At 40.1% G+C, this 105,797-nt stretch overlaps 4 protein-coding genes, 2 long non-coding RNA genes and 2 other non-coding genes across 15 annotated transcripts in view; 6 read left to right on the top strand and 2 right to left on the bottom strand.

The window, feature by feature from the left end:
* Positions 1–12,709: 12,709 nt before the first annotated feature.
* LOC116662153 lies at positions 12,710–57,608 on the bottom strand. Its single transcript, XR_004318135.1, has 4 exons — positions 57,315–57,608; positions 51,970–52,065; positions 19,769–19,876; positions 12,710–15,189 (listed from the first exon to the last, which is right to left on the bottom strand). It is a non-coding gene; the product is annotated as an uncharacterized LOC116662153 (long non-coding RNA).
* TRNAA-GGC lies at positions 13,961–14,032 on the top strand. The gene has a single exon. It is a non-coding gene; the product is annotated as a tRNA-Ala (tRNA).
* Positions 17,456–19,562, top strand: TCEAL4 (transcription elongation factor A like 4). Of its 4 annotated transcripts, none has more exons than XM_032475516.1 (3): positions 17,456–17,602; positions 18,180–18,252; positions 18,600–19,562. In XM_032475516.1, the coding sequence occupies exon 3, from the start codon at positions 18,627–18,629 to the stop codon at positions 19,269–19,271; it is 645 nt and encodes a 214-aa protein (XP_032331407.1). In that variant the 5' UTR covers positions 17,456–17,602; positions 18,180–18,252; positions 18,600–18,626; the 3' UTR covers positions 19,272–19,562. The 4 variants fall into 4 exon arrangements, with proteins under 4 accessions (XP_032331407.1, XP_032331409.1, XP_032331406.1 ...); XM_032475518.1 differs by having other exon boundaries at positions 18,605–19,461; XM_032475515.1 differs by having other exon boundaries at positions 17,514–17,677; positions 18,605–19,461.
* On the top strand, positions 22,395–29,826 carry LOC102509233 (transcription elongation factor A protein-like 3). Its single transcript, XM_032475519.1, is given in 4 exon segments — positions 22,395–27,631; positions 28,510–28,576; positions 28,939–29,487; positions 29,489–29,826. Coding segments are annotated over 4 exon segments (675 nt in total). The 5' UTR covers positions 22,395–27,602; the 3' UTR covers positions 29,519–29,826.
* On the top strand, positions 46,518–46,589 carry TRNAA-AGC. Its single transcript has one exon. It is a non-coding gene; the product is annotated as a tRNA-Ala (tRNA).
* TCEAL1 (transcription elongation factor A like 1) lies at positions 56,543–58,790 on the top strand. 2 transcript variants are annotated; one of them, XM_032475521.1, is made up of 3 exons: positions 56,543–56,677; positions 57,338–57,397; positions 57,760–58,790. In XM_032475521.1, the coding sequence occupies exon 3, from the start codon at positions 57,772–57,774 to the stop codon at positions 58,249–58,251; it is 480 nt and encodes a 159-aa protein (XP_032331412.1). In that variant the 5' UTR covers positions 56,543–56,677; positions 57,338–57,397; positions 57,760–57,771; the 3' UTR covers positions 58,252–58,790. The 2 variants fall into 2 exon arrangements, with proteins under 2 accessions (XP_032331412.1, XP_032331411.1); XM_032475520.1 differs by lacking the exon at positions 56,543–56,677 and adding an exon at positions 56,749–56,902.
* A 25,394-nt stretch (positions 58,791–84,184) lies between these two features.
* On the bottom strand, positions 84,185–96,473 carry MORF4L2 (mortality factor 4 like 2). Of its 4 annotated transcripts, none has more exons than XM_032475514.1 (4): positions 96,346–96,473; positions 93,517–93,606; positions 87,110–87,253; positions 84,185–85,732 (listed from the first exon to the last, which is right to left on the bottom strand). In XM_032475514.1, the coding sequence occupies exon 4, from the start codon at positions 85,706–85,708 to the stop codon at positions 84,842–84,844; it is 867 nt and encodes a 288-aa protein (XP_032331405.1). In that variant the 5' UTR covers positions 85,709–85,732; positions 87,110–87,253; positions 93,517–93,606; positions 96,346–96,473; the 3' UTR covers positions 84,185–84,841. The 4 variants fall into 4 exon arrangements, with proteins under 4 accessions (XP_032331405.1, XP_006194177.1, XP_006194182.1 ...); XM_006194115.2 differs by having other exon boundaries at positions 87,110–87,214; XM_006194120.3 differs by lacking the exon at positions 96,346–96,473 and adding an exon at positions 95,006–95,273 and having other exon boundaries at positions 87,110–87,214.
* LOC116662152 overlaps positions 95,416–105,797 on the top strand; it is a 19,957-nt gene continuing 9,575 nt past the window's right edge. The window contains exon 1 of the long non-coding RNA XR_004318134.1: positions 95,416–95,638. This is a non-coding gene — a long non-coding RNA (uncharacterized LOC116662152). The remainder of the gene's footprint in view (positions 95,639–105,797) is intronic.

Genomic DNA, 105,797 nt, shown 5'->3' with positions numbered 1-105,797 from the left:
GCAGATCAGTGTTATTCTGCAATTCCAACTTCATGTCTAAAAAAGAAATCAGTTGACAAGTAGACCAAAGGGTCTATTTATGAATGTGTATTACAATATGCATAGAAAAATGTATGCAAAGTACAAACCACAGGCTAGCAGTGGTTACCTCTGAGGAGTGGGATGGGAGAATATTGATCAGAAAAGAGACTTTCACTTTGTCCAGCTGTGAGGCATTTTAAACCACACATAAATTATTTATATTTATAATTCATTATGAAACAATATATATGGAAGATATTCTGATAAGCAGTGAGGGTACTGAGGAGAATAAAAATGATATCAATAAACACATAAAACATATTTGTCTAAATCTTTGTTCTTCTAAAATTAATGTAGGAATGAAAATTAGCTCCATATGGTTTATGATCTAAAAATGCAAAAAATAAAATCACATTCAGCAGATACAGCTGAAAATTTAAATAAATCTGATCTGTGTTCCTTCTGAATTACAGTTCCTTAAGGGAAAATGTTCTTCCCTGGGTGAATAATAGCAGTATCTTTTAAGAATATCAAATGATCAGGAACCGTGACTAGGTATGATTATAAAAGGGAAAATGTTATGGGGGAATATGGGCCTCTTGTCATGAACAAAGGAAGTGGGATGATGTGTCTCAGTGACTTTTGTCCTCCCTTAGCAGGACCTATAGGCTGGCCTGAACCCCATGAAGGATTAGCTGCCCCCCTTAACCCTCTTTACCTCATGCAATATATTCACTGGGGTGGGGAATCCAGAGTCTTACCCACCTGCCCAAGGCCTGTCACAGGTCCTCATCACCAGCAGCACCAGCCCAACATCAGGTTTCCATAGTAACAAGGGCAGGGTGCTGTTAACACCCTGACAACTCAGCAATGGAGGCTCCATCCATCCACAGGCTGCTCTTCATGTCTACTCTGCTCTGTTTGCAGGAAAGGGCAGTATTTCTACTCTGAGTCCAACACCTTCCAGGTTGCCAAAAGCCAGCGGGCTCACACCTGTTTACAAACTCTCCGGTGCTTTGCTAGAGCTCCGCAGGTAAACTGCAAACTCCTGACCATGGTGTAGAGGGCCCTGGGTGTCCTGGCCCCTGCCTTCTTCACTAGCCCTATCTGGGGCCACTCCCCCTTTCACACTCACTCTGCTATGGTGGCTTCACTCCATTCCAAAAGGGCCAAGCTACTTCCCACCCCAGGTCCTCTGCACATGCTGCTCTTCCTGCTTGGGAGTCTCTCCCACCCTAACTCTCTCCTTTTCACACTTCAAGTTACCTTTCAAATGTAATTTCTCAGAGAGGATTTCTGTGCCTCTTTACCGTCTAAATTAGAGCCCCAACACAGTTCTCTTTCCTAGGATGCTGGACTTTGCCCCATGAAAGCCACTTGGGCATAAGTGCTTGACACAAAGGGAGAAATGCAAGTGAAGCTGACGGCACAGTGCCTGGAAACATGGTAAGTACTGAATCTAGTTATCATACCCTCATTGACTTGGCTCCCTGGTGCAGTTCTCTTTGGTAGCTGTGGGGAGGAGAGAGAAAGGACTCACCCAAGGTCTTGTCAACAGTGAGGGCTCAGGCACAAGACCTGGGCAGCACTTCTGACTCCTGTTCCACTGTCCCTCCCTGCCAATTCACAGTCACCAAATGCTTCATCTTTCTGGCGATCCAAGGTTCCAGACTCCCAGCTCTTGTACTCGCCTGAATTGAACCTACTGAACCCCAAAAGGCCAGAGCAGACATAATCATTCAATAGGAAAGACTAAATATTTTTCTCCCTCCCCACTTCATTAGACAACTTATTCTATAGTATCCTTTATTACAGAAATAGCCCTGAATCTGTTACATGGGGGTACATGGGTATATTTGTTTTTCTTCTTATAACATTTCCAAAATGCTAACACATAGTGATGATCTTGAAGTTAAAATAAAATCTCTCTTAAAGAAGGGAAAAGATGGAATGGGAAGAAACAAACTGCTGCCAGTCTGTATGCTCCAGATATTCTGCTTGGTATCAGGATATCCTTTTACAGATTATAAGAGTGAGGCTCAGCGAGGTTAAGTACATGTTCCAGGGTCACACAGATGCTACAAGAAAGAGCTGCTATCATAGTCCCCACATGCTTGACCCAAAGGCCTGTGTTTGGAACCAGGCACTCAGCCTCCTCTTCAGGTGTACAACGTAGAACAGTGGGAACTCCCATACTCAACTGGTTGGATTATGACGTGGCATATCGCCTCTGCAGAGCAATTTAGTCATGTCTAGTGGACTGTACCTATCTGGTGACACCTCAGAACCCACAGGTACATACCCAGAACCCCTGGCAGCTGTGCCCAAGGAGACCTGTACAAAAAAGGCCTTTGCACTACTCTAATAGCACAAATTTGAAAACAACTCAAACATCCATCAGCAGATTATTCTTGATAAATAAATCATGGTACAATTATACAGCAACATACAATATACCAGGCAAAATTTATGACCTAGAATGACAGCAATTAAAATGTAGATGAATCTCAGAAACAAAATGTGTGATGAAAATTAAATTTATACAATGAGACCTAGTTAAGTCCATGTATATATACTGGTAAAGACTTTCCTATTAAGTTTTATTAAAATACAGATGTTTAGGACATACTGCAGACTTAATGAACCTCTTAATTTGATGTTCCCTTGATGTATATTCTTACTGAATGCTTGATATGTTCATGGCATATTATGTACATTATGTCCCTGGATTATTACAAGTTATATCTTGAGATTTGTTCCTTTATAAAAATTATGTTTATCTATTATTTGTAAAACAGATATAATGTTCACTGTTTTATTGAAATATGGGTAATAACGATCCTAATACACATTGTGTCTAGAACTTTATGGATTGGCTTTATTATCACTATTTTGCATGCCACAGAAACATTTCCTTGTCAATTGCATTATTCTTGTAAGCTCATCAGCTCTTTCACTTTAGAAAATTACTGTCAATAAATAACCACAGCCTCTGTTATCCACTCCAATTCTTATTTATTTATTTATTTTTGTGGGGAGAGGTAATTAAGTCTATTTACTTATTTATTTTTAGAGGAGATACCGTGAATTGAACCCAGCACCTCATGCATGCTAAGCATGCACTCTACCACTTGAGCTATACCCTCCCCACCAAAACTCCAATTCTGACACCAATTCCGAAGTGTTTTTTTCCACACCACCAAGCAATCATCCAGCACCAGCTGGATGTGCTACAATTCAATTCAGTTCTGACACTATCTACCTGGAGATAGCATCAGATGCCACAGGTTAAGCTCTCAGTCCCACAAGTTTGCCGCCTCCACCACATACACATACACACACACTTCAGACACCAATCACAAGTCCAGGTCGTCACCTGTGCTTCTGACCAACCAGTTATAGGTTGAAGGTTCCAACAACCCCCTTTCGGGGTTAATTTCCTAGAGTGGCTCACAGAACTCAGGAAAACATTTCACTTACCAGATTACCAGTTTATTATAACCAGTACAACCGGATGGAAAAGATGCATAGGGAAAGGTATGAGGAAAAGGACAAGGAGCTTCCATGCCCTCTCCCAGCCCGCCAGTCTCCTGGACTCTCCACATGTTCACCAACCCAGAAGCTCTTCAAACCTGGTCCTTTGAGGTTTTATAGATTCTTCATTACAGAGGCATGATTGATTAAATCATTTGGCCATTGATGATTGAGCTCAATCTCTAGCCCCTCTCCCCTCCCTGGAGGTGGGGGAGGGGAGGGTTTGAAAGTTCCAACCATTTAATCAAAGGGTTGGTCCCCCTGGCATCCAGCTCATTTGATGGTTACCAAGCAGCTCCCTAAGTCATCTCATTAACATAACAAAAGATACCTTTATTGCTCTCCTCACTTTGGAAATTCCAAGAATTTGAGGAGCTCTGTGTCACAAAGATCGAATATATTTTTAAATTATAAATCATAATATCATATCTACAAAAAGCTTTTGTTTTACTCTGATGCTTGTCTGAAGACCCTGAAATCAACTACAGGCCAGAGTTTGTGTTTTCAAGAAAGGACTGTCCCCAGTTCCTGTGGAGATGGATGTCAACAAAAACATAGGATGACCGAGTTGGCTAGTGAAGAAAACAATGAGCCCTTTTTAGATTCAGACAGTGCATTATTTACGTAGACATGAAAAGGATGAGTAGCCATCCTTTGTCCCTTGCACTGGGAAAAACAAGAGGCCCCGATGACTGGAACATGGATGATAGGACACCCAGTGTCTGAGGAGTCAATGCTGTGCTGCGTCTAAATTTTATAGCCTATAGCTGCTCGCCAAAGGAGAGAGGTAGATGGACACACGTCAGCAGAATCCAGAACAAAACAAGCAGCTTTCCTGATGACCTCCTGCTAGATGGCCAGGGGCAGGTGGTGGCCAAGTGGGAAATATTGTAGCAGTAACAGCTGCTCAGAAGCCCACCACGCTCTCATTCTCTGGGAAAACCAAACGGCATTCTTTGAAGACTGAGAACAGTGGTTCAAGCCTTGCTGATATGGCCAGTGTGGATACATGCAAAATTGTTAGGGTGCTGGAAAGTGTTGGGAGACACGTGGAGGGCTGGTGTCGTGGGTTGGTAAAAGAATTTACCAGAAACCAAGAGGAGTTTAAGAACAAAGGAAAAATTTAATAGTTACACTGCTATAAGCAACAGTGGGCCACACAGGCAAGGTGCCTGCATGTCCACCGAGGGTGAACGTGCAGGGTCTTTTATTGAGAAAGGGGCTGTGAACACAGAGGGATAGGGGAACAGATTTCTGATTGGCTATCAGTGAGGTAAGGGGCTTTCGTATATGGGAGGATAGTGGATTTAGGACTCCAGTAAGACGGAGACATGAGCTGACACAAGCAAGGCAGTGGAATTTATGATTACGATAAGGAGACACGGGCTGAGACAAGTCAGCCTGAGCTACAGTGAGGCTAGTCATTTCCCAGGGCAGTTAATTCTGCTAAGGCCAACACCTGTCAGGAGTTTATCTTCCGAAGAGGAGCAGGCAGACACCTAAGGGCTGGGAGTTTGGGGGGCACAGGGCCTTGGCAGGCATGAGTTGGCACTGCAGAAAGAAGCTGTTTCCCCAAAAAGGACTGAGCTACGTATTTCAGCTTATTGACACTGGAAAGAGTACATTTGTAGATACCAGCCTTTAAAGTTCTTGCTTCAATAATTTAAAAACCATTATCAGTGGACTGAGTCATGATTTCCAGAATGCTTTTTAGTTGACAGGCAGATGAGTTCATGAGCCTACTAACCCAATATCCTGATTATACAGGACTGAATGACCTGATGAGGGATGACTGTAGTTTTTCTTCGGAATATTGTTGATGCAGCTTAATCTTCCATGTTCTGGATATGTGATGTGGCCCTATGTCTTTCTTACACTATCTCTCATTGGGTCTTCTTACGTTTCATGTCAATATTATGATTTGTACAGGTTCAATAAGAATCTGTCCTCCTTTCTACAAGGATATAATTGGAAACTTTAGTTACACAATTAAGGTCTTATCAGAAATGTCATATTAGAGAATGATGTTCATTTTGTGAAAGAAAATAAAAAAGGAGTCGGTATTGCTAGAACTTCCTACCAATGCAGCCAGGAGGCCACTGAGAAAGTGTGACTTATGCACCTCTCAGCCCTGATGGAATCTGATCTTCTGACCACTTATTATCCTAATGCAGGCATCCAGAACATCTGTCCAGTGCTCAGAACTCAAGATACTTATCAGACCCTTACCCTAAATCAACCTGTGATGGCCATTCCTTAAGAACAAATATTTCCTTTCTTGTGTCAGAGTACAGCCTTGTGGCTTTTGCCTTTATAAGTCCAATTCTGTCTCTTCCCCAGAATACTTTTTGGTTTTACCTGAATCTGTGTTTCACAAATCACAATTCCTAAGACCCCAAATAAACTCTTTTCTTATTTGCAGACTTCTGCTTTTTTGGGGGTGGGGTGGGAGGTGGATCAACAATTTAATCAGTACGACCAGCTACAGTTAGAGAATTAAGGCTGATGGTAGGGAGCGACTGCGGAAAACTGGCCTGATACTTGGCTTACAGAATCTTCAGCATTACAGGTGAGAAAGGAAGGGCACTTACTGGCAGGCCAGGAACTCTGAGATAGGTTGCTAACTTTAAAAAAAAAAAAAAAAGAATTCACCCAATTTATACATACTGCAGGTAAATTCTGGTGGAGAGAATTTCTTGGCTTTCCTTCCTAGCTTCAGGACAAGCAAATAAGAGACTTCTAAAAGTTCAACGTGAAAAATGCACAGCTATCACCACACTCAACAGTGAAAGACTAAAAGCTTTTCCTCTAAGATCAGGAGCAAGACAAGGATGCCCACTTTGGCCATTTCTATTTAATACAGTACTGGAAGTTCTATCCAGAGCAATAATGTAAGGAAAACAAATTAAAAGCATCCAAATTAGAAAGGAAGAAGCAAAATTATCTCTGTTTACAAATGACGTGATCTAATATGCAGAAAAACTTAGAGATTCCACAAAGAACTGTTAGAATTAATAAACTAATTCAGCAAAGTTGTAAGGTACAAAATGAACATGCAAAAACAAGTTGCATTTTTATATACCAGCAAAGAACAATTCAAAAAGGAAATGAAAACATTTCCATTTACAATAGCATCAAAAAGAACAATATACTTAGAAATAAATAACCAAGGAGGCAAAACACTTGTACATTAAAAACTACACACAAAAACTAATAAAACTGATAAACAAAGTCAGCAAGGTAGCAAGATATAAGATTAATACAGAAATATGTTGCATTTCTTTACACTAAAAATGTAATATTAGGAAGAGAAGGTGAAAAAAATCCCTTTTAAAGTCATATCAAAAAATAAAATACCTAGGAAAAAACCTGACCAAGTAGGTGAAAGATGTATGTGTTGAGAACTATAAAATATTGATAAAGGAAATTGAAGATGATTCAAAGAAATGGAAATATATCCCACGTTCTTGGATTGGAAGAATTAATATTGTCAAAATGGCCATGCTACTGAAAGCAGTCTATAGATTTAATGTGATCCCTATCAAATTATCCATGACATTTTTCACAGAACTAAAACAAATAATCCTAAAATTTATATGGAACCACAAAAGACTCAAATTTGCCAAAGAGATTCTGAGGAAAAAGAACAAAGCTGGGGGCATAACCCTCCCAGACTTCAGACAATGCTGCAACACTACAGTAATCAAAACAGCATGGTAACAGCATAAAAACAGTCATGTGGATCAAAAGAACACAATCAACAGCCCAGAAATAAAACTACACACCTATAGTCAATTAATCTTCCACAAAGGAGGCAAGAATATACAGTGAAGAAGAGACAGTCTCTTCAGCAAGCAGAATTGGGAAAGCTGGACAGCTGCATGTAAATCCATGAAATTACAATACTCCCTTACACCATACACAAAAATAAACTCAAAATGGCTTAAAGACTTAAGTATAAGACATGACACCTTAAAATTCCTAAAAGAGAACATGGGCAAAACATTCTCCAGTATAAATCATAGCAATGTTTTCCTAGCTTAGTCTCCCAAGGCAAAAGAAATAAAAGTAAAAACAAACAAATGGGATCTAATCAAACTCATAAGGTTTTGCACAGCAAAAGAAACCATAAACAAAACAAAAGGACAACCTATGGACTAGGAGAAAATATTTACAAATGATCCAACCAACAAGGGATTAATTTCCAAAACAAAAACAGCTCATATAGCTCAATATCAAAAAAACCCAAATAATCTAATCAAAAAGTGGGCAGAAGACCTAAGTAGACATTTCTCCAAAGACATACAGATGGCCAACAGGTACGTGAAAAGATGCTCAGCATTGCTAATTATTAGAGAAATGCAAATCAAAACTACAGTGAGGTATCACGTTACACCAGTCAGAATGGCAATCATCAAAAAATCTACAAATAATAAATGCTGGAGAGGGTGTGGAGAAAAGGGAACCCTTCTACACTGTTGGTGGGAATGTAAATTGGTGCAGCCACTATGGAGTACAGTATGGAGGTTTCTTTAAAAGCTAAAAATAGAGTTACCATATGATCCAGCAATCCCACTCCTGAGCATATATCCAGAAAAGATGAAAACTCTAATTTGAAAAGATACATGCACCCCAATGTTCATAGCAGGACTATTTACAATAGCCAAGACATGGAAGCAACCTAAGTGTCCATCAACAGATGAATGGAGAAAGAAGATGTGGTGTATATATATATATATACTACATATAACTGAATATTACTCAGCCATAATAAATAATGAAATATTGTTATTTGCAGCAACATGGATGGACCTGGAGATTATCATACTAATTGAAGTAAGTCAGAAAGAGAAAGACAAATATCATATGATATCACTTGTATGTGGAATCTAAAAAATAACACAAATGAATTTATTGACAAAACAGAAATAGATTCACAGACATAGAAAACATATTTGTGTTTACTGAAGGGGAATGTGGGAGAGGGATAAATTCAGAGTATGGGATTAATAGATACATACTACTATATATAAAAGAGATAAATAAGGACTTACTGTACAGCACATGGAACTAAATTCAGTATCTTGTAATAACCTATAATGGAAAAAAACCTGAAATACACACACACACACACACACACACACACACACACATATGCATAACTGAATCACTTTGCTGTACACCTGAACCTAACAGGATATTGTAAGTCAACTATTCTTCAATAAAAATAAAATCCTGCAAAATGTTGCTGAAAGAAATGAAAGAAGACAGAAATAAATGGAAGGACATCCTGTGTTCATGGATTTGAAGACTTAATATTGTTAAGATGTCTATACTACCTGAAATGATCTATAGATTCAAAGCAATCCCTATCAAAATCCCAATGGTATTTTTTGCAGAAATGGAAAAATCCATCCTAAAATCCATATGGAATATCAACGGACCCTGATGAAACAAAACAATCCAGAAAAAGAACAAAGTTGGAGGTCTTCAAATTTCCTGATTTCAAAACTAACTACAAAGCTACAATAATCAAAACTATGTGGTATGAGCATAAAGACAGATATGTAGACCAAGGGAATACAATAGAGAACCAAAAACTAAACCCTCATATGTATGATCAATTGATTTTTTTGATGGTGCCAAGACATTCAGTGGGAAAAGAATAGTCTTCTCAACAAATGGTGCTGGGGAAACTGGATATCCATATGCAAAAGAATGAAGTTGGGCCTCTAATTAAACTATATACTAAAATTAACTCAAAATGGATTTAAGACCCAAATGTAAAACTTGAAATTACAAAACTCCCAGAAGAATACATAGGAGAATATTTTCAGGACATTGGATTTGGCAATGAATTCTTGGATATGACACTGAAAGCACAGGGGGAAAAAAAACAAAAACAGCCAAATGGGACTACATCAAACTTTAAAACTTCTATCAAGCAAAGAATACAATCAACAGAGTGAAAAGGCAACATACTGAATGGGAGAAAATATTTGTAAGCCATATATCTGATAAGGGGTTGACAGCCAGAATATCTAAAGAACTCATATAACTCAACAACAACATAAAATAGCCAGATTTTAAAATGGGCAAAGGACCTAAGTATCCATTTATAGATGATTAGATAAAGAAAATGTTGTATATGTATATAATGGAACATTATTCAGCTATAGAAAAGAATAAAATCTTGCCATTTGCAACAATGTGGATGAACCTTATGGGCATTATGCTAAGTGAAGTAAGTCAGATAGAGAAAGACAAATACAATACTTTTTATAGAATCAAAAAAAACTTTTATATAGAATCAAAAAAAACACCTAGCTTAGATACAGGGAATAGATTGGTGGTTGCCAGAAGTGGCAGGTGGGAGGTGGGTAAAGTGCGTGAAGGGAGTCAAAAGTATAAACTTCCAATTATAAAATAAATAAATCATGGGGATGTGATGTACAGCATGGTGACTATAGTTAATAATACTCTATTGCATATTTGAAAGTTGCTAATAGTTCTTAAAAGTTCTCGTCAGAAGAAAAATTCTGTATATATATGTTGACAGATGTTAAGTAGATGTATTGTAGTGATCAGTTCACAATATATACAAATATTGAGTCATTATGCGCACTTGAAACTAAAATATAATGTTATATGTCAATTATACCTCAATAAAAAAGAATAATCTTTCTTTAACATTATTATTTATTAAAAAAATGGAAGGACTATAGGGAAAAGACTTCTTCAAAGGAAATTACGTGTACAATCTTCTGGGTTATTTGATTCTGATTCTATGATAGCTATTTATAAATGCAAGCTTTAGGCAACTTGGAATAGGGGAAATAACTTCTGTCTAGAAATATGCAAGTGAAATTCCTCAAGGTAGAAAGAATAGCCATAGGCTCCCACAGAAAAACCTCTGAAAAAGAGGCTAAGTATTTTCAGTTGATCTGATTACCTGCAAACAATACCTGGAGCTGTTTTTGTCTCAGAGCAATTTACAGATTTAAAAATTATACAGTTTAAAATTTTTATGTGGCTTACACCTGTCAATACTTACTGTTTTAAACATTAAAATTAAGAATTTTAATTCATTAAAAATTACAATATCTATTCATCATATAAACTGAAATTGTAAATTCATTAAAAATATATTTCCTAAAAAAAAGTAAGATGATGTGAATTTTTAATAAATATTTGAAAATCTCTTTAGTATCTGTCCTAATAGAAGTCTGTTGGATTCTTATACATATTCCTGCACTTAACTGGCTGCCGTTATGGTACACAATGTATGTCTGGAAAATTTTTCCGTACATTCATGAGAAAATGAGAGTGAAAAAGGTAAGTAACATTATCTTACAGACCCTGTGAAAGGTTGACCTAAAAAAAAAAAAAAAGGTTGACCTAGAAAAATAACTACAAGAGCTGACCCTTTAGTAAACCGGTATAATGCAACATTATTGAACAAAACTCACTATTTCTTTTGAACAAATTAGACCATAGATGTATTAAAATAAAATCGATAATATTCAGTTCTTTGTAAAAGAAAAAAGAGAGAGAGACGTTCTAAAATTAGCAGGACGCCTTACTTCAAAAAATAAAGTAGATCGAACTTCACCAGAATCCAGTTCTTATTAAGAAAACTGAGGGGGCTCTGAGATGAGCCTCTGGTTTGCGATGCTCAGGCGGTCCTGAGGCAGCTTATTTGCGCGTGGTGTACCTGATGACAGCCTTGGTGCCCTCGGACATGGCGTGCTTGCCCATCTCCCCGGGGAACAGCAGCAGGCGCACGGAGGTCTTGATCTCTCTGGAGGTGATGGTGGAGCGCTTGTCGGAACGGGCCAGGAGGGAGACACAGTCTGTAACGCCCTTAATGAGATTGTTATGAAAATAAGCTGCACACATCATTTAATGAAATACCAGTATTAGGGTAAACCGGTTTCAGAGTATTGTAGATATGGGGGAGCAAAGCTTTCTCGGGTATCTCTTTCCATCCTCCCCTTCTCTGTTTTGGAAGTGGTTTTCATGACGCCCTTCTTGGCAGAGAAAGATTTAGAAGAATGCTCAGCCTTGGTGGACGCAGTTTCCTGATATCCCACAATGAAAGAGGAGAGTGGTCCGGACCAGGCGTTGTCTATTTATATATCCTGTATGCAAATAAGGGCTTGGATACAGGCAACATCTGATTGGATGAAATGTAATACAGGAAACCCTGTCAATAAGCCCCACGTAGTTAAAAGTGATTGGGTAGTTCTACCTGGCAAGAGCCAGTTAGAAGGCACTGAATACTCAGACTATCTAAAAGCTTCCTGTAGCCTGCATAGAGAGAGCACTTTGGAGACGCCATCAACTACACCTAAATTGTGGAAATCTCAGCTTTAGGTCTTTGAGATTCTGACCTCCTTAACCCAGGTCCGTGATACCAGAGGAATGACGCTGGCCACGTTTGGGCCATTTGTCCACCAACCCAGAATCGAATATCCTGGGCTAAACCACTCTGGCTTGAACAGGAACTTTCTGACTGAGGGGAGATCTGGAAAACAAGGGACTTCATTAGCAAGCTATTGCCTCCAATTCTGAACAAAAACCTCAGTGAACTGTGAAAAGGAAAAATGGCAAAACCAATCTTCAAATACAGAATGCAAACAAATATATGTGTATTTATAAAAATGTAAAATGTCCTTAAATGTTAACCAAGATTCAAATCGTTTCTCTTGACAATACTTAAATCCTAGGAAAATACCGTTAACTGTATACTTGGTGAATAAATATGAGAGCTGTTGCCTGGGGAAAAAATAATACATTACACATCGAAGTCAACCTCCTTAGAGAGAAAAAGGGAATAATACAGAAAATGTTATTTGGTGTAAAGGATAGCTCTTTCAAATAGCTATGATGCTACATTTGAAAATACTGATAAAACGTGGATTTGTGGAAAGTGTAAATTACAGAAATAAAACCCACTCCCTTCCCCAAAAAAGGACTTAAAGACTAAGAAAAATGAAAGAAATTGAGGTCATCAATGAACTACCATCCCAAATGGCCAGGCTTCCAAAACACCATTAAGAACGTATTTTTTTTTCTGTTAAAGAAATGGTGTAAGATTATGAAGAATATTACATTTTTATTTGAAGGAAATATAATATGAAAAGAGCATGCCAAAAAGTGTTCTGAGTGGTCACATTTATAAACAAGGATATATAAAATTTCTACATAAATGATTAGCAATTATATCTGGTATGTTAAAAGATGAACAAAAAAAGACAAGTCAGGATCCATTCAAGCATACAAAAATGTTTCAGACTGAGTAAAATACAAATATGATTCACTTTAAAAAAGGAAATAGAAACTTCAATTAATCTCCGTACATGCTTTAAATCCTCTTGCTTATATGACGATGCCTGTTTCATGATGGAATACTAGTAACCATCACTAGAGACAGGATTCACAAAAATTGAGCCTTCTCATCAGGACTAGTATTTATCATTATCTGGTACATCAGAAAGATCTTATAAAAGGACTTGAAAAAGGATTTTACTGCAAAGACCTAGACAAACTCCTACAAAATCATATGCAAGTAAATATCTGGGGGGGGGGTGAGGGGGTGGAGGCACGTGATTGACTTACACATCAAAATAAAATTTGGGGAAAGCAAAGGTTCCTTTCAGAAAGAGCTGTGTACATGTCCAGAAAAACAAACAAACAAAAAGCATTTTGCTGTCACTTAATTTATATCATGCTAATTGTTGTTGTTTCAAAATGCCAATGTTTATCATTATGCCATACAAATGTTTTACCAAAATTATTCTAGCACACTGGTCTCATACATACTGTGTTAGAAGAGATTTTGATATATCGAATCCATTAGGGTAGGTGTATGTTTTGGCTGTTTTGCACTTGAAAATTCAGAACATAAACAGAAGCATTAATAAAATAACATTTAAAATGCACTGTAATTTGGCTGAGGGTGAGGGGTGGTTGAAACACATGAACCTAGTAAGTAGAGAAAAAATCCTGGGTTGATGTTAAAGACTGGGAGGGACGATGAGTACATCTGATTTTTAACCTCGTGGGCGAATGAGGAACAATCATGCTCTAATGCTGTGTTTTTTGAAAAAGGTTAAATAAGGGAAATGGCTTTCACTACAGTAAATAACATATGATAAGTGTGACTCAGAGAGAAACAGTGTTAACAGAATAAAAATACCACAAACTTTTTTGAATTCATTTTAATATATAACAGAAACAAACAAAAAGGCCAGAATTAGATAAATCAAAATTTTCAAGAAACAATATCTTTGTCAAGTTTCCAAGACTCTGAAATTACTATTCTGTTTCATTCAGATTTGTTTGCTTTTATTCTTTTCCAGGCTACAGCTTTCATTTTTAAAAACACAAACCTTAGGGTGTGGGAGGTATAGCTTAGTGGTAGAACTTGTGCTTGGCATGCACAAGGTCCTGGGTTCAATCCCCGGTGCCTCCATTAAGGGGGAAAAGTGAAATAAAATTAAGAAGAAAAGAAAGTTCTATTTAAAAAAAACCACAAAACTTAATGACCTGCAATTATGCATTATTATGATGATGGGAGAGTCCTATGAGAGCAGTTCATGCCCCTTTCTCCACTAGCTCAGGCAATGAAGGACCCACCTTTTAATCATATTAAATGAACCATGGTGATAGACCAAGAGAAATAAAATGACTCTCCCCCACCATCCTTTTCCTCAACCAATCTGAATATTGAGTTATTTTATTTTATGTTTTTCACCTTCCAGCATATAGTCCTGACAAAATAGAACCCACCACGTGAACTTGGCAAGATGAAAACCTCCCCCCAGGACAGGGGCCAATAAAATGGGGTTGGTCCTGATTCCTAACCCTCCTCCACTTTGATCATGGCCTGTCACTCCTGGATAAGAAGAGAATGAGTGTGGGGTGGGAGAGGAAGCTTGGAAAAGTGGCCATTTCCCCTCTCTCTTTAAAATGAGGGACTTTAAAAACAAATCTAGTATCATTGATAGGCATGAGTGGAGCGTGAGAGCCCTGCACTCCCCTCTAGCAAGTTATCAATCCGGTTCTTGCCAAGCTGACTGGGGTCTCTCTGGGGTTTGTGACGTGACCAATCCTGGCCCTCACAGCCTCTGCTGTTGTCCTGAAATTCTTCTAAAATCCTGAAACCTGTCCAGAATGTAACCAAGTCTTCCTTCAAAATGTTCCTTACACAGTGATAAGTGTGAACAGTGTCAGCTCTTGGGAATTGAAGTTAGGTGGGGACTATATGACTTTAGGTGGACATGATGTTGACCAGGTATTTTGTCATACACCACTGGGAATTTTGCTTTAAGGAAACATAAGAGTCATAGTTGTTGTTCTTGTTAAAATAATTGGACTGGCATGGTGAATTCTATCCTTTCGAGGAACTCAGTGTCTTTTCCCAGATGTATCTTCACAGAGAAGTGAAGGGCATTACCCAAGGTCACGTAGCTACTGAGTCAGAACTGACACCAGGACGCAGATGATCTTCTGAATCTCACTCCAGTGTCTGGTCTATCAAACATGGGAATAGCCTTTGAGTGTCTGAACTTGTCATCAGGGGCTTATAGAAACTCTGCTTCTCTGCATTAATCTGCTTGACAAGAAATACTTTAAAATAAAAGTTAGTACAGTGTTAATTTGTTTGACCCACTTCAATCTCCATGTGGGTAGTTAATTCAAAATAAATGCATAAGCATAAAATGCATAACATTTTTCCCTTGACAAACTCCAACAGCTGGGGATATCAGACATCAGGTTGAGTTCCGAGGGTTGCTTCTGCTTTTCCCTCTCCCTAAATTCTTTCTTGTGGCCTCAAATCTGCCCCCATTTGGGACTCCATGGGTATGTGTTTTTGTAGGCAGAAGGAAGATGGAGGGATTACAGTGGAAGTATCACTGTTATATTCGTGATATTTCTTCTGTGTTGTTGTTCATGGCTGTAGTTGGTTCATTTTCATTTCTGTACTGTAATGCATTAGAGGACTATAACACTCTTTTTCTGTTGATGGACAGTTGCATTGCTTTAAATTTTGAGCCTAGTAATCAGTCTTGTTCATGTCTTTTGGTGGACACAAGGACATATTTATGTTGAACTATACCAGGAGTGCAACTCCTGAGTCAAAATATACATGAATGTTTAGCCTTTGTATATATTGACAGTTTTCCAAACTGTATGTGTGTTACTCTATATCCTTGCCAACACTTGCTACTCTGTCTTTTGATTGTTATCCATTCTCCCAGTTCCCCAATGAGCAAACCATCTGGGCCTAAAAGAGGTTAAATATTTTTTTTTTAAAGAGCCAAGTCTGAACTCCAGATTCTTAAGATTGTAGCTTTATAAATTGTTCTGCTTCACTGAAGTATGAGTTCTTCCATCAGGTATAAATGAAATCCACACCAGGTAAGATAACTAGCACAGTGTCTGGCACATAGGTGGTATTCTGTAGAGAGCAATACCACATCCTATCATCATCCTTTGTGTCCCATCGCCCATAGTAATTTAGGATTATGGATAGTTAATAATTATTTTTACTGCATATTGAGCACCCAACATAAAAGGATTATTTTTCTAAACCAAACATCCAAAGATAACCGGGGTACACAAATGTATTAAGATTATGTAACTAAATCTGTACTGAAGGACAACAGTGATGTTCCATTTTTCCCATTATAAACCAAGACTACAGTATCACTTCTGTAGCCCCCGTTCCAGCAAAGAATAAATTCATAATAAACAATTGTTATGGGAAGTTTTAAAACATAAAACATTTTAAAACATAAGATTATATTTTAGCATCTTACTAAAGATCTCCATGGGTAAATATTAGAAGTGGAATTGCTGAGCCCAAATATCAAATATTTTTATTTTTAAACTATTTACAAAGTTGCCCTTCAGAAAATTTTTACCAATACTCTCAACAAGAGCAGAGAAGAATGCATGTGTCCCCAATCCCTTAACAAATCTAATACACATTTTCATGTAATCAAATCTATCAACATTGTCCTTAAATGTTCATCTCTGTTATTATATTTTGAAAGTCCTTCCACACAAAAACCCTATGTAGAAGCAGAGGCTAGTTATTCAGAGTTTGTTATAACAATGGAGTCAGTCACCATAACTTCTGTCTGGCAGAGATTTAAAGGCAGGCAGGGGACTGGGAAAGCTTTAGAATGAATAAAAAGGGAAAACCAGGTTTTCTCTTATTGGAGGTTGTTGGCATGGGGACGATGGAGGCCAGATAACTAGAAGCAGGGACATATTATGTGATTGGTTTGGGTAGCATATTTAGATTTCTCTAGTTGGTAGCAGGTCTGGCATTCTTTGACCAAGTCCTGAAGATTGCTGCAGAGGCTGTGGTTCGGCTTCTCGGACTGCTTGCTACAGAGGCTGTGGGTCACAATTCTATCGTCATATATGGTTTGGTCATTGTCTGTTCTATATTCAGTCTCTCACTTAAAAAAAAGTATCGTTCTTTCATTCTGCTTCAAATATAGTTTCATTTTTAGATCTAAATATTTAATTGATTAGAAAATTTATGTTTGTGCATGTCAGGAAAAAGGGACAATTTCATTTTGACGGGAAATTTTTCCTAAAGTGCAATATTCTACTCTTTGTACAATATTAAAGTTCATATACAATTCATTGGTGGGTCTACGTTCTTGCAATGGAATTTGACTGTTGTCAGGACTCCACCCCTCAGCAGCCCAACCCATTTATTTAAAAAAAAAAGCCGCTGTGTTTTTATTAAAATTCTTTCTTCGACCAACTTCTCAAGAAGAGGAAACGGACAAAAGGACCAGGAGAGGTTAGGGGGGACCTGTCCGAGGGAGGTGGCGGGTGGCCGGCAGACGCCGGCTAGTAGGCGGGGTGCGGGGGGCGGAGCTCGGGTGACGAGACGCTCACGTGACCGCGGGGCGCAGATGTGGGCACCGGTCCGGGTACCCGCCCGCCCTCCCTCCCTCCCTGCGGTCGGACCCGGAGCCGTCTGCGAGCTTCTAATTGTTGCTCCAGGTTCTCTGAGGTCAGTGTGCGGGCTGTCGTCGCTGCCTACGGGACACTGGAATGGGGGAAGAGGACGGGCACGGAAAGAAAGAAGGTTGGGGATGGGGTCCGGAGCGAGGGGAGCTGGCCTGTGTGGACAGAGATGGCGGTGGGCAAACAGCTAAGGGGGAGCCAGCGGCCAGTGGGCGGAGGGTGGGGAAGGCGGACACCCCGGGTACTCATTCCCCCTTTCTCCGCACCTCCTCTTCTCTGCCCTCCGTCCATTTTGGAGTCAGAGATGGTGAGTTGGGGGGCGCCCCAGCAGTGAGACAGTGGAAATACCCCCTCTCTGCCACTCCGTGCGTGGAGTAAAAAGTTGACCTCAAGGGTGGGGAGGCGAGTTGCCTCCGAGGGAGAAGGACGCAAAGATCCAAAATTAGTTTGGAAAACATCCTGGTCTGGTGCCCGAGGCGTGAAAAGAAATGGCGGCTGGGGTGCGGGGGGCGGAGGCGGTGGGGGAGGGAATCGTTGGGTGAGGAGGGCTGGGATTTAGGAAAGGGACCCGAGTCCCTGTGCATCCACTGGACGCCCAGCCCCGGTCTCCTGTCTGTCTGCAGGTCTGCGTGTCCGTTCTTCCCAGCACTCTGCTAGGCTAGAAAAGGAGGAGGAACCTGTCCAGAATCCCCGCAGGTCAGTGAAAGAGAGGGGCACTGGACAGGGACCCAGAGGGTCGGGGAGTGTGGAGGGCACAGTCTGGGCAAAAGTGGGGGCCCCACTGCCCACTTCCCAACACATTTACACACACTGAACAAATGTAGGGAAACATGGCAGGGCCTGCCAGAGAAATGGTTGGCTCACGTACAGGAGGACTGGTCGGGTAAAGGGTGGCATAAGGCACACTAGGAGGGCCGGGCCAGGTCAGGGTACTCCTGACAAGGGGCGAGAAGCGCCTGCTATTCCGAACTGCATTCCATCCCCCAAGCCCTCAGTCTCCCTTGTCTCCTCTTTGTCTTCTCTCCCCCCTACCCTACTCCCAGGACAGGAAAAGGAGGGGACATCTCAACATGGAAAAACTCTGCAGTGAAAATGAAGGAATGCCTGAGAACCCAGGAAAGATGGAAAACAAAGAACAGCCACTGGATGCGGGAAAGCCAGGAGTAGCTTGTACTGTGGAAGACAAGGAAAAGTTAGAAAACAAAGGAAGGATTGATCACAAGGGAAAGATAGAAGATAAGGAAGTACTAAAGGATAAGGAAAAGCCAGAGAGTGAGGCAAAGCCAAGAGAAGGAAAGCCAGTCAGCCAGGGAAAGCCAGAGAATGAGGGAAAACCAAAAGAAGGAAAACCAGAGAGCGAGGGAAAGGCAAAAGAAGGAAAGCCAGCCAGCGAACCAAGGGCTGCAGGAAAGCGCCCAGCTGGGGACGATGTACCCAGGAAGGCCAAAAGGAAAACCAATAAGGGGCTGGCTCAGTGTCTCAAGGAATACAAGGAGGCCATACACGATATGCATTTGAGCAATGAGGAGATGATAAGAGAATTTGACGAGATGGCTAGGGTGGAGGATGAAGTGAAGAAAACCAGACAGAAACTGGGGGGGTTTATGTGGATGCAAAAAAGTTTACAGGACCCTTTCCACCCCAGGGGCCCAAGGGAACTCAGGGGTGGCTGCAGGGCCCCACAAAGGGGCTTTGAAGACATTCCTTTTGTGTAATGCCCCTGGCAGGCATTTGCAAAGCCTTGTGCTTTATTTAATCTTATGCTAATACTATGCTTTAGTTGTCACTCATGTTATCCAACTGCAGCCCTCTGTTTCAGTAGCAGATTTTCATCCATTGCATGGAAAAATGTTTATGGTGCATTGTAAAATTAAAAAAAAAAAACAGTTTGCAGAACCATACATATGGCATCAGTCCATTTTTGTAAAACTACAAAGATACTTACCTAGTGATCCATGTACAGAAAAGGCTCTGAAAGCTCTGTTTGCTAAAAGATTAACAGTGGTTATCTGTGGATGACTTTTTTGGGTTTTTTTATTCATCTGTATATATTCTCTTAAAAAAACAGAGATTACTTTTATCATAAAAATAATGAAATAAAAAATAGGAAAACAATACCAAGCAATCAAAAGTACTTTTCAGTAAGAATATGAAGGCAGTGGAGACACTTAAAATTGTCAGGACATGAAATGATAAGTAAAACTCACATTACCTCTGGGACTCAAAGCTGGAAAAATCAACTTGGCAATTATTACATATCCATTGTTGTAAGAGACAGTCTTATCATCTGTGAACTGGGGATAAATCTGGCCTTCCAGGGCTGTGGAGAAGATCAGATGAGATACTGAGTACGTGAGCTGTGTTAGGCCGGCTCCTACCCTCTTCCCTGCACTAGCAGGACTGGAACCCCATCCAATGTTTGGGAGAGGGCTGAGGGAGGTCTTACGTGTGTCCAGGAATAAGTCCAGACAGCTGAGAGGTGGGTGCCATTCTCCCCTGGGTAATGCCACGACTCTTAGGCACTGTGCCTCTTCTCGTGGGTTCTGTACCCTGCTGAGTAAGGGCCCCCACTGCTGCTGATGGGCGGGAGACCATTATGGACTTAAGCAACTCTGTCACAACAGAAGGGTGGAGAATTCTCTACCTACAATAGAGTTGCCCTAACTCAGGTGGGTAGCACTCAATTCGCACATGGGCCTTGATATTTATTATAAAGTTCTTAAAAAACACAACTTTCCCAGTTTTTGTTGGTTTGTGCGTGTTTTTGCATATAGCCATCTCCACTGGATTTACATACTGGAGACTGAGCCAGGAGAAAAATCTGAGTGACCAGATGCTGTGCTATTCTCACCTGTTAATCTCTTGTCTGCTGACACTTTTTTCTTAGAAGGAGTTGTCTCCTAGGAAAGTCCTGTTAAGCCCTGCCTTACCATTTCAGCAGACCTGTCTACCTATGTGATTTTTCCCCTCTCTGGTTCTTAGCCTTTTATTTGCTTATAGTGTTTTTTAAAATAAATTTTAATTTTAGGACAGCTGTAGATTTACAGAATTATTGCAAAGAGACACAGTTTCTGTATACCCCAAACCCAATATCCCCCATTATTAACATCTTAACGTTGGTAGGAAGCATTTGTCACAATGAACCAATATTGATACATGTATTATTTACCAAAGTACATACTTTATTCAGATTTCCTCAGTTTTCCCTAATGTCCTTTTTCTGTTCCAGGATCCCATCCAGGTACCACCTTACATTTAGTTGTCATGTCTCCTTAGGCTCTTCTTGGCTGTGACAGTTTCTCAGACTTTCCCTGTTTCTGATGCCTTGACACTCTTACGAAGTACTAGTCAGGTACTTTGTATAGTGTACCACAATTTCAGTTTGCTTGATTTTTTCTTGTGATTAGACAGGTGTTAAGTGCTTTCAGGAAGAGGATCACAGAGGTAAAGTGGCATCATATAAAGGGTGCATACTATCAATATTATCCCTGTTGATGTTAAGTTTGGTCACTTGGCTGAGGTAGTGTTTGTCAGGATTCTCCATGGCAAAGTTTCTCTTTTATTTCTCCATTTTCATACTGTACTCTTTGGAAGAAAGTCACTCTGCACAGTCCACACTTAAAAGAATGCGGTGTTATGTTTCACCCTCTTGAGGATGGAGTATCTCCAAAATTTATTGGAAATTCTGCATAGGACATTTGATTTCTCCTCCATTTATTAATGTATTCAATTTATTTATATCAGTATGGGCTCATTAATATTAATTTTATACTTTGGATTATAATTTAATACTACTTTATATATTTTCATTGCTCAAATTGTTCCAGTTTTGGCCATTGGAAGCTCCTTCAGTTGGCTTTTGTATCTGTTTGACACACCCTCATCTTTGTGTGTGTGTTTTTTTTAACTTTCTGGCACTACAAGATGCTCTAGTCTTATCTTCCATATTTCCTGCCCAAGTCCTAGAATCAGCCATTTCTCCAAGGAGCCCTGGTACCTTTGGTTGGAGAATGGTATTAAAAATCAAGATTTATGTAGTAGGTATACTGGTTACTGTTGGGATATCATTGCATTTCAGAGAAAGGAGATAAACGGATAGATAATAACCTATGCATATATGCATCTCTCTCTCTCTCTATATATATATATATATAAAATATATAAATATGTATATCCTTATATGTTTTTAAATACATTTATAATTGAGAGAAAATTTTGCCTTTAGGCTTACAGACTCATTTATTTCCAAAGTTACCTATGTCAGCAACTTATTCTTCCATGCCTTTCAGTGAAATTGCTTCATACATCTGTGACACACTTAGATTTTTTTCTTACATTCTGTGTTGTGGGAATGCAGCTATAAGTGGCATTTTAAAATATCAAATTCCAATTGTTCATTACTAGTATATGGGAAAGCAATTAACTTTTATGTATTAACTTTACATCTTGTGATTTTGTGGCCAGTAGTTTGTCAGTGCTTTGGCATTTTCTACACAATCATGTCATTTGCAAATAGAGACAGTTTTATTTCCTCTGTTCCAATGTATATACTTTTAATTTCCTTTCTTGTCTTACTGCACTAGCTGGGACTTCTAGTATGATGTTTAATAGGGAGAGATGAGAAAGGACATCCTTGCCTTGTTCCTGATCTTAGGGTGAAGTGTCCACTTTCTAATCATTAAGTATGATGTTAATTGTAAGCTTCTTATAGATATTCTTTATCAAATTGAGGAAGTTCCCCTCTAACCCTAGTTTCAGAGCTTTTATCATGAATGGGTGTTGGATTTTGTCAGATGCTTTTTTCCTTTACTCTGTTAATGTGGTGGATTATATTGATTTTCAAATATTGAATCAGCCTTGCACATTGAGAATAAATTTCATTTGTTTGGTGTGTAATTTTTATACATTATTAGATTCAATTTCCTGATACTTTGTTGAGGATTTTGTGTCGATGTTGATGAGAGATAATGGTCTGCGGTTTTCCTTTCTTGTCATGTCTTTTATCTGGTTTTGGAATTTGGGTAATACTGGTCTTACAGAATGAGTCAGGTGTTCTCTCTACTTCTGTTTTATGGAAGAGATTGTGGAGAATTGGGATGATTTTTTCCTTAAATGTTTGGTAGAATTTGGTCCTAGTGATTTGTGTCTTTGGAAAGTTATGAATTATTGATTCAATTTCTTTGATAGATAAGGGCTATTCAGGCTATCTTTTACTCCTTATATGAGCTTTAGTACTTTGCATCATTCAAGGAATTGGTACATATATCCCTTCATTCTCTTCTCAATGTGTATGGGATCAGTAGTGATAATCTCCCTTTCATTTCGGATACTGTTAATTTGTGTCTCCTTTCTTTTTTCTTGGTTACCCTGGTTAGAGATTTAACAATTGTATTATCTTTCCAAAGAACCAGCTTTTGGTTTTGTTGATTTTCTCTGTTGTATTCCTGTTTTCACTTTCATTGATTTCTCCTCTAGTTATTTCTTTTCTTCTGCTTGCTCTAGGCTTAAATTACTCTTCTTTCTTTAGTTTCCTAAGAAGAAAGCTTAGGTTACCGATGTGAGAATTCTCTTCAGGGGGAGGGTATAGCTCAAGTGGTAGAGCACATGATTAATATACACAAGGTCCTGGGTTCAATCCCCAAAACCTCCTCCAAAAATAAATAAATAACCTCCCACCCCCAAAATTTAAAAGTAATAATAATAAAATTTAAAAATAAATAAGAAGAATTCTCTTCTTTTCTCATATATGTGTTTAAGCTAGAAATTTCCCTTTAAGCACTGCTTTTGCTTCATCCCAAAGATTTTGATATGTTGTATTTTCATTTAGTTCAAAGCATTTCTACATTTCCGTTGAGAATTCTTCTTTGACTCATAAGTGTGTTGTTTAATTTCCAAATATTTGGGTTTTCCATTTATCCTTCTGTTATTAGTTTCTAGTTTAATTCTATTGAGAGCATACTTTTATGATTTCTGTTCTTTTAAATTTGTTAAGGTGTATTTTATTGCCCAGAATATGGGCTTTCTTGGTGAATGTTCCATATGAGTTTGAAAAAAATATGTTTTGATGTTGGATGGAATGTTCTATAAATGTCTGTTAAATCAAGTTGATTGATAATGCTGTTCTGATTGATTGTATCCCTACTGATACTCTGCTGTTTGATCTGTCAATTATTGAATGGGGGGGCATCGAAGTCTGCAACTATAATAATGGATTTGTTTGTTTCTCCTTTCAGTTCTATCGGTTCTTGCCTCATCTACATTGGCATTTTTGTTAGGTGCATACATGTTTAGGATTATTATGTGTTTTTCTCAGAATTGATCCCTTTATCATTGCTTACTGCTTCTTTTCATCTCTGACAATTTTCCCTGTTCCAAAGTCTGCTTTGTCTGAAATTATATAGCTATTCCAGCTTTCTTTTTTTGTCCAGGTTCCTTTTGATTAGTGTAGTATGATACATCTTTCTCCATTGCTTTACTTTTAACCTCTCAGTCTTTATATTTAAAGTGAGCTTCTTGTACACAATATATACTTGGGGTTTTTTTTGATCCACTCTGACAATTTTTGTCTTTAATTGATGTTTTTAGACCATTCATATTTTAAATGATTTTTTATATATTTGGATTAATATCAACCATGTTTATAACTGTTTTCTCTTTGTTCTCTTTCTGCCTTCTCTAGTTTTAATTATTTTACATGATTCCATTTGTCTTCTCTCAGTGTATCAGTTATAGATATATTTTAATTTCAGTGATTTTCCTCGAGTTTACATTTTTAAAAAAGACCACTTTCAAATAACACTCTTCTGCTTCATTTATATGTAGTGCAGGTGACTTACCACAGAGCACTTATCATTCATTTCACCTATCCATTTGCTACAATCACTTAATACATTGTTACTTTATTGCTTTAGACAGTTATCTTTTACATCAATTAAGAATAATAAAAATAAAAGATTTCATTTTACTTTCATTTATTGCATTTCCAGTGCTCTTCCTTTATGTAGATCTGAGTTGCTGACCTATATAATTTTTCTTCTGCCTGGCAACAATCTTCTAACATTTCTTGAAGGAAAGGTTTGTTTATGCTGAATTCCATCAGTTTTTGTTTGAGAAAGTATTTTATTTCTTCTTCACATTTGAAGGATTATTTCACTGGATATGGAATTTTAGGTTAGTGTTTTTTTTTTCTTTCAACACTTTATTTACAGAATTACAGAGATAGGAGTGTTATTACTGAGAAGGAGGATTTATTTCTCCTTGTAGTTCTGTCAAATTTTGTTTTATTTACTTTGAGATCAAGTTAATAATACAAATTTTAAGATATCACGAAGTGACACTCACACTCATGATATGTCTTGTAATGCTTTTTGCTTTAAAGTCTATTTTGTTATTAACTATAATGGTTTTCTTTTGGTTACTGTTTTCATGTTATATTATTTCTACATTTTTACTTTCAGTCTTTATGTATCTTTGTATTTCAGATATGTCTTTTGTAAACTGTATATAGTTGGGTTTTTTCCAGTCTGAAAATCTTTGTTTTTGAATTGTTTCATGTAAATCACTTACATTTAATGTACTTACTGGTATTAATACTAGATGTAACTAAACCATCGTACCAAGTTCTCTATGTCCCATCTGATCTATGTTAGTTTTCTCTTCTTTAGGATTGATTATTTTCTTATTTTTGCCCCTCTATTAGCTTAGAAGTTTTACACTCTTTTACTCTTTCTTAATAGTTACCTGACAGTTACAGCATACAGTTTTATCTTACCAAAGTCTAATATTAATTTATACTTTTACACACTCCCCAGATAATGCCAGAACTTTAAATACTTTTGCTCTAGCTCTCTTGACTCATGTTGTCAATATGAATTAAGATACTGTTTTTATATAGTATTGATTTAAATTTATATAAATAGTTAGCCATTTAACCTTTTAATTGCTGTTCAGTCCTTCATCCCCAGTCTTCCATTTGAGATCATTTTCCTGTTATCTTAAAAATACCCTGTAGCATTTAGTATTTCCCTTGGTTCATGGCTGCTGCTGGAAAACTCTCTCTGTTTTTGTTTATTTGTAAAGGTTTTATTTCACCTTTATTTTTGAAGGGTATTTTTGCTGGTTATCAATTTCTTGGTTAGCACTGATTTTCTTTCAAGACACTAAAGATGTCATTCCACCATCTTTATGCTTTTATCATTGCTGTTGTGAAGCCAGTAATTAGCCTAACTTTTGTTCCTTTCAAGGCATACTCTATTTTTTCTGACTACTTTTATGATTTTCTCTTTTGTCTTTGATTGTCTGTCATAAGTTCACTATCATGCATTCTGTGCATGAATTTCTTTTTACTTATCCTGTTTGGGATTTGTTGGACTTCTTGGATCTATGGAACAATGTATTTCATTGGTTTTGAAAAGCCCTCAGCCATTATCTTCAAAGATTGACTCTGAACAATTCCATTTTTCTTTCCCTTCTGGAACTCCAATTAAATATGTATTAGACCTTATCATACCCTCCTGTCTGTATTTTCTATCTTCTTGTCTACCTGTGCAGCCTTATGGATAATTTTGTCTGGATATAATTTCTAGTAATTTAAATCTCTCTTGAGCTGCATCTAATCTGCTGTTAAGGCCATCCGTTGAGTTTCTGATTTAAGCTAAGTTACTTTTTAGTTTTGGAGTTTTCATTAATTTTTTTCCCCACTCTTTCTGTTTTCTAGTTCCTTGTTGAAATTTTCAAGATTGGGTTTTATTTATCTGAATACACTAAGCATTTTGGTTTAGTAAACTGATAATTCAAATAATTCAAAGCTAATGGATCTGTTTGTATTACCTGTTGTCTCTATTGCTTCTTACCTATGATGTCTTTTTTCTTTGTGTTCCTGGTTATCTTTGTGTATGGGCATTGTACTTGAACAACTGTTTGTTGAAATAATTTGAGGCCAAGAATGATGAAATCTTCCTCCAGAGAAGATTTTGTTTCCATTGGTCAGGTCTGTAAGGGTGCTTCCTGTCTGGACCTACCATGATCTACATAAAAGCTTAAAGTTTACTAGTTCACCTAGGTGTTGCAAGGCCAAACTAAAAGGTTTTGTTTATTTCCAGTTACCCTTAAAGTGAAACATTTGAGGTTCCTAGGAAATCTTTCCCCCTTTAATGAGCCTTGGGCTTTGATTTTTGTTACCCTAGTGCCTTGAATGTGCTGAAGGTTGAACTCATTTTGGTGCTGGTTTATTCCTTAACCTTCATTTCTTATCACAGATGCCCTCAAGACAAATATAGTTGACCATATGAGTACTAAAAAACGTGTGAATTTCTCTGACCCGATGTAGAAAAAGAGTTCTTAATTCTGAATTGAAATCTAGATGCAATAGAAGTCTGTTAAATTTGACTGATTTTTTTAATGCATGGCAGAAATACACCATTAAAAAAGTAAAAAAGCAATTAACGAACTGGAAGTAAATATTTGCAACTTATATAACAGAGTAAGACCTATAGTTAATGTATAGTTAAATGTATACTTGAAAAGTGAGAAGGATCAACAGCCCAATAGAAAAATGTGGAAAAGACATGAACAGACAATTTACAATGATATTAAAAATTGTCATTAAATAAATGCAAAATAAAGTGCAATTGAGATTCTACTTCTCATCTATGCTATTAGTGAAAATTAAAAAGTATGTCACATTGAAAAAGGTGTGGGGAAATCAGAACTCTCTTATATTGCTGGTGGGAAAGTAAAAATGGGTCTGAGGCTCAGGGGAAGGAATAACCTGGATTCGTAGATATGGGAATCATTTGTGTTTAGAAGGAAATGAACAGAGACCACGCAGGGAGAGAGAGTATGTGGATTAAGACAGGAGGCCCAGAACACCAATACTCAAGGTGGCAGCTCAACTTCCCGGAGGGTACAACCACCTGGGCTCTGCAGTCAGGCAGAGCTGGTCTTGAAAGCGAGTTGTGGGGCTCGGTTGCTGAGCACTCTTGGCGAAGTCGGTTACCCCCCTGTGATCAGCTGTCACAGCTGGCGAAAATGGGGATCTCAGAGGGATGCTGTTCAAGGACCTGAGATGCGCCAGGTAAAGCACCTGCATCAGGAAGTCTACCCCCTCCTACTCTGTCTCCCTCTTCTCCAACCCCCACTCCCCACCGTCAGCAGCTGTCTGGTCCCTCCGGGACGGGGGTGAGGGGGCGGGGCGGGGGGTGCCGAGCTCGGGTGACGCGATGCTCACGTGACCGGCCGGGCGCAGACGTGGGCAGCAGCCCCCGCGCCCGCCCGCCCTGTGGTCAGGTCCTGGAGCCGTCTGCTGGCGTCGCCCGCGCGGAACCAGCTCCCGGAGCTGCCCTGGCGGCGGGCGAGGGGCGAGCGGGCTTAGGCGAGCCCGAGGAGGCGCAGGCCTGGCCCGGGCCCCGCAGGTCAGTGCGAAGGTGGGCGCTGCTGGCGGCCCGCGCGGGGGTGGAGGCGGATGACAGGAGGATCCAGGAGCGGCGGGGCGGGGCCGGGGAGGAGGGGAAGGGTCCAGAGATGGGTGAGGAGGGGCACGGGGCGCGGCGTGGGCAAGGAGGACCCCGCAGCTGGTCCCGCCGCCCCCTCAACGCCCCTTCTCTGTGCCCTCCATCCATTTTCGAGCTTGAATGGGGGGGAGGGCTGCGCCCCCGCAGTGCGACAGTGAAACATAGACAAATTCTAAAAATCACCCACCTCTCACACTCTGTGTCCATAAGGAAATAGTGACCGCCGCGTAAACGGGTGGGAATGGGGCGGATTGCCGTCAAGAAAGGGGGACAGAAAGATTAGTTTGGAAAGGATCCTGGTCTGAGGCCTTAAAAGCAATGGCGGCTGGGATGCAGGGGAGGTAGGGGAGGGAAAAGTTGGATGGGGAGGGCCCGGATTAAGGAAAGAAACCTCAGTCCACTCACCATGCAGCCCCTGCCCCGGTCTCCTGTCTGTCTGCAGGTCTGCCTGTCTGTTCCCAGCACTCTGCAAGGCTAGAAAAGGAGGAACCAGTCCAGAATCCCTGCAGGTCAGTGAAAGGGGGAGAGGCACTGGACAGGTTGGAGGGACAGGTTTGGAGGGCACAGCTCGGGCAGAAATTTGAGGGCCCCATTGACCAGCCCCCCACTATGTATAATATATACACTCCCTGCCACGCTGAAGGATGACCGAAGGTGGCAGGGTCTGCCCTGTAAGTAGTTGGCTCTCATGTACAGGAGGAATGGTGTGGTAAAGTGTGTCACAAGGCACACTAAGAAGGCCAGGCCAGGTCAGGGAATCCCTGACAAGGGCGAGATGCAAGTGCTATCCAGAGCTGCATTCCACCCCCAGGCCCTCAGTCTCTCTTGTCTCCTCTTTGTCTCCTCTCCCCACCGCACCCCACCCTCCCAGGACAGGAAAAGGAGGCGACATCCCAACATGGAAAAACTCTGCAATGAAAATGAAGGAAAGCTGGAAAGCGAGGGAAAGCCAGAAGATGAAGTAGAGCCTGAAAATGAAGGGAAGTCAGATGAGGAAGAAAAGCTGAAAGTGGAGGGGAAGTCAGAACATGCACGAAAGCTCCAGAATGAGGGACGGCCAGAAGATGAGGGATCACCATATGGTAAGGGGAAGCAAGAAAAGCAGGGAAAGTCTGAAGCCGAGGGAAAACCATACAGTGAGGGCAAGCCTGAATCCCAGGCAAAGCCAGAGAGTGAGCCACGGGCTGCCGAAAAGCGCCCGGCTGAAGATTATGTGCCCCGGAAAGCTAAAAGAAAAACGGACAGGGGGACGGACGATTCCCCCAAGAACCGTCAGGAGGACTTACAGGAAAGGCATTTGGGCAGTGAGGAGATGATGAGAGAATGTGGAGATATGTCACGGGCTCAGGAGGAGCTAAGGAAAAAACAGAAAATGAGTGGCTTTCATTGGATGCAAAGAGATGTACAGGATCCCTTCACCCCAAGGGGGCAACGGGGTGTCAGGGGAATGAGAGGCGGAGGTAGGGGCCAAAGGGGCTTACATGATATCCCATATCTTTAATGCCTTTGGCCTTCAATTCTGACTCCTCCGGTGAAAATGTTGCTGACCCTGCTTTCCCTGGCAGGCATTTGCCAGGCTATGTGCTTTAACCTTAAGCTGATACTTTGCTTTGGGTGTCACTCTTGTTACCAGCAGCCTTTTGACCCAACTACAGTGCTCTCTGTGTTTCAGTAGGGGATTTTTGCCCACGTGCATGGAAGAGATGTTCATGGTACACTGTAAAATAACAATAAAGGAAAAACAGTTTTCAGAACCGCATATACAGTATCAGCCCATTTTTGTAAAAATATAAATGTATAATGCATTTGTGCACAGAGAAAACTCTGAAAATGTGTGCACTAAAAAATAGGCAATGTTTTTTCCTGCAAGGTAGCCAGAAAATAGGTCTTGCCTGCACTCAGAAATGAGCCCAATCACCTAATGGTTAGGAACCTCCATGCCATTCCTCTGCGGTGTGCTCATCCCCATCTCTTCCTCTCGTTGTAACCATGTCACTGGGCACTGCTGTCCTCTACTGTCCTATGGCTCCCACCACGTGTAATTCTTTTTATTTTCTTTGCTCACTCATCTCCACTTTTTCTTAAGTGATGTGGATTATATTTGTCATAATTTTAAAAATCCAGAAGTCAATACATGATAAACAATTGAAATGTTCAGTGAGCTTATGCAAGCAAAGAAGACACTTTAAATTCCTGTGGTAATAATGTAAAATAAGTGAAACATTACTTCTGGGACTCATAGCTAGAGGAATCAACTTGACAGTTTTAACAGATCCAGTGCTCTGAAGGTCAGTCTTGTCACCTGTGAAATGGGACTAAAACTTGCCTTACAAACTGCTGAGTGGATCAGATGAGGTCCTGAGTATGTGAGCTGTGTTGGGCTGGCTCATTTGTAGTAGTAGGACCCTGAACCTTGTCAGATGCTCAGGGGAGGGCTGAAGGTAGGTCTCGCCTGTGCCCAGGAACAAGTCCAAGTAGCTGAGACGAAGGTGCTACTCCTCTTTGGATACTACCATATCTGCTGAGCACCCCTGTTCTGTGCCCTGTACCCACTGCCTACAGCTATTAATATGATGGAGTCTTCATGGTGGCAAAGCCACTCTGATTTCCTGTAGTTCCCAAAGGGCCACAGCCCCTATTTGACTCCTATTGGAGTGTGGATAAACCCCCTCTCCCAGCTTCAGAGTTGTACCTACCCAGGAGGTACTATCCCAGGCCTGTTTGGGCTCCATGGTATTACATAGTTCTTAGCAGAGCAGTCATTAACATTTTCAGTTCATTTTATGTTTGCTTAGAGTAGTTTCTTCATAAGACTTCTGATATTTTGGGTCAACTGAGGGTTGTATACTGAGACAAATCTTTGGACCAGATAATGGATGGTGATTTGAACTGAACACCACACCACAGTACCCCAGGGAAATCATATCCAAATTTACATACTTTTTAGGGGGGTAGGTAATTAGGTTTATTTATTTATTTATTTTTAGAGGAGGTACTGGGGATTGAACCCAGGATTGTCCATGCTAAGCATACACTTTACCACTTGAGCTATATCCTCCCCTCCTTACATACCTTTCTTAGTGTGAATTTTCTCTCTAAAAAGTGTCCTAGCTGGCCCACTATACAAAATCAAGGGACTTGTCCACACATAATCAGAGAGGGTTATCCAACTGAATTTCAGGCTGAAAATATCCCTTCCCATTTCAATTCCAACTGAAAGGGGTAATAATGCTCTTAAAAATATTAAAACTCTCAGAATATGGCCAATATTTATAACAACTGTAAATGGAATATAACTTTTAAAAATTGTGAATCACAATATTATACACCTGTAACTTATTTAATATTGTACAGCAACTATACTTCAATTAAAAAGTCAAACAAAAAACTCTCAAATGTTAGACATTTTTATTTAAACCACTAGTATGTTCCCTTCCCCAAAGACTTTCTTATTCATCCTAATATCCCTCACACTGTACTTGACACATATACTTAATAAAGTATGATTGAATCAGGAGCCCTGAGTTAGAAGAGATGTTCATGGATTAGAAGACTCAACAGTGTTAATATGGTAATTCTCTCCAAAACTGATCTATAAAGTCAATGCTGTCTCAATAAAAATCTCAGCAAACTGCGATTCTAAAAGTTATATGAAAAAGCAAAGGACATAGTATAGCCAAAATATTTTGAAAATGAAGAACAAGTTGGAGGAACAAACTCACTGTCTGATTTCAGATCTGACTATAAAGCTATAGTAATCATGACTGTATAGTTTTGGCATAAAGATAGACACATAGATCAATGGAATAAAACAGTCCAAAAGTAGACCCATATATATATGGTCAGTTCATTTTTTAAAAAAGTCCCAAAGGAATTCAGGAGAGAAAGAAAGATTTTTCAATAAATGATGCTGGAACAATTGGATGTTGTCTTGATCACTTTCAGCTGATATTACGAAAATTACCACAGACTGGGATTTCTCACAGTCCTGGATTCTGGGAAGTCCATGATCAAGATGCTGGCAGATTTGGTGTCTGGTGAGGGTTCAATTCCTGGTTCATAAACAGGTGTCTTCACATGGCAGAAGGGGCAAGGGAGCTCTCCCTGGGGTTTCTTTTATAATGGAACTAATCCCATTCATGAGGGTTCCACCTGCAAGACCTAGTTGCCTCCCAAAGGCCCCACTTCCAAATACCATCCCATTGGATGAATTTTGGGGTTACACAAACATTCAGTCTACAGCAGACATTCATATACAAAAAAATACCCTTACCTCACATCATATACAAAACATGAATTAAAAATGGTTCACAAATCAAAATGTAAAACCCCAAATTATAAAAACTTCATTTAGAAGTAAGAAAAACTAGAATAGATTGTAGTTGCATAGTTTAAGCAAGTGAAATCTTTGACCATGAAATACAGTGTAATAGTTACATTTCAGTATATCTTTATCAGGTTGAGGAAGTTCTCATTTTGTCAAATCCTTTTTCTTTGCCTAGTGAGATGATTTTCCCTTTATTGTATTAATATGGCATTTCATGTTGATTGGTAGTCAGATGTCAAACTAGCCTTGCATTCGTGGGATGAAATTACACTTGGTTAGGGCATCCTTTATATATGATGCTGAATTATTCTGCTAGTATTTTATAGAGGAATTTTGTGTCTATATCCATCAAGTTTTGTGTGTGTGTGTGTGTGTGTGTGTGTGTGTGTGTGATATTTTTATCTGGTTTGGTATCAGGGTAATGCTAACATCAGACAATGTATTGAGAAGCGGCCTCTCTTCTATTTTTGTAAGAATATAAAATGTTTGTTATTAATTTTTCTTTAAAAGATTGGTAGAATAAACCAGTGAAGCTGACTGGGCCTGGGCTTTTCTTTGTGAGGTTTTTTGATTACTAATTCAATCTCTACTTGATATAGGACTACTCAGATTTTATAATTCTTCCTGAATCAGTTTCAGTATATATACCTTTCTTAGAAAATGTCCACTCCTTCTAGGTTATCTAATTTGTTAACATGTAATTATTCACAGCACTTCTTAAAATCCTTTTCATTTCTGTAAGGGCAGTAGTGATGTCCCCACTTTTATTCCTGATTTTAGTAATGAAAGTCTTCTTGCTTTTTCTTAGTGAGAGTATGAAATTTAGTTGATCTTTTTAAAGAACCTATTTCCATTTCATTGATGGTCTCTATTGTATTCCTGTACTCTATTACATTTATTTCCACTCTAATCTTTATTATTTCCTTCCTCTGTTTGCTTTGGTTTAATTTGTTCTACTTTTTTCAGTAATTAAATTAAGCCATAAAATAAGTCTCAAAATATTAAAAGGATTTAAATCAAACAAAACATGTTCTACAACCAAAATTGCATGAAATTAGAAATACGTAACATGAGGACACTTTGGGAATTTATAAATATATTGGAAATTAAAAATACACTCCTAAATAATCAATGGGTCAAAAAAAGAAAACAAAAGGAAAATTACACAATAATTTGAGATTAAAGAAAACAAAAACAGTACATACCAAAACTTATGGGATGCAGCTAAAGCAGAGCTTAAAGGAAAAATTGTAGCTATAAATACCCATATTTTAAAAAGAATAAAGATCTCAATAACCTAATCTTCCACCTTAAGAAACCATGAAAAGAATACCAAGCTAAACACAAACCAAGTAGAAGAAAGGAAATAATAAAGATTAGAGCAGAAATTAATGAGATGGAGAACACAAAAATAATTGAGAAAATCAATGAGATCAAAATTTGTTTCTTTGAAAAGAATAACAAAAACAACACATCATTAACCACACTGACCAAGGAAGAGAAAAAAGTGAGAAGATTCACATTGCTAAAATCAGGAATGAAAGAGGGGACATTGCTACCAACTTGACACAAATAAAAAGGACTGTAAGTCAATACTACAGACAATTTTATGATAATGTATTGGATAACCTAGATGAAATAGACATTCCTAGAAAGATACAAATTACCAAAACTGAGTCGAGAAGAAATACAAAGTCTGAATAGACCTATAACAAGTAAAGAGATGGATTTAGTTATTAAAAACAAACAAACAAAAACTTTCTGCAAAGAAAATCTCAGGACCAGAGGGCTGCACTTGTGAATTTTATTATGATATTGTGATTTATAATAAGAAATATATATTTGGATTTTGTCCTATTCCTAGTACAGAGCTCCTAAAACCCTTGGAATTTCCTAAGTGATGAGAGCAATAAAAGTGTCTTGTTATTCATAACAAGCCCTTTTCAACCACATCAGGCTTTATATCAATGAGGTGACCTCTAGAAAGCCCCTATATAACTTAAAGATGGGGGCTGATTGCCAGGGGAACCAACCATAATTTGAGCAGTGGAACTTTCAGTTCCTCCCTGCCTCCCCTCACCTCACTTCAGGGGAGGAGAGGGTCTGGAGGTTGAGTTAATTGCCAACAGCCAATGACTTAATCAATCATGCTTATGTAATGAAACTTCCATAAAAATCCCTGAACTATGGAGTTCAGGGAGCTTCCCAGTTGGTAAATACTTGAAGGTGCTGGGAGAGTGGCTCTCCTGGAGAAGGCATGGAAGCTCCACACTCCCTCTCACATACTTTGCCCTATACATCTCTTCCATTTGGCTGTTCCTGAGTTATATTCTTTTATAATAAACTGTTAATCTAGTAAGTAAAATATTTTCCTGAGTTCTGTTAGCTGCCCTAGCAAACTATTGAACTTGAGGAGGGGAAGATGAGAACCTCCAATCTATAGCCAGTTGGTACAGGTAACCTGAACTTGTGACTGGCATCTGAAGTGGGGATGGGGGCAGTATTGTAGGACTTAACATTCTAGCTGTGGGATCTGATGTTATCTCCTAGTAAACACAGGACATCCAGCTAGTGTGGTAGACCTGCTTGATGTGTGGAAAACCTACACATCTGGGATCAGAAGTGAAGTAATTTTGTAATAGAGTATCGAGAGTAGAGGAGACATATAGTAGCATGATTTTTCTTTACATCTACTAATGTTTAGAGGAGAATAAATGCCAGCACTTTACAGATCTTCCAAAATATTGTTAAAAGATAAATTTCAAGAGTTTATTTGAGCAAACATCAATTCAAATTGGATAGTGCCAAACTGGAAGAGGTTTGGAGCATTCTATAGACAGGAGCTAGGGGCAAGGTTTTTATAGCGATATGACAGCAAGGCAAGGAAATTATTTAATTGGTTATATCTTAAGCAACTCTTTGGGAAGCCTAATTGGCTGTTTGTGATTGATTGTTCTTCTTAACCTTGAGACATTTACAGGAATTGACTCTGGTTTAGATGTCAGTTTGCTTACTCAGTCTACCAAATCATTAGAGTAACTTCAATCTAAGGGTCTCCTTGTTTGATTACTTTAATAATTTCTCCCTTTTGGTATTAGCATCACTCTCAGTCACTACTAGGTTTAAAATGTTCTTGTTTTGTGAAATTTGTTGTGAAACTCATAGGTTATGATGTCAGGATTGTGGAAGAATTGTTTTTGCCGTTCATTTTGTTTGTTTCTCCAAGAGTGAGACCACCTGCTGCACTGCTGATGGCTGTGAACGTGTATTTAAGATCTCTGAGAGAACACAGAACATCAGAGAGACTGTAATGATGACTATCAGGAGGATAATACCAAGAGACCGAAGTATGCTGCTTAGCCAGGACCCTCATGAACCAAACCAGTTGATACCTAGTAAGTTAAAGAATGTACCTGAAGAGGCATCTACCTGTTCTAGCCAAGTGGCTTATTTGTTAATTCCTTTTATTTGCACAGTATCAGAGGTGTCAACCCAGATACAATACAAGGTATTTTTCTATGGCACAAATTCCTCCTTGTTTAGCCAAAGTACTGTAAAGGAATTCTACTATCTAAAATCACCATAGCAAGAAAGCCTAGGGACTTTTATTGTGCAGCTATGGCCTTATTGTTAGATTTAGCAATAGTTGCCAGAGTTAAGGAGCATCATCTTCCCATGAATTAACATAGAGAAAAAGCAAATAGCAAAAAGGCAAACGGAATAAAGTTTTCATATTAAAGATGAAAGTCTTGATCTGTGATCTTCGGAGATCTATCTACCTCAAGATGTCATCTGCTTCTAGGGAGGAACTTCCCTAATTAATTTTAATTTCAGATCTCCAGTTGGTGTGCAGTTCCAAGAGTCTGGAGGAATTCTTTTTAACTGGGATATATGGACCCAAGTTTCAAGGCCCTGAAGTTTGGTGCCATCTGGGTAGTAAGGAGGACCTAGTATGATCCCTTTCAACAAGAATCAAGGGCACTTTGTTCTTAGTGATTCCAAGTCAGAAAGGTGGGAGAAAGTTTGAAATGTTCATTTGGAAAACTAACCAGATATTTAGGGAAACTACAAAATTCAGGATTCAGTCCACTTTACAGATAGACAACAAAGCCTCAAAAAATAATTTAAAAACAGGACAAGAATCTAATATCTGTAAGTGTATTATAGTTTTCTAATGAAACATAAGTTTTTATCTCTACAATCACTTCTATTTCTAGCAAAGATAATCACAGTAAGATTAATTTGCTTGCAAAATAAGTGTAGTCTTAGTAAACTTAGCCTATTTACATAAGCACAGTAAGAACAGTGATATTTTTAAGTCTTCTTTGCTAGAACTTTTCATAAGGAATCTCAGATTGGATTTTAAAAAGCCTCTCAAGACTAGAAAGCTAAGCCAAGAACTTGCCAGATGTTACCTGAAATACCTGGGTGAATTCCTCTTTTCCTGAGGTCCCTAAAATATCCTGGCGTAACTGGCGCTTCCAGGAAGTGACCTTTACTCATCTCTTATGGCTGGGAACCCTGTAAGCAAGATACCACATGGTTTTCCAAAGGGCTTTATTGGCTCCCTGAAGTCAACGTTAGTTCCCTAAGCTATCTGGTCATATTTGATTGAGCACATCATTCTCAAATATGACATTCCAGTCAAAGCCTTGGTAACATAACCAGTATTTTGAATTGTGTCCTGTTATAAGGAGAAGATTTTTATTGGATGTATTCAAATAACTTTATTGTCATAAAAATTAAAAAATTCACTAAAAGTTTCCAAATTCTGAGGGATCAGATAGGGAGAAAAAGATATGTATTTTAATCCTGTTTACAAAGGTAAAATTTACCAAGTTACTGTAAGCTACAGATAGCTTAAAAGGTAAGAGGATAATATTTCTTTAAATATGGAAAATAAAACATTAAAGAACCAGTACTGTTTTAAACAAAAAGTCATAAAAATTATAGTCGTCCTCATCAGTTCATTTAAACCCATGTTAACTCTTATCCTGCTTGAATCCAATTTTTCCATTAGTGTCCTGGAGATGCTTACCCAGTTCAGTGTTACAAACTTAGTTATCAGAAAAATGTATTCTAGAATACTTGTCAGTGCCCTTTCCTGAATCTCTCTGAAGATGAAGTAATTCTGCAAAAGCACCAGAGTAAAATAATGACTGTCTATAAATGAAAACATAATTTTTAAAATGGCCATGGTTAAAGATCTGATGAGACTTCATTTGAAAAGGAAATTTAGTTATTTCTGTGGCATATGATAATTAATAATTGGACAATAAGGGTATTGACAAATTTCTGTGAACTTCAAGCAATTCTAGAAAACCTATATTTAACATATATCCATGTATAACCTAAGAAGGCTTATTCTTTCTTATTTGACAATGCTTCCCATGTAATTTAACAAACCAAATATACCTATTTTTTTTTTATTGAGGAATAGTCAGTTTACAATGTTGTGTCAATTTCTGGAAACTAATTGTTTTAACATCTGTCTTTTATAAGGTGAGAGACAAATCTTTTGAGATTTTCCAAGGACCCTCTGGAAAATCTCAAAAATAGTTTGAGGTAAAAAGACTCCATTTAGATTTTGATTTAGGAAAGTTGTCAAGAATGTCAAAAAGTTTGAACATTTGTTTAAACAGTATCACAGATCACTATGAAGCAATACTTACCTATTTAACCAAAGTGACAATAAAAGATTTTTAATGCAAATACAGAATTGTGAGTAAAATGTAGCTCTTTTCATATTGAGAAGACTCAATTCTCCCATGTAATCAAAGAGCTGAAAAAGACAACGTGAGGCACAAAAAACTATTCTGGTAAGACAAAATCTTTGTTTTCCAGGCAGATTACCCAAAAGGTAAAGACATTTCACAATCTTTTATCAAGAGCAGACCAATAGTCCAAAAGACTTTTTATCAGAGAAAGCCAAACACTAATTCTGCACCAGTGTGCTTCTGATATTAAGGCTTATTCTTTAAAAATTTGTAAACAAATCCATTCTGATCTTAGTCAGCTAAGACCACACATACAATTTCTTTCGCAAGATTCCTTTTCCTCAAACTTTCTATCCGTTCAGTTTTTTTTTCCCCTGTATTTTCCTCTTTCTCATTCTGGAACACCTACTCATTCTACTTTAGGACAAAATTACTCTTTTCCCTTAACAAAAACATGTCTTTCATACCTTTCCTTATCCAAAACACACATCCTACTTTCCTTACCTAAGTTTTGTACACTGTTGTTTCCTTTCAACCTTATTATTTCTAGTAGTTTTAATTACATATATTGATTAGCATTCTTAACCCTTAGAAACCTTAATTTCTAGCGAAACTAAGAAATAAGCAATTGTGGACTTCCTGTTATACAAACATTATATGGATTGGGATATTTATAAATATATTTCATAATTTCCAAAAGTATATTCTTTCTCACAGTAAATTTTTCAATATAACGTAACACGTTTGCTGATTGATCCAAATATCTTCAGTTCCGTTATAATAAGAAGCCAAAAGTAGTTAAACCTATGCTCAGTAGTTTAATGTAACAGTAAAATACTTATTTGAAGATGGTCTAGATATTCAGTGAATATCCATCATTAATTAGTACAACTTTAAGGTTTCAAATTACCAAACAGATTTTTGAAACTATTTTTAAGTAGACATATCATAAAACATAATTATTGTTGAAAAGTTCATATATAAACTTTTACCTTACATCTATATAATTCATCTCCTCTTAACAATTATGTTTAGATTAGTCATGAAAACTTCATGAGACAATAAACAGCTAACCATCTTCTTACGTTATTTCTCTTGCTAACAAATCGTGTAACAGAGATAACATAACTTTTAGTAAACGTGTGTAGAATAAAAGTTGCATGTTTGCCTTATATTGAATGTTGATAACTCTGAAGATATGCCTGTTTTAATTAAACCCACAAACTTTAACTAGCTTTTATTTACCAAAGATTATCCTAGATCACATGAACTTGAAAAACATTTGGGTTAGTTTCTATATTTCTGAGAGAATATTTAATTTATATAAGAGCTTATTTTTCCACAACTCAATTAAATAGACTTCTTTAAAAATTAATTTTGGCAACACCATCTGGAGGTTGAAAAATCACATATCTATAACACACATATAGGACATACATAAACATACAAACAAAAGCAAAGATTTTTACAGTTTTCATTTCTAAATTGTAGCCATGAGACAGGTACAATAATGAAAAATTTACTGGTTTATAAAAAAAACCAGTTGGATCCAAATTGTTTTTCTGGCCAACGGAATAAGTTAAGGTTACCCACTCTGGTGGTTTAAGCTTTTTACTAATATTTTTGGAGAAGACTTTACATTTTTCATTCACCTAGTTTCCAAATAGCTTTTTTTAATCCCTTCTGATAAGATTATCTCTCTGACATTTGCATTTCAAAGAGATGGTTCATAATTCCTAGAGAAGACTCTGGTAGAAAAATCACTTCTCAAATGCCCAGAGAAAGGATGTAAGTTTTCTCCAAGAAAGGAGTTTTTTTTTTTTTTTAATGTTCTGATCTTTTATAGTATCTGTAAGCATTTTTGAGATGAATGGGGAAGGTTTAGAATTTGGTAAAAAAAGGATAGGTGGGCTTTAAATTGCCTCTAGAGCCATATTTCTGTTCTTCAAAAGACTCAATTTATAAGACAAGTAGAACTGTTTTAAATTCCTCAAGGAATTCGATTTAAACCTGAATGATATCAAGGGGCTGACCCACCCAATCAACTACAATATCTTCAGTTTGCTTCTTTATATCATGGAGAAGATAACCAATTAAGATGGAAATCAAAAGATTCCTATGTTCTAGATTTAGAGCGGTGTGTCTTTGGAATGTTTTAGTAAGTCTATCCATAAAGACTTTAGGATGTTTTGTTTTGTTTTCTCCCCTCTGCATCCATAGTTTCATTTTAGCTTAGGGAAGAAGGCCTAAAAATGTTCCTGTCAAGCTGAATATTAGCTTCCAATTTGGGAAACTTCTGACCAAAGAGTTCCTTTTAAAGAAACATTTTCTCAAATATCTTTCAATCAAGTGCATACCTATCAAGTTACTTCAAACCAAAATCAATAAGCCTTTTATGGCTTAACCATGGACACAAACAGCACTCCCAAAGAGTGTAAAAGATGCAGTTCTCCCATGATCCAGGACCACTTGCAAAGATAATCAAAAGGAAGAAAGACCTGGACAATTCCCCTGAGAGCTGGCAACAATCAGTAGGACACTAGCCACAAATGGAGTGCAACCCATATTTCTGTCTGGTCATAGTCCTGGGGTCCTAAGCATAACAGTGGAGCTGCCTGTACATGCAAGCAATGACAACTTGTGTGTCCCAATGGGAAGAATGCCTAGTCCTCAGTACATAAAACGGGAGACAGACAGAAAAGCAATAGCTGTTCCTGGGAAGGAAATGATCAATAGCAAATGAGTACTCCAAAAGCATACTCACAGAAGTCTGAATTTGGGAAAGAAACGTCATGAAATTTTACTTTTCCCTAACTAGACACTACAGATCAAGATCCAGGAGAGCTGACTTTGGTAAGAAATCTTATCCTTCACTGGCTTCTGTCAGTTTTCCCAGGATCCCATCTTCAGGCTCCAGAGCAAGTATCTGGGTCACCAGAAATTATAGGGGAGGAAAAATAATTTTCTCTACCCTTCTGAGTGCTTGGCTAAGATCCTTTTTGCTCTAGGGTACCTTGTAAATGAATGAACTCATCTAGGTTAAAAGCTTCTCACTGTGGTCACTGTAATTAAAGATTATCTTTGGTAAGGTTAAACCATTTGTTCAAACAAACATCGATTCTGGGCCTGTAATTTTTATACATGTAGTTAGCTGGAATCTCACATGGAGGAGTCCCAGACTCTGAACTTGAAGAAACCCATTTTCTATCTTTTCATCTTAAAATTTATTTACCTGAAGCCTCACACTGGCCCAGTCCAGTTTAAGTCAGACCCAGTTCAACTGCAGACCTGGTCTCGAAAAAGAAATACTCAAGTAAAGTCAGACTGCTCATAATGCAAAAGCTGTAGAGCTCTGATATCCAACAGGGACTTATTCATGACCTCCAGACCCAGCAAGAAAGCAGTGAGCACACTGGGATCAGCAGATGCCTACTCGTGCTCATTACTCATTGCTCCCTAGGGCCATTAGCGGTCTCCTTTGGATCCTACTTGTGACACAAAGACTGTTAAAACATCTATTGAAGCATATTAAAAATTTTAAGAGTTTACCTGATCAAACATTGATTTGAATTAAGCTGTGCCAGACTGGAAGTGATTAGAAGCACTCTACCAATAGGACCTACAGCAAAGACTTTATGGAGAAGACATGGAAGTGAAGCCCCCCCCAAAATTATCTGATTGGCTATAGCTTAAGTGGTTGCATTATTTAGGAAAGCCCAGTTGGCTGCTTATAATTAGTTATTCTTCTTAACCTTGAGGCATTTACAGGAATTGACTCTGGCTTAGGTTTTGGTTTGTTTATATAGGCTACTGAATCATAGAGTCATCTTAGTTTAATGCTTTCCTTGTTTCATTACTGAAACAATATAGAAGGGGAATATTTCCCAATTAATTCTATGAGACCAGTATCACTCTGATATCATAACAAGACTAGGTACAGTAAGAAAACTACAGGCCAGTAATTTTTATGAATACAGATGCAAAATCCTCAACAAATTACCAGCAAGTTGAATCCAACAATATATAAAAAGGATTGTATACAATGACGAAGTGGAATTTATCCCAGGAATTCAAGTTTGGTATAAGACACAAAAATATTTCAATATAAATCACCATTTTAATATAATGAAGGCCAAAACCCACATGATCATCTCAATAGATGCATAAAAAAAATTTGACAAAATCCAGCACTTTGTCATGATAAAAATATTCAACAAACTAGGAATACAAGGGAACTTCCTCAACTTGATAGAGGAAATCTACCAAAAACATGCAACTGACATCATACTGTGATGTGAAACACTAAAAATTTTCCTTCTAAGAACTGAAACAAGACAAGGATGTCTTCCATTGCTGTTTTCTAGAGGTTGTACTAGAAGTTCTGGCTAAGGCAATTAGGCAAAAATAAATAAATAAATAAATAAATAAATAAATAAATAGGCATCCAGTTAGGAACAGAAGAAGTAGAAAGATCTCTGTTTGAAGATAAAATAATCTTGTACATAGCAAATCCTAAGGAATTCATTAAAAAGCTATGAGAACTAACACATGAGTGGAACACTGTAGCAGGATACAATATCAATATATAAAATCAATTGTATTTCTTTACAATAAAAATTACCCATCTGAAAGTGAACTGTAGAAAATGATTCCACTTATAACATCAAAAACAAAAACATTATTAGGCATATGTTTAACAGAAGAAATTCCAGGCTTATAAATTGAAAATACAAAATGTTGTTGGAAAAAATTAAAGAAGATCTAAATAAATAAAAATAAATCCCATGTTCATGGATTGAAAAACAATGCTGTTCTAATGGCAATATTTCCTAACTGATCTACAGATTGAGTGCAATCCCTATCAAAATCCCATCTGGCTTTTATATAGGAAATGACAAGGCAATTTCTAACTCAAAGGATCCAGAATAGCCAAAGTAATCGTAGAAAGAATAACACTGGATATCTCATACTTCTTCATTTCAAAACTTACTACAAAATGACAGAAATCAAGCATGGTACTACCTTAAGGATAGATACATAGATCAATGGAAAAGAATTAAGAGTCCAGAAGTAAACCTTCACATTTAGGGTCAACAGATTTTGGACAAATGTAACAAGACAATTCAAAGGGGTAAAGAATAGTTTTAAAACTAATAGTGATAGAACAATTGGATATCCAGATGCCAAAGATTGAATTTAGACCACTACATCATACCATACACCAAAATTAGCTCAACATGGGTCATAAGTATTAGTGCAAGAGCTACAATTATAAAACTCTTAGAAGAAAACATAGGAGTAAATCTTCACGACTTTGGGTTTCACAGCATTTTCGTAGATAAGATAACAAAAGCATATGTGACAAAAGATAAGATACATTAGAAGTCATCAAGATGAAAATTTCTTGTGCATCAAATAATACCACTAAGAAAGTGAAAGACAGCCCACATAATGGGAAAAAATACTTGCACATCATTTATTCAGTTAGGAACTAATTGGGCTGGAGATTGAGTTCAAGCACCAACAGCCAATGATTTAATCAATTATTACCATAAACTATCCTAAATGACAGGGTTTGGGAAGCTTCCAAGTTGGAGAACACATGAATGTGCTGGGAAAGTGGTGTGCCTAGAGAGGGCATGGAAACCCTGCACTTCTTCCCCCCAATACCCTCCCCTATGCCTCATTTAGCTGTTCCTGAGTTGTATTATTTAAAATAAACCAGTACTTGTAACTAAAGCATTTTCTTAAGTTCTATGAGTTGTTCTAGTAAATTACTGAAACTGAGGAGGGGGTCATGGGAACTCCCAAATTTGTAGTCGGCTGAGCAGAAGTGTAGGTGGCCAGGGCACCCCACCTGTGGCTGGTGTCTGAAGTGGGGATATTATTATAGGACTGAGCCTTTAACCTGTGATGTGTTAGTGTCAGAATTGAATTGAACTGTAGGATACCCAGTTGGTGTTGAAGAATCATAGAACTGGGTGGTGTTCAAAAACACACTGTCTTTGGTGTCAAAGTGGTGTCAGATAATACCACTCATGGTGAAAAGCAATTGAGAGGACACTGATAGATCCATTGGAGATATAGACTAAACTGTAGGTCAGCTCATTTACAGAGAGAACCTGGGAAAGAGAGCTAGGAGGAGACCTGGGAGCAGAACTAATTTCAGTCTGCAGAACAATTTATGCCTCAGGGCATTGTTGAAAACATTAGCAGGCAATTACTGGTGTTTTACAGCTATGTTTGGTCAGGGACTTAACCCTGCCAAAACCGCTGTCGTCCCATTGTGACTGTGGGCATACCTAAAGCTGTGCCCACTGGGGAGCAACATAAGAGGTTTCACACCTCTTATGTGTGTGGGCACAGGCATTATTTGTTTAGAGACTACCTGGATTATCAAAAATAATCTAAATTATCTAAAATACTACAGCTAGTCTCTGAGCAAATCATGAAAATAACAGTAACAAGCCCCAGATGGGGAGGGGGAGCCAATACCCAGAGATGCTACAATTTGTTATCTAAAATGTCCAGTTTCCAACAAAAAATTATGAGACTTGCAAAGAAACAGGAAAGTATGACCTATATATCAGGGGAAAAAGCAGGCAACAGAAACTGCCTGTGAGAATGACCAGATGTTAAATCTAACAGATTTCAAAGTAGCCACTTTACATGCGATCACAGAACTAAAGGAAATCATGATTAAAGAAGTAAAGGAAGATATGATGACAATGTGAAGCCAATAAAGAGTTTTTTTTTTTAAAAAGAACAAATGGAAATTCAGGAATTGAAAAGTACAATAATTGAAATGAAAAATTCAACAGATTTAAATTGGCAGACTAGTGAACTTGAAGGTAAACTGATAGAGATTAATCAATTTGAACAAGAGAGAGAAAAAAGGCTGAAGAAAAATGTATAGAGCTTCAGAGAAATGTGGGACACTATTAAAACACTACTTTGGCTAAAGAAATGACTGCCAATAGTAACTTGAATCCAGAGGAAACAAGTGAAGAGATTCAGAAATGATACATTAGAAGCTTAATATAACAAAAGCTGTGAACATATACTAGCTTTCCTTTCTTCTGAGTGTTTAAAATATATAAATTTACATAAAGTAGTAATTATAACATTGTATTGTTGAGTTTGTAAGAGGTATAGGTATAATATATATAACAATAAAAATCACAAAAGGGAGAAAAGGAATAGAGTTACATAGGAGTAATTTTCCTGTGTCTCACTAGCATTAAGTTAGTTAAAATCTGAAGCTGATTCTGGTAAGTTAATATGTATATGGCAAATGCTAGAGCAAACACTAAGGAAATAACTAAAAAATATAGTAACAATTAATGAAATTAGAAGGCAAAATTAGAAAATATTCACTTAATGCAAAAGAGAAATAGAGGAACAAAAAAAGATATGACACAGAGTAAACAAAAAGTAAAATGGCAGACGTAAATCCAACTATATCAGTATTAACAGAAATGTGAATGGATTAAACTATCCAATAAAAGGCAGAGTTGTCAGACTGGATATAAAAAATAAAATCTAGTAATACGCTATCTATAAGAGACATACTTTAAATTCAAAGATACACACAGATTGAAAGTAAAAGGATAAAAAAGATATATCATACAACAACAACCACAAGAAAGCTGGAGTGGTTATAGTAATATCAGACAAAATACTTTAAAACAAAAATGTTAGTAGAGATAAAGAGGGACATTTTATAATGAAAAAAGGGTCAATCCATCAGGAAGATATAACAGTTATAAACATATATCCATCTTATAAGAGAGCATCAAATACAGGAAGAAAAATTGACAAAAATAAAGGGAAAAGTAGACAATTCAATGACAATAGTTGGAGACTTCCAATTTTTCATAATGGATAGAACAACCAAGCAGAAGATCAAAAAGAAAATAGACTTTAAAAACACTATAAACCAACCAGACCTAGACCTAATAGACCTCTATAGAATACTCCATCCAACAACAACATGACATACTCCAAAACAGACCATATGCTAGGCAGTAAAACAAACCATGATAAATTTGAAAGATTAGAAGTAATACTAAGTATGTTTTCTGCTATCGTGGAATGAAAGTAGAAAACAAAAACAGAAAGAAACTTGGTAAAATCACAAATACATGGAAATTAAACAGCACACTCCTAAATAACCAATCGATCAAAGAAGAAATCAAAAGAGAAATTTAAAAATATACTGAGATAAATGAAAATGAAGATACAACATACCAAAACTTATTGGATGCAGCTAAAGCAAGGCTTAGAGGGACATGTATTGTTGTAAATGCCTATATTTAAAAAGAAGAAAGACCTCAAATCAATAACCTAAACTTTTACCACAGGACCTCAAAAACAGAGCAAACTAAACCTAAAACAAACAGAAGGGGGGGTATAGCTCAGGGGTAAAGTGTGTGCCTAGCATGCACAAGGTCCTGGGTTCAATCCCCAGTACCTCCAATATAAATAAATAAAAACCTAATTACCTCCCCCAAAACAAAATTTAAAAATGTTAAAAAAAAAGACAGAAGGAAAGAAGTAATAAAGACTAGACAGAAACTAATAAAACAGAGAACAGAAAAATAAGAGAGAAAATCAATAAAACCATAAGCTGATTCTCTGTAAATATCAACAAAATGGACAAACCTATAGATCAATTACCCAGGAAAAAAAGGAAGAAAACTCAAACTACTAGAGTCAGAAATGAAAGAGAGTACATTCACGCTGACTGTACAGAAATAAAAGGATTATGAAGGAATACTAAGAATAATTGTATGCCAATACGTTAAATAGCTTAGATGCAATGAACAAATTCCTAGAAAGACACAAACTACCAAAACTGACTGCAGACAAAATGGCAAATATGAATATACTTAAAATAAGTAAAGATAATTAATTAGTAAACAAAAAGCTACCTAGAAGGAAAAGTCCAACTCCAGATGGCTTCACTGTTGAATTCTGCCAAACACTTAAAGAAGAATTAATACTACTTCTTCACAGACTTTTCCAAAAAATAGAAAAGGAGAGAATACTTCCTCACTTATTCTATGAGTATTATCCTGTTACCAAAACCATACAAAGACATCACATGAAAAGAAAACTACAGACTAATATCTCAAGTAAATACGGATGTAAATCCATCACAAAAATATGAAAAACAGAATTACACTATGAGCAAGTGGGATTTATTCCAGGAGTGTGAGGTTGGTTTAATATCCAAAAATCAATCAATGTACAACACCATATCAATAGAATAAAACACAAAAACCACATGATAATCTGAAAGGGTACAGAAAAAGCATTTTAAAAAATCCAATCTCTTTTCATGATAAAAACACACAACACACTAGAAACTAAAGACAACGTCCTCAACCTGGCAAAAGGCATCTATGAAAAATGCACAGCTAACATACTTACTGGTGAAAGATCAGATGTTTCCCCTTAAGATCAGAAACAATACCAGGATGTCTGCTCTTTTGACTTCTATTACCATTATGCTAGAGGTTCTAGCCATGTTAGCTAGGCAAGAAAAGAAATAAAAGGCATCCAGATTGGAAAAGATAGAAGTAAAATTATCTTTTTTCACAGATTATATGATTTTATATATAAAATCCTTAAGGATCTACTAAAAAAATTACAACTAACAAATGTGTTCAGCAAGGTGGCAGGATATAATTTCAATATACAAAAATTAATTGTATTTCTATATGCTTACAATGAACAATCCAAAAATGAAATTAAGAAAGCAATTCCATTTACAGTAGCATCAAAAAGAATGAAATACTTGGTGATAAATTTAACAAAAGAAGTGCAAGAATCGTACATTAAAAATTAAGAACATTGTTGAAAGATCTAAAAATGGAAAAACATCTCATGTTCATGGATCAGAAGACTTAATTTTGTTAAAATGACAATAATCCCAAAGTGATCTACAAATTAAACGCAATCCCTATCAGAATCTCTGTGGACATCTCTTCAGAAACTGACAAGATAACTCTTAAATATTCAACATAGAACTATCATATGACACAACAATTCCACTCCTAGTTATATACACAAGAGAAACAAACACATACATCCACAAAAACTCGTATATGAATGTTTATAGCAGCATTATTTATAATAGCCAAAAGGTGAAAACAATCCAAATGTCCATCCACTAATGAATGGATTTTAAAATGTGGTATATCCAGATGATGAAATATTATTTGGCTATAAAAAACAATAAAGTACCAATACATGCTACAACATGTATGGACCTTGAAAACATTTTGCTAACTGAAAGAAGTCAGTCACATATTACATGATTCCATTTATATGAAAGGTCTAGAATAGGCAAATCCATAGAGACAGGAAGTAGAAGAGTGGTTTCCTAGGGTTGGGGAAGATGATGGGGATGTAAGGTGATAGCTAAAGGGCACGGGCTTTCATTCTGAGATGATGAGAATATTCTAATACTGACTGTGATGATGGTTATACATTATCTGCGAATATACTAAGAACCACTGAACTGTATACTTTCAATGGGTAAATTGTATGATGTGAAACATATCTCAATGAAACGGTTTAAAAAAAAAGAAAAAAATGGGCCATCATTACAGATACTCCAAACATTTAAAGGATAGTATGGGAATATTATGAACATTATATCAATAAACTCGATAACATATATAAAACTGTCAAATTCCCTGAAAGACAGAAATAAATTACTCAAAAAATAAATTAAACTCACTCAAAAAATAAATTAAAAACCTGAACAGAAGAGTGTTTTTTTAACCACTAGGTCTCTAAAACAAAATAAAGCCTCCAATTCATAAGCATATCTAATTTCTATGGTATAAACCATGGCCAATTTCAAACTATCAATGGGACATCACTGAATAAAGATTTGTTAAGAGATTATAACAATCAGCTCTCATTAGCTGGTACAAGCTAGTTCCAGCATGCCACTGCCTATATCTATAAAAGAAAATTAATTTGTTATTAAAAGCCTTCCAAGAAAAATCCAGGCCCAGAAGTCTTCACTAGTGAATTCTATTGAACATTCAAGGATGAAATAATACCAATTTTAAACTGACTCTTTCAGAAAGTAGAGGAAGAGGTCTCCTCTCTTATATAATGAGGCCAGAATTACTCTGATACTAAACAAAAACATTACAAGAAATCTAAGACCAATATACCTCATGAACATAAATGCAAAAATTCTTTTAAACTTGGGAAACTAAATCCAGCTATATATAAGAAGTATAATGAATACATAATGACCAAGTGAGATTTCTCCAAGGAATGCAGTTTGTTGAGCACTCAAAAGTCAATGCAACTCAATATACTAACATCAATATACTAAAGGAGAAAAATTATGACCATTTCAATAGATACAGAAAAGGCATTTGATAAAAAACAATACCCTCTTATGATAAAATCTCTTAGGAAATTATGAATAAAAAAGAAATTCCTCAGCCTGAAATAAGGCATTTATGAAAAAACTACAGCTGTCATCATACTTAATAGTGAAAGACTGAATCCTTTCCTCCTATGATAGAAACAATGCAAGGATGTCTGTTCTCACTACTGCTGTTTAACACTGTACTGGAAATCCTAGTTAGTGCAATAAGGCAAGGGGAAAAAAGCAGGTAGATGGGAAAAGAAGTAAAATTGTCTTTATTTGCAGGAATATTACAAGCATGTACATAGAATGCCCTAAGAAGCTATAAAAAGTTATTGGAGATGATAAGTGAATTTAGTATGGCCTCAGAAAAAGGTCAATATACAAAAATTAAGTATATATCTTATATACTAGAAATAAACTATTACAAAATGAAAATATTTAAATACCATTTGCAATGGCATCAAAAAATGCAAAGTAAATAGGGATAAATTTTATGAAATACATGAAGAGTTGTACACTGAAAACTACAATACATTGCTGAGAGTTATCATGGAAGACCTAAAAAATGACAAAGTATACCATGTTCACATATCAGAGGACTCAATATTGTCAAAGTGGCAATTCTCCCAGATCTGGATATTCAGCATAATTCCAAATAAGATCCCAGCTGGTTTTTTTGGTGTGAAAATTGACAGGCTGATTCTAAAATCTGTAAGGAAATGCACAGGATCTGCAGCAGTCAAAATAATCTTGAAAAAGAATAATATCAGAGGACTGACAATAGCTGACTTTTGAGCCTTCCCATAAAACTGTAGTAATGAAGACAGCACGGTATTGGCAAAAGGACAGGAGAGGAGATATGCAGTATGTGCAACTGCCACTCTTGCTGTCCTGTTTGTACATTGCATTCCTCATGCCCCACAAGTACAAAATTCCAGTGGACCCCTGATGAATGGGAGCTTAGCAAGACTCAAAGCAAGTAAATGGTAAGCGCATATCTTCTATGACTGCTGATAGCCAAGAAGGCCACCCTTTTGGTTCCACTCAGAACTTACTCCCAACACACAGTCACAATCTAAGAAACACAAATGATCACGAAACCCAATCATATGATATATGTTACTTCTCTGTATTTGCCAACCACTTAAAATTGAAAATGATGACAAAGAAGGAAAGATAGAGCAACCCACAGTTCCTTTTCCTTTCAGTCCCTCTGTAGACTGTGCACGTGTGCAAGTACCAAGAAGTAATATAAAAACAGTTGAGTCAACAAACAAGATTATACTGTATAGCACAGGGAAATATATACAAGATCTTATGGTAGCTCACAGCGAAAAAAATGTGACAATGAATATACGTATGTTCATGTATAACTGAAACGTTGTGCTCTACACTGGAATTTGACACAACATTGTAAAATGATTATAACTCAATAAAAAAAGTTAAAAAAAAAACAGTTGAGTCAATTTTGTGCAGCATTTCCACTCTTCTGGTAAGAAGTAAATGCATATGCATATACGAGGTACAAAATATGAACCGCAATTTTCGTGATTCTACATATGAGTCAAATGCTCTTGTACTGGCATTTAAAACTGGCATTATGCAATATAAAGATGGACTATATAATTTATGCTAATAGTTAAAAACTAACTTTCCTTTACTTAGAACACTAAATAATAAATGAAAAGCACCATGTCAAGGTCAACATTAGTAATCATAAATCATAGTGATAGCAGGTATCCTTGATATGATGTGATGAAATGGCACTCTATTCCGTGATCTTCCTCCCCAAAATCCATAACCCCAGTTTAAACAAGAGGAAAACACCAGACAAATCCCAATAGACAGGCATTCTACAAATACATGACTAGTACTCATAATTGTAAAGGTCATCAAAATCAGAAAAAGTCTGAGAAACTGTCACAGCCAAGAGGAGCCTAAGTGTTAGAGCAGGTAGGTAGCTGTTTATGAGCAGAGAAAGGGGGACACAGACCAAACGGCAAGAATTGAGCAAAAAGGTGGGGCCTGGGCCAAATGCAGGAAACCATACAAAACCATACATCATATAAACAACAGGGGTCCCTGGGCAGAGAACTTCTAGGCTGATAAGTGATCACACATTTTGAGGTGACAAGTGGCCTGGCGGCCTACAAAGACAGGTGAGAAAAGGCAGGAATCTCCAGTGTCTGAATGTAACCTTTTGCTCATTATGCCCTCATTTCAATAAAGTTAGTCTTGCAGATTAGAAGTACCCATCATGCACCAACGCCATGACAATTCTGATCCAGACTAAATAAGGACAAAAATCCCTCCTCCCTTCGGGAAGGTGGAACTGGAATAAAAATCAGGGGATATGACCCCAAACCCTTTCCTCCCCGATGAATATTTCACCCATTCATTTTCACACCCTATGTAAACAACTTGCCAAAGAAACTCAGGGAAGCTGCTCACCTGGACCAGCCGGCTCTCCTCTTGAGAGTATACTGTCTATCCCTTAATAAATCCCCGCTTTACTTTCGTAACCTCTGTGTCTTGTCTGAATTCTTCCTGCAAAGAGACAAGAACCTAATCACCGGCAACATAAGACATGGCAACTAAAAACTGTGTGGTATTCTAGATGGAATCCATGAGTAGAAAAAGGGCATTAAGTAAAAACAAAGGAAATTTGAATAAAGCGTAGACTTTAGTTAATGACAATGTACCAATATTGATTCACTAATTACAACAAATGTACCATACTAATGTAAGATGCTCCTGGGTATGGGGTAGGTGGGAATTCTCCATAGTATCTTCTCAATTTCTCTGTAAGTCAAAATCTGTTCTAAAAAATGAAGTCTACTAAAAAGAAAGTCAAAAGAGAGACCACAGGAAAAAGGAAAGCTTTATATTTTAGTATCTTTAATTGCACTTTTTCCCTTGTTTTTTGAACAAGGGGCTTTAAACTGGGTCCTGCAAATTACATAGCCTAACCTACCTCTGCCCCAACCACTGTCCCCCAAACCTCAGACTAGGGATGTACTGGGTCTTTTCAAGAGTCCCTAGGCCAAGAGCGGGTAAGGCTGTGAGCATGCTGGGGCCCCACAGGGAAGACCAGCATGGGAAGAGTTCTGTGCTTGAGCTCATCTGGATTCTGGGAAAGGTAGCAGCAGCCAGTCTGGAGAGGCACCTGTCCCCCCAACTCAGGCCAAATGCCGTTCCTAAGAGAAGTCCCTTCTCACTGTCCTGTGCATCCTAGAGCTGGAAGGGACCCCGTTCATGGTTCTACCACAGCCCGTCCCCCTACCTTCCAGGGAGGAGGATGACACAGACAGAGGCAAGGAGAGGGTAGAGGCTCCCAGGCTGCAGAGCCCTCCAGCCGGTGACAGCACGAGTCCTGCCCAGCCCACAGCCCGGTCCTGCCTCTCTTCAGCCCAGGTCTAGGCCTGCCGTCTCCGTCCCTGAGAGTTTGCCAGCAGCCTAAGTTGCCAGCCCACCTTTCCTCAGAGCCCCTTCCTCGTTTCTCTGGCCATATGCAGGGTGTGTGTGTCTAGGCTCAGTCAGGATGAGGCAGGAAAGAGAGGCTCCTGTCACTGCCTTCCCCACTTGGCTACTTTTCCCGGGGCGCTGGTGGGGGAAGGCGAGCCGCCCAGGGCAGCAGGTCTGGAGATCAAACTGCTGCCACGGGTGTCATTAGGAAAGAATGCAGAGGCGGTAGCAGCAGGGGGAACCTCTGGGCTGGAGAGGGCAGAACTCCTCAGCTCCCGTCCAGGCAGACAGGCCCTGCAAAGGGAAACCAGACCTCCAAGGAGTCTGTGCTGGAAAGGCGCGCAGAGGGAGGGGGCTGTGTTTCTGCCACAGAAGTGCAGCCTCAGCAGGGAACAGGAATCTCTGAACCAGAAACGCAGGCTGGGCTTCCCTAGCTCCCCCAGAGAAAGGCCACGCCCCCGGACACTGTTGTCATGGCGGCAGCTGCCAGGGGCTGCCCTGCCTGTCTACGGGTAAACATGGTCGGAGCCTACTGTCCAGTAGCAGTTTTACAAAGTGGTTAAAATTTCAGTCTCTACTGTTGCACTGTTAGGGTTTAAATCCTGCCTCTGCTCCTCACTATCATCTGTTTCTATGGGAACAATGTGTAATCTCCCAGAGCCTTACTTATCTCACCTTTAAAATAGAGTTCCTTAGATTTAAACCCTCACAGCAGTGGGGGTTTAACCCACACAGACCCTAAATGAGTAGCAGCAAATCAAATCCATCAGAAGTATTATTTCACTGTCCCCACCCCTGTCACACACACATGCAGACAAGAAGCAGACCACATTCCTTTGTAACAAATGGTTGTCACCGTGGCAGAACTCCCTTCACCTTGGTCTCTCTTGAGAGCCCTTTCTCTCAGGGAATCCCAAATGAGCTACTGTCAGGCACAGACTTATAGCCAATACAAAGACTCTGTCTTCATTCCTTCCTTTTGGTTCTAATTCCCCATACGTCCCTTGTCTGCCCACCCATGTTTACCAAGTTCTCACCAAGGGTTAATTTATACCGGTTCAGGAGCTTTCAGGGGCAATTGTGTCTTCTATCAGCAGCAGCAGCAGAAGGTAATTTCACCCTAAGAAGTCACACTGAGAGAGGAAAGGAGGGGAGCTGGCATTCTAGGGCACACTCCTGGCTGCCACACCCAACAGGGAGAAGGAATTTCTTCATCTGGAGTCAGAGCTCTTGGCTGAGATCTCCCCTAGATCTTTCCTGAACTTGCTGAATTTATCACCCACTTAGTACTAATGGTATGTTTTAAATTAATATTTTGTAATTAATGTACGACAGAATCTTGATTCAAAAAATGAGACAGTGAATCTAACAAGACAACATTTAACCCAGAAAAACAGAAGCTTCTGCACTTGGGTTAAAACTAAACTGATTTACAGAAGTGCATTAACAGGGATTTGGGAGTTTCAATTGACTGAACTTAAAGTGGATTCAACTGTGTGATATGGCGTCCACAAAATCTACTCTGATCTTCAGATGCCTCTATAGATGTATAGTGGCTATCTAGAATGAAGGGTATAGTAAGATCACTCCATTCTATACCAGGCAGAACATTCAGTATTTTCAGAGACACTTATAAATTCAGGAGCCTACAGGATGATAAGCGACTTTGAACAAATATTATCACATCAGAAATAACTGAAATAACTAGGGAGGTGAAGTTAAGCCTTAAAAAATAGTCTTGGTGAGAAAATAATTGTTTAAGAATTATATGAGCCAGCATATTAAAAGTGCTTAGTACAATGTGTGGCATACATGCTCAATTAATGTTAATAATAAAAGAATGATAACTAGTAGTATTATTAGTACTACATCATACTATTATTGTTACCATTATTATAGTTAACGCTTTCTATGTGCTATGCACTACTCCAGGTCCTTTACGTATACTGACTCATTTATTTCTCTCACCAATCCTGTAATGTAGGTATGTCTCCAATTTTGCAGATGAGGAAGTAGAGTCACAGAAAGGTTAAGTACATTGCCCAGTGTGTCTCACAGATGAGTAGGGGAAAGAACCGGAACATTAACTTTGGCAGTGTCAAACTGTCAAGGGTAAAGGGCACTTCTGTTATTTTATACTTGTTTTGTAGCACTCCACAGGGCAGAACCAGGACCAAGGTGTATAAATTACTGGGAGGCAGTTTCCAGCTCAACGAAAGCAGTGGGGGCGGGGGGGGGGGGGGGAACTGAATGATTAGAACGGTCTGAAATTTCAATGGGATGAGTTCTTCATCACAGGTAGTGCGTTCTCCATCACAGGATATAAGGAAAAGAGGACAGACGTGAAGAATGAATGAATGGGGCTCCTCTTAGAAAGAAACCATACAAATGAAGAAGCCAACCCTTGGTGAAAAGAATAAAGAAGGTATAGTGAAATTTGGCTTAAAAGACACACATCACTGAAAAACTGAAAAGTAAAAGTTATGGAAAAAATATACAGGTGAACAAATATCTGTCTTGCTGCTATCCCAACACAAAGTAAATTAGATGTTGGAGAAAAGCTACCAAATACATTTAAAATGGGAAATTCCACATATGAATTTCTGTTTGGAAACTTACTAGACATCCCAGGATCCTCACAGATTTGATGTTCACCCTGAAAGTGTAAAATACAGAGAGGAGAGGTATAGTCTGCTCTATGGAAGAAAGGGCATCTGCATGAGAAAGTAGCATCCAGGCTGATATGAGATGCAGACACGAAGCTGAAGATCACAAAACACCATTAGATCCAAGAGTACATCCTCGTAATAACAACTGAGTATGTTAGCACGACTTCAGTCTTGCTGCTCCGTGTGTGGTCCATAGAATTACTGGATTACTGCATAGTTTAATAAGAATGTCCTCTGTGCTGAATCTATCTTTTGGGGTTTAGCAGTCCCAGGACCCAAATATTTGCTGATTTAATTAATTAATATAAACTTCCTCAACCAGCAACACCGGGAGGTTGCTGGTTAAAGATATAGAGTCCCAGCAAAATCTTGTTCTTCTATTATAAATAATAATTACTGACTAGTATATATACATAGTACATATGTCATATAAATATACGTGTATACATACATGTATAATAACGCCATGCTTTCCACCAAAAATGCTCCCATTTCAGAAAATAAATACTATTAAACTATTTGTACTTAGATGCAAAAATGTGTATTTTGATTTATGAAAATCAAAGTACTCAGCCTTTTTAGATGTATGTACTTTACAAACTTTATTCTTTCTAGAGTTCTAGAACTGAATGTTTATCAATTTAGACTGGAGCTTCTATTTGTGATTTAGGTCTGGGGACTCAAAAAAAATCGTTAAGTCATGGAAAAGTGAAAGTTTATCTCCCATGAAATGACAAGAGATGATAACCATGCTGATAGAGCCTAAACGGACACGATGGAGTTATAAATGTGGATTAAAACTGGAAGAGGTGGCGTATGACAGTGACTCATTAAGGAGAAACAGTCAAATTTCAGTTCAGGATCTGAACTGTAGGGGAAATAATGGGCCTTGGTAGCTGATAACAGGAGAATAAGGGAGAGAGGCGTTATCAGCGGAGGAGGCAGAGAGGAAGAGGCAACAACCCTCAAGACTGGATGCTGATCGTCTCTGGCAACCAGGAAAAGACAAATATAAACAAAGAAAGGTGAGTGACAACGTCTGGTGTGTTGGGGGTCAGGAAATATTGGCTGGTTGCTGCAGCACGGCCGCCGGTCAAAGTGGTAACTGGGGATCTGAGCTCGGCGGTGACGTGCGGCCCTCACGTGACCAGAGCCTGTGTCTGCCCAAGTCCCTCTCGTCTTGGTCCTTTTTTGCCTGTCCAGACACCATCTGCCTATTGCCCTTTGGTCGAGGGGAAAAGCAGAAGGAAGTAAGTCCCCTCCGTCCTCTTAAATCGGTATGAGTGTCAGTGCTGCCCAGACACCCCTGGGATTGAGATGGCACAGAGTCCAGGCCTTTCCCTATGCCCAGCCCCGCCCCCTGCGCCCAATTTCGGTGCAGAAAATGGTGGTCTAGGGGGTCGGGTGGGGAAGTGAGAGGACCCCCGGGAGGGAAACACGGACACCTATAAATAGTTTCTAAGTAGTCCTTCGCTTCCACTTGTCGCCTGAAAAGAAATGACTAGCATTGCGGGGTGGGGTGGGGGTTGGGGGCTTGGAGGACGCAGCGGCAGATGGGGCAGGGAGGAGGGGTACACGGGGGCCGGCGTTGGGGCGGCGGCTGCTGCCCAGAAAAGGGGCGTGTGTGTCAGTCCTTCCCTCCTTCCCGCTCCCCGCCCCTACCCTGTCTCGGCGTCTGTCTGCAGGTCACAGTGGGGCACCTCGAGGAGGGGACGCCTAGGAGCCAGCCGCCAGGAGAGGTCCAGGTCGGGGAAGGGATGGGCCGCGGCCCGGGCTGGGGCGCGAGGGAGGGCGCGGGAGGGAGCCGGGGCCGCCGCACCACCGGCCCGCCCTGCCCCTGCCGCTGCGGGAGAGGCCTGCGTGGCAAGGCCTGCCGGGAAGGTGGTGGGCTTTCTGAAGGAGGGGGCGAGGAGGTGGGGGCGGGGACCAGACGCGGCGGGGGGTTGGGGGCCGGAGGGACCCTCGGCCAGCGTAAGTTGGGGGACCCGAGCCCAGAGTCGGGGAAAGGCAGGTATTGGAACCAGTGGGCGGGGTTTTGGTCCGGACACCGAGTATTCTGACTCGCCTCTGCCTTTCTTGTCTCCTATGAATAACTCTGCTTAAAAAGACCATCCTGAACATGGAAAAAGCCTGCAAAGAGCCTGAAGAGCAGCCACAGAGCTCGCCCAAGACGGATGAGGAGCAGACTGCTGAAGAGCAGTCTCCCGAAAAGACGTCTACGGAGGAGCCGTCTTCGGAGGAGCAATCCTCGGAGGAGGAGTTCTTTCCCGAGGAACTCCTTCCTGAGCTCCTTCCTGAGATGCTCGTGTCCGAGGAGCGCCCTCCTCAGGAGCGCCTGTCTAGGAAGGACCTGTTTGAGGAGCGTCCTCCCATGGAGCAGCCTCCTTGCGGAGTGGGCAAACATAAGCTAGAGGAAGGCAGCTTTAAAGAAAGGCTGGCTCGCTCTCGCCCGCAGTTCAGAGGGGACATACATGGCAGAAATTTAAGCAACGAGGAGATGATAAAGGTCGCAGAGGAGATGGAAGAGATGAAGAGGGTACGAAACAAATTGATGATCATGCATTGGAAGGCAAGACGGAACCGCCCTTACCCTATTTAATGTGTTTGGCCTTTAATTCAGTTTTGCCGGCTTTAAGTATTATCACCTGAACTGTGTTTGCATTTTCTCATATACCTTACCCCATCTTCCTAATTTTGACTTTTTGTGTGGCTTTATTTGAGCTGTTTCGCCTGTAACTGGGTAAAATTGCCCCCCTCATCTGCAAGTCCCCCTCTTTCAATCATGAGTCTCCTCCATTTTGCATGGAAAGATGTACATTAAATATTGTGAAGTAACAAAAGCAATTTTCAAAAAGTATATGTAGTATCCCATTTTTGTAAAAAATGTATATTTATATATTAATATGCAAAGAAAACTGAAACTATATACTTCCGAGGCTTAACAGTGGTTTCTGTGTGGTAAGATAATAGGTGATTTGTTTTTCATTTTTGTTTCACCTGAATTTCTCGGTTTTTCAAGATGAATGCATTTTACATATGTTGCAAAAAAAACCAATGGGAAAATTGTAAAGCAATTTAAACTGTCAATCAGCTTATAAAGCACTTAATAAATACTTGTTAGAACTTTAAAAAAGAAAAGTAAATCCCATGTTTTTTTTCTGAATCTGTTAGGCAGAAATATAAACCAGGTACTTATTATATTTGTTTAAGGGTCATTCTTTTTCCATTTAAATAGGAATCATACTTGACTTACAGGGCTGCTGCGGAACCAAACGAGGTAAAGATTGTGTGAGCTGTATTTTTCCCCCACTTGCACACGCTGGACCCCAACCCCTATAGATTCCCTTCAAATACAGGGAGTAGTACCCAAAGGAGGTCTGGTTTGTGCTCACAAATCCTGTGCGATTCCAGGTGAGTGCCACATTCTGTTCATGTCCTGCTCTTCTCTTCCCTTGGATACCGCCATGTCTGCTGGGCACAGCTGCCCCTTGTCCTGGGTCCTGCTCCTTCCACTGTCCCCTATCACAGCTAAAGTGCCAAAGTCCTCCTGGAGCAAAGCTCCAGATTGCTTTGGAGCCCCTCCCTGATGGGCCAAATCTGAACTGTCTCCTGCAGACCCACTAAATCTGTTTTTCTGTGTATTTGTACACAAGCTGGAGAGCCACTGTTATCTATATACAATATACTCCTGGTTTCAGTAAGAATAAACCACAACATAAATAGAAGTACAGATGATTGTATCAGAATTAAAGAAGTGAAACTCTTGTCCAACTGTATTTTTAAACAAGAATATAAAAACCTCATAATTTTACTACATAAAATTTATTTTTTTTGCAGCAAAGCAAGACCATACAGAGAATAAAAGCCTGAGAGATGACAAAACAGCAAGACATATTTTCCATGATTAACATTTTATAATGCCTTACATGATTTCTTTCCAGTATGAGTAAAATACATTAGAAATAAATTCAGAGTTCTCCTTTGGTAATCAGTCCAGAATACGGTAAGCCAGTCCTATGTACTTAATTTTTTTTTTCACTGTGTGATGCCATTTGCGGGGGGGCAGGAGGGATCTTCTTGTCTCCAGACCATTCTTGAAGGTTATGGCAGCCTGATGGATGCTGGTAAGGCTGGATTCTGGCTGGAGTGAGATGAAGGTCCAGGTTCTCCCTGTGCCAGTTTTATGGGACAGGATGCATCCAGCCACCTGGCGCTCTGAGGGGTGGCGCTGGGGCAGGACACGGAAGGGCTCCTCCCAGCCACACCTCTCTCCAGGGTGGTCTGACTTTGGTTTCTCTGCTCCAGCCTGCAGCAGACACCGGACTCTTCTTGGCTGATGGCCGGGCTGTCCTGGACATACATACCTGGAGGGCGACGACTGTCCTATTGCAGGTCAGAGCACTCTGCCTCTCTTTCCTTTTCCCTTTCTCTTTTGGACAACCTTTTGTAGGGGAGGAGATAAGGCCCCAAGGATTCCCAACTGGAAACACTGGTTGGGACAGTCTTTGAGCCAGATGTCTGACCTGGGCCTGACCAGGGAACTTGGGGCTGAAGCAGAAGGGGCTGGCCTTCTGTCAGAGTCCAGAGAAGGAGCCCCCCACCAAATTGGGGTTAGACCTCAGACAAGCCCTCACCCATCCCTCTCCCACTCACCTTGCTCAGATTCCCAGAAGGGCCTCGGACATGTCCCGGCCTGTTTGGATGGTTCTGTGGTGACTTGATCTCTGTGTGTGCCTGGGGCAGCACTTGTAATGTCTGCGTCAGCCCAGGCCCAGGGGCACAGGGGACCTCGAGTAAAGGGAGCTTCAAAGGCACATGGTCTTACAGCTCGGGACAAAAGGGGTGTCACCTCCTGTGTGAACACCCCATGCACTGCAGGCCTAGCCCACGACTTGCGGGTCAGGGCCTTCAGGCTGTGGGTTGGTGTGAAGATGCTTTTGGAGGCATTGATGGTGGGGGGTCACCAGCAACCAGAACCTAGGTCTCTTGGCCCCTCACCGCTTCCTTGCCACACAGAAGGCTGGTATCCCTGTTACGCGTGTCTAAGAAGCTATTTGCCTGGTCAACTCCAGAGCAGAAAGCACTGAGGGTCTAGGACCCTGGCGAGAGCCGTGTGCTAAGCAGGATGCATAGGCTCTCAGGAGACAGTGCATGGGAGTGGGAGCGCCCCCTGTTGAGAGAGGGTAGAAGGATCAGGTTCAGGGTCCTTGCAAAATGCCCACAGACTCTTCCCTCCCTCATTCAGAAATATAATCTAAACTCAATTATTTTTACAAATGAGGAAGATTATACATATAAATAAGATGTAGACCCTCTGCCCTAACTCAGATTTGTCTGAATCAAATTCTGTGTTCTCCCAGTCTGCGTACTGCCTGCAATTTAGATTGTAGCTTTCTGGGGCTTAGGGAGCTTAGGGAATAATTGATTTAGACTTGCTAAGTATGGTATGCGTGTTGGTTAGTGCATTTGGGAGAGTTTTCAGATTGATATATTTCTCCAGGTGGGACTATCCAGCAGGTGTTAGATACATACCTAGAATTTGGGGAAAAGATTGGCATGGAGATATGGATTGTGGCTGGTGATACCTAGCTCATAGTAAGCAAGAATCCAGTTGTATATCCTTGTATCCTTTCCTATAAATATATATTTTTCAAACAGAATTGGAATTATACTGAATTCACTGACTCGTAACCTGTGTGTAAAAAATGAACTTTTTCTTTAAACCTCTTTACGGAGACAATACCTATTTAGAAGAGGTAGGCGCGCCATCTGGTGACCACACCCAGAACTGCGAGTTGAACACTGCTAACCAAAGACAGAGGGAAGGAGAGAAATAATTGCCAGGCCAGGGAAGAAGACTTGATATTGGGGAGGGGAATGCCTTAATCCTAACTTATGCTGGACTGATACAGTAGCAGCCTCTTTCTGGTGGGTAAGGTGGCACAAGAAGCAGCATATAGTTAGATAGTCTTCCCCTGTCTCAAGTCAAGTGTGTGTGCATGTGTGTGTGTTTAAATGGAAAGATCTTATACTATTTTCACTTTTTCTCTGATTGTGGAAGTTATATGTTTCTACTAGAAAAGATCTGCAAATGTAGAAAAGTATAAAAGAAGATATAAATTACCTATAGTTCCTCTACCCAGAGAAAATAATTAATATTAACATGCATATACTTACATTGTGTGTATACATATCTCGTTTTATATTCTCTGTCAGTTTACTTTTTTATATAGTATATATGTATATTACTTTACATCTCTGAATATTGTACATTCAAATACCTTTATGTGTTCATATATATTTGTAGTTATATCTTATGTCACATATATTTTATTTATTTATTTTTATTTGTACATGTGCCATGATATTCCTATGGGTATTCATTCCAAGAATCACACTGCTTGATGAGGAAGACAATCTTACCTTGTGTAATCAAGCTGGCTAAAACTGAATGAATTTATTATAAGGGTTTAAAAAAGTAAGTTTCAGTATCAATAGTGTACTTATATAAAGCTAAAACTTAGTTTTCTTTTTCTCTGGTAAAAGGACAAAGTCTATTGGACTATTTGTCTCTCTTGATAAGAGATTGTGAAAGGCTTTTCTTTACCTTTTAAATAATCTGCCTAGCAAGAAAGGATTTTGTGTCTTACCAAAGTAATTTCCTATGCTTCATGTTGTCTTTATCATCAGGACTTTGATTACTTAAAACCAAGTCTTTTCAATATTAAAAGACCTAAGTTTTGCTCACAACTCTGTAAACTTCTGTATTTGCCTTTAAAATCTTTTGTCATTTTGTTTAGATAATTAAGTAGTTTCATAATGCTCTGCGATCCTTCTTAGTCAAGTGTCCATACCTTTTTATTTTTGACTAACTTCCCAAAATCAAATTCTAAATTAAGTCTTTTTGACCTCAAACTAACTTCGGAATTTCTCAAAGGGGCCCTGGAAAATCTCAAAAGATTTATTCTCTCTCCTTATAAAAAGAATATAAGATATTAAACTAATTAGGCTTATTTGATATTTTAAACTTTCTTTAGGTTCTATTTATATGTTATTAGTATAAGTGTTCCAGAAATTGTATGAATTATATGAAAGTTCTAGAATTCTGATATGTCTTGGTATAATATTATCAGTCCTAATTCTAGTTATTATCTTAAAATATTGTGTCACAGAAATAACAAATTTCCTTATCAATTGCATTATAATGTACTCTCCTTAGATCTTTAACCATGGCCATTTTAAATCCTTCTGTCATTGATAGACAGTTACTGTTTTATTCTGATGATTTTGCAAAAGTGCTTAATCTTCAAGGAGATTCATAGAAAGGACTCTGACAAGTACAGATTTCTGATAACTTTCACATCATACCACTGAACTGGGTAAGAATTTACAGAACTCTAATAAAAAAACTGGATTCATAAAACTGCTAACAAAAGATCAAGATCAACAAGGGTTAATTTCCATGGGACTGACTCAACTCACGAGGATGATTGTAATTTTTTATGACCTTTTGTTTGAAACATCCTGGTTCTTTAGTGTTACGTTTTCCAGATTTAAGGAAACTTTTTTCTCTTAAGCCATCTATGATTTATAGCTATTTGGTAAAGTATATCCTTGTGAACAAAGGTGAAACAATGACTTTTTCTCCCTATCTGATCTCTCCAGAATTCAGAAACTGAGTGAGTAGTTTTCTGGCAATGTAGTTATTTGCATAGATTCAGTAAGAATCTGTTCTTGTAACAAGATACAATTAGAAACAGTTATATTAACAAGGCTTTAACTGTGTAGGGGAAGAAAAATAATTTCCCCTCTACCCTTCTAAGGTCTTGGCTGAGATCTGCTGTAATAAAAGACGGATTAACAGGAGAAAAACAAGCAGAAGTTTAATGCCATGTATACCTCTTGTATACATAGGAGATACCCAGGGAAACTGAGTAACTCCCTGAAATGGCCCACCTTAAATACTATCTTCAGCTAAAGACAAAAGACCTTGGGGTGGGGGGAAGTTGCAGGAGATTACTGTTAGTCAACCAGATTCATTTGCCTGATGTTCAGCATGGCAAATGATGAGATACTGACGTTTATAGCAGAGGAAAAGTTTATTCACAAGGCAGCCATGTGAGGAGATGGGAGAATAACTCAGATCTGCCTCCCCAAAAGCAAGGGGCTTGAGATATTTACAGGTTAAAGAAGCAGAGTGCACGCAGGCGTGGGGAAAGTTGATTGGAGGTAGGGAAAAGGTGAGGTAATCGGTGTTCTGTGCAGGCATATCTGAGTTACATGCTTTTACTCATGGGATGTAGGTTAGAAAATGGAGGCACTTAGCATGATCTAAAAGTTGAGTTTTGGGCCCTCTGATGTCAAAAGGTCCTTTGTGGACACCTGCGCAGGCCCAGTTTTAGGATTGATGGTCCCAACCAGTTTTAGCCGGCTTGAACTGGACTGGAGCCAACTCCAAGTTCCTGGAAAACAACTTAAGCCCCCGTTACTATAGTGACCCATACGTCAGAGGCGTTATCTGTAGGGGTGGTTAAGAAGTCTTATGATATATTACCTAAGCTTGGAGGGTATGCAATTAAAGAAGGGAAAAAAACAGAAAAAATAACTAAAGCAAGCTTAATCAGTAAAGGCAGATTATAAGCAGAGGGCTTTTTAACAAGCTGTTCCCTTATCTGCTGTTCTGTAAGGCACACTCAAGGATTTTCTGTTAAGGTGCCAGCTTCTGTTAACCCTATGGGGGCACAGTTTCATTATCAGGGAAAGCACAGTAAATAAGAGCCTGGTTGTTATGCAGATTTAAGTTTGCTTCTTCTCCACTGATATGAGTTTCTAGAGATTTGTCATCTTTCTCTTCTAGGTACTGAGGGGGAGACACCCCTACAAAGGAGTTTCCCTTACTAGACTTATTTTGCAAACAAATTAGTCTTACTTCATCTCTGCTAGAAATGGGGGTGACTGCAGAGAGTAAAATTTTATTTTCAGTGGAAACTATATTACACCTGTGTGGATTTCAGATTCTAGCCCTATTAAGTGTCTTTGAGGTTTTGTATTCTACTTGAAAGCCTCCTATAATTGCACTTCCCCCCAAACATCTTTCTTTTGTCTTTAGCTGAAGATGCTACTTAAGGTGGTGACTTGGGCCTTTGCAGGGAGTTACTCAGTTTTTCTGGGTATCTCCTATGTAAACAGGTGTCATATATGATATCAAACTTCTGTTTGTTTTTCTTCTGTCAATCTGTCTTTTATTACAGGGGTGGGTCTCAGCCAAGACCCTAGAAGGGTAGAGGAAAAATAATTTTTCCTCCCCTATAATATGCATGTACTTACACTGTGTGTATACATATATCTACTTTTATATAGTTTGTCAATTTACTTTATATAGTACATATGTTTATTACTTTACATATTTTACATTCAAATGCTTTTATGTACTCATTTACATATTGTTATATTTTATATAGCATATATATTATTTATTCCTTCATTTATCTTTGCACATGTGCCACAGAATTTATCTATATGGTCATTCCATCAACAACACCCCTTGACAGTAATGTTTATAGTGGAGATAAAATTGTTCTCTTTGATCTCAGAAGCCTATGTCTGAAGGCCACATGAAAGGTCAAGTCCACCCAAAAAAGCATAAAGTAGAGGAAAGAACACCAGCTTTGTTTGGAGTTGAGGAAGGAAATTCAAAATGATCAAGAACTGGGGGAGGGTATAGCTCAGTGGTAGAGTGGATGCTTAGCATGCACAAGGTCCTGGGTTCAATCCCCAGTACCTCCATTAAAAAAAGTTAAGTAAATAAATAAACATAATTGCCTCCCCCACCAAAAAATAAATAAAAGGAATTTCCTCAGAATGATCAAGAACCTACTTTGGGCTAGGTACTTTATATCTGGGATCTTCTTTAATCCTTATAACTCTTTAAGGAAGGCATTCATCCTGATTATAGATGAGGAAACTGCAATTCATAAAGTAAGGGTGACTTACACAGGGTCATACAGCCAGTAAGTGGAGGAACCTGGATTTGAACTTAAATTTGTCTGACTCTTAAGTCAGGCTTCTTAAGCACTGTGCCTTGCTTACTCCTAAAATGTCACACCTTCTCTCTTCCTGCTGAGTCTAGTGGCATTCATCTTTTGAAATTCAGAAAAGTTGTAAACACTACCCCACTCTCATACCCCACTCTTGTTGAGTTTGAATTTTTTTGCTACAAGACTGCTTTTGCAATCAGAAAAAATTAATAAGGAATTATCTCTTTCAAATCTTTAAAGTTAAAAAAAGCTCAAAGAATGTATCTGGCACATGAGAAACTGGGATGAAATATTTAAAACATATATTACAGATTTTGAGATATCTCTGAAAAATACAAATCTCTACTCACCAATAGAAAATGAGCAAAAGTGCAGGGAGAAATCATTCACAAGAGAAGAAATAATTCACACACACACAAACACACATATTCATAGAATCTGAATGACGTTACACAAATGGCATTATACCCTCCATTTCACTTGACAAAGTATTTTTTTTCACTCCAGCATGTCTTGGGAATTTATCCAAGTTGTTACCTATTGTGGTATAATAAGAAATATATTTGGTCTTTGTCCCCAGTTCCTGGCACAGAGCTCTTCAAAGATTTGGAATTTCCTGACAGGAATATCTTTTGTCATTCATAAGGAGACCCTTTTGAACTTCCACTTAAGGGGTGGGGCCACTAGATAGCCACAAGATGGGGCTAGTCACCAGAAATTGGAAATTTCGCCCTACAGACCCCTGGGAAGGGGAACAAGACTTGATGAGCTTCCAGGCTGGTGAATGCATCCACGTGCTGGGACGGTGGCACCGGCCAGCCATCTCAAGTACAGAAGCGCATGCATTCAGGACCCTTCGGGACCTTGCCCTTTGTACCTCTTCATCTGGCTGTTCATCTGTATTCTTTAATAAACTGGAAAACATACGTAAATGTTTCTCTGAGTTCTGTGCAAGTTCATCAAACCTGAGGAAGAAGGGGGTCATGGGAACCTCTGACCTATAACTGGTCAGTCAGAAGCAAGGGTGACAACCTGGACTTAAGGTTGGCATCTGAAGTGTTGAGGGGCGGGCTGTAAAATTTTGTGGGACTGAGCCCTTCACCTGTGGAATCTCATACTCTTTCAGTGTCAGAATTGAGTTAAATGCTTGGTGAGTTGAAAAAAGCACACGTTAGATCTGTAGCTTGTTCATATGTAACTGCTGCTTATACTACAGTGTGAATATATTAGAGTTTGTTCCCTAATGATAGAGATTTAGGTGACTTCTCATGCTTGGCTATGACCAACATGCTGCAGTGGCCTTTTTGCATGCTTCCTTGTGCGTGTAAGTATTCCTCTAGGATTGGTGACCAGAAGTGCAATTGTGGGGCCCTAGGGTACACTGCCAATCTGGCCTGTGTAATGTGCATTTGTCATCTGAATTCTTGCTGGACTTTGACTTGTCTAGTCTAGTGAGACTTTTAAGGCCAAACCTCCATGTTCTTGCCTCAAGCTTTCTCCGGCTGCTCCTTCAGTCTAGACTGCTCTCCCCTTCTCTCTCTCTCTTTTTATATTTTTTAATTTAAGTATAGTCAGTTTATAATGTGTCCATTTCTGGTGTACAGCACAATACTTCAGTCATATAGGAACACACATATATTCGTTTTCATATTCTTTTTCACCATAGGTTACTACAAGATATTGAATATAGTTCTCCCCTTCTCTCTTAAGCAAAATCCTATTTAATCATTCAATGTCAAGCAAGGTATCACTTACTCCCAGGAGACTTTCTGGCAGTCATCAGAGAAAGCTGAGTTAGGTGTCCTTTCCTGGTGCTCCTAAGTCCCCAGGTGACTTAGACTTTATTATTATAATGTGTTTAAAACTATGTTTAGACATCTATCTCCCAGTCTAAGATATCCTCAGAGACATTTGTGTCTTATTTGTCAGCCTATACAGGACAGAGAACAGAACACTCATTGAAGATAAGTTTGGTGAATCAAATATTCAATATTGTGACTCTATCTCCTCTATTCCAACCACTGTCCCCCAAACCTCAGACTAGGGATGTACTGGGTCTTTTCAAGAGTCCCTAGGCCAAGAGCGGGTAAGGCTGTGAGCATGCTGGGGCCCCACAGGGAAGACCAGCATGGGAAGAGTTCTGTGCTTGAGCTCATCTGGATTCTGGGAAAGGTAGCAGCAGCCAGTCTGGAGAGGCACCCGTCCCCCCAACTCAGGCCAAATGCCGTTCCTAAGAGAAGCCCCTTCTCACTGTCCTGTGCATCCTAGAGCTGGAAGGGACCCCGTTCATGGTTCTACCACAGCCCGTCCCCCTACCTTCCAGGGAGGAGGATGACACAGACAGAGGCAAGGAGAGGGTAGAGGCTCCCAGGCTGCAGAGCCCTCCAGCCGGTGACAGCACGAGTCCTGCCCAGCCCACAGCCCGGTCCTGCCTCTCTTCAGCCCAGGTCTAGGCCTGCCGTCTCCGTCCCTGAGAGTTTGCCAGCAGCCTAAGTTGCCAGCCCACCTTTCCTCAGAGCCCCTTCCTCGTTTCTCTGGCCATATGCAGGGTGTGTGTGTCTAGGCTCAGTCAGGATGAGGCAGGAAAGAGAGGCTCCTGTCACTGCCTTCCCCACTTGGCTACTTTTCCCGGGGCGCTGGTGGGGGAAGGCGAGCCGCCCAGGGCAGCAGGTCTGGAGATCAAACTGCTGCCACGGGTGTCATTAGGAAAGAATGCAGAGGCGGTAGCAGCAGGGGGAACCTCTGGGCTGGAGAGGGCAGAACTCCTCAGCTCCCGTCCAGGCAGACAGGCCCTGCAAAGGGAAACCAGACCTCCAAGGAGTCTGTGCTGGAAAGGCGCGCAGAGGGAGGGGGCTGTGTTTCTGCCACAGAAGTGCAGCCTCAGCAGGGAACAGGAATCTCTGAACCAGAAACGCAGGCTGGGCTTCCCTAGCTCCCCCAGAGAAAGGCCACGCCCCCGGACACTGTTGTCATGGCGGCGGCAGCTGCCAGGGGCTGCCCTGCCTGCCTTCAGACACCTTCAGCTCCTGCTCCCTGGAAAGGCCTGTGCTGCCCACCCTGGCTGTGTGTAAACATAGCTGGAGCCCAATTCTCTCTGAGCAGCTTTCAGCAAAGGCAGAGCCCTCTAACATATTCTGAAAACCTCTAGGTGAGACGTGGGGAGCAAATCCCTCCTGAATCATAGAGGCCAGTCAAGGAATCTAGTAAGAATAACTGAAAGTCCAGATTCACAGATGTGTGTTCCAGGGCCAGTCTCTTTCCTGGCTTGCTAGATGAATGTAGCAATATATTTAATTTTTCTCTGTCTCTATTTTCTCATCAGCAAATGCGATCAAAAGCAGATTTATAAAACTGTGTCCCTACAGCACTCACAAACATGTATCTATAAATTTTTAGTCTGGTCTGAATTCTGAGATGTGCAAGAATGACAATTTGGATTTGGTTCAGTGATGTCAGTTTGGTTACTACTAAAGTAGCAAATATGGAATGCAAAGGATATAAAAGAGATGACAGTGCAAGTGACTGAATGCAGCAATTCATCCTATGTCTTGTATGTCACTATGGTGTGGTCAAAGCTCAGTGGTCTTGGCAGCCCATGTACCATGAGATGCTCACCAAGTCAGAGGAGCATAGAACTGTGAGTTCACTGCATTTTAAGTTCCCAAGCCCATCAGTTCTCCAAAAGAACTTTAGACTAAACTACAAGGCACTAGTCTGCTACCCAGTGAGGCATTTCCCGGGGGCCTAAGGTCCAGGCTTTAGGCCTTGACATTCTTTCTGTGACAGGACCAAGAAATGCCTCTCTTCTGTGTTTGCTCTTCATGGAAGGAGTTTTCAGTGCATGTCAATTTACGGGCTTTTTTGTGCACAAGGCTGCCATGATCTACTTTATTGGGAAGAGACTATTTCCACTTCTGCTCAGTTTGGTAGGAGAAAAGTCCTATGGTATTTATTCAAAGAGTGCATGGAAAGGAACTGAGGAACATCTAGCACGAGGGGAGGCAGGAGGAGGAATGGAAGAGATCAAAGGTGTTCCAAGTGAAGGCGATCTTCACTAGGTCCCCCAATGAGTGATACAATCAGATGTAGACTACAAACCAAGAAGTCGGTCCAGAGCACTCTCAAAGAATCCCTCTTTTGCTGGACTGAGCTAAAACTATCTGGTTCTCTCCAAGAGCAATGGTGGTGTGAGGCCTTTGCTGCCATGGGGCTGGTCCTTAGGGCTGTCGGCATCTGTGGTATGTTTTGATGCACCAGAAACATCCCAAGGAGCTATTCCTTTATGAGATGTGCATTCCTTTATATTACCTGTTCCTATTCCTTTATAGTGCCAGGTCTGGGGAATTATTCATTCTAGAAGAATGGCACAGTAAGAGCACAGACTGGGTAAGTATAAAGCATGCTGCAGTCACACTGACTGTCTCTTTTGGCTGGTGCAGAGGAAAAATGGTTGACAAAGCTTAGAATATGTGACTCAGGCTAGATCCTGAAGATCAGGAGAGGGAACCTAAGATTATTCAGCAGATTGTGGGCCAGAGCCTTTGAGCAGGACTTAGCAAGATGAAATCAGGAAATAAGGTAGATCAATTTGGTCATTTACTTGTTCTTTGAATTTTTCTCTAACAACTCCAGTCCACACTGGACATTATCTTCTCCAGATCCCTACTGACCTGCTAATAATCCCTCTCTCACAAAGTGGTGAGGGGGACATGGAATAGCCCATTGGCCTGTACAAAGCAACTGTCCCCATGCGGGACATGCAGCAGGTACAGTAATGATGAAATTCCCAGAGGCCTCTAGAGGATAATCATCTTTGTGGTTGGCTTTTATATCTCCCCTAACCTAACATACCCTGGTAAATATACAAAAAATCATGACAGCCTTTCATTGCATTCCCAAAATGTAAAGCTCTAGCATCCCAACTTTAGGTAAACACTAAAAACCTTAGCAGCAAAAACAATATTGGTTAATTCAGCTTGTAAATTCTGTGAGAACTGTAAGTAATAACTAATCCATGATTATGTATGGTTGAGGTTTGGGGGGCTCATTACCAGAATATAGTTGTATAGGTTGTTGGGCCCACTGACGTCCTTCAAAGTCCAACGACCCCCATTTCTGGGCTCTCCGATGTCTGCCTGTGATCCCTCAACAGATAAAGTACCTTCTTTACTGGGCATATTTCCCCTAGCAAACTAATAGCCCTAGGTAATAATCTCACAATAGGTCAGGCTGCTTGTTTCAGCCCACCTTATCAGAATCATAAACCTCATCGCCCTTCACAGACCCTAAACCTCTTACCTCACCTACAACCAATCAGACTTGTGCACAAGCCAATCAGGCATCTTGTGACCCAACCTTATAAAAGACCCCAGTAACCAGCCCTTGGTGCTCACACAGGCACCTCTCGTCTGCGTGGCCCACTGTTGTCTATGGCAGCATACCCCTAACTCCTTTCTATTCTCATACTTTATTTCTGGTAAATTCTTTTACCAACCCATGTGTCACCGGCTCACCGACCGGCTGCCCCGTTGTGTCCCACAACATAGGTGAAGTGAAAAACTCTGAATGTGTAGAGGTAACACAGGTAAATTCTCCTTGAAGCTAATGAAGCTTAAGCTTCATGGCCTCTTGAATTGTATGGGCACCATCTAAGAAGGGTTATGGTAGGCAAAATTCTAAGATGGTCCCCAATGACCTTCATGCCCCTATAATTCTCTCCTCTTTATTATAGATGGAACCTGTGAATATGAAGAGATATTGCTCCCATGATTGTGTTATATGGCAAAAAGAATTCTGCAGATACAGTCAGGGTCCCAAATCATTGAGTTAATCAAGAGGGAAATCATTAAGTGGGCCTGTTCTAACTGAATAAGCCCTTAAAGAGATGGTCCTCCTTTAGTCAGAGATATTTGAAGCATGAAGAGAATTTAATATGAGGGAGATTTTCCAGTTTTGGCTTTCAAGATAGAGGGGCCATGTGGCAAGGAATGTGGGTGACGTCTGAGCTGAGAGGGGCCCCCAGACGATGGCCGGGAGGAAAGCAGGACCTCAGTCCTATGACCACAAGGAACTGAATTCTGCCACAACCATGTACGCTTGGGAAAGGACTCTTAAGCTCCAGCCTGGCTGACACCTTGCTTTCAGCCTTATGAGACACAGCAGAGAACCAAGTCACTTGTCCGGACTTCTGACTTGCTGAACTGTGAGCCAAAGAAATGAGTGTTATTTCAAGCAGCTAAGCTTGGTACATGACAACAGAAAACTAATATAGGGGCCATACTATGTCTCAGATGTTTTTGTAAAGTTAGCAAAAGCAAGAAGATTGACCACAATTTAAGATTACTGCCTTGTGGGGAGGGTATAGCTCAAGTGGTAGAGTGCATGCTTAGCATGTATGGGGCCCTGGGTTCAATCCTCAGTACTCCCTCTAAGAATAAATAGTAAGTAAACCTAATTACCTTCCCCCCACCACCACCAAAAAAAAAAAAATTACTGTCTTTTTCCCACTCTGACTTCCCCTCATGTTGTTGGAGATGGGCATGTTTGGGATCAAGCTAAGGGGAAGGTGATTTGGAATTACATTTAGTTTGGGTTTAACTGGATAATTTATTCATGTGTTTCTCAGTCACTTGCATGTATCATTATGTAATTACTAGTAAGATTTCACAGCGTAGTGAGTAGAAGCTCTAGGATTCAAACTAGGGTTGTCTGACTCTACTGCTAATGAGCTACCGTTACACTCTGTCGCCTTTCATATGTTTCGTGAACCATCAACAAATTTTACAGCTCAAATTAAAGCATGGTGGTTTTGTTACGGAAACGACAGGCCAGTCAAGAAACAAGCACCACTCGGAGGGTTGGAGTACTCAGATGTATTACGCCGGCGGGCTCAGAGGGGCTTCTGCTCTGAAGCTCTGAGCACCTCCAAGACGTGCGCATGAAGTTTTATAGGGTAAAGTACAAGCTTGGGGAATTCGGCCAATAGGCATGGAACAGCTTTAGCATAATTATCATCACAAAAGTGGAGGTGGGGAGGCAGCAAACCAACATTCCAAAGCCAGATATGTATCTTCGAAAATCCAGCTGGCTAGCAAAAAAACATAAACAGCAAACCAACACTAATTAACTTAGATTTACAAGTTAGTCCAGCAGAACTCAGATCAGTATTCCAATACTTAGACTTGTGAGTTATCTTGTTAGCCCAGCCCAGCCTCTCCTTCACATTCCTAGACCTGTGAGTTACCTTGTTAGACCAGCCCAGCTTTTCCTTCACAGTTTAACACCAGCCACTTGCCAGCATTGATACCATTTCCCACTTCGTTACCTGATTCCAAGACACTTTTTCAGTCTTGGCTCCCATTGCTGCCCTATAAGCACATACGATATGATTTATCAGAAATGGACTCCTGGTCTTTGCTACACCAACCATGCATATGGCTTTGCTCAGTCAGATCCACACAGGTTCATATTAATTTCTTGGTGATATGACATGAAAGACTGACACTAAGATACCTGAAAACTCAAAATCACTACTATAATGAGGACTGTGGGGGATGACAAATAATTTCCCCTCTCCCCTTCTAGGTTCTTGGCTGAGATGCCCCTGTAATAAAAAACAGATTAATAAGAGAAAAACAAAGACATTTAATAACACATACACATCCTGTATACTAAGGAGAGACCCAGGAAAACTGAGTAACTCCCCAAAATAGCCCAAGATACCACCTTAAATATCATCTCCAGCTAAAGAAAAATGATGTTGCTGCGGGGGGAGGCCAGTTAAAGGAGCTGGCCAAGAAAAGCACAGTTAACAAGAGTAAGGTTGTTACGCAAATCATCCTTGCCTTCTCCACTGATAAGAGTTTCAAGAGATTTAGTCATCCTTCTCTTCCCAGTACAGAGAGGAAAAAAACCCTTACAAATGGAGATTTCTCTTATAAATGTAAATGTCTCTCACAAAAGGGTAACTTTTCGGTTTTCTGAGCTTCTGCTAGGCCTGCCTTTTCCTAAAAACGATCAGCCTAAAATAATCTTTATGCCCAAGAGGCATATTTTGGGGTGGTAAATTCTGCTCCCCTTCAGGACATTGCAAACTGATTTGTGTCATTATGAAGAATATTTAACATGAGAATCTGCAGAAGACAACTTAAATCTTAAGCCCATATAAAAAACTTGACAGAGGTTGACCAGTTTACTCAAATTGGACAATACTAAAAATTCACCTGTCACCAATAATGAGTTGTAAAGCTGAAACTTTTATCAGTAACAATAATAAATTGATTAACCATGCAAAGGAAAGATTGAATTATCTTTATGTTTTCTCCAAGAAATATAAAATTACAAAAACATGAAGAGAGGATCGAAGAGTTTGTAGTAAAACATTGCAGGGAAAAAAAATCATAGAAATGTGCCAGGTAGTAATTAATAAAAGTGTTATTTGTATGGAAATTGGGATGTTTTATATGTTAGCTGTTCAAATTTCATAATTTGTTGTGATTTCTTTTCTCATTATAAATAAATACCAACTTTGGCACCTAATTGCCTGCATTGCCCATACATTTTTAATATCCTTTGTCTTAAAGAGGGTCCCCCAAATTGTAAGTTTCAGACCCCGCATCCTAGATCTGTTCCTGAGATGGTAAGAAGTAGTACAAAATTTGTTTGCAATTGGAAAGGGTTAATAGGGATGTGGATGTGGTAGAAAACTGGGAAACAGCAATTGTGGAGGTTGAATCAATAATCTTGAAGACCAGAACATGTGACCGTCAGCTTTTAAAATCTGAAATTCCAAGATGTTCTGGTATTTTGAGATTATGTGACCTCAGAGGATGACTTCATAGACCACCCCCAACACACACAGATGGGCCGCTCCAGCTGCTCTGTACATTTCAAACTTCCAAAAACGTGGCTGCCTGAAAGATCTATTTTTGTATTATCACTGCTCAAGGAAAACAGGTGGCTGGGTTGTTTGCTTATTCCCCCCTCCCCCACACACGTGAATCTATCTCCTGCTTCCCAAATGACAATAGATAGTTCTTTTTTATTTTCTAATGGCAAACAGGAAGTAAGCTGACAGTAATAACAGGAATGATAGTAACAATAATATCCATAAGGAACAGAACTGACATATATTAAAAAGGAGACATAGTTGCAGTAAGGGGCTGATCTCTGATAATCTGAGAAAGACACATTAAAAACGCCAAGGAGATGATACACTTTTCATGTTTCTGGCATGTTTTTTTAAAGACTGAGTGTCAAGTTGGGGCGAGAAGGAGGGACAACTCGGCTTCTGCTGCAGTGCTGTTGCGAGGGTTAATTGGGGACCTGAACTCACTGTTAAAGCGGCCTCGCTGGACAAAGCGCTGACGTGAACTTTGTCACTGTGTGGTCTGAGTCCTCTTTCGCACCTGAGCACCATCTCCCTCTTACTTTGGAAGCAGGCGGGGGCGCTTCTGGACACTAGACCAGAGGAGGAGAATACCACCTGCCAGGGATCTGAGCAGGTCTGAAAGAGCAGAGGATATCCGAAGGCGAGGGCGAACACCAATGCGGGATCTTTCCTGCCCCGGCTCTGGTCCACTTTGGGGCAAAAAAAATGGTGGGCTTCGGGGAGGGGTCTGGGGAGGGGGCAGCGGTCGAGTTTGGGTGCGAGCTTCCCACTGCATTGAAAGCAGGCTGGCTTCCGGCCCGGGAAAAGAGGAGGAGGAGGAAAACGCCCGGGTCCCCTGCGAGGGGGTATGCAGGTGGGAGCCACCTGCAACCCACTGCAGAGGAAAAGGGGTGAGGGAAAGCGGACCCCTGAGCAAGCCCCGTAGTGCAGTTTTCACCCTACAGCCACGCCTTCTATCCATTTTGATTCAGAAAATGGTGGGCGAGGGGGAATGCTGGGGAGGTGGGCGGGACCCGTGCGCGGGTGCCAGCTTCCCATTGCGGAGGATGAGGGCGTGTCTAGGGAAAGATGGAGAAAGACAGGTAAGCACCCCGGATCCCTGCAGATGGGTGCGAGAGTGGCTGGTGCCAGCAGCCCCCAGGGTGGGGGCGGGCAGACATGGACGCGAATCCAGGACTGGATTCCCACTCTGGCCATCCTGTGTGTGTGTGTGTATGTGTGTGCGTCTTGTGTGTGTCTGTCTGTCTTGTGTGTGTGTGTCTTTGTTTAGGGGAGTTGACGGAGCTCTCCGAAAGAAGTACTATGGATTCTTTTTTTGTCTTTTTTCAGAAGAAAATTCCTGTGTGGCAGAGTTCTGGATTTTAAATTTTTCCTTTTTGTTTGTATCCTCTGTTTTTCCAAGTAGACTATCACCTGGGTAACAAATACTATTAATCAGACTAAAAACATTAAAAAGTATAAAATTCAAAAGGATTTGTTAAATCAGCTGAGGAGAAAATTGAGTAGTTCTCTCCTATCATCACTAATCCATAAGTCTGTTCCCCAGTATATTTTTGTCACACAATATGTATTTTAACATTTCACGGGTGACTCTTGCATGCTAGACTTTGAGAGTCATCACTGTGTTTGTCAGGTTAGGCTAAGCTTATCCTGAGGTAGCAACCCCCAAACTTCAGTGGCTTAACATAATAAAGATCTATCATACAATAAATGCCCAACATGTGTTGGTGAAGATCCGATAGTCTGTCCGGGACCCCCCTGACAGAGGCGCCACAACCTGGTACATGGCTGGTCACTCTGGCAAGGGGAGAGTGTTGTGGAGCTCTCTCACACTCACTCTTCTAAAGTAATTAGTCAAGAAGTAACATAAGTCACGGCTGTGCACAGCTGGTTGGCCAAAACTAGTCACCTAGTAGCCTAGTTACACTAGTCGCACTAGTAGCCTCACCTAATGGCCAGGGGCTGAGGGTGCTGTGAGACTGGATGGTATAGTTTTCTGTGTGCCCAGAGGCAGTGCAAAGTATAAAGTGAGAAAAACTAAAAGAAAATATTCACAAGAATTCAAGGGGAGTGCCTTTCTAAAGCACTATAATGAAAAATTAAAAATTGTGAAGAAAAAGTGACAAGTATAAGATAATTAAATTTCTATGGAGCAAAGGAAGAATGAATGTGCCCTTGACTTTTTGTTTTCTCTGTGGTGTTATTTTGGGGGACTCTCCAGACCATTCTTGAAGGTTATGGCAGCCTGATGGATGCTGGTAAGGCTGGATTCTGGCTGGAGTAAGATGAAGGTCCAGGTTCTCCCTGTGCCAGTTTTATGGGACAGGATGCATCCAGCCACCTGGCGCTCTGAGGGGTGGCGCTGGGGCAGGACACGGAAGGGCTCCTCCCAGCCACACCTCTCTCCAGGGTGGTCTGACTTTGGTTTCTCTGCTCCAGCCTGCAGCAGACACCGGACTCTTCTCGGCTGATGGCCGGGCTGTCCTGGACATACATACCTGGAGGGCGACGACTGTCCTATTGCAGGTCAGAGCACTCTGCCTCTCTTTCCTTTTCCCTTTCTCTTTTGGACAACCTTTTGTAGGGGAGGAGATAAGGCCCCAAGGATTCCCAACTGGAAACACTGGTTGGGACAGTCTTTGAGCCAGATGTCTGACCTGGGCCTGACCAGGGAACTTGGGGCTGAAGCAGAAGGGGCTGGCCTTCTGTCAGAGTCCAGAGAAGGAGCCCCCCACCAAATTGGGGTTAGACCTCAGACAAGCCCTCACCCATCCCTCTCCCACTCACCTTGCTCAGATTCCCAGAAGGGCCTCGGACATGTCCCGGCCTGTTTGGATGGTTCTGTGGTGACTTGATCTCTGTGTGTGCCTGGGGCAGCACTTGTAATGTCTGCGTCAGCCCAGGCCCAGGGGCACAGGGGACCTCGAGTAAAGGGAGCTTCAAAGGCACATGGTCTTACAGCTCGGGACAAAAGGGGTGTCACCTCCTGTGTGAACACCCCATGCACTGCAGGCCTAGCCCACGACTTGCGGGTCAGGGCCTTCAGGCTGTGGGTTGGTGTGAAGATGCTTTTGGAGGCATTGATGGTGGGGGGTCACCAGCAACCAGAACCTAGGTCTCTTGGCCCCTCACCGCTTCCTTGCCACACAGAAGGCTGGTATCCCCGTTACGTGTCTAAGAAGCTATTTGCCTGGTCAACTCCAGAGCAGAAAGCACTGAGGGTCTAGGACCCTGGCGAGAGCCGTGTGCTAAGCAGGATGCACAGGCTCTTAGGAGACAGTGCATGGGAGTGGGAGCCCCCCCTGGTGAGGGAGTGCGTAGAGGGATCAGGTTCAGGGTTCTTGCAAAACACTCAGGCCCCAGTCAGTAGAAGGTATGTGGATGACTGCCAGGAAAAAGTCACCAGGTCTGTGGTGGCCATGGAGTCACATAGCCGAGATATTTCCTCAAAAGAATCTTTGGATCTCTCCTGTTATTTATGCTAAAGCCACACTTTCCCCAGACTGCTCCCACACCCTAACTAAGCACAGTTGGGGAGCCAGAGCCAGGCCATTTCTGCTCGTTGGAGGACTCCCTTAATCTTTGCTCGCACTCCTCCCTGGCCTGGTGCAGACTTTATTATCGCACTCCCGTCTGAGGCTCTTCATGCCTAATCCGCCTTCCTTCTCTCTCTTCGGTTCACAGGTGTGAGATGTGCATCACAGTCTGAAGGCTCTCCCCGTGTCTTCCTGCTCCTTTTATCTTCATAGGTGTTTCCCTAATCTCTAATCTTGTCTAATCCTATTTTTGCATTTGCTTCTAGGAGGGCCTGAACTGATACACAGGGTCAGGATTCTTTCACAGATGAGAGCTCAAGTTTCACATTTCTCAATAGCTGTACTGTTTTTCAGAGAGGCAGGATAATATAATAGTTAAGAGCTTGGCTATCTGGGTTCAAGTCCCAGGTCTATCACTTTTAGCTGTGTGTCCTTGGCCTCTGTACCCCTTTTCTAAAATGAGGATAATTAGGGGGAAGGTATAGTTCAGTGGCAGAGCACATGCTTAGCATGCGTGAGGTACTGGATTCAATCCCCATTATCTCCACTTAAAAATATATATAAATAAATAATCCGAATTACCTCCCCACCAAAAAAAAAAAAAAAATCCACAAAAAACCAAACCAAACAAACAAAAACAAAAAAATAGGGGATAATCACATTACTTCCTCTTAAGGTTTTGTGAGGTTTATATGAATGATTTTTATACAGACCACTTAAGTGTCTCACGTATTAAATAATATCAGCTGTTTTACCATCTTTGGTAGATGGAAGGGTCTCACCAGATCCTGTAGCTGTTGATGAGTTTGGCTCTGGAAATTTCAATATTAACTTCTAGAGTTCTAAGTACATATGCTTTATTGATTTTTAAACTAGAAGCTAAAATTAAGGTTCAGGAAAACATATGAACCAGTTAAATAGAATGATGATTGCGTCCCCCACTTTCAAGTCCATTGGGTGGGCAACTCCCAAAATGAGAATGGTATGATCATACTGTCCCTTTTCCTATATTGTATCCATTAGACAACTTATTCTGCAATACAGAAATGGCCCTGAGGACCATACTGCAATTCTCCTTCTTGTTACATTTACCATGCTCTTTGTGGTAGAGTGTCTCAAAGGCATGTTTTTCAAGGAAGGGAAGAGGCAGGGAGGGAAGGGAACAAACATTTTCATGAGTGCCCACTAAGGACCAGATGCAGTGTTTGGTGTTTTGGGTTGATTCTCTCTTTAATCCCCTTAACAATCCTGTGAGGTAGGTAGCAGTATTTCCCTTACATGAAGAAGAAACAACTCGGAGAGGTTAAGTGTATTTTCCAAAGCCCTTAATCTAGTAAATTACAGAGTTTATATTTCTAACCTAGGTTTGTCATACTCCAAAGCCCATAATCTACCTTTTAAGTTTTGGTGACCTTCCAGGACTAGGGGATTGGTTGGTTTAAATTTGCATGACAGGATGTTAAATTGGAGTTTTCTCTTAAGCACCAAGATATAATAGATATGAACTTCTGAAGACAAGTTTTCAAAGGAAATAGCCAAACAGCTGTAAAGCCTCAAAGGATTTAAAGGGTCCAGAGAGAAGAGATATGAAGAAATTTTTGTGAGGATTTCTTTGGAGTCGGCTTCCGAGGGAGGAGAGTTCCTGTGCTTTGCTCTTCACACCAAGACTTTCACTGGACCCTTTGAATCTTGATATGTAGCTCCTGGAGTTTGTAGGCATAGCGAAATGGGATCTGACTCCAGCATGAGAAATGTTAAATGCTGGAGAATAGGAAGTATAAGGAAAGAGGAGAAACCCAGTACATCCCTTTCCCCCGAAGTGGGAGGTCCACCTGAAGTCGGTGCTAGCTGAGGGAGGAGAGATTTAACTTTAAATCAAGTTCAGAAGGTCCTTTATTATTTGGGACTAGGGGTTCTAATCACTGAAAGGAGGCTCAATTTGCGATTTAAAGTGACTGTAGGGCTCTTTGGAGTGAGTAGCAAAGCCGTGGCTCCTGGGAAAAACTTAATTTTAAAGGTATTGTATTAGACAAAAGTAAAGTTGCATTTTGATTATATCTTACCAGTAGTTCTTGTCCAGTTTAGTGACTGTATCTGTGTGGTATGATGTTGGTGATGGGCCACGCTCCTATGGGGGAGTACTACTAATATTTTTGCCTTAATTTTGCTACACCGGCTTTCTTTTGACTAGTATTTGCCTGGTATATATTTTTCCATCCTTTTATTTTGAATTTTTGTGGATAATTTTAAGAGTACCTCTGAGAAAAAGTATGAAACCAGATTCTGTGCCTTGAAAAAAATCCAATCTGAGGTTTTATTCCTGTTGAGTTTAATCCATGTACATTTATTATAATTATTGGCATATGTAGATATATTTCTACCTTCCTATTTTGTGTTTTCTATCATGTTTTTTCTTTGCATCCTTCTTCTTCTCTCCTTTCCTGCCTTCTGTTGGACCAATGGAGTTTTCTTTGGAATTCTGGAATTTACACATTCTATTTTTAATCCTTTAGTGCTTATCCTAAGAGTTTTCTAAATTGATTATCTAACTTTGTGTTTTTAAACAAAATCTAAAGTATCTCTAACTTCTATCCTCTTTATTATAAGACTTTGACATTTTGAAATGCTTTTAAAAATATATATATATACACAACTTCTGATAATTGGCATTTCTTTAAGCAAGCAAACTATTAACCATTCTTGTTAGTATAGTTCACAGTTTATGATGTATTTTTTAATGTATTATCTCATCTGATTCTAGATAAAGCTCAGATAAGTGTTACTTCATAATGACTTAGTGAATTAGGGGGCAAAATAAGAAGAGGACAGACCAGAAGAGAACAGAACAGAAAAGAGTTCTTCAATTCTTAATGGTACCTTCAAAAACCCTTAAGAGTCTGGGGACCTCAGGTTGAGAACTACAGATCTTAGAAATATATCCTTCACCTTTTTCTTTTGAGAAGGGAAAGAGGAAAGAGAATGACCATTTTTGAACATTTATTCTGTACCAGAAACTTTTCTTAGGCAAGACAAGCCTTATATTTAATGGCGACCTTCTTTACTTTCTAGGTGTTCAAGGATGTTATGAGCGTTATTTCACAACATGCTTCCTTACCAATCCACGTACATTCTCCTGAATGGAAAATGAACTTACTTTTGTTGTTGTTAATGATATTGATGAAAATAATAACTAACAATTATAATAGTATTTCTTACAGAAACCACCATGTTAACTAGGTGCTGAATCTGATGGGGTAAATATATTCTCAAAACCACCATTCAGTTTTAGAAGGGAAGCCACTTAGTCATCTAGATGACTAGATAAAACTACATCCTGTGTAGTTTAAGAGTAGAGAAACTTGCTAAGTCAACAAAGATTTGGATAATAATTTGGTTATACTTATTATAACTGCCTTCTTTTTTTTTTTTAACCAATAGGATGGCCTGGTTTAGATCCTAATAAAGTACTTTAGGCCTCTCCTGATTATTCCTAAGGTTTTTTTTTTTCAAATGAAACAAGAAGAAATCAGCTAAAATGAAAAGAAACCACCTATGATTTTAACTGGAGAATACTGAATTATTAGTCATTGGGATATTAACCTGTGTATTGTGTTCTGTTACTTTTCTTTCCTCCCATTTCCTGCAGGGAACCGGGAGAGAGAGGTTTGTGGTGGAGCTGGAAGTAGAAGCTGCTTAAAGCCAGTGACTTTTACATTTTGAAAAGGATTATGTCCCTTGATGAAATCAAGCCAAATGTCCCTCGGATGGGAATGGAGGGCATTTGAAGGCAGCAAGAGAAGTCAGGGTTTGTGGGTCCTTCCCGTAGCAGATACATGAGTTTCTCCATTATCAGAACCCAAGGAAGATTCTGTGGTGGGCTCAGGGAAGTTGGGCACCTAGTCTTACCAAAGATCTCCCTACCCAGAGGGTGGATGGAAGCAGTGGGGACAAGGGATATGAAGATACCATGCCAATTCAGTAAAGGAGAACCTCATCCCTAACCAGGGTAGACAGACATATGTCAGTGGGGCTCTCCTCAGGCTTTGGTGCCAGATAAGACCATAGGATGTTCGTTCAACTAGCAGAAATGGGGAATCACCGATAATAACTGAAGAGAAGATCCCAACAACATGTTACAGTCAGGATATCAGATTCCTATTTATGTTCATTTAGAGGCAATGTGGTATTTTAAAATGTGTTTTAAATAAATGTGACATTTCTAACATGTTTAAGCCAAGATCCATTTGTTTACTAGGCCTTGTATTCAATGGATAAGTCCTTGTTAAGAACTCCTCTAGGGCTCACACAGGCACCTTTCATCTGTGGGGCCCGCTGTTGTCTATGGCAGCGTATCCCTAATAAACTCCCTTTTATTCCCACTAAAAGAAAAAAAAGTCCTTTAGTTGGCGAAGGCCCTAGGTCCCAAAGAGGACATGACAATTCTAAGAATATATGGCAAAGTATGAACGATGGTTATTTCAGGTATGTGTATGCTAGTAATCTCATTTGCCCCTTCCCCTATCCATTTCCCCCCTCTGCTGTGTCCCCCAAGGTTACCAGTATTGCTGTATCAAAGGCCTTCTTTGCCCTTTGGCTTCTAGTATGGCCAAAGGGAAATACCCAACAGGAGACAAAAAGGAGGGATGAGTGAGGTCAGGTATTCCACCCCTAGCCTGCTTCCTGGAGTCTGTCTTCTTTGAGGTTTCTGTGAGCTGACTGCATTCTCAAGATTCCAGCTGCCGTCAGGTGGCCCTTTCCACACAGCTGTCTACCATTCCAGTAACTCCCCACTCCCACTTTCTCCCCTTACCCCATTCCTTCCTCTCACCACCCCCACTCGTCCCCAGCTCCTACTCCACTGTCCCCCACACTCCCTCCTCCAGCTCCCTTCCCCACCCCATCCTCTCCTTCTCTACTCTTGTCTATAGGCAGTCACACCATGTCACACGCTGAACTGTCACCTCCAAATTCATGTCAAAGTCCTAACCCCCACCCAACTACCTCCGAATGTGACTGTATTTGGAGATAGTTTTTATAGATGTAAGTTAAAATGAGGTCATTGTGGTGGGCCCTAATCCAGTATGACTGGCTTCCTTCTAAGAGATTAGGAGGACATAGGCAGGTACTGAGGAAAAGACCACGTGAAATCACAGGGAGAAAGCAGCCATCTACAAGTTGAGGAGACAGGCCTCAGAAGAAACCAGCCATGCGAACACCTTGATCTTAAGACCTCTGGCCTCCAGAACTATGATAAAATAAATTTCTGTTGTTGAAGTCAGTCTGTGGGTGACTCCTCTGCTGACAACTTGGGAAAAAATTCTCTATTAAACTCAAATCATCCATTTTGAGTCCCTTTTATTTCCTGCTGGGACCCTGACTGATCAGTGGTAGGATTATATATGATTCTTACTCTCATTCATTCTTAATGTATTTTCCAAAATTCCTGAAACCATGGAATTTTTTTTTCACTGAAGACGTAAAAAACACTGTCATGAAGCAAAACTTGGCTTGACTAGGAAATTTTTATATAAAATGGATTTATAATCAAAGGCATCCAACACCACTCCACTTCTCCAGAAACCCCCTGCTCTAGGATCCCCAATGCTTTGTCCAGGGGATTATAAAAACAGAGGGTACATGGCATCAATGCTGGAGCTGGGAAAGTTGCCATCGTTGGCCCCAAATCTGCAAATATTTCTGATAGAATACTGAAGGTGGCTTCCCAGGCTGCCTCTGGAGGGAAAGAGCACAGGTCTGTCCGAGTGTAAGGGACTGTTAGAGTACCCACTACATACCCTATTTTACCAGCCCAACTCATGGAGGCGAGGAGCATCAGGAACAGAAATGGCTCTCAGAAGCAGCATTAGAAAGCAACCCCACCTTGAGAGGCCACACACAAGGGAGAGGAGGGGAACTGGCCTGACAGGGCATACTTCTGGCTGCCACACCCAATGATAAAAGGAATTCCTTCACTAGGAGTCAAAACTCTCTCCTTTAATACCGCCTAGATCTTTCCTGAGCCTGCTGACTTCTCAGCCTCAGTAACATTAAAGGCACACTGCAAATTACTTGCTTTGAAATTTAGAAACAAATTTTATTTAAGATCTGAAATACAATTCCTAAAATATCGACTTCTCCAGAAAACCGTGGCTACACAATAATGCATTGCCTCTATCATGTTAGAACGTGCATTAGACTCAAATACAAAAACCATGAAACAAACCACCATCCTTCAACAATTTGAGCAAAGATAGAATGCCTAAGGAACAACATAGATGGACTTGCAGAGGATGGGCTGTTTTACTTCAAGCACCATAAAAAAAAAGAGCACAAATGCATGGGTTTTCAGGTATATACATGAAGTTGAACCTTTGGCACTAGGAATCAGGGCATTTTCACATAGCATTAACACATATTAGAAAACTGTGTAGTGTCAAAGGGATAGAACCACCAGCATTCAAGCAATGTTGTCAACTAGGCAATAAAATGTTCTACTGAATGTTTCTTCTTTGTCTAATTACTGCATACACTGGTAGCAACTTTGAAATGAGAAAAGGAGCTTGTACTCCTTTTATTTTCTGTTTAGAACAAAACAGAAAACAAACTGAAACATAAGCCCTGTTATACATTAACAATTTTAAAGAACATCAATTATACAAGAAAAAGACTAAGAACAAAAAGAGTGTTTACAGATACCAGACAGAACAGTGAGTGGTCAGTAGACCCTCACAGGGCTTTGCGGTGGTACTCAGCAGAAGCCACTTTATAATCACTGGCAGTAAACAGAGACGCAGCATTCTTTGCCAGGTATTTTAGGAAATCATGCAAATAGCCCAACAATAATGCAAGGCTCTTCTCATCAAGGGGCGTATACGCCAACATTGCTCCGATTCTCACAAATAATCTCAGTAGGTGTGGTGCCCCATAAACCTGGGACATTGGCGCATCAGGGTGAGCCAAGAGGATTTCGGCATACTGGGGCCTCTCAAATTTGTAGAGCAGCTGAGTGCCCAACATCACATTGAAATACTCTTTTATTCCTGCCACAACTTCATTAACTGCATACTCCTTATTATCAACATTTCCCTGCGATTTCTTGCAATTTGCATATTCTTCCAGGATAGCATCTACATTTTTCTTAGCAGGGAGCTGAAACAGCTGCTTCTGCCTGGTAACTAAGTCCCAGTCCTCAACAAGCCATGGTTTTAATTCTTCAGGAATCTTCACTTTAACTTCCATCCTATTCTTAAATGCCTCCTCACTCTCAACAGTGGGGTCTGCCCGGGCCCTTTTCTTCCGAGGTGGCTGAGGTGCTTCGCTGGTACTGCCACCATCTCCGTTTCCAGGGGTCTTCTGTTTATTCTTTCTTGTCTTCCTCACAGATCCCGAAGGGGGGTTCTCTGCAGAGCGACCCCCCCATCTGCCTGGGAGTGCTGCTTCCAGATTCTTCTGCTGTGGACCAGCTGCCTTCTTTCCCGAGGAGGCCCCTCTCATCTTACTTCTCTGCATATTGCTTCTAGTTGGTTTTTTGAAGTTGTCTTCTTCTGCAGATTGTTGTCCACGAGTTTGAGAACCCTGCTTTCTGGAACTCATTCAACCCTGTTTTTATTCCAACCACTGTAATATACAAAGTATTTCACTTGGTTGTTTTCTATGGTGACCTTTAACAGAATGTGCTTCGTAAAGGCCCATCAAAGCACAGCACACGCTACTCTCTTGGAATTTGGATTTGGATTTCAAATAAATCCTATTTCAGGACCAATTAATTTTGACTTACTACCTCCTCCCTCTCTCTTTGATCCTTGCTACCACCCACCCACTGTTCTCAGCCCACCCAATCACTCATCAGACCTGCCCATAAACTAGCTTTTTGATGCCACTCAAAAGACAGGAAGATAATCTTAGAGAAAGAATGAATTAAATGGAAAAGAAACTACAAAAGGCAGTGGAGTTGAAACTCAAGACTTCTGAACAGGAAAAATGACAAGATGAAAGAAAGAAAGATTAATTTAGGTGGCTGGAGGCAAAATAAATAATAGCAAAGATTTTGGTCTAAGTCCAGGTAGGCCTGAACTAGGCTGATGACAGAGTCAAGAGAAACTGAATGCAGAACTTGGTAAATGAAGAAGAGGGAGGAGTCAAAGGTGACTCTGCAATTTTAAGCCTGGGTAATTAATGAATTACTAAAAGCACTAATTTTTAATGGTTAGTTTGGAATTGGTAATAAAATAATAAGTAACAGGTAATTTATCCATTCAGTTAGTCATCATACATTACTGCTTATCTGCTTCAGGACAAGTACTAGGCACTAGGGATTCAAATATCTGAAGTGATGATTATAAAACAACAAGGTTAGTACAGTGATAGTTACAGGCACAGAATATTTTGGGAGCAAACATATCACCACTTTTAGCAATAGCTTGTTGGAGGAGGTGATAAACTACTGAGGGATAAAGTCAGTGATGACTGCCAGGGTTTTGAGAATGGGTGATTTGGTTACATTGCTATCACCAAATGAGACTGCTTCTAGAGGAGGAGGAAAGGGATTAGAGAGAAGTTCAGAACTAGATCTAGTAAGTGTGAGTACGCAGTTAAACGTATGGCTTTTAACTTTAGGTGAGAGGTCAGAACCAGAAATGGAGATCTGAGAGCAATCATCATATAACTGGTAGCAGAAACTATAAGAGCCAATGAAATCTTTCATGGAGAATAGAGGAAGAAAAACTGGACCAAGGATAGCATTCTGGAAACAACCTAAGAAAGAATGATATTTATGGGGTGAGTAGAGAGAGGCCACAAATAAAACAAAAATGGTCAGAGCAGCCAGAATAGGAGAATGTTACACTGGAAGCCAAGAAGTTGAAAGTTTCAAGAGGGAAAAGGGATGATCTACACTGTAAAAAGCAGCAGAGCGGGCTAGTAAGAGAAAAGATGAAAAAAATAGAGTTCTGTGATTCTTATGGTGTGACAGATTAAACAATTCCTTTGACTTACATAATCCTCTTCCTTCCTTCCCTTCCAAGAACTCCTAGTGTTTTCCCAGATGGAATCCTATAGATCTTCTGGGATGGTCTGGAAAGATGAGGTGGGAGACACAATCTACAAAGGAAAGCAGGCATTGGCAATGAAGATAAACTTCTGTGAAATACAGGAAAAAGAAAAGATAATCTAATTTAAAAACATGTGGTTTACAATTGTGATATCAGAGAAAATACATGAGCTCTGCTGTTAGACATACTTCAATTTGGCTCTGGCATTTATGGATTATGAGGATTTGGGCAAGATATGTAAGCTCTCTTAGCCTTTTATCTTTATCAATGGAATGTGGCAAATTACCCCTAGCCTTCACAGGTTCTTATTAAGAATTTCATAAATACGATGTGGCTGAACAGCTAGCACTGTACCTTGCAGGAATACCTGCACATGTGAACACAGATACAAAGATGTTCACTGTAGTGGTGTTTGTAATACTGAAAAACTGGAAATACCTAAATTATTCTTCAATAGCAAAATGGTAATGTAAATTGTTATGTATGCAGACTATGAAAGAACATTCAAATGAATTAAGCAGAGATCCATGTACTGATGTGAAAAGAGGTTCAATTATATACTATTAGGTAAACAGGCAAGTTGCATGGTAATGCGTACAACAGGATCCCAGAGAGAGCACAGGTGGAGGGATAAGCATTAGTCTTAGACAGTTCTTACGAAGTGAGGTATGATTTCTGTTTTTAACTGATGTGTTTAAAAATACATAGGATAAACACCAGACCGTTAAAATCAGGGTAACCTCTGAGATATGACGGTGGACCAGCATTAAACCAGGTTTCTCTGGTAAACTACAACTTGTAACTCACAGAAAAAGCCCTTTCACCAATCGCTAGCCCTTAAGATCACGTGAGCAGGTGTCACGGAATCCCTGAAGGGGAAATAAGAGGTAAGAAATGTTAGAACACTAGCGCCCTGAATCAGGGAAGCCAGTTGTTGGGAAGAGAGGCCTGGGTGCTTCCCTTAAGCAAATGCTATCTAACTGACAGAACGCAAAGCTTTCATCAGAAATCAGAGCAAAGGTGCTGCCCGGAGAGCATCAAAATCTGTGAATACACACACTGACCCTGTGGGAATCAGAAACCTTCTGGCTGAGATTGCTGTATAGACACATCCTGTGAAGGATCAGAGTGGCCAGTGTCATGGCACTATAAGCTATCAGGCTTACAAAATAATTTCTAAAAAAAATTGTTTCTGGGACAGAGTGGGCACGGTATCTGAGACTATAGTTAAACAATATAGGTGAAATCCAGAAAACCCACCTCGGGGCTAATAATGGGCAGAGCTTCCACAAAACAAGGGGACAGTTAAAATATCAACCAAAAAAAGCAAGTCGACCCAGTGCCAAGCAGACTGTAAAACACGCAGAAGTAGAGCCAGGCGGCATAGGAAGTATTCTGGAAGTTGCACTGGTCATCAGCAATTCCTCAGTGAGGAATCTGAGAATGATAGCTGAACCTATTGTATACCCTTGGCATCGACTACATATATTTATGCATAAGAAAACTACAAAAAGAAATTCTAATTGGTTCTCATTAAGTGGGTTTCATTATTCTCTACAAATTCTATTATTCATATAAAGTTCCAAGTTAAATGAAACATCTGACACTGTACCTAAAAATACCTGCACTATGAGTAAGATCTGTGCCCAGACTAAAGCCAGGGAAGCAGCCTTTCTGTCTCAGTACCTTAATTTTCATCTGAGTTCCTTACCAATAAAGCAACTATTACTGCCTGGAGTCAGAAGCCAGACATCAAAAGGAGGGGAAGACCCATCCTTTTGATGTCTGGCTCCTACTTGTAATATGAATTTATGGGTAGCTTTACTAGGGTCACGGGACTTTGTACCTCCCTTCCTGGCTCCATGGCTCCGTGACAGATGTGCTGTGCACATTCATTTGAAACGTTAGCACTATATATTGCTTCCAGCGGTTTTAAACTTCGAATCTGCCAGTTTCTGACTTTATTAACATCGTTTACTGGCTTGGTATACCTACTCTACTCTAGCGCACTTCCTCCCTTTGTCTCCCTCATCTAAATACCACGTCCCACTTCCTCTTCAAATTTCCTAACTACTCTAGCCTGTTTCTTTCCCATCTCCAATACCACATGAAGCCGACCTTAGTACTCTAGGGCTTAGTATTTATTATTTAAATGTTTCATGTGTTACTTTCACTTATGGAACTACATTAATCTCCACTTGCCATAGGTCTTGTGTAATATACCTCTTGCACTTTCTGCAACAGCACTTTGGTCCTGGTGGGTATACACTAGTGGATCAGTGAGGTGATTTTAACACATGGGAAAATGGAGAAACAAATTAGGGACAAACGTCATCAAATATTTCCCACTTGTTCCCTACAGGTCAGCTCTAGGGTAGGCCATATACTGAGAAAACACATTTATATATTAACCTTAATTTTCTATCTTCAATGTCTGTGTAAATATTCAATTCAAAGAGGTAACTTCATCCTGGTAGCAAATCTTAGATCCTCACTTAAAAAAAAAAGTTGCTGTTCTCATTTCCTCATGTTAGTGAAGTTATAACATGCACATATCTTGAGAGCTGTAGGATATTCCACCAAATGGGCATACTTTAACCACCCTCTCTGGACAGTGACCGCCCCCGTTCAATTTATCCTGTAATATTAAGATATTTGTAGCCTTCATTTCGTATTATCCCTTTGAGTCCCAGACACAGATTTAGTAGGCTAAGAGGCAATTTTACATTGCCAAGTTACTTCCCCTAAAGTTGCACAACCTCACAGCTCTGGTCAGAACTGGCTATTAAGAAAATTTGTAAATTTGCTAAGGAAAATTGGTTTATCTATTCAGCTTGTACTTTTTATTAGTGGTTCTGACATTTTAAGAGTGTTTACTGGTCAGTTATAGTTTACCTCTTGTCCTTTGCGCATTAATTTGAAGTTGGTTCTTAATGAATTTTTTATGAGTTGTTTATCAGTTGTCATACCTGAGTAAATATATTCCCTAGTTTGTTTATAGTGGCTTGTAAGACTTTAAGTTTTACATGATAAAACATGTAGTTTTTCCTTCCACTAAGCTTAAAAAAAATTAAGATGACATTTAAATGGATTTGCTTATATTTTAATTCCAATTCACCCAGAAATTATTTAAGTCATGAACTAAAAATCTATTATTTCCCCAAGTAATTAATTTTGTGGTATCATTAATACTCCCTTTACATACTTATAAATACCAAGTTCTCCCCTCCCCACCTCAACCCAAGTGTATATGCTTTCAAATCTTTTCATGTACACATTCACACAAAAACCCACCTTTAAAACTAAATGTGTATATTATATACATATGTGAATATGTATCATTTATTTACATGTCTTGACAAAGGTGAGATATGTATTGCTCCCCTTTTCTCACTTTAACAATGGGCATCTATGTCCACACATACCTAGCTCATTCCTATTAATACCCACATCATTCTATAATCTGCATGTAACATAATTTAACCAGTCTCATATTAATGAACATTTAGGTTCATTATTACAGAAATGCTGTAACAGACATCAGTGTGCAAATACATTAGCACATTAGGTAAGTATCTCAGGACATATTCTCAGCAGTGGAACTGCTCAGAGGATTTGCTTATTTACAGCTTTGATGACACAGAGGCAAATTTAATTTTTAAAAATGTAAACGTTCATTCACCCACACCTTCAGTAACACTGGATAAACATCTTGAAAAAAAAAAACTGGGGGAGGGGATCTAAAATGTAGCAAGTTATTTTTATTTGAATTTGTGTGATATTGAGCGTATTTTCAGACATCTGTATCTTTTTCTTATGTAAATACCTTTGTTCCCATGTCTACTAGGGTGATTTGCTTCTTTTAGACTTCTAATAATTAAATAGTAAGTTTTTTTCCTTTGTTAGAAATATTTTTCCTAAATGGTCATTTTTCTAATTGGGCCTGTGTGTGTGCATAAAAACCACAAATGTGTCAACCTTTTCCTCCATGAACTTTGACATGTCATGCCTAGAGAAATGCTCCCAAATCAATATTCTAAAAATTTCCTGTATTATTTCTCGGTATTTTTTTAGTTTCTTTCAAATATATAACTATTTTTTCCTAATAATTAGTCCCTTTCCCCACTGATTTGAATTGCTATTTTATAACATTCTAAATTCCTAGGTATATAAGTTTTTTAAGATACTCTTTTCCCCATGATTTTTGATTATTCAATTTTTAAAGATATTACTGATTCTAAGTCACCTGTTCTGTCACAGCAAGGTCTGTTCTCACACCAGTATCACACTGGTTTAATTATCATAGTTTAAATAAAATATTGCCCTGGAATAACACTTGTAAATGGGTTCCAAGGATGTTTGATACAGTATTATTTGAAACAGTAAAACACTGGAGTTAATGTAGAGGACTACCAATAGTGATTTGGCAAAAATAAAACATGGTTTATCCATTATGTGGAATATGCCAGTTAAAGGAATGCCACTGGGAATGGAATCAAATAGAACTCTATGAATGGACATGAAGACATCCAAGACAATTTGTTGAATAAAAACAGCAAGCTGCAAAACAATACCTATAGTGTGACACCACATTTATGTGAAAGAAAACACAAAACAGTATTTTATATACATATCCATATACATTTTTTGAACAGGTACATCATTTAGAGATTTAGAAGGAAATAGAACTAATAGTGGTTAACTCTGGGGAGAGTAAGAGAATTGGGGGTGGTGAAAAAAGGTAATTCGAGCCTAATCCGTATTATTTTAGCTTTTCACATTACAAGGAGACTGTATTCACATATCATTATAACTAAATACTTATATTAAAATTCATGATTTTCAAATCTATTCTTATCCATGGTTCTCACACACAGCTGGACTTTTCAGTTAATTTTCACTGTGTAACATATACTTTGTAGGCATTAACATGTGAACTGTTTCTTTCCCCACTTCTAGGTTCTGCCCACTTCAGAGGCCCAGGTCAAGGTCCTTTCCCTCCTTGAGGCTTTTTCCATTTCAGGCTACTTTGGCCTTTGCCTTCTCTGAGCTCCTATTGGCCTAACAGTCCACCTCCCCCACCTTTTGCCTTTAATCATTCTCCAAATGGCCTCCCGTAAAGGAGTTCTATGCCTAACCATTTACTGCATCTTTTCCACCAGGGCAGTAGTACCCTCCTCTGCAATCTAGCTTTCAGAAGGAAAAAAAAAAAAAAGGAAAATATAGTGACTCCATGGGAAAATAAAGCTGCCAAGAGACTGGAAAACCTTCCTTCATCTCCCCATGCAACTGATGGGTCATTCAGGAATGCAGACTCCAAATGCTACCATTTTTGTGTATGGGTCTATCACAAATGAGTGGGAACATCTCCTACAGTTTGCTGGAATAACCTTTAAATGCATATACATCATGTCAGTTACATTTATACCAATTCTGGATCTTGGAACACTTCCTTTATGTTTAACAGGTATTTTATGAGTCTGAGACAAAGGAGGAATGATATAAAAACTGTTAGCAGACTGAATATGGTTATGATTTGCTAGTTAAAATTGTAGTTCCTGGAAATTCCCTTTTAAATAAATATGATCAACATACTCAGTATCTTCCTAGATTGTTAGGATAAGCCAGAAGTTATAATCTCAGAATTCAGTTCTAGTGGTAACTGCTGCTTCTGGAAAATCAGGAGAGAAACCAACAGTATTATTATTATTATTATTAATAACTCCAAAAAGAGGTATCCTGCTTTTATTAGTGTAAGAGTGTGCATGTGCACACACGTGTGTGTGTGTGTGTGTGTGTGTAACACAAGATGTACCAGAAGGACTAATAGAGCCATAATAATTATTAAAGCAAACACTTATACGTGCCAAGCAATGTCTTGGTACTTTACATGTGATCCTGTCAATGATCCTACAAAATAGGAACTATTATTATCTTTATTTTACAGATGAGGAAATTTAGAGACAAAGTGAGTAAGTACCTTGGCCAGGATCACACAGTAAGTGGCAGAGCCAGGATTTAAGTTCAGGATGTCAGTATTTGCTCTTAACCACTAAATTATGCTGCATACGGGATGCCACAAAGAAAACAAAATAGGGATGTATGGAGCTAACTATAGGGAGTCAATTATAGTATCTTTTATCAAGGAATGTAAGATGACATAGCCCTCTTGTTTAGGCACTTTTTATACTGGAAGCACAAATGGACTTAGCTCCATCTTTCCTTTCTTAGACTGTAGAGTGCTTTCCTAGATAGGTGCTTATTAATCCTCAAAATATTCCTGGACAGTTAGGACAGTTATGTGGAATTATCTTGTCTGAGAACGGAGGCCAGGAGAAGGGAGGCACTTACCCAAGATTCCGTAATCAGGGATGGTTCTGCAATCAGGACCAGACCTTCTGATCCTTACTACACAGCTAACTCAGCTTTTCTGATGGTAGCCTAGAAGGTCAAACAAGGGGACAGAAAAGGACATAAAATAAAAAGATATAAGATAACGGTTTTCTTCTCCATCAATGTATTTTATCACCCACAAAGGACACCAAAGCTGATAAATAATGTACAAGTGTTTTTTTTTTTCTTTCTTGTGGTTATACTTTCTAATTTACCTTGTTGTATATTCACCCTGATTTTTGATAAGGTAATGTTTTCTTGACTTTTTATTAACGATAATTTCAAATGGATAAAAATGTGGAGGGAATAATATAAACCTGTGCGAATCTATCACCCAGCTTTAACAATTACCAACTGAAGGCCATCTTGTTTTATCTGTAACCCCACCCACTGCTCCCCCCACCTCCGTTTTTTTTAAGCTCATTTTCTGTATTTTATTACGGAAAACTTCAAACATATACCAAGGAAGGCAGAATAATAGAAAGGAATCCCCTATGCCCATCACTCAGCTAAAACGATTAACTTAGGGCCAATTTTGTTTCATCTATACCCCTCCCCACTTCCCCCTACCGCTGAGATTATTTTGAAGCAAATTTTAGACATCAACGTATTTGGAAGCCAATCTCAGAAATCTTATTATTTAATCTGTAAGTGTTTTCGTATATATCTCTACAAGCTAAAGACAATTTGAAAACATAACCACAATACCACTATAACGTCTAAAAAAATCGACATCAATTCCTGAAAAACAACAAAAATCGAATTCGTCTTCAAAATTTCCCGATGCATTTTAAACAGCTTTTAAAATAGTTGATGTATCCGAATCAGGACCCAAACAAGGCCTACTCATCGCATGTGGTTCATCTCCAGCTCGCTCATTCTCCATCTCTCCCCACCCCCCACCGCTTTTTTTTTTAACTTTTCAATATGGAAAATTCCAATCTCCGCTATTTTGAGCTAATTCCCAAATAAATTATTTCATCGGTAAAGACTGATACGTCTCTCTTATATCTCGAATTCCTTCTAGGGAAGGAGGTGATGGATAGGAAAAGCACTGTAACGAACGACTTTACATAATTTGTTTCTTCTCATTCTATTACGCGGGTTTTTCTCTCCACAATAATGGCTAATATCATCCGGAGCCAGGCTTCATATTAAGTTATTATACGTATTACATTATATTACTTCGCATTAGTACATTATACGCATTAATTTGCAGCACACGCCTCTGAGGCACACGTCTCTGAGGTAGATACTATTATTATCACCATTTTACAAACATGGAAACCGAGACACAGAAAGAACAGGAGCCAGCCCAAGCTGGGCGTTGGCGACTAGGAATTTGAATCTAGCTCTGCCCGATTGTGAAGCCACTAGTTAATCTTGTCTACATACGCGACGATAAGAGGAAATCGTCAACCCTTTCTCCCCACCCCCACCCCGAAACCTGAAACGAGAATCCAGTTCTTTCCAGCAGCCGACGTGTGATCACTGCCGACCCTCCAACCGCCATAGTAAAGACAGGTTTCTCTGGCAACTGATATCCATAGGCAGACACGTCACCCTGGAGGCGGGCTTATGCCCTTCAGCCAATCACAATCGTCTTCTCCAAGTTTTAGAATGTTCCATAACCAAATGATTGGACGAAGCGCACCACGTCAGCAATGACACTCCGCCGCAGTAAAGGCGGGTGCTAGCAACCTGCTTCTTCACCGTTAAGGCTTGAAGCAAACCAATCACCTTCCTCCTTTAGTGCGGGCTCTGGCCAATGAAGTTCGCCCTCTTAGGTTCTTAGCCCGCCCTAAAAAAGCGCGACAGCCGTTGGGTCATAAGTCTATAGGGCAGGGTGTTCACGTGGCCAACTTTCACGACCCAGAGTTCCCCTGACCAGAGGTTTTTTTTTTTCCTTTTTTTTTCCTGCAGGGAGGCATTATGGGTTTTTTTTTTCCACTGGGAAAGGAAGTGTCTACGTGGCCTGCGGAAACAGGATGGGCGGAAATGAGCTAAGGTTCCCGCGAGTGGGGAAGCGCGAGGTCAAATGTGGGGCCACGCCCCCGAGCCTCTTGCGCAACTATCGGAGGTAAAAAAAAAAAAAAAAAAGGCAGAACAAGGGGTTTTGATGTGTGTGCTAGCGGGGGTGGGCGGGAGTACTGCGGGGCGCGCTGTGTCAGGGCGAGTGCGTCTGTGCGCAGGCGAGCCCGCGAGGCCTTGGCGTTGGCGTGTGCGCGAACGCCAGGCATCGTGGCGCTGGAGGTGGCGGGTGTTCGCAGGCGTGCGCCCCTAGCGTTGGGGCCGGTGTGTGTCCCGGAGCGGGTGCGTGCGCGAGTGCGCGCGCACGCTCTATACCGATCGTTTTCTACTTTTGTATATGTTTGAAAATTGTTGAAATGAAAAGGAAAATAATTAAATAAGTAAGGCAAGGCGACCATAACTGAGATTAAGAGTCTTTGCGAGAAATATTTCGGTCTCCTTTATCGATTTAATTTTAGACCCGAAAAATACACTTTGTCTTCCCACGTTTTTCTCAGTGACGAAATCCTGTTCTAAACCCTGGCCCTCCGGTAATTAAGAGTCAAAACCCTTCCATTCCCGTATTAGCAATTCCAAGAAACAGCTTCTTTCCTGTTCCCTATTAGCCTTTCCCCCTTCCTCGCTCCCTCCCCCTACCCCAAGTTGCGTTCAGTTCCCCTGGCACAAGCAGAATGTTCTGCTGAGAATATCTATATAACCACAGACTTCCCCTTAACTAAGGACTCCAAATTTCTTTGGGGGCTTAGGCTCTCTTACCTTTTGGTCCAGATCTCCAGCAGAATGCTCTTCAGGCAAGTACGCACTCAGTTAATTTTCCAGAAAGTTCGCTGGGTGAGGTTTATACCTTTTGAGACTGCCACTAGATGCCGCCAAATTCCAGCAAAGGATTGGCTGTTTGGTCCCTGGAATTATGGGATTCACCCCCCCACCCCCTTTTCCTGATTTGCTGAACTGTCCAATTTATAGAGATCATATATATCTTTCATTGCTGGGGGATAATCAAATTAACTTCTGTTCATAGCCCTACCAAGCAGGGGACTGTGTCCCTAGATTCAAATGTTTTGCCATGTTTCTTTCCTTCTTAAAAAAAAAAATCTCCCCTCCCCATCCCTCTCTTCTTTCTTCCTTGCCTTTTGAGGGTGGGGGTCAGAATTGCTGAATGACCCCAAGCACTGATCTTGATGAAGATCCTAACCCTTTCTGTGGGATCTTCTCTTCAAATGCTTCCACTCCCCCTCCTCACCCCCCAAAGGGAAAATAGAGATGGGTCTATAGTCAGTAAAGACATTTGTCTTTACTGGACTTGGACCCTGGTATTAAAAACTGATCTTCCTTTCCTCTTGAAATTATGATTAGATATGGGTGTTTCCACCATGTTTTCTGTGCTAGTACTATTAAGCTTTATTATGTTTTTCTAGTCAGAGGCCTAACTTTAAACCCCATTCCATCACTTGCTAGTTCTGAGACCTTGGGATTTATGTTCTGTGATCCTCAGTTTTTGTGCATGCTTGCTATATTTTAGATGCTGTGTCATATCCTTCACATGGATGTTCTTTTATTCTTCACAAAATCTATATTAGGTGGATACTGATAAATAAGTACCAAACAACAAAAGTTATCTCTCTTTCAGTTATCGATCTTATACATGTGTGCATGCAGGCACCTGTGTGCTCAGGAAACACACACACACACACAGTAGGGCGGGATTTAGAGCAGTGGTTCTCAAAGTATGTTTCCCAGGCACACCAATAGCATCATTATCACTTTTTGGGAAGTTGTCAGAAATTTAGATTCTCAGGCCTTACCTCCAAGCTAATTAATCAGAAAGTCTAGGAGTAGGGTTTGGCTATCTGTGTTATAAGAAACTGTTCTGGTAATTTTAATGTACACTGAAGTTAAAAGCACTGCTTTGGAAGGCAGAAATACAATGCTTATTTTTGCACCCTCCACTAGAGGGTGCTACAGAATGTAAAGCAAAATAAAAGGTTTTGTTGTGACACCCTGCTTGATATCAGTCCCTTTTCAGAGGTTAAAAACTGTTGTGTGGAGGTGTCAATTATTGTCTCAGTGCATATAAAAGTACGAGAACCGGAACTGAGCTTTACCTGTCCCTCGAACCCAAGCCCTTGACAGTACTCTGTTGTTCAGCTGCAGTAGCTTGTATTTCTGGGCCTCAAAATACATTACAGATACTTTGTTCCTTGCCTTGGCTAATGTTGACTAGAGCATTAAGAAGAAGACAGGGAAGCAAAGCAAATAAATGGAAATATTTTGATGACTTCATACCTTCCTTCATCTCCATTCTATAATAAGATATCACATAAAAGCCCATAAGTGTTTCCTTTTCTGCTTTTATATTTCCCAGATGCCTCCTCTATCCTGCAGTTATCTTTTTAAGTTTATGTCTAAACCTCTTCTATGTTTGGGGAAGAAAAAGGGGGGTGAGGAAGCACAGTTGTCAAAAGCCACACTCTCTGTATAGCTCTAATCCATTAATCCCAACAATAAGCCGATAAATTAGGTGATAATATCCTCATTTTATAGGTGAGAAAAAAAGTGAGTTTTAGAGACTGTAATTATTTCTCTTAGTTATATAATTTGTAAGAAGTGGAGCCCAGGTAATTCCTGGTGTATCTGACAGCATATCCCTGTTAAACTTTCTACAGCTTGGTTTTGACTCTGGTCTAGTTATTTACTATTTATGTGACTTTCAGCAAGTTCTTTAATTTTTCTGAGCCTCAGTTTCACCATATATTAAATGAGAACAAATATTCCTGCTTCATAATCTTAGAGCTGCAGTATCCAATACAGTAGCCACTAGATATGTGGGTATTTAAATTTGAATTAGTTAAATATAAGTAAAATTAAGAATTTAGTTTTTCAGTCAAACTAATCACATTTCAAGGGCTCAGTAGCTACTCATGGCTAGTGTTAGTACCAAATTAGATAACAACAGATACAGAACATTTCCATCACCATAGAGCGTTCTACGGGGCAGTGCTAATTTAGCATAGGTAGGGGATGTAGAAGGGCCTAGTATGGTAGGTATTTCATAGCAGGTGCCCAGAAGTGATTTCCTCTGCTCTTTCAGCATCAGAGCTTGTCATGTTCTGTTTATTGATGGGGTCTGGAGAGAGGAGTCACTTACCCAGTGTACTATGTAACAGGGGATGTGTCTGGCATTGGGCCCCACATCTCCTGACCCTTGCTCCAATATTCTGTCTGCTAGACCCGTCCTTATGCTCTGCTGAGTGAGGTCCTAAGGCCAAGGGTGTGAATAATGTGACTTAACTTTGGAGTCAGGGTAGTAGCAGAAAAAACCTTAGGAGTTGAATGCCTGCTATGTGCCAGGCAGCCGTGTGCTCAGCTTTTTACTGTGATTATCTTAGTGACTCCTCACTGAAGCCCAGAGAAGTTAAATATTAACTCTGGGTTGCCAACTAGTAAAGAGCAAAGATTCAGACTTCTTTCTGACTCCAAAGCACATGTTTTTTCCCATTCTACCATGGTACCCTCTCAAATATGAGTAATTGTCTCCTTCCACGTATTAGTGGGATAAAGCTTGAGCAGATTCCTGACTCTTACTGGGCCCTCAGAAAATGTTAGTTACTCTCTTCCTGTTGATTTTACAGCAGAATCACTGTCTTTACCGTCTGCGACAACTGGAAGGGAAAGATCGCTTCGGTCAATGTTTGGCTTCAAGGCCCAAGGCCAGACAGAGACTATTTATGATCCCAGCCTTCAGGGAACAAAGAATGGCTCTGAGAACTCTGTGTTAATTTTTAAGGCTACCATTTGCTATTTATATGATGCCTTTGTGCTCACTAGAAACATGTGCCACCTGGGGGCAGACAAATTGCAGAGAAGTGTCCACTCTAGTGGACCCATGAGAAAAATTTTTTTCTTTCTCAGGGATGTTGGAGTTCCACCAGGGCCATTGAGGAATGAATTTCAGCCTCCAATTGTTCCCTCTCAGTGGGGCACCCTTGTGCAGGGTGCAACCTGTCCTGTCCAACAGTATCTGCTGGCCTTGCTTGTCTCACTTCATGGCTAAGATAGCCTCCTTAGGTCTGGAAGGTAGTGGTCAGTCTATTCTTGAGGTTGGAGAGGGACACTGGTGTCTTCCCCCAGTGTCTGGATAGTAGGTGAAATTGCTTCATTCTAAGGTTAATTTGATATTTTTATTTGGTTCTGACTAGCTTATTAGATGACTTTTAAAAGAGTGCTTGGTTAATTTAAAAGTTTAAAAAAAACCCTAGTATTTCAAGGCTAAGTAAAATGGTATTTCTTTAATAGCAATGTTTTTTTCTGTCTGTGTATTTATACCTGCCTCATTCCAGTCTGGAGCAGTCAAGTTTGCTACGACAGACAGAGCCAATAATGGAAATAATCATGGGAAAATTTTATCCTTTTAGGGGTATCTGTTCTATTCTGGCTTCTCTCCTTTCCTGTCATCAGCCCCCGCCCCTGCTCCAACTGACCCATCCATATGGCAGAAAGAGGTTACTTCAAATGACTGAGAACCAGAATTTAATCAGTGTAGTCCTTGAGTGACCTTGGGATGCTGGACTTGCACATAATCCCTTGGTTTCCCCTTCCTGAATCACTAGCTTAGTGTGCGATTCACCGAAATGTGTGGTTTTGTGAACCACAGACTTTACTTGGAATGATCATGTCAAGTCATCTGTGGTACATATCACCCAACAGAGATGAGGACTGATTCCCACTAGTGTACACTGACTCCTACCATCCGAGCAGTGCCTCGAGAGGATGCCTTGAGCCCATTTTCAGAGGTAACTATGTTCATGCTTATAACGTGCACCCACAGCCCCCATTTGACTGGAAATGATAAAGGGTGTGTCCTTTTTTTTTAATTGAAGTATAATTGATTTACAACATTGTGTTAGTTTCTGGTGTAAAGCCACATCTTTTGAAAATTTCAGCTGCTATATTAAAGAGGACAAACCCATAGCACTTAAAGTGCTGTATCTTTAAATTGTTGAAGCTTAATGATGGGCACATGGGGGTTCATTATACTATGCTTCCTACTCTTGTGTGTTTTTTTGAAGGTTTCTCTAATAAAACAGTGTAAAAAGACCAAAAAATAAAAATAAAAAGTGCTTCATCAGTCCTGAGAAGGGGAGCAGACATGGGTTTCTCTTCAGAAGAATACTTATTAACCAAGGGGTTGGGTGGTAACTTTTAGTAGGGAGGTACCATGTAAAAATCTGGGGAGGGGGTATTTTAGATTGAAAAAGCCGCTGTGCTGGCAATTCTGAGAAGGTCTCCTAGAAGGGGAGTCTCCTGGCCTGCCATCCCTCTCCACCAGACCCCTGAAGAAGCACTGGTAAGCGAATCATCTCCCTCGGGTGTTTGGGAGTGGGGAGAGGTTGGAAATCAGGAAACGGGTCTCAGCTGATTGCTGAAAACTGTTAGTCAGAAGGCAGAGAAACACAGGCAAAGAGAAACGGGCAAGAGACAGGACTTCATTCTCACCCCAGTTGAGTGCTGGAGCGGGCAATCTGCTAAGGAAAGAGGAGAGCAGGGAACAGAATATGTGGCAAAGAGGCCCTCACTTGGATCTCAAAGGATATTCTTTGAAGGTTCCTGGCCCCGTCTGATTTGCAGGTTTTAAAACAAGCGGAAAAGCCATCTGAAGGCCAAGATCACACAAGCACGCCTGCGAGCATCCTTGGTCGTTTGGAAAGGCAACCTCCATAAAGTATACGTTGAAAACTGGGCGGTTGGGTTCTTCCTTGGTGTTTTCACTTCGACCCAGCAAACAACGGTGCTGGTACACTGCTGGGAGTAAGAAGATACGATTGGAGAGGGGGGGCATTGTTGGGAGTGTGGGGACCCCGGAGGACATGTTCTTTCAAGGCCCTGAGTTGAGGTGACATATTAGAGACCAGGGCCAGAAAAGAGACCAAGGGCAGTACCTAAAAGGTACAAAGCCGAGATTCACCCAGCTGCTCCCAGGCCAGAGTTGTGGGTGGGATGTCAGTGAGACCCAGGCGGGTGTGGCCAGTTTTCAATAGAGCTGGTCTGTGAAACTTGGCTGAGAGCACAGAGGAAGATTGATGTTTGCTCCAGAGTGGGGCTGTCAGCTGTGCTCACCGCCTCACCATGGTCCCAGCTGTAAACAAAAGTCCTGGCCCTTCATGGCACTGCAGAGCAGTCCAGGCTGGCGTAAGTCTCCGAGGACAGCTAGACCATTTTCTCATCCTGGCTGACAACCAGAAGACAGAAGAAACAATAGAAGGTGGTGGTGGTGGTGGTGGGAGAGGGGACAGGATTGGAAGGGGGTGAGAAGCCGTGACTAGTGGGAAGGAGCTGTCCATTTCAAATCTTAGGTCTTTGGATGTAGGTAGCAGAAATCTTGTAGGGAAAGCAGACCTTTTCCTCGTCAGCTTCACAGATAATAGTGAATCACTAAAGGAGTCCTGCAAGGATTCTAGTGCCTCATTCATTCATTCATTCATTCAGTGAGCACATTCATCACTGTGCTAGGTACCCTGGGTGTGGCGAAGTTGTGGAAGGTAGTTCATAAGTTTAAGCATCTTACAAGGAGTTTTGTGTGTAAAGTTAAGTAACAGTACTAGTGTATCTTTAAATGCCACGTGACAAACATGGAATAGGAGTTTAGAAGCAAGAGAAGCCATATCTGGGTGTGATCGGAGAAGGTGGGATTTGAGAGGGCCTTAGAAAGATAGACACGGTTTGATTAGAAGGAAAAGGCACCCGGCATTCCAGGTTGAGCCGCAAGTGTTAGTGAGAACAAGGACTGCTTTGGCTAAAGCAGCAGGTTACTGTGCCGGAGACTTGTCAAATCCTCACCCCCTCCAGCTCCTGACCACAGCCAACCCCGTCTTCAAGTCTCACTTGAAATGTCCCTTCCTCAGGGAGGGCTTCCTTGACCTCCAGGACCAGGGTAAGCACTCTTACTTTGTGTTCCCCTGGCACCCACTGCTTTCCCCTTTTTAAGATGCCGCCATCTTCACCTGACATCCTACTCTTGTCTCCCTACCATCTGTTCCCCACACTGGGACTCAGAACGTTCTTTGCCAGATGCAAATCTGTTACACTGCTTCCTTTTTTAAAACTCCCTTTGTTCTCTTGTGCCTCCCTTTTTGTCCTTTCTGCTTGCCTCCCTCTGACTTTTCCTCATATCTTGAACAGCTCTGTCTCTGGGAAGCCTTCCATGATGTCCCTTCCTCCAACTTCTACCATAACCCAGTCAAGTCCTCTTCTTACATATTGCCATAATACTTCTACATTTTCTCCATTTCACTCTTCTCCAATAACTTAGTCCAAGTTTGTCTCCCTCATCAGAATATAAGCTTTCCGAGGGCAGGGGCTGTGTTTCTTCTTCGCTGTGTTGCCTTTGTGTTTATTACAGTGCCTGGCATATTGTGGTAGGTGCTCCACAAAAATTTATGAATGAATCCAAGGGGGATGAGGCAATATTAGTAGCTGAAAGCCAGCTGAAGAGATTGTTCTCACATCTGTAGGCAAATGGAAACCTTTAAAGGTTTTAATTATAGGATAAAGAAATCACTGGACAGCACAGACCTTTTTAGGGGAGGAGGTAATTAGGTTTATTTGTTTGTTTTTATTTAGTGGAGGTATAGGGAATCAAACCCATGACCTCATGCATGCTAAGCACGCACTCTACCACTGAGCTAGACCCTCCCCCCAGCACTGACTTTTGAAAACAAACAGAACAAACAAAAGGTAATTCAAACAAACAATACCCAGAGAATTCCAGCCTCAGCTTACCATGAACCCCAGCCTCCCAATTATCTTGTGGACTCATGTTCCCTTTTTACATGCTCACCCCAGCACTCCCTTCTCCCTAAACAAGAAAACCTGCTCTTTGGTTCTTTAACCAGAGAGATTTGGCAGTAGAGTCAAATGCACTTACTTCCACACGTGCAGTTGTTCACTGGGCTGCCATTTATCGCCCATCTCCATTGTTTCCAACAGTGTGTTCTTAGTCACAGATGAAGAAGACCTGATTCCTGTGTTAAATGGGGCTCACAGTTGAGTGAACCCCTCATGTGGATCACTCAGTTGATAGCTTCAAATTTCTGGTGAAGAGCTTTGCCTTACCTAGGCTCAGTTTGGGAGATTGTTCAGGGCACTAAGCCTGCAGAGGACCTGAATCTCAGGGGTTGGTCCTCTATAAAGCTGGGGACTCAGTGAGACTCAAAGAATGGATGCTTATGCCAATCCACACCAGATTTTCACCCTTCCATAAGGAGGCTAAATAGGGTGAAGAATGTCTGGAAGGGCATTCAGGCAGTAGCCATTTCTTAACCTTATGAGGCTGGACTTATAAGGCCAGTAGACCTCCAAGGTACACCCCTTGAGTGAGCAGAGTGGAGGAACTGCAGGAATCACAAAAAAAGCAATTAGATTTCCCAGTAAAATTTAAGGAGCTGTCCTGCTCCCTGAAGGGGGCTGAAACAAAAATGTGGCTCCAAGAAACCTTCCAAGGACAATCAGAAAGCACCCACTCTCACCTGGGGTAGACATTAATGCCAGGGGATGGTGTCTTTCATCTTAGATTTGGTTCCCAGGTGGTTAGGAAGATAGCGAATGGGAATGTCAGAGAGGCAGTGCACCCCTGCCCCTGGCCCCACCCTAAGGGAGAGTTAAAGGAAGCAGTGGATAGTCTTTTGTAGCTATAGTCCTAAGTGGTTATCTCTTGGTTGAGGGATAACATCAAACATGGTATTAGTGAAGCTTTGAAGATATAGTCATTAGTTTTTACCCTCTCTCTCCCCCTTGAATCATTTCCCCTGAATATGAATCCACCACCAGAATATCAGGGAGATAATACCTAAGTAGCAGATAGACATGAGTGAGATTACTTTCCATGACTCATTGCTCTACTCTGTTAGGTGGCCTTGTGTGAAGAACGTTCAGGCACCTGGGATTTGAAATTCCAAGAGATGGGACAGGAAAGGTTAACTCCAAAATCAGTGAAGGATATTTCAAATAAGGATAATGATGTGTTAGTGAGAAATCACATTATATCCTTCCTTAAAGGATCAAACTGAAGCTTAGGCTAATCAAATGGGTGGTAATAGGTTATGTTTCTATTAGGGAAAGGGTAAAAGGGTATAAAACTAGAATTCACAAATAAATTTACAAAGGAACCCTGGAGAACTGAACACCCTGAGTTTGTAGAATTTGGAGCTTGGCATGACCACTTTATACCTATACTATCATATCTGTTGCCAAGATTTATTTGTGGTAGCCTCTTTCAATGGGGACTTTGGACATTGAATTTGGATATCAGCCAACAGATTGGCATGCCAGAGGTTGGGGACTGAATGGTATCACAGGGACAGTTTCCTCAGCTACAGATTACGTCTAGGTCTTGAATCTGCTGCAGTTTATGTGTCAGAGTAGTCTCAGAAGTGAGCCTCTGGAGCTAATAAATTATGACACACTTTGATCCCTCACTTTCTATTCCATTCTTTCCCTTAACAGCTTCAGCTAAGTTGAAAAAAAGAGTGGAAGTAGTTACACTTAGGGCTTGGGATTTGCTCAATCAGGCGCTCGGTGTCCCCATGTTATCTGATGAGCAGACAAGACAAAATGACCTGGGAGGGCCCTTCTAACTCTGTTGTGCCAGGATCTAGAATTCTAAGACATTGTGCTCCATTGACCCAGTTGCCTTATGGGAAATCCCATGAGAGATTAGTTTTCTAAAAGAGCCAATTGTTTGTTTCTCTGTGTGGGAATAGTGGTAAATGCAGTCAAGATAGCAAATGTGCTGCTGAGACCAAAGGTCCCAAGCATTCTTGCCCTTCTGATAGTCAGGGCTGTCTTTATAACAAAGATTCTCACTCCCTGAAGTAGTTAAGTTTTAGTGTTAAATTGAGGAGTGATAAGACACATTAGTCAACAAGGCATTGTTAGTAAGTGTAAGGGGAGGGAGGCTGATAAGAATTCAGGACTTCTGTAGTTTGATAATTTGAAGAGGAGCTTAGAGTCAGAAAGATGCCCAATTGTTAGATTCCTTTGTCATGACTGCCCTTCTTTTTGACTTAGTCTCAAAACACAAAGTCTTTTTATACTATTATTCAAATAATACAGTTGTAACACCCATTGACCTGTTAAATGGATTACCTCTGCAGTTTTGTTTTTCAAAAATTTAAAAGCAGTAGTAAACTCTGTCCTCCCTGCCCTGCCCC

This window comes from Camelus ferus, chromosome X (assembly GCF_009834535.1).
Source record: "Camelus ferus isolate YT-003-E chromosome X, BCGSAC_Cfer_1.0, whole genome shotgun sequence".
Taxonomy (NCBI): domain Eukaryota; kingdom Metazoa; phylum Chordata; class Mammalia; order Artiodactyla; family Camelidae; genus Camelus; species Camelus ferus.
This window is presented reverse-complemented; position numbering and strand designations above follow the sequence as displayed.

Coding starts and splice junctions, on each gene's coding strand:
- TCEAL1 (XM_032475521.1), top strand. CDS start 57,772: ATGGAAAAAGCCTGCAAAGAGCCTGAAGAGCAGCCACAGAGCTCGCCC.
- MORF4L2 (XM_032475514.1), bottom strand. CDS start 85,708: ATGAGTTCCAGAAAGCAGGGTTCTCAAACTCGTGGACAACAATCTGCA.
- TCEAL4 (XM_032475515.1), top strand. CDS start 17,644: ATGGGGGAAGAGGACGGGCACGGAAAGAAAGAAG. Junction 17,678..18,179: donor CGGGCACGGAAAGAAAGAAG/GTTGGGGATGGG, acceptor GTCTGTCTGCAG/GTCTGCGTGTCCGTTCTTCC. Junction 18,253..18,604: donor CCTGTCCAGAATCCCCGCAG/GTCAGTGAAAGA, acceptor CTCCCAGGACAG/GAAAAGGAGGGGACATCTCA.